Source organism: Papio anubis, chromosome 12, assembly GCF_008728515.1.
Source record: "Papio anubis isolate 15944 chromosome 12, Panubis1.0, whole genome shotgun sequence".
NCBI lineage: Eukaryota > Metazoa > Chordata > Mammalia > Primates > Cercopithecidae > Papio > Papio anubis.
The window spans coordinates 91,698,295-91,842,473 of record NC_044987.1 but is presented as its reverse complement, the minus strand read 5'-3'; the positions used below and the strand labels follow the sequence as shown (position 1 = coordinate 91,842,473).

General features: G+C 45.4%; 1 protein-coding gene and 1 long non-coding RNA gene across 8 annotated transcripts; one reads left to right on the top strand and one right to left on the bottom strand.

Annotated features, from left to right (window-relative positions):
• Positions 1–31,025: 31,025 nt before the first annotated feature.
• On the bottom strand, positions 31,026–53,713 carry LOC103877567. 4 transcript variants are annotated; one of them, XR_002517039.2, is made up of 5 exons: positions 53,545–53,713; positions 50,826–51,011; positions 37,317–37,393; positions 35,508–36,266; positions 31,026–31,252 (listed from the first exon to the last, which is right to left on the bottom strand). It is a non-coding gene; the product is annotated as an uncharacterized LOC103877567 (long non-coding RNA). The 4 variants fall into 4 exon arrangements; XR_637313.4 differs by lacking the exon at positions 53,545–53,713 and adding an exon at positions 52,196–53,538 and having other exon boundaries at positions 50,826–50,930; XR_002517037.2 differs by lacking the exon at positions 50,826–51,011 and having other exon boundaries at positions 53,545–53,711.
• Positions 53,714–53,752: 39 nt separating this feature from the next.
• Positions 53,753–102,360, top strand: WT1 (WT1 transcription factor). Of its 4 annotated transcripts, none has more exons than XM_021925935.2 (10): positions 53,753–54,687; positions 60,723–60,845; positions 61,282–61,384; positions 71,731–71,808; positions 72,848–72,898; positions 89,879–89,975; positions 93,187–93,337; positions 96,838–96,927; positions 97,526–97,609; positions 100,416–102,360. In XM_021925935.2, exons 1-10 carry the CDS (start codon positions 54,246–54,248, stop codon positions 100,535–100,537), a joined length of 1,341 nt encoding a protein of 446 aa, XP_021781627.2. In that variant the 5' UTR covers positions 53,753–54,245; the 3' UTR covers positions 100,538–102,360. The 4 variants fall into 4 exon arrangements, with proteins under 4 accessions (XP_021781627.2, XP_031509253.1, XP_031509252.1 ...); XM_031653391.1 differs by having other exon boundaries at positions 53,858–54,687; positions 97,526–97,618; XM_031653393.1 differs by lacking the exon at positions 72,848–72,898.
• The last annotated feature ends 41,819 nt before the right edge of the window (positions 102,361–144,179 follow it).

Here is a 144,179-nt window from a genome sequence, read left to right as displayed (position 1 = left end):
CCAGCCTGGACAACAAGAGCAAAACTCTGTCTCAAAAAAACAAAAAAAAAGAATTACTAGAATTTTAATAGATGTGCATTCCAAAAAGGAAGAAAAGTACCAGCAAAGATAGTGAGGTAGGAAAGAATGTTTGCAGAAAAGCAAGTCGTTCTGTTCTGCTCTGCAAATACAGTATTAATGGCAAAAAAAAGAACAGAAAGTTAAATGGCAACTGTACCATGGAGGGCTCTAAATGCCAGGGGCAACTTCATTCAATAGTGAATACAAGGTCATTGAACATTTTTCATTTTTCAGCTGGAAGGTAACATAAATTCAATTCAGCGTTTACTGAATATATACCATGTACCAGGTACTATGTTAGGCATTAGGGATACAAAAATGAGTAAAATGCAGTCCATGCCTTCAAGCAGCTTACAGTTTAGTAACACAATTACAAATATACCTACGAAGACTGATTTAGATTATAGTGGGAAGACCAGGCACCAATGTGAATAAACCAACTTGGAGGCTACTGTCCAGGCAGGAGCTCAGGAGGGCCAGAACCAGATGACTAATAGTAGAGATGAAAAGGAAGGAGTGGATTGAGAGGTCTTACGGAGGTCGAGCCTGTAGAATGTTCCAATTATCCGGATATGGGAAGCAAGGGAAAGGAAAGAACCAGGGATCTTATGAAGGTTGTAAACATGAAGGTGACGGAGAATGGTGCCATTAATAGAAATATCAGAAAGAGCACTTGGTGTGAGGGAAAAGATGATATCTTTGGTTGTATATACATTGAATTTGAGATTCCATGAGTACGGTTGTCCTTCGGTATCTACAGGGGATTGATTCCACAACCCACAGCAGATACCAAAATCCTTTATATGTCAAAGTCCCTTATATAAAATGGCATCTTATTTGCATATAACTTAGGCACATCCTCCCATATACCTTAAATCATCTCTAGATTACTTACAATACCTAATACAATGTAAATGCTATATAAATAATTGTTACATTGCATTTTAAAAAAATTGTATTATTTTAAATTGTCATAGTTTTTTATTTTTTATTTTTATTTTTTCCAAATATCTTTGATCCGCAGTTGGTTGAATCCACAAATGCAGATCCTAGGGATAGAGAGAGCTGACTGTATATCCAGTTGGAAGCATCCAGCAATGTTGAATATATGACAACAGAATTCATGGAAGAAGTCAGAAATCAGAGTCCTTGCACAGCAGTAATTGTTTACACCATTTACAGAAGATAAGATCACAGAGGGAGCTACAAAATCTTTTTTTTTTTAATTGCAGGATGAATCAACTGGGTGCGGTGGTTCAAGCCTGTAATCCTAGCACTTTGGGAGGCTGACGTCAGGAGTTCAAGACTAGCCTGGGCAAGAAAGCAAGACCCCTGTCTCAAAAAAAAAAAAAAAAAAGGAAAAGAAATTAGCTGGGTGTGATGGAATGTACTTGTAGTCCTAGCCACTAGGGAGGTTAAGGCTGAGGCAGCAGGATCACTTGACCCCAGGAGTTTCAGGCTGCACTGAGCCATGATCAGCCACTGCACTCTCACCGGGCGGCAGAGTGAGACCCTGTCTCAAAAAGCAAAAAAGGAAGGAAAATTTAAAAATGCAGGATGAACATATGAAAACCACAGGAGGCCGGGCATAGTGGCTCACACCTGTAATCCCAGCACTTTGGGAGGCTGAGGGGGGTGGATCACTTAAGGTCTGGTGTTTGAGACCAGCCTGAACAACATGGTGAAACCCATCTCTACTAAAAATACAAAAATTAGCTGGACATGGTGGTGCACGCCTGTAGTCCCAGCTACTTGGGAGGCTGAGGCAGGAGAATTGCTTGAACCCAGGAGGTGGAGGTTGCAGTGAGCCAAGATCATGTCACTGCACTCCAGCCTGGGTGACAAAGCAAGGTTCTCTCTCAAAAAAAAAAAAAAAAAAAGAAAGAAGATCACAGGATAAGACAGTGAAACACAAAACTACCCTTCTATCCAAAAGTCTTATCCTGTCACAATAAATGAAATGTCATCCATACAGATCCATTCCCCTATGTCTTGGAGGCTTTTAAGTCCCCAGTGTCTCCAGTTGCAGTATAGAAACTCCCAAATAATCCTTAGACCCTGATCGATGATGCCTTACCCAATATAGGCTTATCAGAGAGCATCCTCTTTAGCTGGCTGAGGTGGTACCCAGCATAGGCACCAGGTTTGGGTGTGTTGGAGCTTGAGGGCTATTCAGGAGATGAGGAAAAGGGAACTGGACTCTGAACAGAATGTGATGAGGGACCAGATCAACCACTGAAGCCTTCACGGGTCTCCTGAGGCCCAGCCATAGAATGTGCACACAATTATGTCTTTACCAAATGTGTGGAGTGGGAATTTGGAATAAACAGTTCTGCACTTTGGCTGGGCGCGGTGGCTCACATCTGTAATCTCAGCACTTTGGGAGGCCGAGGCAGGTGGAGCACGAGGTCAGGAGATCGAGACCATCCTGACTAACACGGTGACACCCTGTCTCTACTAAAAATACAAAATATTAGCTGGACGTGGTGGTGGGTGCCTGTAGTCCCAGCTACTGGGGAGGTTGAGGCAGGAGAATGGCGTGAACCTGGGAGGTGGAGTTTGCAGTGAGCCGAGATCGTGCTACTGCACTCCATCCTGGGCGACAGAGCGAGACTGCATCTCAAAAAAAAAAAAAAAAAAAAAATTTGTTCTGCACTTTTACTTGTTTGGACAGCTAGGATGTTCATGTGGAGGATGGTTGACCAAAATATTAAATTCTCTTTCTCTTCATTTCAGACAGACATCCAGGCTTTGTCATGTCTTCCTGGAAAACTTAGGCTGGGGCCAGGAAAGGTGGCTCATGCCTGTAATCACAACACTTTGGGAGGCAAAGGTGGGTGGATCGCTTGAGCCCAGGATTCAAGACCAGCCTGATCAAGATAGTGACAGCCTGTCTCTTTAAAAAAAAAAAAAAAAGAGAGAGAGAGAGAGAGAGTTGGGTGCGGTGGCTCACACCTGTAATCCCAGCTCTTTGGGAGGCTGAGGCGGGTGGATCATGCAGTCAGGAGATTGAGATCAGCCTGGTCAACATGATGAAACCCCATCTCTACTAAAAATACAAAAAAGTAGCTGGGCATTGTGGTGTGTACCTGTACTCCCAGCTACTCAGGAGGCTGAGGCAGGAGAATTGCTTGAACCTAGAAGGTGGAGGCTGCAGTGAGCCGAGATCCTGCCACTGCACTCCAGCTTGAGCGACAGAGTGAGACTCTGACTCAAAAAAAAAAAAAAAAAAAAAGAGAAGAAGAAGAAAAAGAAAAGAAAAATTTTGCCCTTGGTATTTAATGCCACTGAACACCCAACAGTGGTTCAGAGGGTACATTTTATGTTGTGTATATTTTACCACAATTTAAAATTTTGAATATAATACCAAACAATTTTGCTTGGAGTATTCTGATATATGTGTTATAACAAGAAATAGATATAGCATTTACTATCATAAAAAAAATAGTTTTCCATGTTGAGGCACCACAAAGGGTATTCTGGAAAGGGAGGGCCAAGGGAGGATGGTTTTGAGGAGATGAGTTTAGGAGAAGCGATGCCTGGTCAGGAAAGAGTGCAGATTCCTCTAGATGGGATCTGCCCCCCACTTCTAAGCAGTGGCTGGATGGACAGCACTTAGTGGGGAGAGGCTGCATGTGCTCCCACAGAGCCCTAAGGCTGCCTCCCCAGAGTCCTTCCCTGGCCCTAGGTGAGGTACAAAAGTGCCTGCTCAGCCTGGAGGAGAGGTACAGATTTTACTTCTTTTTGTACATCGCCACTAATCAGCTCCTAGAGCAGAGCCTGACATGTGGTAAGAGTTCAATACATACATGTTAGCTAAATGAATGACGATGGCAAAGCAGGGCTTTATGTTATATAAAACCTCTGGATTTCTGCACTAGCCTGTGGACTGGAGAGAAGGGAGGTAGACGGTTAACTTTCTCAAGAGCCTGGCAGGATGAGGGCTTGCAGTCAGACTTAGGTTGATTTGTGGAATATATAATAATGGCATTTCAGAGTTGGAGGCTGCAGTGAACTATGATTGTGCCACTGCACTCCAGCTTGTGTGACAGAATGAGACCCTGTCTCTAAAACTAAAAATTTTAAAATGGCTTTTCTTGCACACCTGAGAGCTTTTTTTTTTGAGATGGAGTTTCGCTCTGTTGCCCAGGGTTCAAGTGATTCTCCTGCGTCAGCCTCCTGAGTAGCTGGGATTACAGGTGCACGCCACCATACCAGGATAATTTTTTTGTAGTTTTAGTAGGGACGGGGTTTCACCGTGTTGGTGAGGCTGGTCTTGAACTCCTGACCTCGTGATCTGCCTACATCAGCCTCCCAAAGTGCTGGGGTTACAGGCATGAACCACCACGTCCTGCCTGAGTCTTTTGTTTTAAACTGACTATTCCCTTGCATCCTTCATAATATGTTCCATAAACCAGTCTTGCAGACAAATGGCAGACTTATTTACCACTTAAAAAGGATTTTACACACTAACTTATGAGCAGCAAAGAATCCAGAGACATATGAAGAGTAAGACACTGGCTAGGAGCACTGGTTCACACCTGTAACCCCAATACTTTGGGAAGCCAAGGAGGGAGGATCACTGGAAGCCAGTAGTTCGAGACCAGCCTGGGTAACATAGTGAGACCCTGTCTCTACAAAAAGAAAAAGAAAAAATTAGCTGAGAACCACAGCCCCCACCTGTAGACCCAGCTACTCAGGAGTCTGAGACAGGAGGCTTGCTTGAGCCCAAGAGTTCGAGGTTATAGTGAGCTATGATTGCACCACTGCACTACAGCCTGGGTGACAAAGTGAGACCTTGTCTCTAAAAGAATTTTTTAAATAAACAGTTAAAGAATAAGACATCCTCCCCAAGGGCAGCCTTGGATGTGAATCAAGTTTAGGGTAGACCTAATTGGGTCCTGCACTTGTCTTACATGGACTTTGAGGCTATGGGTTGCAGTGGAGAGGGCTAGATGGTGATCCCAGGAAACTTGAGATCTTTTGTGCAAAACAGAGGGTTGAATATGATATCAGGTCTCAGAGACAGGTTTGGGATTCAACCTGTCCACACTTGGGCTGGCTGTCCCCAGTGTCTCCAGACTGTGTGGTTTCTGAGTGGTCGGATATGTACAGCACAGTGGTTAAACATTTTGCATATCAGCCCTGCTCTCAGGTCTCTTCCATGTGAGGACAAATCTCTTGCAGATCTTCAGAAGACAGAGGTAATCTGGCTTTTCAGAAACAGAAGAATCACAGGAATTCATCCAAAGCGTTGATTTATCCTGATTATAAACACTCCTGTGATGACTCCAGGAGCAATCGCTATGTGCAACATAAAACTGACTTATCACTGGCTCTGTGCCCCCATTTTCCGTTTTCTAATGCTTCCAAACCTTTTCTCCCTTTACTGTAAAGTAATATTTTTTCTGGCTTCCAAACCCATGGACACCTTCCCCATCAATGTGGAAAAGAATAGGAGGCTTGAACCCGGAGTTTCTGGGGGTCTCTCTTGGTGCCTCACTGTTCCTCTTTGGGAGAAAGCCAGACACAAAGAGAAGATGCTGAGCTGAGACAAAGCCAGGCAGCCAAGGAACAGTGCTTTCTCACCTCTCCTTCTGTCAGCGTTTCCTCCACCTGCAAAGTCCTCTCTGCACTCTTTCCCCTGGTTAGCATCTAACAAACCCTCAACACCCCAACCTATGGTTATTCTGCTTTCATAATACTTTCACAAAATGAACTTACCATTTTCAAGTATAAATATTTATAGTCTGTTTCCTATCAGAACTCCTGAAGGGCAGAAACTGGGTTTGGTTCCCTGTGTGCCCCACTGCCCAGCACAACACCAGGCTCTCTAAGTCAGGTGTGCTAGAAATGAACATTTGCTCAGCCTCTCTGGTTGAGACCAACAATCCTATTAGAACACAGTTTAAGCCAGGTGCGGTGACTCATGTCTGTAATCCCAGCACTTTGGGAGGCCAAGGCGGGCAGATCTCTTGAGGTCAGGAGTTCGAGGCCACCCTGGCCAGCATGGTGAAATGCTGTCTTTACTAAAAATACAAAACTCTTTCAACTGTTAAACTGGCTACATTGTAAACCTAATCCCCCTACTAAAATGAAGACATTTGTTCTGGAGGGAAAGGCAACACAGAAAAGGGTTTTAAGTGGACACTCTTGGGGAGGAAGAAGGAATGCACAGGCCTCTTTGGGCAGAGGCTGCCTGAGGGTCAGCAGTCTGTGGGCTTCCCTGCGCTGTTGCTTTCTTCAGGAATTGGCAGAAAGAGACCTTGGGAGAAATTTTAAATTATTGGATTGTGAGATATAACCCTCATACACAACAATGGAGTTTAACAAGTTGTTACAAAGTTAACCCCCATGTCAAGAAGTATAATATGGCTAACCCTCCCTCAAAGCTTCTCCCATGCTCCTGGAGATAACCATTATCATGGCTTCTATGAGAATCACATCTCTGCTTTTGAAAACAATAATTTAGCACCAAAGTTTGCACCTAGATAGAATCTGGTTTTGAGCTTTATATAAATGGGAGGAATGCATTGTTCTTCTGCGTCTGGCTTCTTTTGCTCAACCTTGCGTTTGTGAGAACCATCCACCTTCCATGTAACTGCAACTTAGATTCATTGCAGACAGTATTTTTTTATTTGTCCATGTACAGTTGATGGATATTTAAATTATTTCTAGCTTGGGGATGTTACTAGTAAGCCTGCTGGGAACACTCTTGTGCATGTATGCTGATGCACATGAACATTTGCTCAGTCTCCGTGGTTGAGACCAAACAATCCTATTAGAACACAGCTTGGGCTGGGTTCAGTGGCTCATGCCTGTAATCCCAGCACTTTGGGAGGCCAAGATGGGCAGATCACTTGAGGTCAGGAGTTCGAGACCACCCTGGCCCACATGGTGAAACCCCATTTCTACTAAAAATACAAAAAAAAAAAAAAAAAAAAAAGCCGGGTATGGTGGTACGCACCTGTAATCCCAGCTACTCAGAAGGCTGAGGCTGCAGAATCTCTTGTACTCGGAAGGCAGAGGTTGCAGTGAGCTGAGATTGTGCCTCTGCAGTCCAGCCTGGGAGACAAAGCAAGACTCCATCTCAGAAAAAAAAAAAAGAAAAGAAAGAACACAGCTTGAATAAAGGGTAACCTAATGGCAAAACTGGCAAGATTTGCCACTTTTTCATTCATCCAATAAACACAAACCAAACTTCTATTACAAGAATAGCAAATATGTGGCACAGGTTGCTGCTCCTCGTTTTTGCGCTCAGAGCAGACATTACTAGTTTATAAGGGTGTTCTTTCCTGTTGAATCTGGATGTGGCTTCAGAATCCTTTGCAACATAGACCTCAAGGCAATCACTGCTAGGGATCAGAGATGGGTCGTGTGATGGTTAATTTTGGGGTCAATCAAAAGGTGTCGAATTGGCTAGGCCACAGTACCCAGATATGTGGTCAAACACTATTCTAGAAGTTTCTGTGAAGCCTTTTTTTTTTTTTTTAATGGAATCTTGCTCTGTCCCCCAGGCTGGAGTGCAGCGGCATGATCTCGGTTCACTGCAAGCTCCTCCTCCCGGGTTCCCGCCATTCTCCTGCCTCAGCCTCCCCAGTAGCTGGGACTACAGGCATGCGCTACCACGCCCGGCTAATTCTAATTTTTTGTATTTTTAGTAGAAACGGGGTTTCACTGTGTTAGCCAGGATGGTCGCAATCTCCTGACCTCCTGATCCGCCTGCCTTAGCCTCCCAAAGTGCTGAGATTACAGGCGTGAGCCACCGCGCCTGGCCGGATACTTTTATAATAAATGCATTTTTGTTTGTTTTGTTTTTTTTTTTAGACCAAGATCTCACACTGTGGCCGAGTCTGGAGTGCAGTGGCACAGTCATAGCCACTGCAGCCTCGAACTCCTGGCCTCAAGCAATTCTCCAACCCCAGCATCCCAAAGTGCTGGGATTATAGGCATGAGCCACCTTGCCTGGCAAGAAATACTTTTAGTATTCAATATTTACCTCAATCCCAATTCATTATAGCATTATTCGTATCTGAAATATTTTTCAAAATAAAAATCCTCTATGTATCCATACAGTTTCTCCCCAGTTTCTGAGTGTCATCATTTGTTCTCAGCCAGTGAGTTAGAGCAAAGGAATGATCCTGTTCTTAGCCAGTGAACATTAAGGCACAGGACTGCCACTGCCTCCAGCCAATGAGCTGGTACTACAGCATGGGAATTGAATGTGTCCCATGAGGTTTGTGTTTACTCTGCTCTGGCCTCCCCTTCTTTCCTGGTCTCCCTTTCTTCCCTGGCCTCCCTTTGTGCCATCACTTTGGTGTCCTGGCAAACAGTTTTGACCCAGACTAACTGACTAAGGGATATGGAGGATAATACTGGAACTATTGCAAAAAAGTAAAAGGGATAGCGTTATGCTGGATGTTATTAATAGCATGCAGTTTTTTTGAGAGGTTCTGGGTCCTCCAAGGCATTGGAGGAAGAAGCAGAGGATGTAACCCAGGAAGCAAATAGAGGTAGGTGGGAGTCCTTTGACATCCATAGCACTTCATACAGGTCAGTGCAGCTCAGAAAGACTGATCAACAATTGTATGAGCAGGAGCTGGAAATAATTATGGGAGGAAAACGGAACAGTCATTGCCGGAATACAAGTCCTGGGTCACATCTGGTGACTGCCAGGTGGGCTCCTGTGGGTGGCTGCTGAAGACAGTGGGTGTGACGGCCAGGCTCTGCTCTCTGTGACTGTGTTGTCTGTCTTGCTTCTCGTGCTTCTCTACCTCATTTTCCTCTTGGCAGGTCAGCCTTCTCTGCAGGGCTCTTGGTTCCTGCCACCCCATAACATGGGCTTTGCTTTGGCTCAGGGTTACCACAACAGGCATTATTGCTGTCCTGCCCAGATTCTCTGGTCCATCTTGGTGTTCAGCTGCAATAGTGGCAGACCATTTCCCACAGGCTGGAGAATCCCCACCCAAGCATCCACATAGCTCTGCTTCTCTGTGAGCTTTCTCCTTGGCTAGGGGAATGTGCTGGGCTGCAGCCACAACCAGTAGGGGATGGGGGTCATTGGATAAATGCCCCAGTCTTTCTGTTCGCTGGTGGGAAAATTCTGAGGTGTACCCCACATGCCTTCTCAGAGGGTCTCAAGAGGGATTAAGCCATCATTTCCCAAGGCCGTACCTGCTTGTTAATGCATCTTTTATTGGCTTTTGTCTTTTTCTCTTTCTACTTTCTGCTTCCTGGGACCACCTCTCAAACAGATTTCCTATAGCCACATCCTTGTCTCAAGGTTGGCCTTTTTTTTTTTTTTTTGAAATGGAGTCTTGCTCTTTTGCCCAGGCTGGAGTGCAGTGGCAGTCTCATGCGGCTCCTCCCAAGTTCAAACGACTTTACCACCTCAGCCTCCTGAGTAGCTGGGATTACAGGCATGCACCGTGCCTGGCTAATTTTGTATTTTAGGTAGAAATGGGGTTTCACCATGTTGGCCAGGGTGGTCTCAAACTCCTGACCTCAAGTGATCTGCCCATCTTGGCCTCCCAAAGTGCTGGGATTACAGGCGTGAGCCACTGCACCCAGCCCAAGCTGTGTTCTAATAGGATTGTTTGGTCTCAACCACAGAGACTGAGCAAATGTTCATGTGCATCAGCATACATGCACAAGAGTGTTCTCAGCAGGCTTACTAGTAACATCCCCAAGCTAGAAATAATTTAAATATCCATCAACTGTACATGGACAAATAAAAAAATACTGTCTGCAATGAATCTAAATTGCAATTACATGCAAAGTGGATGATTCTCACAAATGCAAGGTTGAGCAAAAGAAGCCAGACGCAGAAGAACAATGCATTCCTCCCACTTATATAAAGCTCAAAACCAGATTCTATCTAGGTGCAAACTTTGGTGCTAAATTATTGTTTTCAAAAGCAGAGATGTGATTCTCATAGAAGCCATGATAATGGTTATCTCCAGGAGCATGGGAGAAGCTTTGAGGGAGGGTTAGCCATATTATACTTCTTGACATGGGGGTTAACTTTATAACAACTTGTTAAACCGCATTTTTGTGTACGACAGTTATATCTCACAATCAAATAAGTTTAAACATTTCCCCCAAGATCTCCTGCCAATTCCTGAAGAAAGCAACAGCACAGGGAAGCCCACAGACTGCTGACCCTCAGGCAGCCTCTGCCCAAAGAGGCCTGTGCATTCCTTCTTCCTCCCCAAGAGTGTCCACTTAAAACCCTTTTCTGTGTTGCCTTTCCCTCTAGAACAAATGTCTTCATTTTAGTATGGTGATTAGATTTACAATATAACCAATTTAACAGTTGAAAGCCTAAAATTCATCCTCAGCAGAACTTGCAAGGCAGCTGCAAGAAAGATGAATGTCACTCATGGGATGAAAAGCCTAGAAAGTTTTCGGGGAAAGGTTCAGTAGTGTGTACATGCAAAGCCTATTCTTAGCCGAAGGCCCGGTTACGGGATAGAGTGTCCGTCTGTCTCATTATCAGCTGGAAGTGCCTGGGATAAGTGGACTTTGCAAGGCTCCCCATTGTTGTTCAACATTCCTGGTATAAAGAGCAGGCTCTCACTCTCATGATCTGCCTTCCAAAATCCTAGGCTTAGAATTCAGAATTCAGCTTCAAGGAAGTTAGAGAAAAGGCAGAGTGATTTTAAGGGCAGGTGCTGGAGGTTTACTTTTGCCTCTTTTCATAGCTTTTAGTACTAAGAAATATGTGCTTCAACATGTTTTCTTCCCTCTGGAAAACAAATTCTACTCCCCACCACCTCATCTCTGCCTGAAGAATAACAAATTTCATATGGAAACCTGAAAACCCGAGGAGAAACATGCAATGCTACAGACACCTCATGTTGGACTGGCTGTCACAGACCCTGGTTTGGGTCAGGCTGTTTAAACTTCTTTGGAACAAGCATTTATCTACAGCAGGGTCATTTTATAGATCCATTAAATCTACATTTTCTCTTGGGCTCCCTTCCCCAGCTCCCCTCAACCCTGCTCTAGTCACACACTCTAAAAACCCCCTTAAGCTCCCGAAATAAATCTCTATAAACTGCCAAGTATTCAATCAGACTTTTACTGTATCTCTTTGCAATTAGAATAAATTTACTGCTTGGAGAGATGGGGGGAAATATGCAAGGTACTCCTTGGATAAATATACTGCAGTGAGAAAAGTAGAGACTCTGTAAAAATTATCTCTGTGAATTCAACGAGAATCAAGGTCACGGGAACCGCTACATACCAGGGATCGTTAATTAATGGGCCTGCAGCTGGTGGTACCACTTGGATGCTCAGCTCCAGCTGCCTGCTCCATATTTCTCTTGTTTGCAGGACTATTCTTGGACCAGATCCCATCTCTTTTTTTCCTCCAAGTACAAAAAGTACATAAGTCTACTCTGGAAGAATGCCAACCTTTCAGAGAACTAAGGAAAGTGTTGTTTCTTCGCTATTTTTATCTCCGTTTTAAAGAAAGGACACTCTATCACCTCTGGAGCTGGATTACTTGTAATCAGCGTCCAAGCTGTGGTCTGAGGTCACTGTTCTGGCACTGTGTCTACAGGGAGATGTCTTGAATATGGAGAGCAGAGAGGGACACTTGCAACTTCTCCTCAAACTAAAAGAGAAAACAGCAGAAAAGATACACCTATTTTCATTGACAACACAGTTTGCATTTTAGGCCGGGTTGGAGGCAAGGTAAAATGGCAACCAGAATTCACCCAGTGTCTCCGAGCTGCAGGGGGAGAGGGAAGGAAATAGGAGAGAAAGGAGAAAAGAGTCTGACAGAGGAGGTAGAAAGTGTGTCCAGGGTCAGGGTGGTTTATGCCATTTAACCCTGCTGAAGACCATGCACGTAAACCACTCAGCACACTTAGCTGGGACACAGGTAGCTATTGTTAATTATAACAAAATTCCAGAGCGGAGGTACAAAGGAATTGTTCAACACGGGCCCAACCCTGCACTGCCACGAGACTGTATTTAGTATCACTCTGGTTAAGCACAGACTTCAGAGTCAGGAAGATCTGAGTTTGAGTCTCACGTAACCACTAAGTAGCGATGACACTGGCAGCTTAACGAGCCATCTACAAGTTCAACTTCCTCATCTGTAAAATAGGGCTAGGAAGTGTATCTGCTTCCAGGCTCTTGAGAGGATGTAAAGAGACCCTGCATGTAAGACCTTTGGCACAGTGCAGGCACATTGGTAGTCTCCATAAATATTCATTATTATGATGGGTCTGTTATAACTGCTGTGTGGATACGGCAGCAAGAGAAGAATCGGGGAAAGAGTTTGCCTCTCTGAGCAGATGAAGGTGGCTTCAGAAGAGCTGTTTTCTGAAGCTGTGATAATGGTCTCACTTGCCTCTATTGCACCCAGCCTTGTTTTTCTTCTCATTTGGAAACTTTCTTTCCATTGGTGTTACACAGTGGAGGGACTGGGCGTTCTTCCACACAATGACAGACATGCAGATCTCGCCCAGAAATCACAGGGAGAATGCCTGACTTTGCTTCTTTTTCCTTTCTTTCTTTCTTTCTTTCTTTCTTTTTTTTTTTTTTTTTTTTTTAGACAGAGTCTCACTCTGTTGCCCATGCTGGAGTGCAGTGGCACAATCTTAGCTCATTGCAACCTCCAAATCCCAGGTTCAAGAGATTCTCCTGCCTCAGCCTCCTGAGTAGCTGGAACTACAGGCATGTGCCACCATGCCCGGCTAATTTTTTGTATTTTTAGTAGAAACGGGGTTCCACTGTGTTAGCCAGGATGGTCTTGATCTCCTGACCTCATGATCTGCCCGTCTTGGCCTCCCAAAGTGCTGGGATTACAGGCTTGAGCCACCGTGCCTGGCCTGACTCTGCTTCTTTAAGGAATTCTCCATGTAGTCATTAGTCACGAGCTCCAGACCCAGGGCCCAAGGATGGCTGTCCCACTCTACTCCTAAAATAAGGGGTCATGGTCCTCTAGGGCAGGTTTCTTTATGAAGGAGACCCAGCTTCACTGAGCCCTTTTTTAAGGAAGGAAGAATGGTCTCAAAAATTGGAAATGTTCTCCATGACTGCTTCCAAACTGTAAACTGATATTTGGGCCTTTTAAAAGACTTGGGAAATTTTCTGAAATTAAGGAATATGGATTTAAAGGAAGCCTTGAGGGATTAGATTTGTCTTCCTCTTTGAAGCATTTGAAACAACTTCAATCTGCTTTGAGAGTGCTATCCAATTTGGCATGGCATTCTGGTAAAGTATTTTTGCCTTCTTCATGGAATTGATCCTTTCGTGCCCCCTTTTAAGCCCACTTGGAGAAATATTTACGGTACAGAGAAAAATTAAGCTTGAATTTTAAGCGCAAGACTATTCAGAGTGAAGAAATGCCTTCTAAAAGGCTTTAAAGACATTATTAAAGTTTTGTTTGACATATAAAAAATCAAACAAACAAACACAAATCTAGTTGTATATGCAGCTACAATGATATGACTGTTAAATCTTGGGTTTTGGGCCTTCTATCCTGTCATAAATCCACTATTATGATAAAAAGGTTATTCTCAAATAACAGCATTACTTTGGGAGACAGATGCTGCAATTATTATTTTACTGACAAAGGAATTGGGACTCACGGAGTTTGAGAAAAAAAAAATGCCTAAGGAAGATGTAATACAGCAAGAAAAACTTGGGACTCTGGGTTTTGATCCCAATACCTTTTCTATATTGAGGTAGGAGGTGGGACTCAACTCCAGAGGCAGGGCTTGGACACTGGATCCATTTGGGTACTAGCTAAAACAGGCACCAGGCAAAAGCAGCTTTCTTTTTCTTTTCTTTTTGAGATGGAATTTTGCTCTTGTTGCCCAGGCTGGAGTGCAATGGCGTGATCTCGGCTCACCGCAATCTCCGCCTCCTGGGTTCAAGCGATTCTCCTGCCTCAGCCTCCCGAGTAGCTGGGACTACAGGCACCTGCCACCACGCCCAGCTAATTTTTTGTGTTTTTAGTAGAAACGGGGTTTCACCGTGTTAGCCAGAGTGGTCTCGATCTCCTGACCTCGTGATCCACCCGCCTCAGCCTCCCAAAGTGCTGGGATTACAGGCATGAGCCACCGCGCCTGGTCTATTTTTATGATTTTTTAAAGAGAGTCTTTCTTTATCTCCCAGGCTGGAGTACAGTGTGCAATCATGGCTCACTATAGTCTCAACGTCTGAGGCTCAAGTGATCTTCCCACTTCAGTCTCCTGAGTAGCTGGAACTACAGGCACGGGTCACCACGCCTGGCTAATTTTTTCTATTTTTCCCAGAGACAAAGGTTTCACTATGTTGCCCAGACTGGTCTTGAACTCCTGGGCTCAAATGATCTACATGCTTCAGCTTCCCAAAGTGCTGGGATTATAGGTATGAGCCGCAGTGCCCATCTTGCTTTATGTTTTAACGTTCCATATATTCATTTATTCAACAAACATGGGCAGAAGCATTAGATAATTCAGAGAGCTCATTCCCTTGTCATTCTGAATCAGCAGGATTGTTTAATTGAGCTTTTCCCTCAGTTCAGTTCAGTACTGAAAACCAGAGCTGAATCCTCCCTCCTCATCCCGGCAGAAGCTCTAGCTCATGACGAAACATGCTTCAGGCTGTTCTGAATTAGCTTGTGGATAGAATGATCCTCAGTGAGGTGACCTGCTGGCCCTGTAAAAGAGAGGAGGAGTGATCTGTTTAGGAAGAACTTTAAAAACTTGTCTTTTGGCAGTGTGGCTCAGATGGTAGAGAAATAGACTGAAGTCAGGGGTCTAGGGTTCTAAGCCTTTATTACTACATTGCTGGATGACTCTGGGCTTCCGTTTCTTCACTGTAAAATGAAGAGTTCAACTAGGGGATTTAGTGGCATGGAGAGCAGTGCCCTCTACTAACTGGTGCATGGGATAAAGGATGCTAATAAAATCAAACTAAGGTAAGGCTCCATAGTCCTAAAGGCATATGATTCTTTATAGAGATTAAAAAAGAAATCCTAAGGATGCTAAGAGCTCTTCTCTTGGACACAAGTCCTAGCTGTGATTTTTTTTCCTCCACGTCAGACCTTCCTTGTACTCTGGGATTCTGGTAAAAGCCTCTCCCTCCTAAACTAGATCAGCTGTCAATCCTGTGCTTCCTGTAGGCAATGAGAACCTGGAGTTTTCATCAGGGACTCAGAGCTATAAATAGGCACAGTTGGTAACATTCTTTTTTGAAACCCTGTCTCTAGAAAAATTACAAAAATTAGCAGGGCATGGTGGTATGTGCTGTAGTCCTAGCTACTCAGGAGGCTGAGGTGGGAGGATCCCTTCAGCCAGGGAGGTCCAGGCTGCAGTTAGCTGTGATCACATCACTGCACTCAAGCCTGGGCGACAGAATGAGACCCTGTCTCAAAAATAATTAAACAAAAACCAATTACATGTAAATTAAGGGGCAGATCAATGCAAATTGAGGTGCAGGTTATTTAGAACTTTCTAGGAAAGGGGCGGAGGGGCAGTAACTTCCAGGTTGTTGCCATGGAAAGGGGTGGTAACTTCCAGGTCATTGCCATGGCATTTGTAAACTGTCATGGTGCTGGCTGGAGTGTCTTATGCCAATGAGCAAGCTGGAAGTCACTTTCGTTGCCATCTGCTGGTTCCTGCTGGTTTATTTATGTTATCCTGTCTGGACCAGGTACTGTTTTGGTCAGCAGGATTGTGACCAGAAAACAAGTCCTGCCAGTCTTTTGCCTCATTTCTCACTCACTGTCTTTGTCCCTTCATGGTCGCCAGATATTATAGGACAGGTGAGCCCCAAAATTGAGGCTTAGCCTGGGAGGGTTCTTGGCTTTACCCAAGAAAGAATTCAATGGTGAGTGGTGGTGTTGGACAACAATCTGTTATTGAATGGTACTGCTCCTTGCTAGGTGCCTAGAGTGGTTCTAAAGGAAAAGATTCTTTTTTTTTTTTTTTTTTTGAGACGGAGTCTCGCTCTGTTGCCCAGGCTGGAGTGCAGTGGTGCCATCTTGGCTCACTGCAAGCTCCACCCCAGGTTCGCACCATTCTCCTGCCTCAGCCTGCTGAGTAGCTGGGACTACAGGTGCCCGCCACCACACCCGGCTAATTTTTTGTATTTTTTAGTAGAGACGGGGTTTCACCGTGTTAGCCAGGCTCGATCTCCTGACCTCGTGATCCGCCCACCTCGGCTTCACCAAGTGCTAGGATAACAGGAGTGAGCCACTGTGCCTGGCTGGAACAGATTCTTAAGAATGAGATTTCTGAATTGGTTCTGGAGTTTCTGGAATTGGTTCTCTAATCTGAGTTGATTTAAAGGCACTAATGATTTATTTCCAGTAGTAAAGAGCACTGATAGTCCATGGTTTGTTGTAGCAATAGAGATCCACAAAATATCACCACTGGATACTCTTAATCAAATGCTTATCATGGGCAGGGTTCTGAGTGACCATGTAATGTCTCTTCAAAGGAAATTCATTGCTGGCTCTTATAAGAAAAGAACTGTCCTTCCCTGCTGTGCCCACCCCCACTTTCCTGTTAATTTAAAGACTTAATGCCAGCTTTAGAAATGGCTGGTTTCACTTTGCTTATTGCTGTAAGCCCTGGCTGGGGCTGGGAGCAGCAGCCTAGAGACAGCACTTTTTGTGTTACTTGGCCAGGAGAAATCCCTTTAGGCAAGGGAAATGGATCATTGCATTTTCCCTGCTTTTCTATCGCATTTTTAAGAGGCCGTATAGTAACAGCAACAACTACAGCAATAGTGAACACTTACATGGCCCTTATTACACACCAGGCATGTAGCTGTCAGTGCTGTAGACAGATTCATGTATTTTATCCTTACCACAATCTTAAGAGGCAAGTATTATTATTCACCCATTTTACAAATGGGGAAACAGAGGCAAAGTCAAATAACTAACAAGGAGCCTGGATTTGAGTCCAGGAAGTCTGGCTCCAGAGTATATACTCTTTTTTTGTTTGTTTGTTTGAGACAGAGTCTTGCTCTGTCACCCAGGCTGGAGTGCAGTAGTGTGATCTTGGCTTACTGCAACCTCCACCTCCTGGATTCAAGCAATTCTCCTGCCTCAGCCTCCTGAGTAGCTGGGATTACAGGTGCCTGCCACCATGCCCAGCTAATTTTTGTATTTTTCATGGAGACGGGGGTCTCACCATGTTGGTCAGGCTGGTCTGGAACTCCTGACCTCAGGTGATGCACCCGCCTCTGCCTCCGAAAGTGCTGGGATTGCAGGCGTGAGCCACTGGGGGCACCCCACTGAGACTATATACTCTTCATGTGCTTGGCTGTTTACATAGGCGTGTGGTGAATCCTGATCCTGCCATTCAGTGGTGATAAGATCTTGGACTGGACCCTAAAACCCTCTGAGTCTCCACCACCAAATCTGTTATCATTTATAGGAATGATAAAAGCATTCACCTGATAGGGTTTCTGGGAGATTTAAGTGGGATAACAAATGTTTAGGGCTCAGTATGGTGCCTGGTACATCATGAGGGCTCAGTGAATGGACTGTACATCCACTGAGATGCCAGTGGGTTGTAGGCACATTTTGGCCCAGCTCTGATGTCATGGACAGAAGGGAGAGATGGTTGGCAGTAGGCTCCTGGTGACTGCATCACTGTAGGCCAGCTCCAGACTTTGGAGGACAATGAGGAGAGAAGGGACACTAAGGGAAGGGGTTCAGTCTTCCATGAGGGGTTAAAAAAATGTTGCTTTGGGAAAGACTTTCCGTGCTTAGTCTTCCAGAGAGGGGGGGGGTCAAGGCTGTGAGTAGGAGGCCCCTGAAATTGTCGTGCTGCTTAGTAGGCATGCTGCCAGTCTCTCCTCCCTCCCACTCCCGCCGTCATTCGTTCTGCTGGCGTATCATCTCAGATGGGCCACATGGTGAGCCCCACCTGTACAGATCCTGTGGATCCCACGTAGTGATCCACCTGATAAGGCATATGTCAGCAGGTGATTCTGGACAGTGGGAAGATGGAAGCTAAGGGCCTTCATCTGCCCACATATGTTAGCCTCACTGTGAATGGTCGGAGGTCACAGGTCACTCATCCAGGCTGGAGAGATTTCACCAAAGTAACTACATGTAAAAGAGACTACAAGAGGGGAGTGAATCAGAATTTTATTTAAAATCAAAATTAGGCTGAATATTAGCCTCAGTGTGAATGGTCAGAGGTCACAGGTCACTCGTCCAGGCTAGAGAGAATTCACCAAAGTAACCAGATGTAAAAGAGACTACAAGAGGGGAGTGAAGGCTGGGCATGGTGGCTCATGCCTGTGATCCCAGAACTTTGAGGGGCTGAGGCAGGTGGATCATGAGGTCAGAAGTTCAAGACCAGCCTGGTCAAGATGGTGAAACCCCGTCTCTATTAAAAATACAAAAATTAGCTGGGCGTCATGGCAGCCGCCTGTAATCCCAGCTACTCGGGAGGCTGAGACAGGAGAATTGCTTGAACCCAGGCAGCAGAGGTTGCAGTGAGCCGAGATTGTACCACCGCACTACAGCCTGGACGATAGAGACGCCATCTCAAAAAAACAAAACGAAACAAAACAAAAAAAGAAAAAAAAAAAAAGAGGGGGGTGAAGAAGAATTTTATTTAAAACAAAAATTAGGCTGCGTGTAGTGGCTTATGCCTGTAATCCCAACACTTTGGGAATCAGAGGCAGGAGGATTGCTTGAAAAAAAAATTGTGTAATAAAATAAAGACAAAAATTAAGCATATTCACAGAATATTCTTCAACTGTAAAAAGAAATGATGTGCTGATACATGCTACATACACGGATGAACCCTGACCACAAGATGCTAAGTGAAAGAAGCAGAGGTAGATGGCTGTATACTGTGTGAGTCCATTTATATACAAAATGTCCAGAGTAGGCAGAAAGGCAGAAAGCATTTGCCATAGGCTTGCGGGAGGGCTGAAGGAGGAGTGACTGGTAATGGGTATGGGGTTTCTTTTGAGGGTGGTGAAAGGTTCTGGAAATACATAGTAGTGATGATTGCACAATATTGTGAATATAACAAAACTACCCTTTAATTGTACATTTTAAAATGCTTAAAGTGGGCCAGGTGAGGAGTCCTACGCCTGTAATTTCAGCACTTTGGGAGGCTGAAGCAAGAGAATAGTTTGAGGCCAGGAGTTCAAGACAAGCCTAGGCAACTGGTAGTGAGACACTTAACTCTTTAAAAAAAAAAAAATTGGCCGGGCGCGGTGGCTCAAGCCTGTAATCCCAGCACTTTGGGAGGCCGAGACGGGCGGATCACGAGGTCAGGAGATCGAGACTATCCTGGCTAACACGGTGAAACCCCATCTCTACTAAAAAATACAAAAAAACTAGCCGGGCGAAGTGGCGGGCGCCTGTGGTCCCAGCTACTGGGGAGGCTGAGGCAGGAGAATGGCGTAAACCCGGGAGGCGGAGCTTGCAGTGAGCTGAGATCCGGCCACTGCACTCCAGCCTGGCCGACAGAGCCAGACTCAGTCTCAAAAAAAAAAAAAAAAAATTAGCTGGGCATGCTGGGCATGGTGGTGCATGCCTGAAGTCCCATCTACTCCTTGGGAGGCTGATGTGGGAGGATCCCTTGAGTCTAGGAGTTTGGGGCTACAGTGAACTGTTTGTGCCACTGCACTCCAGCCTGAGCAACAGAGAGAGACCCTGCTTCTAAAGAAACAAAACAAAACAAAAAACGCATTAAATGTTGTTTTATGATATGGGAATTTTATCTCAGAAAAATAAAAAACAAAAATTAAGCAATACATTCCAGCATTATGAAATGAATATGAAAAAGCTTATGAATTGTAAAACTATCATTCTTTCTTTTTTTCTGCATATACCAAATTTTCTACACATGGATGAATTGCTTTTTAAAAACAGTCTTTAATTTTGAAACAATTATAAATTCACAGGAAGTTGCAAAGATAGTACAGAGAAGTCCTGTGTACCTTCAGTTTCACCCACGGTTACAATCTTGCATAACTATAGTAGAATGAAAACCAGGAAGTCAACATCGATACAATGTATATGTATCGTTCTACGCCACTCTCACAGGTGCCGATTGTGTAATCACTACTGCAGCAAAGACATAAAACTATTCCATCACCACAAAGAGCTCCCTCAGTCTATTCCATTAGAATGACCCATTGCTGGCTAGACACTGTGACTCATGCTTGTAATCCCAGCACTTTGGGAGGCTGAGGCGGGTGGATCACCTGAGGTCAGGAGTTCGAGACCAGCCTGATCAACATGGTGAAACCCGTCTCTACTTAAAATACAAAAATTAATGGGGTGTGGTGGTGGCCGCCTGTAATCCTAGCTACTTGGGAGGCTGAGGCAGGAGAATCGCTTGAGTCCAGGAAGCAGAGGTTGCAGTGAGCCAAGATCTGCCATTGCACTCCAGCCTGGGCAACAGAGTGAGTCTTAAAATAATAATGATAACCCATTGTCCTCCTCCCCACCAATCCTAGCCGGGTAGCTGCTCATCTGTTCTACATCTCTGTGATTTTGCCATTTCAAGATGGTTCTGCAAATGAAATCATATAGAACGTGACCTTTTAAGATGGGCTTTTTTCACTGGCATAATACCCCTGAGGTCCTGCAACTTGTTGTGTATGTCAATAGGGTTGCCTTTTTCTTATTGCTGAATAGTATTCTATGGTACGGATGTGCCGTGGTGTTGGTCTAATTATTTACCTCTTGAAGGATATTTCTTTTTTTATTTTTATTTTTATTTTTTTGAGACAGAGTCTCACTCTATCGCCGAGGCTGGAGTGCAGTGGTGCAAGCCCCGCCTCCCGGGTTCACGCCATTCTTCTGCCTCAGCCTCCCCAGCAGCTGGGACTACAGGTGCCTGCCACCACGCCTGGCTAATTTTTTTGTATTTTTAGTAGAGACGGGGTTTCACTATGTTAGCCAGGATGGTCTCAATCTCCTGACCTCATGATCCGCCCGCCTCGGCCTCCCAAAGTGCTGGGATTACAGGCGTGAGCCACCTCGCCTGGCCTTGAAGGATATTTCAGTTGTTGGTAGATTTGTGCTTTTACAAATAAAGCTGTTATGAACATTCATGTGCAGATTTTTTGGTAGATTTAAGTGTTCATTTTTCTGGGATAAATGCCTAAGAGTACAATTGCTGGGTCATGTGGTAAGCATATGTTTAATTTTTTAAGAAACTGCTAGGCCAGGCATAGTGGCTCACGCCTATGGTCCCAGCACTTTGGAAGGACAAGATGGCAAGCTAGCTTGAACCCAGAAGTTCGAGACCAGCCTGGGCAACACAGTGAGACCCTCTCTCTAAAAAAAAAAAAAATAAGATAAAATAAGCTGGGCTTGGTGGCAAGTGGCTGTGGTCCCAGCTATTCAGGAGGCTAAGATGGGAGGATCACTTGAGCTTGGGAGGTTGAGGCTGCAGTGAGCCGTGGTTGTGCCACTGCATTCCAGCCTGGGCAACAGACCAAGACCCCGTCTGAAAACATTTTAATTTAATTTAAAAACGGAAAGACCGCCAAATCAGTTTCCAGGGTGGCTGTGCCATGTTATACTCCATGAGCAATGTATGAATGATTCAGTTTCTCTGCATCCTTACCATTGCTACTTCTATTATTTTATGTTATTTTATGTTTATTTTTTCTAGGGATGGGGTCTCCCTATGTCACCAGGACTTGTCTTGAACTCCTGAGCTCAAGCAGTCCTCCCATGTCAGCTTCCCAAAGGCCATCATTATTTTTAAATTTAGCTGGTGTAAAGGGTGATAACTCCTCATGGTCTTAATTTGTATTTCCCTAACGACAGTGATGTTGGATGTTGAATAGCTTATCATGTGCTCTTCAGCGAATCCTTTTCATATCTTTCGTCTGTTTTCTAATTAGATTGTTTTCACTGCTGAATTTTCAGTTACTTATATATTGTAGATATGATATATATATATCTATCTACCGTAAAGTCCTTTGTCATAATGTGTAGTTTGCAAATATTTTCTATGAGCCTGTAGTTTGTCTCTTCATCCTCTTAACAAAGTCTTTCCCAGAGCAAACGGTTTTTATTTTTATTTGTTTATTTATTTTTTGAGACAGTCTCACTCTGTCCCCCAGCCTGGAGTGCAGTGATGCGAGCTTGGCTCACTGCAACCTATGCCTCCCAGGTTCAAGTGATTCTCCTGTCTCAGCCTCCTGAGTAGCTGGGATTACAGGCATGCACCACCATGCCTGGCTAATTTTTTGTATTTTTAGTAGAGACAGGGTTTCACTATTTTGGTCAGGCTGGTCTTGAACTCCAGATCTCAGGTGATCCATCTGCCTTGGCCTTCCAAAGTGCTAGGATTACAGGCGTGAGCCACCACCCCTGGCTGTTTTTTAATTTTTATAAAATTGAATCTACTGATTTTTTCTTTTATAGATTGTACTTCTTGGTGTTGTGTTTTTCTTCTTCAAGCGCTAAATCCTGCAGATTTTCTCCTAACATGTTATAGTTAGGAATTACTTTTTGAAAAGGCATTTAAAAAAATATGTGAAAGAAATACATGCTCATTGTAGACAATTTGGAATATTTAAAAAGCTCAAAGAGAAAATTTAAATCACTAATAATACAAACGTCCAGAAATATGTTTTGGTATTAGATGCTTGGACTTGCAACTTTAATAAAAATGTGACCTATTAGGTTGGCGCAAAAGTAATCGCGGTTTCTGCTATTACTTTAGCGCCAACCTAAATATTTTATAATGGGAAAACAGCAGCCTTCAACAGTAAACCGCACTAGTGAGTACCAACTGGGAGTGTCGAAGGAGAGGCCTCTCTCCTAATGCTGAGATCAGCTGGGGGAGTTGCCATTCAGAAAAGACCAACAACTACTGACCCAAACATTAAAACTCATGTTTATGAACCGCAGCTGTTAGTCACAGGCTGTAATTACCCCCACCAGATAAAGAAGCTATTTAAGAGAACAGGTTGCTACAGCTGAAGAGAAACAGAAAATAGAGTCTTTTTGGAAATCAGAGGATTGTAACTAAGGGAAATGTCAGGTTTGAGGGTGGAATGGATCTTTGTGTATTTGCTGGCTTGGAGACAGACAGGATGATCTAGCAAGAGGATGGCCAAGCCTTGGCTCCTGTACTGTTTCGTTGGAGAGTAATCTGTTGAGGTTCCCTTTTTCAAGCCCTGGTATGTAGGGGCTTCTGACAGTAAGCATCCTCCCAGCCTACCCACTTCTGATTCCTGGGTGTCTGAACTCTGGCTCTTGCCCCACCTCCCTTCACCTGCCTGACTTCTTGGTCACGTGGTAACAGCTGTGATCAGAGCGGTGGACCCTAGCAGCACCCCACCCCTATACCTCCCTACAACAAACTTGAGCTACTCTTAAAATGAAGCATTAGTTATTTCCAAGACATCTCTCCCTACCTCCTACCTCCAACCTTCCAGGAAGCTGATATTCCAGTGAAATTGCTATTCAAATTCTTTTATGAAGTTAAGAAACAATCCTGAATTTGATTTGGTCAGTCTAGATGTTCATATAACAGGATTGCACCTGTTCAATGGAACACTGCTTGAATTACGTGACCTAACTTGCAATGAAAATCTTATATTTTGATGACCAAGTAAGAATCACTGTTGTTTGTTGAATATTGAGGAATCAGGTGAAATCCCTGGATGGTAATGGACAAATAAAATTCATAAATATTTAGATTAAAAATTAATTTTGCTGGGTGTGGTGGCTCATGACTGTAATCCCAGCACTTTGGGAGGCTGAGGTGGGCAGATCACAAGGTCAAGAGATCAAGACCATCCTGGCCAAGATGGTGAAACTCTGTCTCAACTAAAAATACAAAAATTAGCTGGGCGTGGTAGCGCATGCCTGTAGTCTCAGCTGCTTGGGAGGCTGAGTCAGGAGAATTGCTTGAACCTGGGAGGCAGAGGTTGCAGTGAGTTGAGATCACACTACTGCACTCCAGCCTCGTGACAGAGTGAGACTCCATCTCACACACACACACACACACACACAAAGTTAATCATGTGGTGAAAAGTGCAACCTACATGTCCATCAAAAGGGAATTGGTCAACTTAAATTATGATACACCAATACAAAAGCTCAACATTATTGCCATGAAAAAGTACCTATATATATTGAATTAAAAAGCAGGTGATAAATTAACAGGTAAAATTTTATCCTGTTTTAAAAAATGCGTTGAGAAAGCAATATATCAAAATATCATCAGCGGTAATCACAGGTTGATTGAATTATGGCGAATTTTATTCTTTCCTCAGTTTTCCAAGTGTCATGGCATGGAATTTATACTGTATTGCATTAATAATAAAAAAAAGTTGATGAAGTGAGTTTGGTTAATGGGTACCACTATACATCTAAATAGAATAAATAAGTCTTAGTGTTCCAGAGATCTGTAGGGTGCCTATAGTGTATGATAATCTATTGTACATGTATAAATATCTAGAAAAGAATGATTTGCATGTTTCTAGCATAAAGAAAAGGTAATTTAAAATGATGAATATCCAAGTACATAGATCCAATCTTTACAAGTTATATGATTGTATTAAATTAGCAAACATGGTCTGAAAACATATTTTGCATCTATTGCATATAAATTTAAATAAATAAGTGATTTTAAAAATCAGAAAAAGTATCCTAATTTTGTGGCATGTCAAAGAGAATTGTATATGTAGTTTACCTTTTTATTTTATTTTTTATTATTATTATTATTTTGGAGACAGGGTCTCACTCTGCCACCCAGGCTGGAGTGCAGTGGCATGATTACTGCTCATTGCAGCCTCAATCTCTCATGCTTAAGTGATCCTCCCACCTCAGCCTCCCAAGTAGCTGGAACTGCAGATGTGCACCACCACACCAAGCTAGCTTTTTATACGTTTTGTAGAGGCCACTTTTACCATGTTGCTTAGGCTGGTCTCCAACTCCTCGGCTCAAGCGATCCCCCCGCCTCGGCCTGCCAGAGTGCTGGTGTTACAGGCATGAGCTATCAAGTTTACCATTTTTATTTACTAGTTGTATAATATAACTTATAAAAAGTTGATAGTTAAACGTAGCCAAAGGGGACAAAGAGTAGAAGGGGAAAAGTAAGAGTTCTCTTCCTTGTGAATCCTCAGTCTCCCTCCATATGTAACTACGGTCAATAAAAATGCTCATTGAAAGTAGAGATTGAGCAGTGAGAGCAGATGGGATATAGGGAAGCTTATGTGAAGACGCATGAGACAGTTCTGTAGACGGTGAATGAAACTCACCAGCCTATTGCTTGCCATCTCCTCATAATCACCCTGCCCTTCAAACATGGGAAGTCCTCTCCTTACACTCTGAACACATGGGTTCCAAGAGACAGTGACGCCCATCCAGGCAAGTTAGCATGAGCTCTAAAACCCAAGGGAACCAAGGCAAGTTCCAATTTCATACCACGCTGAAGCAGTGAGCCACAAAGCAATGGGCCTGAATTTACTTTTTTTATAGTTTCATAGCAGACTCCTCATCCTCCGTTCCTTAGCTTAAATATCACTTCCTTAGAGAAAAGATAAATTGGCTAAATTGGTGTAGCCCCTCCATCTTCTGTCACCGCTCTGTGGTAATAGCCTTGGGAGAACTTACTACGGTTTGTTATTTTTAATTTATTTATGGCTTACTTCTACCTTCCCTCTCTCCCCAGGTTGTAAACTTCACGAGGGCAGGAACCGTGTGTGTTTAAATTGGCCTTTGTTTAGTCAGTGTATAAACCCCCACAATAGGCATTTAATAAATATATGTTGAGGCCGGGTGCGGTGGCTCACGCCTGAAATCCCAGCACTTTGGGAGGCCAAGGTTGGCGGATCACGAGGTCAGGAGATTGAGACCATCCTGGCTAACATGCTGAAACTCTGTCTCTACTAAAAATACAAAAAAATAGCCGGGCGTGGTGGCGGGTGCCTGTAGTCCCAGCTACTCAGGAGGCTGAGGCAGGAGAATGGCGTGAACCCGGGAGGCGGAGCTTGCAGTGAGCCGAGATCGCGCCACTGCATTCCAGCCTGGGCAACAGAGTGAGACTCCGTCTCGAAAAAATAAAAATAAAAATAATATATGTTGAATGACTGACAGAAGAACAAGATGGAAAATTTTACAAGTCCACCTTTGAAGTGAATCTCTCTTTTTGTTAATGTTTTAGATAATGGCTGACCTTTGAATGGTAGGTCTGTTCATGCCTTCACTCATTCTTTCATAGAGTAATCAACAAACTTTTATGAAAAGCCTATTATTTGGCTGGGTGAGGTGGCTCACACCTGTAATCCTAGCACTTTGGGAGGCTGAGGCTGGCAGATCACTTGAGGTCAGGAGTTGGAGACCAGCCTGGCCAACACGGCAAAACCCTGTCTCTAATAAAAATACAAAAATTAGCGGGGCATGGTGGCGCATGCCTGTAATCCCAGCTACTCAGGAGGCTGAGGCAGGAGAATCGCTTGTGCCCAGGAGGCCAAGGTTACAGTGAGCTGAGAGAGCACCACTGCAGTCCAGCCTGGGTGACAGAGTGAGACCCTGTCTCAAAAAAAAAAAAAAAAAGAAAAAGAAAAAGAAAAAAGCCTATTATTTGCCAGACCCTGTGCTAGGTGATGTGGACAGAGGTGCCTCATGGAATGCTCAGTCTAGCAAAGAAGATAAAACAGGTGAGTATGATCTAGGGAGTTACAGGCTATGATCTGGGTAATACAGGGTTCAGGGGAGCACTGAGGCAGCTATTTCCTGAGCTTTACCTGCAACTGATTTTTTCTCTGCTAAGTCACCCTGAGACATCCATTCAAACCAAATCACTTCATACCCAAAATGTCAATTTGATATATCTGGAAGTTCCAATAGAAAGACAATCATGAACGTTTTAAGCAGAGGGTAATTGATATAAGAGACTGACACCATAAAGAACTTAATAAGCCAGAGGGATAATTTTCAAAGCAATTTCTGCAAAGTAGGGCTTTCTAAAGTGCACTCTCTCTCTTCCTCTTTCCCTCCATCCTTTTCTCCTTCCCTCCCTCCTTCCTTTTCTCTGTGTCTCTCACACAGAGCTCAGACACAAGACACAGAGAAGCAAATGTTTTTGGACTCGATGACTTCAGTGGATTAGCGCTCCTTTGAAAGTGATATTGTTACAGCCATAACGTGTTTATGTGTAACACAGACATCTTCATACAGAATACAGATGTGTCTGTGTGGGGAACGTTAACATCCTGGCCTTGTCATTTATTAAGGTAGGAAGTTCAACCTAGGACTACAGATCCCTAAAGTTTTGGGGAAGCTTGATATGGGGGAAAGAGGGGAACTGGAGAGAAGAGGGGAGATTTCTTTAAGAGTTATTTATCTTCCCCCCCGCCCCTTCTAACTCTCCTGGGCCTAACTCCTACACTCTGAGAAAGGATCCCTTTCCAACACAGCTGGGATGGCTGTCAGGCAGAGCGTTCCTTGTTGAGGATAGCAGTCATCAAAAAAAGGATCAGGCAATTAGAAGCTGTTGGTAAATCACAGAGACACCACAGTCACCGCAGTGAGAGTTCCATTTTCTTTTCTTTTCCTTTTCTCTTTTTTTTTTTTTTTTTTTGAGACAGAGTCTCGCTCTGACACCCAAGCTGGAGGGCAGTGGCACGATCTCGGCTCACTGCAACCTCCGCCTCCCGGGTTCAAGTGGTACTGGTGCCTCAGCCTCCCGGGTAGCTGGGACTGCAGGTGTGTGCCAGCATGGCTGGCTAATGTTTGTATTTTTTAGTAGAGACCTACACATTTTTAGAGGCCTATTTTTAGCCACCACGCCCAGCCAATTACTACATATTTAATTTAAGAACTGGTACTTGTGCTGGGCATGGAGGCTTACGCCTGTAATCCCAGCACTTTGGGAGCCTGAGGAGGGATCACCTGAGCCCAGGAGTTCAAGATCCACATTGGCAATGCGGTGAAACCCCGTCTCTATAAAAAGTACAAAAATTAGCTGGGTGTGGTGGTTCACGCCTGTAGTCCCAGCTCCTTGGGAGGCTGAGGTGGGAGGATCGCTTGAGCCTGAAAGGCAGAGGTTGTGGTGAGCCAAGGTGGTGCTACTGTACTCCAGCCTGGAGTGAGACACTGTCACAAAAATAAATAAATAAGCAAACAAAAAGTAATTAAAAATGGCCCAGCATGGTGGCTCACGCCTGCAATCCCAGAACTTTGGGAGGCTGAGGTGGGCAGATCACAGGGTCAGGAGTTTGAGACGCAGCCTGGCCAATATGGTGAAATCCCGTCTCTACTAAAAATACAAAAAAAATTAGCTGGGTGTGGTGGCACACACCTGTAATCCCAGCTACTCAGGAGGCTGAGGCAGGAGAATTGCCTGAACCCAGGAGGCAGAGGTTGTGGTGAGCCGAGATCATGCCACTGCACTCCAGCCTGGGTGACAGAGCGAGACTCCATCTCAAAAAAAAAAAAGTAATTTAAATTAAGTAAATTAAAAATTCAGCTCCTCATTCACACCAGTCACACATTTTGAGTACTCAGTAGCCACGTATGGCTAGTGACTGTCATATTACACAATGAGGCTTTAGAGGAAATAACTATTGTAAGTTTGATGCAGAATCTTCCTGCTTTTTCTTTATGTATCTACATATGAAAATGAAGATGTAATTAGACAAATATATATATTACACATATTTGGATTTTTGCTTCAGAAAATATGTGATCATATTATTTATTTTACTCAAAAGTCTTTTTTCACTTAGTTATATTTTGGATCTTTTTCCTTTTCAATATATATATATAGGGATCCGCATTCTTAGATTTACTTAACTACTTCCCTACTAATGGGCATATGAGTTGTTTTTGGTGTTTTGCAGTCATAAACATCCATGTCCGCATACTCGTGCTAGTATTTCCATAGTATTTCCCAAGAATGGACATTTCTGGGCCAAAGGGTATGCCCATTACAAAATTTGAAAGCTGGCTGGGCATGGTGGTTCATGCCTGTAATCCCAGCACTGTGGGAGGCTGAGGCAGGATGATTGCTTGGGGTCAGGAGTTTGAGACCAGCCTGGAAAACACGGCAAGATCTCTATCTGAACAAAACATTTAAAAAATAATTAGCCAGGCCTGGTGGCACATGCTCGTAGTGCCAGCTACTCAGGAGGCTGAGGTGGGAGGATCACTTGAGCCTCAGAGGTAGAAGCTGCAGTGAACCATGATCACGCCACTGTATACCAGCCTGAATGGCAGGGCAAGATGCTGTCCCCCCCAAAAAGTTAAACAAAATAATAAAATAATTGAAAGCTAATATCAAATTACCCTCCCAGTAGTTGTGCCAATTTTTCTCATACACTCTGCTGGCATTCCTCTCCGGCACCTGCAGATGCTGTAAATGCCAGAATCATAAAATATTGGAAAGAAAAAGCCTTGGAGATCATCTATTACAGTTCTTTCATTTTATGGGCCAGGAAAATCAAGCTTTAGCTGAGGGAAGGGGCTATATGCATAGCACGTTCATGGCACAGCTGGGACTGAAGCAGATCTCCAGGTTCTTGCCCTCTGTCCAGTGTGGGCAGGGGAGCCTGGCAATCTTTCCAAGACATCCTCTGGAAGGTCATTCCTCCTCCTGCTCAGCGGTCCGCCCCTCGCTCCCCCTTTATCATCATCAGCCCTGCACTGGCCAGATCAGCAGGTCTTTCAATGGAGCATCACACTGCGCCTCAGTGAGTAAGGAGCTCGGAGCCAAGGGAACCTTTCCTTGACATTTGTATCCAAAATTGAATTCAGTCTGCTCAAATGCTCGCTACACTTTCAAAGTGTGCCTTTCCTACCTTCCTTCTGCTGAGCACAATGAAGTTACAGACCCAGGCAGAAGGGAGGGGAAGAAAAAGGTATTCTGTTGCATGCAGAAATAGATTTTACTAGTCAGCCATTTAAGGTGGGCTGACTCGGAAACATTTTGCCTTTAATAGGAGTCACTTTGGGAGGACAGAGGCAGAAGGTCCTTCTGGGGCCACTCTCAAGCTGGTGGGGCTGGTGAGATCCTGGAGGATTCTCACGTGCCAGTAAGATAGGCTTCTCCTGAGGATTCCCTAGAGCTTCACAGAGTCCGTGAACACAGGTGCCTCTCATAGAATCCTTGCAGGGTAGGCTGAGTAGGGAGGTTATGGAGCTTTCCTCGTCAAATGCTCATTGGTGGTTACAAACCATCTCTCTTGACTCCATCTCCAGATGTTTTCCTTTTCCCCATGAGTCCCTGGACCCATGTTATTTCCTGCAGAGCCATAACGAGCCTGGGTCCTCTATTCTTGGTCTGCTTCCTGCACCCCAGTCCAATCTCATTACAGGCATTTAAAAAAAAATCAAAACAAGCCATCTGGTTATATTACACATTTATTTATTTTTTAAAAAATTGGCTGGGTGCGATGACTCACACCTGTAATCCCAGCATTTTGGGAGGCTGAGGTGGGTGGATCATGAGGTCAGGAGATCAAGACCGTCCTGGCTAACATGGTGAAACCCCGTCTCTACTAAAAATACAAAAACAAAAAAATTAGCTGGGCGTGGTGGTGGGCGCCTGTAGTCCCAGCTACTCGGGAGGCTGAAGCAGGAGAATGGCGTGAATCCGGGAGGCGGAGCTTGCAGTGAGCCTAGATCGCGCCACTGCACTCCAGCCTGGGCGACAGAGCAAGACTCCGTCTCAAAACAAAACAAAACAAAACAAAAAAACAATCAATTCAAACATTTTAGTTATATTTATATTTCTTCCTCTCTTGTCTTACTTCCTCTCATTCTGGCCAATTACAAGGCCTTTTTCTTTTTTCTTTTTTCAGACGGAGTCTTACCCTATCACCCAGGCTGGAGTGCAGTGGCACGATCTTGGCTCTCTGCAACCTCCACCTCCAGGGTTCAAGCAATTCTCCTGCCTCAGCCTCCCAAGTAGCTGGCATTACAGGCATGCGCCACCACTAACTTTTGTATTTTTAGTAGAGACGGGGTTTCACCATGTTGACTAGGCTGGTCTGGAACTCCTGACCTTATGATCTGCACGCCTCAGCCTCCCAAAGTGCTAGGATTATAGGCGTGAGCCACTGCGCCTGGCCTACAAGGCCTTTTTCACATACTGGCACCAAGAGGCCAAAATTCAGTTAGAAGAAAAAAGTCTCCTGTTTTTGCTACATGTTGCCAGATGTTTGATGCTCCTGTACCTGGGCCTCCTTTTGGTCCTGGTTTTTATATTTCTGATGTTTCTTTATTCTGGAAAGAAAGAAAAGAGATATCACAATAGGAAAAGATGGTAGGAGAGGGGAGGGAAGCTCAAACTAAGGGTTTATTTTACACTGTATTAACACATCATTATAAGGCTTCTGACTATGTCATCCTTCGTACATCCTCAAACCCTAGATGCAATTCATCAACAGGCCTTGTTGATTTTTACTTCTGCAGTATTTCTCAAGTCTATCCACCTCTTTCCATTTCAGCCATCATCACCCTAATTCAGTCTTCCCCCAGTTGGCTCCTGTCAACTTGCCCCTCTAGTGCATTTTCCACATTGTAGACTGAGCAATCAAAAAAAGACTTTTGGCCGGCTGCAGTGGCTCACGCCTGTAATCCCAGCACTTCGGGAGGCCGAGGCAGGCGATCACTTGAGGTCAGGAATTTGAGACCAGCCTGGCCAACATGATGAAACCCCATCTCTACTAAAAAAAATACAAAAATTAGCCGGGCTTGGGATGTGTGGCTGTCATCCCAGCTTCCAGGGAGGCTGAGGCAGGAGAATTGCTTGAACCGGGGAGGCAGAGGTTGCAATGAGCTGAGATCACGCCACTGCACTCCAGCCTGGGTGACAGAGCGAGACTCTGTCTCAAAAAAGAAAAGAAAAGAAAAAAAAAAGAAAGAAAAAAGGACTTTTAAGTCTCATGCCAAATGCTGTAGGAAATAATAATAACAATCATCATCACCATTGTTAAAATTTCTGAGTGCTTACTGTGTGCCAGGCGCCATTTTTAATGCTCTCATGTCTAATTGATTTAATCCTTACAATAATGCTAGATGATTAATATTATTCTGATTTTAGAGATGAACACGTGGAATCGCAGAGATGTATGTAATTTGCCCAAGGACACACAGCAGTGTAAGCAGCTGCTTTAGGAACTCAGATCTGTAAGAGTTATTTAAAAAAATGTTCCAGGCATTAATGTGTGTATATTTGACAATGCTGGAGGGGTCACAATCAAATATAAATTGTTGTACAGGTCCCGCAGGATAGCAGGTGAGTCACTTTCTCACCAATCGATTGGAAGTAGGTGTCTGGGCTATGAACAATTGCGAAGCTACATCCGGGCCCAGTGGGAAACTGTGAGGGATTAAGGGGGAGGTCTGTCTCGGGCCGGGTCCTGGCTCGAGTCGGGTGGATGCTTGTTTTCTATTGCTGGTGCAACCAATTACCATACATTTCATGGCTTAAAAGAACACAAATTCATTATTTTACAGTTATGGAGATCCAGAGACCCAAATGGGTCTCATTAGGCTAAAATCGAGGTGTTGGCAGCTCTGCATCTCCTTCTGAAGGCTTTCCAGGAGAATCCATTCCCTGCCCTTTCCAGCTCCCTGAGCCTGCACGTCTTGCCGAACTCCTGGCCCCTTCCAACAATGGCACCACTCTGTGTCTGTCCTCACACCTCTGACTCTGATCCTCCTGCCTCCCTCTCCCACTTTCATAAGAACTCTTGCAGTCAATTCGATGGCTAACACTTGTAATTTTAGCTCTTTGGGAGGCTGAGGCAGGTGGATGGCTTGAGCCCAGGAGCTCGAGACCAGGCTGGGCAACAGCAAAACCCCATCTCTACCAAAACATGAAAACTAGGCCCGGCACGGTGGTTCAAGCCTGTAATCCCAGCACTTTGGGTGGCCGAGGTAGGCGGATTACCTGAGGTCAGGAGTTTGAGACCAGCCTGGCCAACATGGTGAAACCCTATCTCTACTTAAACTACAAAAATTAGCCAAGAGTGGTCGCGCACACCTGTAATTCCAGCTACTTGGGAGGCTGAGGCATGAGAATCAGTTGAACCTGAGAGGCAAGATTGCACCACTGCACTCCAGCCTGGGTGACAGAGCGAGACTCCATCTCAAAAACAAAAACAAACAAAAAATACTAGCTGGGGGTGGTGGAGTGCACCTGTAGTTCCAGCTACTCAGGAGGCTGAGGTGCAAGGATCACCTGAGCCCAAGGAGGTCATGGCTACAGTGAACTGTGATCGCCGCCACTGCACTCCAGCCTGGGCGACAGAGTGAGACCCATCTCAAAAAACAAAAAATAAATAAAAGAACTCTTGCAATCGCATTGGGCTCACTCAGGTAATCCAGGATAATCTCCCCCTCTCAAAGTCCATGCCATATTCCTATCTGCAAAGTCCTTTCACCATGTAAGCTAATGTATTTGCGGGTTCCCGGGATTATGGCATGGATTTCTTGGCAGGGAGCATTATTCTGCCTACCCCAGGGGCTAATGGCATCGTGTGGTGCGAGTGCTCTCCTGGAACCGGGCTCTGTCTAGCCCTGAGAGCACAGGGACCCCAGTCATGTTTACTTTGGTATGGTTCATGTCTGCCATAGTAGATGTGCACATCTTTGATGAATGGATAAATGAAAGAACTGATAAAACAAATACACATGGTAATAGGTTATCTGTCTTGGAATGTAAGAAAAAACTGCCACTTTTAATATGGAAAGTTGGAGAGGATCTTTTTTTAAATTTTAATGGGGATTCCGTAGTTTGGGCCATGCCAAAATTAATGGTGGTAACTGAGATTAATATATGTAGTGTTTTTTGAGACACAGTCTCCCTTTGTCACCCAGGCTGCAGTACAGTGGCATGACTTCGGCTCACTGCAACCTCTGCCTCCCGAGTTCAAGCGATTCTCCTGCCTCAGCCTCCCAAGTAGCTGGGATTACAAGCACCCATCTGATTTTTATATTTTTAGTAGAGACGGGGTTTCACCATGTTAGCTAGGCTGGTCTCAAACTCCTGACCTCAGGTGATCCACCCGCCTCGGCCTCCCAAAGTGTTGGGATTACAGGTGTGAGCCACCACGCCCAGCCACTGAGATTATTATTAAGTAGATCTCAGTGCTGAATGAATTTCTGCATTTGCCAGTCTTTTCTTGACATCATTGTCTTTTAACTGGCCCAGGGGGCAGAAGTCTGTTACAGGAGAAGTATATAGAATCCACTCACTTCTATGGAAGATGCTGGGAAGGAGGGGTGAGAAGTGAGCCCAGGAACAGGCTAGTCTCCCATGGGGAGTCTCCTTTCCTGGCTGCAGCAATAGTTCTGCCTGGAGCCACACCACTCAGCCCCAGATAGTCAGGTCTTCCAGGAGCTCCCACTCTGGTCAGGATTTAGTTCAAGATATCTTAACATGATTTATAAGGCCCCACCTACTCGGACTCTTTTCTGCCTCTCCAGCCTTGCCCCACATACCATCCAATCCTGTCACACTGGCCTCCTCATGAACACCCACGGCCAACCACCTTCCTGCCTCAGGACCTTTGGACATGCAATTCCCTAATTCTGGAATACTTCTGCTACTTTCTTTTGCCCAGTTAATTCCTACTTATCCTTGAGGCGTGGCCTAAAATCTCATCCTGAAACATGTTTTCTTTAAGCTTCAAATCTAAATCAGCAACCACTTCCTCACCTAGGTTATTTAAAAAAAAAAAAAAAAAAGGCATGGTATCAGGAACTTGGGGTGGGGACTCAGACTGACTTTTATCCAACTCCACCACTCCAGAGCTGTGTGACCTTGGGAGATCCATGTAAACCTCCATGTCTCTATTCTTCACGTCTAAAATGGGGCTAATGGTAGTACCTACTGCAGAGAATTGTTACGAGGATTAACTAGGATCATGCATGTAGAAAGTTTGGCAGAGTGCTACTATCAGTAGAAGCTATTATTCTCCTTTACAGCATTGATCAAAATTGTAACTATAAAATTATTATCATTATTTTTTGGAAGATGGAGTTTAGTTCTTGTCGCCCAGGCTGGAGTGCAATGGCACAATCTTGGCTCACTGCAACCTCCGCCTCTCCTGCCTCAGCCTCCTGAGTAGCTGGGATTACAGGCGCCCGCCACCACGCCCACGCTAATTTTTGTATTTTTGGTAGAGACAGGGTTTCATCCTGTTGGCCAGGCTGGTCTCAAACTCTATTATTTGTTTCATATCTGTTTTCCTACATATAGTGAACCCTATAGGGGCAACACACCATCCCTTCTGTCCTCCACTGTATCTGCAGTGCCTAGCATGCCACCTGCAATATTGTAGGCTTTCAGTAGATATATCTGGAATGGATGGATGAATGGATGGATGGACGGATGGATTACCTGGGCTGAGTCCCATGAAAAAGTGCCCCTTTGTCAGGAAATAATATTATTAAAGAACATTGTGTGGGAAGTTTCGATTGTCAGAATCTGGACTTATTAAAATTAGACCTTGTCAAGCACAATACTCACTGTCTCTCCGTTTCTGGGGCCTGTTCTCATGCAGGCTATTGTGATGCTCATTGCCAGGCAGATTTATGAAACATCTCGACAGGGCTTACATTCCATATGTTACAATTTACACATTCCTGCTGAGGTCAAGGTGGGGAATGGCATGCGTGCTAATAGCTGTGTTTCTCCCATGAACTTTCACATAAACCCTCTTTCCAGCTCGTTTTACTGATATAATATACTTTTGTAAACGATTTTTTTCAAGGTCATAAATGAACGCTTCCCAATTTCCATTTTTCAGAGGATTACAAGTCTAGAAAGGGCAACTAGAGGTTTCTGAGCCTAGCTGCTTCCACTGGCAGCAACTTTATCTGAACCATCCTCAAAGATCTCCAAGGAGACAAAGGACCATATTTCTCAGTGGAGTCCCACAACTTCCCTCCAGTTCTCCCTTCCTCAGGTCTCAGGGATACTACTCCAGGGGATGATGGCAGTGTGTGGTGTTGATCCTGCATATAAGGATGTTTGAAGTCCGAGAAAAAGTGCTCTTTTGTAGAAAACATCCAACAAAATTGCTCAAACAAAATGGCCAGTGTTGAGCCAGTTCGCATGTGGCTGGATGCCTCCCCCTGAATTTCTGCTTCTTGGCAAGGAGGCCGACCAACATCAGTCTTCCTGTGCCTTAATTTTCCTTCTGACCTGAATTGTCAGTCACACTCCATCTTTGTTCCATTTGTCAAAACGCCATCGTTTTCTCTCTTCCCTGTGGTAGCTTCTTTTCTATTGTTAGAAAAGATAATAAAATAAAAAGTCAGAACTGCTGTGGGTTGATGGAAGCAGGTCTTACTGGCTGTGCAGTTTAGCCAGTCTCCCCCAAGCCAGTCTCATCTTCAGTGTTCACAAACCGTGGAAATCATCTCCTGCCAAATAACTCAGGCTCCATCAGGAGCCTACAACTCACAAAAGAATTTCCGTCACCAATTGTTCTGTGTTGGGGCCACGACATACTGAATGGTGGGTTCCCATAACAGGGCACATTCTCTTCCCAGCTAAAATATATTTACATAAAATAGTAAGCTCAGTACAAAAACAATACACTATTTTTCTAAGAGAAATGTCTGGTAGGTCTCCGTTTTGAAGGGTCTGTTGCTCTAGAGACACACGTTGTTTAGTACTGACCTGGGCCTGTGTTCAGGAACCCCAATAGCAATTTCATGTGAAGACAGGATAACTAAGACATTTTAGATGCTGAGGAGAAAATAATTCTGGATGCTCCCGCAATCATGAATTGTTTTCTCCCCATTGTTAACATTATTTGCCCAAATAATGCCTTTTACCACAGAATTTACAATTCAAGACCTACATTAGGTGGTGTTCTAAATGCTGCTTAAAGGGAAAAGTGATTTTTTCAAATATCAATAAGTAATACCTTTTTCTGTCCTTGTAAATTACCATTCTAAAATTTGTTGGGATCATTTACTAAATAGATTGATTCTTTTTTTTTTTAAACAAGGATTATTGGGAACTGAATTGGGCAGTTTAGTGAACTCATAAAGAGAATAGCCTATCAACTTCTAGAGAGAAAACGTTAGTTGCACATATTGGTTCAAGACTCATAATGGATTTGGATTTCTCAAAAGCAATGCTAGAAGTTAACAGCAAAGAGCAATGTCTGCAAAGTCTGAGAAAAAAAATATGTTCAATGTATAATCATATAAACAGCTAAATATCAGTCAAGAAAAGGTTAGAATAAAGTTATTTTCAGATACACAAAGCTCCCTCAAGTGCATCCCCGCCTTTTTTCATCCCACGCTGGGCCCCGGGACTGACCTGTATGGATTGCACCAGTGGACTTCTTAGCCTTCCACTTCCAGTAGGGTTTGGCCAATGGGAAATAGTGGCAGAGCCTGGAGGGAGAAAGAAGAATGAGGTCAGGCTCTGTGTTCCTTGGCTCCTTCCCTGCTAAGTCAGCTCAAGTTAACCATGTTCCTTTCAGAAGTTCGGCCTTTTTATACAGTAGGCTTCTTCACTCTCTCCAGCAACTTCAATTCCTCTGTCTGGGTTCCAGAACCACTCCCTCCTCTTCCCTCCTTTCTCAGCCACAGGGATGGTAACGTACTCCCTACAGTGTCTGGAGGCAGGGGACTTCACTGCCCCTCACTCGTTTCCCTTAACCCTGCCTACACCTTTTAAAACAGACCCTTCATTACAGCCTGGCCACCATGGCGAAACCTTCTCTCTACTGAAAATATAAAATTATAAAAATTAGCTGGGCATGGTGGTGTACACCTGTAGTCACAGCCGCTTGAGAGGCTGAGGCAGGAGAATCACTTGAATCTGGGAGGCGGAGTTTGCACCACTACACTCTAGCCTGGGCAACATAATGAGACTCTTTCTCAAAAAACTAACCAACCAACCAAACAAACAAAAAACCAGACCGTTCATTAAGTGTTCCTCGATTACCCCACGTGAATGTGTTTCCACAGAAGCTTGACTAACACTGGTACCTGGATGACAGGGAATGGTTTTACTCATTCCTCTAAGACGCTATAGCAATTAGCATCAAAGGCTTTAGAATCACTTCAATCTGAGCTCTGCCATTTTCTTTTCTTTTTTTTTTTTGAGACAATGTCCCTCTGTCGCCAGGCTGGAGTGCAGTGGCATGATCTTGGCTCATTGCAACCTCGGCCTCCTGGGTTCAAGCGATTCTCATGCCTCAGCCTCCCAAGTAGCTGGGACCACAGGCACGCACCACCCCACCCAGCTGGTTTTTGTATTTTTAGTAGAGACAGGGTTTTACCATGTTGGTGAGGATTGTTTCGATCTCGTGACCTTGTGATTCGCCCGCCTCGGCCTCCCAAAGTGCTGGACTTACAGGCGTGAGCCACCGCGGCCAGCCAGCTCTGCCATATTCTAGCTGTGGGACTTTGGACAAATGACTAGCTCTCCATGTCTCATTTATAAAATGAAAATTTTAAAATGACTTTTCACCCAGGATTTTTGTGAGGATCAAATGAGATAATCTAAGAAAACCTGTAACGTGGTGCCAGTCATTTAAGAAGCATCTATAAAAGGTAGTTACTCTTTATCATTAGTAACCTCCTGCCATTGCTAGCCTGCCAATGGCTGCCTGCAGCACAAACAGGCCAAATGGCCCGAAGGAAGCCCCAAAGTTTCATTTATGTATCCTGAAGGGGTGCAGAAGAAAGCTGGACCAAGTGGCAAGCTACCTGCCTCTAACCCTCGAAGGGTATCCTGGGTGAGGAACGCTGCTGTTGCTTTTTTGGGTTAAACCCTGACAGGCAGGGTGGGGCATCCTCTGGCCCTGGCTCCAAGTTCCACCCACAGTCCTTAGTTCATGACCCTGGTGCTCGTTGCCAAAGATAAAGGAGTAACTGGAACCAAGGCACATTTCTTAGAAGAGATGTGATCCCAAATACCTGACTGAGTATCTCTGGCTCTCTTCCTGATGTTCTCAAACAGCCAGAACTGTTTCAGTTTTGAGCATCTGAATCCCTGCCTGGGGTATCTAACTCCTCTATCTAACTACACGAGAAGCCCAGAAAATCAACCTTGATGGAGTTCTGTCTTTTAACAAATGTGGAAGGTGCCAGTTTGCCCCGTGAAGCCATTTTCCTTTTTTCTTTGCAATATTCCATTAGCTCAGTCCTTCAGGACTGCTTGTGTGATGGAAGGTGTGGAAGGGAGAGGTGAGAGTGAGAAGGCCCAGCTCAGTAAATGAAAGGTCACTGTGAAAGAGAAGAGCAGAGACAGGATTCATGTTAAGAGCACAGAGAGAAAGGATGAAGACTTCAGCAGCACACAGTCTGGCTCCCTTAACTCAGTGCTACTTATGAGCCTCTGGGTTCTAAAAATGCGGAAACCTCTGCATTTTCTTCTCCCTGTGACCATCAGAAATAGCCTAGCTCTGAGATCTTCTGAGAGCTACCATGTTAAAAATCCAAGTGGACGTTTCAGTAGAGCTGGCTCTTGCTTTATTGAGATACAATATTGGTGTGCTCATGCATTCCACCCCCGCTCTACTAAACCCTGGCAGATGAAAATTCAAGTTCGGAGAGAGGGAGAGAGAGGAATGATACTGAAGAAAAACAACATCACCTTGAGATTCCCGGAAATAGCAAATTCTTTTTGCAACTCCCCCACAGTGCACTGGCACTACTGTTCACTGTATTTAACAAAAAAATAATAATTTCAGGCACACAGCACAGCTACTGTACGAAGAAGGTATGCTAGAATTTGATACAAACAAGAAGCAGGTGGATCGGACTTTAGTTGACATTGTACGGTGAAAACAGATTCTGTGGCAATGCAATTTAATTGTACTTGGGGCTGTGGACATTGGCATAATTGGACCGCACAGTAGATTTGACTCTGAGCATAAGCTATCCCAAGCGCTGATGCCAAAGAGGTTTCCCGTTTCCTTATCTCCACCTCACTTCCTTCTGGAATTCTGATGCTGGGTCCTCGAAACTGAAGACTGCTTCTCTGGCTACCCCACATTCTACATGGCTAACTGTGGGAAACACAAACCTCCCAGCCTCCATTTCCTCATCTAGGAAACCGCAAACAACCTCTAATTGAAATGGTTGCTGTGAGAAGTGGAGGGAATGTACGAGAGAGCCTAGACACTCAATTAGTGATGGCTAATAATAATAACTACTATTATGGAACAAAAGGAGGAGGAGGAGGGAAGGAGGAGGGAAGGAGGAGGAAAAGAGGAGGACAGCGAACTTTAATTACATAAAGAAGTCACCCCCCAGAGCCATCTGGGCAGCATAAGAGTGATTTTATAGGATGCTTTAAAAAAAATCTTAACGTTCTCTTAAATGAGCTTGCTAATTTTCTCGATAGGATTATTTCTTTGTTTCTAAACTTCTGCATTTTATTCTGTTTTAATTATATAATATTTTAGAGTTGACATCAAAAAGTGCATCATCTGTTTTTATCTTTTTCAGCCTCATCCACATCCTTGGTTACTGTTGCTCAGTAATCCTGGGGTCACCCAAAGTACTTTTGTTCTAAAGACCTTTTAAAGGAAGCCAAGGCAGAGGTTTAGAAAATTTGTTTGTAGACAAAAATACATCAAAACAACCAAGGGAGTTATTCCTCTCTGGGTTAATTATTTTTAATGCCTTACTGGACACGTTTGAAATGCTTTTCAGGTCTTTTGGGAGTCAAATTAGGATTTTTTTTGTTTGTTTGTTAGGAGAAATTTCTGTTTGATTTTTACATCTTGGAACTTGATCTTTGGTAAATGTCTGCATGTTTGCACATTGCGTAATATTCACTCCCCCTCGCACTGCACCCCCCCCCCAATGCTGTCAGGATTTCATCAGCATCAAATAGGCAAATAATACAGGGTAAAGAAGATTAGCAATTTCCGTGTGGCCCTCTGGTTATCTTCCTTTGACTGTGCTACTAAATGCAGCTCTAAAACACATGTGCTTTGGGGTTTGATCAACCAGTCCCTTCAATACAGTTCCAAACCAGAAGAGCTCCCCCTTCGGGTATCCTTGTTGCTAACCTGTATGAGGCATCATTGACTTAATTCAGGCAAAAAGATGCTGTCAGTACTTGAAGTATCTTTATATGTCAGGTCTTCCTCCGTGACGTAGGAGGATGCTTTCCTAATTTTCACAATATAGTGATAAGCGAATTATTTACATACTCACCAGGGGCCTTCTCTGTGAAACTTAATGAAATGGACTTCAGTCTCCCTGAATAACACAGGGAGCAACTGGAGAGAATTCTTGGATCTGATAAAAGTGAGGGTTGTTACAAGGATACTTCTTTTTTTTTTTTTTTTTTTTTTTGAGACAGTTTCACTCTTGTTGCTCAGGCTGGAGTTGCTCTGGCCTGATCTCCGCTCACTGCAACCTCCGCCTTCTGGTTTCAAGCAATTCTCCTGACTCAGCCTCCCGAGTCGCTGGGATTACAGGTGCCTGCCGCCATGCCCAGCTAATGTCTGTATTTTTAGTAGAGACGAGTTTCACCATGTTGGCCAGGCTGGTCTTGAACTCCTGACCTCGTGATCTGCCCACCTTGGCCTCCCAAAGTGCTGGGATTACAGGTGTGAGCCACCACACCTGGCCATAAGGATACTTCTTACAAGAACTTGCACATCCTGCCTCAATGATGACCCAATCCTGAAGCACGGCCAGACTGTAAGCAAGTTGAGAGCCAGGTTTGTGCATCCTGGTTTAGTTACTGGGCCTGTAAAAGGTACTCGGTAAGTGGAAACCAATGAATGCTGTTCCAGAAGGATAGATTTTATTTCCTGGCCTTGGGCAAAGCTCTGCCACTAACTAAGTACATGATCTTGGGCAGATCGTATCAATAATATCTTATCTGAAAAATGAGAGGTAGGATTAGAAGCTTTGTAAAGTCCCTTGCAGTTGTAACCTGCTGCAACCTGCTGATTCAGCCTGGTGAGAAATCGTCCTATGCATCCTGTGCCCACTGAGTGACAGCTGGGAAGGTGCCAGGCTGAGTTAGGACAACAGAATGGTGACACTTAGATTCCTCTTGCCCCAAATAATTACTTAAAATATGTACAACATTGCTTTAAAAACGAACAAGGCTGGCTGATTCAAATATTCTCATCTTTTGACAAGAGCTCTGTTGATGGGATTCAGAAGGGAACTGCAGTCTCTATGGCCCTCTCTAGGCATGTTACCCACCTCAGATGAACAGGTGACTTTTTTTCTTTTTAAAATCTGGTTTCCAAACACAGAGATGGTCAAGGAGCTGCTTTGGCATCATACACCCATCTCAGATCCATTTGTGATAGACATATGAGAACTGTGTTCAGGGACTCCAGTTGCCTTTAAGGAAATAGGGCAAACTTGACCTAACAGATGTTCATGTTTATCCAATAATAATAATGACACACTGTGTTTATTTGGAACATGAGTAAATTGTTCATGCAACTTCAAGGTCCCAGTGCAAAATTCTGGATTCAGACACTGTGGATTTATCACACCCACTGGGGGTTATTGGCTTCACAAACCTCTGAATGGATTATCCTCTTCCATTAGAGTGGGCTCATCCTTTCCAAAAGATAACATCTTGTTTCTCTGGCCTGAATTTCCCTTGACTTCTTTCAAAACACAATTTGTGAAAACAATGTGTGAGAACACATGACAATGGGAAGTGCTCAGCGGGAATACTGCAATAAATATGTCAAGTATATAAACTAGCTGATGATATTTATTTGGTTCTTAAGAAATTTTCTTAAGAAAGTACTGGGATACAATAAATTACAATACTTTTTCAACATCTCAGATTTCTCCAGTAACGCATATATGCTGGCAGACCTTAGTGAATCAAGCTAATTTATTTGTAAATCATCAAAGGAAAGCATAAAATATATGTCTCCAGGCAAGTGAATGGACTGGGAAGCCAAATTGGGCAACAGCAGTATTTTCCTAGGCCAGAAGTAAACATGTCAACATGGTGACGAGGGTTTTGTCCCACTCCTGGCTGAACTTTGAAGGGTGAGATGGCTAATATCGAGGGACCCGGCTTTGTAGTTCTTTCTCACAAAGCATTCCATGAGTCAAGAGAAGGACAATCTGCAGCATAACACAGAGAACTAGGTCAGAATAATATTTCTTAATGGAGATTCCTATGATGTATTCATTACAGCAGTGGTTCAGAATTTTCTGTGCCTTGATAGGTTGTATTTTTAAGTAGGCACCCATTTTTAAATTTAATGTGATATAAAACTGAGTTCCAAGGAATCCCTATTATGTAAGTGGTAAAAAATGATGTGGAGGAGAGGAAGCAAAATACGTGCATATCCTCATATACACTATAAGCCAGTATTCCAAAGATGATCTCTGGGAACATAAAAGTTTATGCTGCCCTTGATTTGTGTGGTTTTAAAAAATACCGGCAATATTTAGGGATCTTGGAGCATAACATCAGAACAGAAACTCTTTGCCCTAAATTTGCCTGTGCTATCTGGCTTTCTTTCTTACTGCTCTACATAGATTCTTCCTCCTTTCTAGTTAAATAAGCTTGTCCACAATTCCCTTTGTGGACTGCATTTCCACATGACTTGCCTATTCTTGTATTTTTTTTTTTTTCCTGACATTTGTTGAGCTTGGGGAGGGACACCCTCCAGCTCCACTGGGTGGGATGGAGGAATCAAGCCCAACTCCCCTTCCCCATGAGGTTTTTTTCTTTTGACTCCAGCTAAAAACAATGTCTCCATCCCTTCTTCTATTTATTTATTTATTTAGAGATGGAGTCTCGCTCTGTCACCCAGGCTGGAGTGCAGTGGCGCGATCTCGGCTCACTGCAAGCTTCGCCTGCTGGGTTCATGCCATTCTCCTGCCTCAGCCTCCCGAGTAGCTGGGACTACAGGCGCCCACCACCACGCTCAGCTAATTTTTTATATTTTTTAGTAGAGATGGGGTTTCACTGTGTTAATCAGGATGGTCTCGATCTCCTGACCTTGTGATCCGCCCGCCTCGGCCTCCCAAAGTGCTGGGATTACAGGCGTGAGCCACCGCACCTGGCCTTCCATCTGTTCTTCTAACAGTACCCTAGGGCACAGTTTCTCAGTCTCAGCACTATTGACATTTTAGGCTGGATAATTCTTTGTTCTGGGGGGTCTGTCCTGTGCATTACGTAATGTTTAACAGCATCCCTGTCCTCTACTCACTAGATGCCAGGACTGTGCATCTAGTGATCCTATCTTACTGCAAGTTGTGACAAAAAATATCTCTGGACATTGCCAGATGTCTGCTGGGGAGCAAATCATCTCAGTTGAGAACAACCACTGCCCAAGAGCTCTCACCAAATCGTTCGCAGATTCTGGAGAACAATGGTCAGGTCCTTCACAGCGTTTGGATTCGGGTTCAAGTTAACTGATGATTAATGAATAAAAGATGCTTTTAAAAAATTACCGGATCGGGCGTGGTGGCTCACGGCTGTAATCCCAGCACTGTGGGAGGCCGAAGCAGGTGGATCACCTGAGGTCAGGAGTTCAAGACCAACCTGACCAACATGATGAAACTCCGTCTCTATTAAAAATACAAAAATTAGCCAGGTGGGGTGGTGGGTGCCTGTAATCCCAGCTACTTGGGAGGCTGAGGCAAGAGAATCTCTTGAACCGGGTGGCGGAGGTTGTAGTGAGCCCAGATCGGGCCACTGCACTTCAACCTGGGTGACAGAGCAAGATTCTGTCTCTCTCTCTCTCTCTCTCTCTATATATATATATATATACACACACACACACACACCCCAATAGGTACACTCTAAAAATTAACAAATCAGGTTAATTTGAATCAGGTCAGATCTCCCAGAAAACTACAAAAAGTGACTACATATTGCCTCTCTCCTCTTAAGAGTTTACAGGACCATAATTTTAATGCTGTGGACATTGGGTTGAAATAAACTACCAGAGAATGTCGCTGCATCTTTTGAAACATTATTGCTGAAGTCACTAACCATTGTCAGATAACTCTTATAAGAAAGGTTAGTATGGTAAGTTCCTCTTTGAGTTTAGTACTAGAAAAAGTTCATCTCTTCTCAAAAACTAGGTTACTTCCCTTTATTGCATCATGAAAGATACATAACCAGTGCTATTTTCCCCTTTCTTACTTGGCTGTCAGGAAGTTCAGAATTGTATTACGCTCAATTATAGTAACTATCTGCATCCTTTGATTCTAATATTAATTCAATCTTTTTTTCTTCTCATTAGCCCCACTTAGCCCATCTTTTACCCTTGTTCCAATGGCTTTCTTAAATCTGTCATTTTTTTAATAAAACAAAATTTTAAGCAAGTGAAGTCCTTATTTACCATCAAAAGTAGAATACTTTGAGAGTAAATGGAGAGAAATTATTAATTAAGCTGGGACAACAGCTTAAGCTGAGACTGTCCTGGGCAAAATCAAAATGTGGTGTCACTCTAGATACAAATAATAAATAAAAGAGATAACATTTGTGCCATTCCCAGGTTGGGGATAATTAAAGATAAACATGTGCCCTACATAGAGAATGAAAGCTAACTTATGTGCTTCTTATTTATCTTGTGTCACATCTGTTGATTAGAGTTTAATGTTTATCATTTCTTGGGAAATTTTGTAATTAACCTCTATTGGTAGAGAAAAAAATATTGGGCTTTCTAAAATGTTTTTAATTTTTCCGAGGTAAGGGTGGGGGGCACTTCTTTTAGATCTGGAACAGTGATCACAATAGAAGTTTCATTTGTTTGTGATTTATGGAGACTTGGAATAAATGTACTATTGACCAGTGTCAGATTTCTAATGACTAGATCTTGTTTTTCTTAAGCAACTTCTCATAAACTTTTGTCATATTTTGAACAGCAAGCTGATACTGTGTTCCAGACCGTTTACAGTGCTATTAATAAATGCTATGTGGTAACTCCAGGAAGAGGATCAAACTACTTTTTCTCCCCATTGGCTGAAACCAATTTCCTGCTTATTTTGAAAAACATGGGATTACCAATGTCCTTGACATACACTGGGTATTTTGTAAAGAAACCCATTAAAAATAAATGAGATTCAAAATTTTAACCTAAAGGCTCATAGTCAAAAAGGAAATCATTGTCAGTGCCTTGGTTGCAAAGTCTTTCATATGTGAAAGAGTGAGATTTCAGTGTGGTATAGGTGAGTTTAAAAGAAGATAGAAATTACTTTCTGTGCTTGTTCAGAATCATGCTGTAATTCAAGCTCTTGCAGGCTCACCTGTTTTAAGTCATAGCTAATATTTTCTGATTAGAAAAATTGGAGGTTTAATAACTACCAGTTATTGATTTCTTACTATATGCCAGGCACTATGAAAGCAATTTACATATTGTGTTTTAATTTGTTCTCAAAACAACCCTGTGCGGTGGTGGTATCATTAGCCCTGTTTTACAGTTTTGAAAATTAAAGCTCAGAGAAAATAAGGAAGTCACCCAAAGCCATACAGAAAATAAGTAGCAGAGGAGGCTTTAAATTCCAGTCATCTGATCCCAAAGCCCTGCTCTCTATACTATTGTAAACTTCTACAGTAAGAAGCTCTCTATGTGAAAATTATAAGGTTCAACCCTTGGCCCAACAAGATGGCCAGAGAACAGTAACAATAACCGTAGCAGTGACACTTAGATAGCACACATTCTATGCTATGTATTGTTTTGAAAGTTTATATATATGATCTCACTTACTTATCACAACAGCCGTGCATGAAAGATAGTATACTCACTTAAAAATGAGGAACCGTGAGAGCAAGCAATGTGCCCCAGTGTTCTGAATAGACATACTCCTTTCCACACGTTCACATGTAACAATGCTATGATGGTCTTCTGCACTGTCCGGCACTTCATAGTTTTCAAATCACCTATGGATGCTTTATTTCGTTTTATATCATCTCCGTTTTACAGATAAAGCTACTGAAAAATTGAGAGCTGAAGCTATTTCCCTAAGATCACCGTAACTGGCAAAGATAGGACTTGAGTTCAAGTGTTTTTATACCTACCCCAGAATTATTTATCCTGGACAAAGCTGCAAACCTGAAATGTGGCTCTAAGGAACAATGCAGTTCTAAGATTTTCAATGCAATTCTAAGATTTTCAGACTGTTAACCTATAGACTTCTGTACTAAAAGAAGAAACCTAAGCTTGATTTTCAGGCAAAAGCCACATATTTCCTGTTTTAGGGTCCTGATGTAGCGCAAAATGATTTAAATTTCCTTCTAGATGGCAACAACCTCGTTTAAGGTCAGATACAGAAAGGTTTCTCTTCCTGCCCTTCTCCCTGATCCAACAAGAACGAAGATTACTACCTTTTCTGAATTCACACCAATATCAATACTAAGCCTATAACTTACCAATTAATTAGAAGCATAGAATTTATGTCTATATAGATAATAGCCAACATGTATTGAGTGCTTCCTAAAGGCTAAGAAATTTACATGCCTTACCTTATCTAGTCCTCATAACTTGCCATTATTTTTTATCTTGAAGAGCAGAAAACGAAGTTTCTCACAGGTTAAATAGCTTTCAGAGTCACTCAACTAGTGGTGATTTTAAGCCAGCTATTTAAACAGCTGCCCTGCCGATTCCCTAAAGCCCAGTCTTGTAGGCAGAGATTTATCCAGACCAACCATTCCAAATCCTTCAAACCCTTCCTGCATCTGGACAGTAAGGTGGAATACTTCCTAAACACACTGAAATGTGAGTGTGGGCAGAAGGCAAAAGGAAGTGAGGGGTATCTGTTGCTCCTCATTCCCATCTCACCTTTAGTCATTCTCTAGTCTTACAGATCTCCTTGTTCTTTTATAGCAATTACTACAATATGAAAATATTTCATTTGTTTCCTTGTAATGTATCTGTCATACCTACTGGAAAAAAAACTGTGAGAACAGGGTGAACCTGTCATTACCTTGTGCTCCTACTTGCTGCTACAGTGCAAGACAATCTTTGTTGCATGGTGAGTGAGTGAATGAATGAATGGCACCGAAAGGATGCTTTATAAAAAGGATGGGAAAGGTGAGCTATTCCATTTTTCTGGTGGACAACTTGACTTTTTTTAAAAAAGGCTTGAAAACAATCATTTCCAAAAGGCAAAGAATGCCCCGATTTGCCAAGATTTACGGAGAGCCACGGTTAGGAACTTCACCAGCAATTGCTGCTTAAACATTGTGTCTGATTTTTGTCTTGGTAAGCCTCTGCCAGGAATTCTGTCCATTCCCCTTTCTCACTCCCGGGTGCTTTCCACTTCTTCCACCACTAATGAATACACATCCTTCTGCTGACCAGCGGCTGCATATCCCAGTTCCCAGACGAAGGCCCAGGTAGCTCTTCACTACTGGCGAATCCCTTATCTGAATGAAGAGTCAGTGCCTCCTCTGAGTGGATTTTTGTGAAGCTAAACTGACCTCTGGGGGAAATGCATTCTACAGAAAGCAATGCCTTTGTCCCTCTAGTCATCTTTTTTTTTGTTTCCTCTTATTCCTTTGCTCTCAAATATATCCTGCATACTTTTCTTTAAAAACATATTATCTAAGAAGACTCCAAATGCAAACGGTTGAGATTTTTCCTTTCCACCTTACTTTCTGAGCCACCACTATGTTAATAGACTGCTCTAAAGAATATCCCCTTCCTGTCCTGCTGCACCCTCCCCCCATATTCCTAACTCAACCTTGGATACTTTTACAACATATATTCAGTTTGAGAGATAATACTGATACCTTGTTTTACATGAACATTTATACACCAGGACCCTGGCAAGGGACTGACTTCATTGGGATACTTTATGGCTTAATACATCTGAATGATTTATATCTCGTTTTGTCTAAGCATTTATGCTAATAAATTTAACAGATTCTCCAGCACTGCCTGGTCCTTCGTTTTCTTCAGGGGGTCAAAGTGAGAGGAAAATAAAGCAGGGTGTTACTAAAGAAATAAGAAATTGGCCAAACTAATTTAGAACACAAATAAAATTACTGCACAAATAAAATCTCTGCTTACAGTTAAGCTGGAATGGCAGTCAAAAAAAAGGGTTAAAAAAAGTTCCTAGATGCAGGTAGATTTCTGTAATTAAGCCATTTCTCAAAGGGGAAGTAAATGTGACAGAATATTTAGCAAGCTAATTTACTGAGGAATATTTTGTTCCTATATAATTAAATTCAACACTGAGGTAAAACTGACAACTATTAAACTGAGGGCAGTTGGGAGAGGAAAAGGGGATGAGATAAAATCCAGTCTATAAAACATATCCCGTTATCTTTTATAGGTTAAAAAACACAAAAGAAATACTTGGAAAGAATTGTCTAACATGAAAAGATTTTAAGATTGTGTGATTTTTTTTTTTTTTTTTTTTACAGGTGCAGAATAATTTTTTTTCCCCTCTCTCATGGTTTTTCTTTTCCCCATTTTTTTTCCTGTTGTTTGCAAAGTTGAATCTGGGGTCAGGAGTTCTAATTGTAACCTCAGACTGGAATTCCAGATGGTGCGCTCAGGACTGGAAGCAACTCTCAGTTCATCAATTTCATGGGCCTACATATCTGCTCTGGCCACGGCCTGGCCTCCATCCCCACTGTGGCATTAATGCAGAACAAATTGAGACATATCCTCTATATAATTAGTTCCAGAATTTAAAAAGATTTACGGTATAATAATAGAGGCAGCGCCGCGGAATCCTTTCATTGAGGACTCTCGGGGAGCTCGGGGACCATCTCGCAGTGGCATCAGAACAGACGGGTAACCCCGTGGCTCCAGGCACTGCGAACTGGGGGAAAGGGGGAAATTTTGCACCGCACTCGGCAGTACCTAATGGTTCCTGGCCCCCAGACAGGGTCAGAGAGGAGAGTTAGAACCGTAAGTAGGGACTGGTTAAAAAAAAAATTGAGTTCATTTTGAAATGATCAGAAGAAGCTGGGAGTAGTTATCAGAAAAGCTCCTCCCTTGCCTTTTTTTTTTTTTTTTTTTTAATTAAAGAAATGACGTTGAAATTTTTACCGCCAGTGCGGGGCTGGGAACCATCCTAAACACTTGCCCCGCAGCCCCGAGTGGGCAGATTCCGAGGAGTTGGAGTCGGCGGGGAGGGGAGCAGCAGCTAGCTGTAGGGCTGTCTTGCGCGTGGGGCTCCGGGCGCGGGTCCCGGAGAGAGGTGCTAGTCGAACGCCTGTTCCTCTCCCGCGACAGGCGGCAGCGAGGTCGAGCCACTCTTTATTACAGCCGGCGGGGTGGCTGTCACTGCCCTTGACCGATCGCAGTGCTTTGGGGTGTTTATTCAGTTGTGCACGGCCGCAGGGTGTCTCCCGGAGGGCGGCCCGGGCGTACGCACTGGTCCCTGGGGTTGCGGCTGTATAGCAGCCCAGCTCCGCGCTCGGTCAGATGTAGTGAACAGCTCCGGGGTGAAAGTAGGGATTGAGAGATCCTCACTGCCCTGCTCCCATCCAGCCTCGATTTTTTCATATGGCAATAATTATGCACCTTCGAGGCGGAGATGCCTGCGCTTTGCCGGTGTATCAACGCCACATGGTTTTCCAGGGGCTCTCCTTGCCTCTGCATCCTACTAGCTCTAAAGAGGCAGAAGGGTGGTGGGTAAAACCTCCAACCGGATGTTGAGAGACCTGGGTTTCAGCTCGGGTTTGCCACTACTTGTTTCCTGTCCTTAAACAGTAGTAGTAACAAAAACTGTAAAGCTGATTGAGTCCAAGGTCAACACTATTCTCCTATCTAATCCTCAGAACAACTCTATGAGGTGGGCGCTAGTATCCCATTATCCCGTTTGACCAGTAAGGAAACTGAGGCTCAGAGAGACTGCGGAACTCGTCTAGGGTCACACAGCTGTTGGTTACCTGGCAGAGCTGAGGTTCCATTCTGGGGCCACCAATCCCTTGCTTTTTACCGCTGCGCTCCATAGCTTGCCTCTCTTTCGTCTGTCTGGGCCTCAGTTTCCTTCTCTGTAAAACGAGGAGTTTAATCTGCAGCTTTCTTTACCAATCGGTGGTTCAGACCAGGAACCTCTGCCACAGATCTCGGAGCTGACAGGGGTAAGAAGGTGGGTGAAATAAGGGAGCGCCCAGTTTTCCACAGCCTGCTTTTCCCTGGGACCTCGCGTAGGGCGGGCCTCGTGCGCTAAAGGAGGTGCAGGAGAGCACCTATCTTCCGCGGCGGGTGAAGGTGCTACCTGCCTTCGAGCTAGGCTGTGAGTCCTGGTGCTTATCTCAGGGCGCCAAGGCCAGTGTAGAGGGCGAGTTCTCCTTGGGTAACCTCAGGTCTCCCGCAGAGAACGTTATCCCCAAGAAAGAAGAGGAGAGAGAGTCATGGAGCGCCCTGCGACTGCAGGAGTACGTCAGTTCCCCAGCGCTGGCTTAGGGTCGCCTAGGTTTCCGGGCATGTGGATCCGTGGGGGTCGAACGGAGACTTCCTGTCGGGTCCCTAGGGTCCTCCGACTGCGGCTCCTGAGTTTAGCACTTACTTCTCGGCCCCGCAGGCTGCAGGGAACTCCTCCCACCTCTTAAGTCAAAGAAGTCGAAGTCGGGCGAGGGGGCACCCCGGGGTTCGCACCGGTGCTCTTCCCCTCCCCCCCCCCACAAGGATTCTGAGAAAATAAATGCCAGAGGAGAGAGGAGTCCTACATTTGCTTGGCTCCCCTTTCCTCCTACCCACCCCTACACCCCTTAATCCGGGGCAAAAACTTATTTTTAAAAAATGTTGGCAGAGATTTACGTGTCTTTGCCCTACCTGGGTTTCACAAAGACTCACATTCAAGCCTGCCTCCCTCCCTTCAGATAACCTCCTCTCCCCCCGCTAAAAGGGCCAAGGATGGTAAAAGAAGAAACAATCTCAATCTTTTCCTTTGGAAATGAAAGCCCCTGGCTTTTCATAAAGGGCTCCTCATCCCTCAGTGCTTGAGTCCTAGTTAAGAAAAACGACTTCCAAGTAGAAATAATAGGCGGAGAGAAGGAAGGGAGATACAGGGATCTGGGGGTCCTAAATTTTGTCTCGCGAGTCGTGTCTCCACTCAACAAACCAAACGCCTGAGCCCCGCGAAAGGTTTAGGGATAGAGCGTGTGGGAGAGGACTGGGCAGACAGCGTAAGGGGCAGTGTCTTGGAGAATCTTTCTTTTCTCAATAATGATTTTAAAAACTTCTGAGTGGAGACGAAGCAAAGTCAAGCAGCAAAGGTGGCCTGGGGGGCAAGCGGAGGGCTCAAGTTCCGTACCTTTACCCTCAGGGTCTCCTGCGCCTACGAGATGCGCATCCCCAAGAAGTGCGCCCTTCGACTAAGTCCTGGACCCGCACACACTTCGGGTCCGCAGCCAGAATTTAATAGCGAGAACGTTTACGCAATGCAAGCAAAAAACCAAAGCGTAAAAAATGACTACGTCATTTATTGAAACGCCACTCTGTCAAACTACAACTACTTTGCTTCACATGTTTGGCTGGAAAGCTTGGAGCCCCAGCCCGGGCCAGCCAGGTACAGGAGGCCGGACTGCAACCGGTTGCTTCCCTCCCGTCGCGCCTGGCTGTCCCACGCTGCGCCGTCGCTGCTGCCTCCTGGCGCCCCTGGGATTTTATACGCACCTCTGAAACACGCTTCGCTCCGGGCTCCCAGTTCTTCTCCTTGCCTAGGGGTTCCTTCCCAATAGATCCTGACTCCTTTAGAAGATCCAAAAACCAAACCAAAACAACCCCCCTTCCCGCCCCAAACACCTGCTCTGGGGCGCGGGGCTGCCAAACAGAGACTAGATGAAGGAAGTCAGATTTGGCGAAGCTCTTCGAGCTCCCAAAGATTCGAACACTACCTCGCATCCGTGGGCCGATGGAGGCTCTCCCTACTCCACTCCTTGGTCCCCCTAACTGGCTTCCGCCTCCTGGTCAATCACTGAACAACCAGAATGGTATCCTGAATCAGGGTCGCAGGCAGTGCTCGGCGGAGTGGCTCCAGGAGTTACCCTCTCCCTGCCGGGCCTCGTATCCAGATCTTCCCCTTCACCCCTCCTCCCCAAACTGGGGGCCAGGATGCTCCGGCCAGAATATACGCAGGCTTTGGGCGTTTGCCCAAGGGGTTTCTTCCCTCCCAAACTAGCCGCTGTTTTCCCGGCTTAACCGTAGAAGAATTGATATTCCTCACTGGAAAGGGAAAGTGCTGCTGACTCCGATTTTAGGTATACGGCAACCGCCCTCCGCCGGGCGCAAACCTCACCAAGTAAACAACTACCAGCGGATCGAAACACGCCCGGGTTATAACTGGTGCAACTCCCGGCCACCCAACTGAGGCACGTTCGCCTTCAGTACCGACCTCTGGAAGCCACAAAGGGCCACCTCTCTCCCCGGTGACCCCAAGATCATGGCCACCCCCTACCCGACGGCTCTAGAAGCAAGAGCCAGACTCAAGGGTGCAAAGTAAGAGTATACACTTCTCTGAAGCCTGAGAGAGTTCTCTCTGTGCTTTCCTGAAGTTCCCGCCCTCTTGGAACCTACCTGCTCCTCCCTCCGAACCACTCTCTTAGATTAATAACCCCATCTCTACTCCCACCGCATTCGACCCTGCCCGGACTCACTACTTACCTGAAGGGACTCTTCAGTGAGACGAGGCTCCCACACTGGCGAAGGCCAAGAAGGGGAGGTGGGGGTAGGGTTGTGTCACACCGGCCAGCTGAGAGCGGGTGTGGGGTTGAAGAGGAGGGTGTCTCCGAGAGGGACGCTCCCTCGGACCCGCCCCCACCCGCGCTGCGAGGGCACCCCCAAGGAGCAGCGCGCGCTGCCTTGCCGGACTTGGGCTGCTTAGTGAATGGAGCGGACGAGCCTCCTGGCTCCTCCTCCTCCCCGCGCCGCCGGCCCCTCTTATTTGAGCTTTGGGAAGCTGAGGGCAGCCAGGCAGCTGGGGTAAGGAGTTAAAGGCAGCGCCCACACCCAGGGGCTCTCCGCAACCCTACCGCCTGTCCGCTCCCCCCCTTCCCGCCCTCCCTCCCACCTACTCATTCACCCACCCACCCAGAGCCGGGACGGCAGCCCAGGCACCCGGGCCCCGCCGTCTCCTCGCCGCGATCCTGGACTTCCTCTTGCTGCAGGAGTCGGCTTCCACGTGTGCCCCGGAGCCGGCGTCTCAGCACACGCTCCGCTCCGGGCCTGGGTGCCTACCGCAGCCAGAGCAGCAGGGAGTCCGGGACCAGGGCGGCATCTGGGCCAAGTTAGGCGCGGCCGAGGCCAGCGGTGAACGTCTCCAGGGCCGGAGGAGCCGCCGGGCGTCCGGGTCTGAGCCGCACCAAATGGGCTCCGACGTGCGGGACCTGAACGCGCTGCTGCCGGCCGTCCCCTCGCTGGGTGGCGGTGGCGGCTGCGCCCTGCCTGTGAGCGGCGCCGCGCAGTGGGCGCCAGTGCTGGACTTTGCGCCCCCCGGCGCTTCGGCTTACGGGTCGTTGGGCGGCCCCGCGCCGCCGCCAGCTCCGCCGCCGCCGCCGCCGCCGCCGCCTCACTCCTTCATCAAACAGGAGCCGAGCTGGGGCGGCGCGGAGCCGCACGAGGAGCAGTGCCTGAGCGCCTTCACTGTCCACTTTTCCGGCCAGTTCACTGGCACAGCCGGAGCCTGTCGTTACGGGCCCTTCGGTCCTCCTCCGCCCAGCCAGGCGTCAACCGGCCAGGCCAGGATGTTTCCTAACGCGCCCTACCTGCCCAGTTGCCTGGAGAGCCAGCCCGCTATTCGCAATCAGGGTAAGTAGGCCGGGGAGCGCCCCCTACGCGCGGGACAGTGGCGCCAGGTGCTCGCCGCTCTAGGACATCCCCCTCCTCCTACCCCTTTTGACCGCAGCTCTTACCCAGCTGCTTCCCAAGGGCCGTGAGGGTAGCGGAAGCGGTGGCTGGGGAGGAGGCTGGGGAGTGGGAGTGAACGCAGGCACGGGCCCTCGACATCCTCCAAAGCCAGGCAGAGCTGGGAGCCTGACTGTTCGCATGAGCCGGGAGGTCGTCTGGGGCCCCTGAGAGTCCGAGAGATTCCGGGACTGGTAGTCCCCACGGGAGTGGGACCAGGAAACCAGCGCAGTGTCTGGCTCTGCTTCGGGAAGAGGTTTTGTTGATTAAGGCAACACCATATTGTCACCAAGCATTGGGCTTTTCAGACGTCCGGACTCTGGATTCGGAGTGGGACCAGGGCGGAGTGAGCGCCTGTGCTGTGCTGCCTCCGCCACGCTAAAATGTCCAGGAGCACCTCCAGTCCTTGCAATACGGTGTTGGCACACACTAGGTTCATATTAAGTATCGTGGAGAGCTAGAATGAGCAAATGCACTGCCAGTAACTAAATGGCTTTCTGGAACAGCGTCGTGTCCGCGGATAACTCCCGCGTGTGGTAATACAGAAGTGGATCTTTTCTGGGCTTTGCTTAGGCGGCGGCCACACAGGTTCTGGGGGTGAAAGAAACTTGACTTGTCCGATTCCAAGCTATGCAGGACCAGGTTCTACCACAGGCAGGAGAAGGAGACACGAGCTTTGGCCTTTCTTTCAGCCCATCTGGGGCGCCTCTTAATCTTGTAAACGCGAGGCTCAGCTGGGACATATTTCTTCAAGACCTGGGGTTAGAACAAAGACAGGATTATTCGCTGTGCTTAGTCAGGATACAAGGAGGGAACTTTGCACACGATAAGTATCAGGTTGGTTTCTCATCCTGTGCCGGCGCCCGCCCATCTCTCTTCAGCCTGGGCTACGCGGACCCGATCCTGCGGAGCCACTGTAGTTTGCCCTCTCTCTTATTTTCAGTGGATTTCCGCGCTATTGAGAACCTAAGCCAGTTCGGTTTGATTCGGTAATTTAGTAAACGCTTTACTAATACAGTGGCGGATGCTTTTCCTGGAGCAAAATTACTCGAGGGCCTCGGGACTGGGATGTTTTTGGAATGCGTGGGAAGCAGAGTGTATCTTTTGCAGGAGGTACCTTCGCCCAAGGCTCGGTTCAAGAAGAGCTCTGCCCTTGTTGCCCGCCTTCACCCGCGCCTTATAAACGCGCGTCTTCAGGCTGCTCCTACCTTAGCCTAACCAGGAGCACGGGCCCACCAGAAGCCTTGGAGAAATCGAAACCGGCCTTTTCTTCCGGAGAATCTGGGATCAGTGTCCTGCGAAGGAACCGCAAGCAGACCCAAGGGTTGCCTCCACTCTATGCCCTTAGTTGGTGAAATTAGTGTTTTGTACTCAAGGGGCGTTGGGGCAACTTACTGTCGCTGAGGCTTGTGTTCTTTGATCAGATCGCGCCACCTTTGTTTAGCAGGCTGGTGTTACTTTTGGGGAGTTTCTAGGTCTCAGTATCCCTGTCTATAAGACGACAGCTGAGATGGGCAACCTGGAGATTAGGTCCGGCTTGAAGTTATACTCCACAGATGCAGAAGCGCGACCCACCACCCTCTTGGGGCTTTAAATATGGAACTCGGCAACCCATCTAAACATCTGTGACTGAGAAGCCATGAATCTCTGTCTGCATGTGTGCTGTTTGGAGGTGGTTGAGAAACCATCGAATCCATGCCCCTGGGGTACAAAATACTACTATGCCATTATCTTTTTAGTGCTTCTAGGGGATTTTTGAAACCTGGGCTCTGTCGCTTCAGTTTGGGTCCCTTGTCCAGCTCTCTTCAGGGCAGGTCTGGTGCCTGGGATCTTATCACACATCGTAGGGGGCGGGACTGTGGGTTTTGCAGTTAGCAGGCATTATATTTCTGGAAAATATCTGGATTCCTCTGTAATACACAGGCGTGGCTGTCACAGAGAAAAAGTTAAAAGGGGACCAGGACTAGCAGGTGAATGTATCCTCCTTCTCCACCCTGGAGAAAAACCCCAATGGAGAGAGGGCCCCAGATTCAAGTCATACAGCCTGGAAGCACTATCTCCAGGTTTAAGTTTTGTCTTGCAATGAAAACAGATGGGTCGAGCTTACTCAGCCCTTGAGGCTCACTGGGCAGCTTGGATGTGAGGAGTGCTGCGGCTGCTATCCTGGAGTGGGCAACAATTATTTTGATTTCCAGGGTTCCTGCTGCTTCCCCAGGAGATGCAGGGCCTGGCCCAAGACTTGGACTGTGAGAGGCAAGGGCATCAACTCTCTCAAAAATGTGGAAATGGCCATCAGAGCGCCAAGGCCAAACCCCAGGGGAGAGGAATCAAGGCCGTCTCTGGATCCCGAGGGCAGCCTAGCCATGGCGCACAGGCAGGGGCAATTGCTGGTGCCCAGTCACAAGCGCCCAAAACTTCACAAGCATGTTCATATTTTAATTTCTTAAATATTATATCTGGCATCCTAATCTTGTAAACATTAATTTAGCAAATATCAATCGCCTACTGGCCAGGCACTGGGTACTGAATACAACGGCCTCAAGAACCTTTGCAAGAAACTCACCAGCTAATCCTGGAGAAGCCCCTTTTTTTGGATGAGGAAATACAGGTTCTATGAGATTAGGTGGCAGAGGTGGTAGTTGAACCCAGACCATTCTAGGGTGTTTCTACTCCTTTTCCAGGGATCTTGGCCCCACCGTTGAGATGGATTTCTTCTGGCCCGAGGGAGGGGCAGCAAACTCTTAGTCCTTGTGTGGGGGTTGACGGGTTTGTGAGGGCAGATGTGGGGCGAGGACTTGAGTAGCCCCAGACTAGATGCAAGGCTTAAGGAGGAGGGAAAAAAAACTTCCTTGGGCCGGACGCAGTAGCTGGAGGCGGTTGGATCACCTGAGGTCAGGAGTTTGAGACCAGCCTGGCCAACATGGCGAAACCCTGTCTCTACTAAAAATACAAAAAAATATTGGCCGGGCGTGGTAACGGGCGCCCATAATCCCAGCTACTCGGGAGCCTGAGGCACGAGAATCGCTTGAACCTGGGAGGCTGAGGTTGAAGTGAGCCGAGATCGCGCCACTGCACTGCAGCCCGGGCGACAGAGCGAAACTCCGTCTCAAAAAAAAAAAAAAAAAAGAGAGAGAGAGAGAGATTGCTTGCTAGTCTGCTGATCCCGCAGCCCCGCAAGCTCGCAGACGCCTAACGCATGATTAGGCCTGGGATCATCAGGCCACCGTAGGGTCAGGTGCGGAGGGCTGTGAAGCCGGAGGGCAAAGGCTCCCCCTTCCGGTCACATAGAAGAGGGTATTTTGTTGGGGGACAGGTTTTCCCCAATCACGGTGCAGCTGCAGTCATCGTTTTCAGCGGCTGAGCCTGCTGTCCATTTCACCCCTCAGCTCTCCCGGCCCGGCTGGGCCAGGCGGTTCCCGGCTTCTCTGCAGCCGCGGGCGGGAGTGGAGGGCGCAGAGCGCGTCTCACCTCTTCGCTCGCGGTCAAGGTTGCGCTCCCCTCCCGGGCTGGGACTAACCGTGGGAAAGGCGCTACCTTGGCCACTCGATTCTCTGCCCCCAAGGCCTGTACAAGGAGCCTTTGAACACGCTGCTCCTTCCAGCCAGCAGCTGTACCTCCCCCGGCCCCTGCCCCCGCACTCTCCGCGCCAGGCCCAGCGCTGGGCCCAGGGACAGCGCGCTCTAATCAAACCCGCGTCCGATAAGCTTCTAATTAAAAGAGACCTCCCTCCACTCCACAGGCGCTTTCACCACTGCCCCTCCCGGGGGAACCTGAAAGAGGGGGTTCGAGGCCGGTCTCTGCCTGCCGAGGTCTGCAGATCCCGTCTGGGAGGGGAGCCTAGGAGGCCTTGCGGGCCACGGGCATACTTGGGCCCGAGTTCTGGGGTGCGGACGGACGTCGCGAGAGTGGGTGCCGCAATTTGGGACCCACGGCCCTCGCCGGGCACGGACGGTTGCGGAGCAGGGCTCTGAGGATTGTGCAGTGCCCCGGGTCCCTGCCTACTCCTCGGCTCAGGAATGGAGAAGGGTTCGCCTAGAGAAAACTTCTTAGTTGCTTCTGTTTCTTCTCTCTCTCTTTTTAGTGTCCTTTCAGAAAATCGGCCTTCCCTCCGGGCAATAGTGGGTGCCCGGAGCCAAATTTCGTTTGTAAGCTGATCTGTAGTCCTCAAAGAGGGCCAGGCCTCAGGTTTCAAAAGGAAGTCTCTGGAAGCCCAAACGTGCTCACCAACGCCCGAGAGCTAACGGGGCGGGGGTTATCTTTGCCCACTTAGCAGGCGAGAAATGGAGGCCCTCGGGGTCATGCAGATGATAAAAGCCGGTGGCTTCTCAAATCCCCAACTTGTGGTGCTGAGCGGTGTGTGAGACTTAAGCCTGGACCTGTACTACCAGGGAGTTAGGATTTGTCCCCTCCTTCCCTCCCTTGCACTCTGCCACACCACCCTCCAGGCTTATGCCTCTGTTGCCCCGGAGAAGTTTTTTTTTTTTCTGGGCGGGGGATGGTGGTGTGTGTGCATGAGTGTGCGTGTGTGTTTCGAAAATGGAGGTAAGGATGCCCTGGGTCCTGCTCTTCGGCTGAGTCCTGCTTAAGTCTTTGGAGGCACTTTGATAAAATCGCGCAAGAGTGGGAGAATGGGTGCTGTCTGCCCCAACTTACTCCTGAGAATTTTGTGAAGTTTGGAGACCCAGGGCAGTCGCTGGGCCAGGAGGATCGGTGGGGTGGCCCTGCCAGGATCCCATAGGAGCAGCTCTCCTTTGCCAATTGTGCCTGGACCTCAGGCCACAGACTCCCGAACTTGTAGAGGAATGGGACCCCACCTTGGGGTCCAGGGCCAGTGAGGATCTTTAGCGGAAGGATCCTTTTCCCCAGAGGCAGCAACAGCTTTCCAGAAGCTTGTGGGGCATATGTTTAAAGCAATTTAATAACAAAACTTATAAAAGACTATGTTTTCCAACTGAGGCCCCACGCTCTTTTTCTCACTTTAGGAGAGATGGGGGAAAATGCCAGGATTGCCCTGGGGCGGAAACTGAGGCAAAGGACCCAAGCACTACCATGGAGGGAAAGGGAGATACAGTGTCAGGCACACTCTAAAGGAAACTGGTTGTCCAGCCTGGGGAGCAAGGAAGTTGGCTCCTACAGCAGTGGTCAGGGTCGGATCCCTGGGCGCAAGGTGGGTCCCATAGGGGGAGGGGAAGGAGAGCGCAGGGTCGCCATCTGAAGGCCCAACTGGAAGGGGCCCTTGTTTTCCCCCTCACCAGCTTTCCTTTGGGCCTCGGGTGTCGTGGTGTCAGGTTGGGTAGTCCCAGACAGATAACATTACTCGGTAATTAGTCTTCCCATTTTTAAGACCAGGCCATTTAACTGGCTCCGAGTAATTAATGAAAGTTGGTGCGCGGGCCCCTGATTTACAGCTCGGAGTGAGCGAGGGGTTAGCCCAGCAGATTCATTTCGCTTGCCCGCGCTGCTCCTGCGGAAGAGCTGAGGAGTTTGTTTTTTGGGCTTGACCAACTTTCTCTGTCGATCAGGCAACGAGTTTTATATTTAACTTGCCAGGGGTTCGCTGCAGAAGCGGCAGAGACTGAGGCTTAAATAAGCAGGGCCCAGAGCATCGTTACCTCCATTTTCGAAACACACGCACACTCATGCACACACACCACCATCCCCCGCCCAGAAAAAAAGACTGAGGCATAAATAAACTGGGAAAAAGCGAGGTCGGGGTTTTAGTCAGAAAAGGATGGAGAAGCCTGTCCTGAGGTCACATCCAGGGACTTGGGCCGTCTTCCCGCCGAAAGTCCTGGAGGCTGGTGGGGCTGGATTCTCCTCCGCTGGGGGTCCGAATGCGGGGTTCAGCACACATCCCCCGCCTGTGGCTGGTTCAGACCCACTGTCCCTGTCTTGCTAGAGCCCCGCTAACACTGTGCTTCTCTCCGCCGCTCCCGCAGGTTACAGCACGGTCACCTTCGACGGGACGCCCAGCTACGGTCACACGCCCTCACACCACGCGGCGCAGTTCCCCAACCACTCCTTCAAGCATGAGGATCCCATGGGCCAGCAGGGCTCGCTGGGTAAGCGAGCGGGAACCAAGTGGAGTCCTCCCCTTCTTCCATGCTATCCCCCTTTCCCCCCAGGAATTCCCAACCCACAGCAAATTAGGCAAAGGAAGACTTCTAAAAGGACCTTAGAAATCATTACCCCAATGGCACTGTATTTAAAGGACAAGACTGGGTATCCCTCCATCCTAAGTACCTTAGGGACATCGCCCTCCAACTAAGTCTATGAATGTCCGGAGGGCCTTTTGGGCGCACCGCGCAGCGACTGCTAGGGGAATGTAAAGTGAGAGGCTTAGCTTCTCGCATTCTGGACGCCTCGCTCTGCACGCCGCTCATCCAGGCCCCAGTGCCCCAGGCTCAGGATCTCGCGTCTCCCCCAACCCCTGCCCGCAGCCTCGCACCCCGAGCCCTTGGGGCGCACTCGCTCAGCTGTCTTCGGTTCTCTTTGCAGGTGAGCAGCAGTACTCGGTGCCGCCCCCGGTCTACGGCTGCCACACCCCCACCGACAGCTGCACCGGCAGCCAGGCTTTGCTGCTGAGGACGCCCTACAGCAGGTAGGAAGGCGCTGCGCTCTGCGTCTGGGTCCCTGGGACTCCGGAGGGGACGCACGAGCCGGCAGACTTTAGAATACCCCAGCTGGGCAGCCCTGACTGCGGCATGCAGGGTCTTGGAGGCACGGGACGCCTCGACTCCATTCTACTACTTAGAGGAAATTAAAGCTGATCTTCCTGGTCTCTGAGTTGTTCTTATTTTGTGCACAAATGAGGGCAATTACTGTTTCGAGCTGAAGAGGGAGCGGCGCTTGAAAAGTTATTATTATTTTTAGAAGGTCTTTACTGGGAGGAGTTTACCTTCATCGGGACTAAAGATTAAACAAGGAGTTCACTCCCACTCGGTTCTGAGACCTCAAACCCATCCAATGGCCAGACTACACCGGCCAGACTACCGCGAAGGCGCGTACCCTCGGCCACAGCCTTGGCCACAGTCTTCTCCCCACCTCAACCCTCCAGGGTTTCGGCCCGCGGCAGCGATTTGTGGGCGTGGTTCCCAGCACCCGCCTCCGGCCTGGGTGCTGGACGGAGGTCGGGTTGCAACAGGGCCCTGCGGGAAGGCTGCCCTGGCCTGCGTGGGACCTTCTTCCTGTGCGCGGGAGGCCCAAGGCCAGCTTCATTCCCTTCCAAGCTTTTTCCCGCTCCGTGCTTCCTCTTCTCGCCTCTTGCTCCACCTTCTCTCCCCCAAATTTCTTCTTCAACTTTGGGTGAACTTGGCCGGCCGCCCGCGTTTGCGATAGGGTTGCCTAGTAACTGCGGCGCACACCAGCCCGCACGGGGCTGGAAGGTGGGGCGGGGGCCGTGGAGCCGCGGCGCGCGGCCTGTGCGGCCCGGGATTGGGCGCGCATGACCTCATAGCCCCCTCCTCCCGGGTGTTCGGGGATCCTGACACCGGCTGCCCCCAAACCCATCCCCATCCTCCCGCCCCTCCGCGCGGGGACCCGGGGCTGACGTCAAGGGAAGGAGGTAGTGAGGTCATGAAGGAAGGAAAAGCGCCTGCCCTGGGAGATTGGGTGGGGGAGTGGCTGCGCCTGGGGGACTATCCAGTCCCGCAGGTGGAGGAGGGGCGGGAGTCCTGGATCCGGAGCGAGGCGCAGCCCCAGGCCCTTGCTGCCCTTAGGAGAGTGAGCCCGGGGCTGGCCTGGCTCTCGCATCTAGGGTTCTCCTTCCTGGGAGTTTCTAGAGAGAGCAGGGACGTGCCCCTTCTGTTTCTAACGCCTGAGGCGCGCGGACTGGGGAAACTTTTTTTTTCTTTTTCTCCCCAGAACATCCGGTTTATCTGTTCGAATCTTGGATTCCTCATCACACTTTTTTTTTTTTTTTGGGCGGGGGGAGGCAGGCGGTGGGCAAGGACACGAAATGGTCGCACCTTTCCATCCTTCTTTTTCTGCCTCCCTAGCTAGAAATCATTCCTGTTCTGCACCACAGGCGCGGCATGCTGCCCCAAGCCTGCCACCTCAGCGCCTCCCTTCGGTGGGTCAAGTCTCTGGAATGAGGCCAGGATTTGCACTTATTCTCTGAGGTGAATCTCCTTCCCTAGCAAAACTGGCAGCAGGGCCGTTGAGTTCTTCTTGAGTAGCTGTTCGCGCCCATTGCCAGGGTGTCATTGCTGTTATTCTGGTAGCCATCAGGCGGGCTGTTGGGATGGTTCCCACGTAATGACCTTGGTCCACGCCTTCCTCCTTAGCTCCCTGTGGACTCAGTTGATGTGTCACACTAGGCTGAGAGGAGACCTTGATGCGGGAGTGGGCACTGTCGAGATGGGAAGTGTTCTTGGGGGTTGGGGACTGGAAGACATTGCAGTCCGGTGCATCAGTGACTCCAGGCTACACACACATCGGTTACTCCCCTCTCCCAAGCCGAGACTCACCCTGTGGGACCCTAGGAAGGCGTCCATTAGAGGACCTGGCAGCCTAGAAAGAGGAGTCCAGGAAAAAGCGATCACTACTACTGGTTTAATAGCAATTCTCCAGGGTGCCTATGGTGGATTTTGACTTAGGTCTGATTTTGTGGTTGCTAGGGAAGTAGGAAACATCACATAAATTTTCACATTTTCTAATCCAGCTTCTGATTGGCCACTGTATTAAGCACTTTGTCAAATTCACCTTTCAGAAGTATTTGTTTATTTCTAGCTTCATTCTTTATAATTCAGGAACTTTCTTTGGTACTGTTATTTTTACACGAATCCAATAAAAATACTATTTTTCCCTCTCACAGAACATTTCCCAAGTAGTAACATCTCAAAGAAGAATTTGTGACCCCTGTAGGAAGAGTTTGTTCCCTTGGAATTTGTACTGTCTGGATCTTGAAAGCTCCATTCACTCTAAATTAACATTTCCAATCAGTTTTCAAAGATCATGTGCCTCCCTTGCAGTCTAAAGATGAATGGGCAGGTGTAGGGATGTTTTAAAACTGGATCTGTGCACCAACATTACTGCAGTTAATATGGTTTCCCTTTTTCCTACTCCTAAACAAGTTTGAAAGGGTATTTAAATGCTTTTGTGAATGCAGTGTTTGAAAAAGCATAAAAAATAGGACTAAATTTTAATTGCCTAACACCCTAACTTTTGGATTTTAGATACTCAGTGGTGCTTCTACTGGTCCCTGGTTTCATTCATTTTTCTGCCTAAAGTTTGGGACTTTCTGGGGAAAGCTTGCTTATATTTTGTTTGCCTTGCTGCATTTGACTCCCTGAGGCTGACTGCCCAGCTTTTTTCTCTCCCTCCCTCACCAAACTTTTTCCCTCCCCAGTCTTTGGTTTTTTTCTTTTTTTTTCTTTTTTTCGTTTTTTCTTTTGGAGACAGCGTCTCACTCTGTCGCCCAGGCTGGAGTGCGGTGGCACAATCTTGGCTCACTGCAACTCCATCTCCCGGGTTCAAGTGATTCTCATGCCTCAGCCTCCCAAGTAGCTGGGATTACAGGTGCCTGCCACCACGCCCAGCTAATTTTTGTATTTTTAGTAGAGATAGGATTTCACCATGTTGGCCAGGCTGGTCTCTAACTCCTGATCTCAGGTGATACGCCCACCTTTGCCTCGAAAAGTGCTGGGATTACAGGTGTGAGCCACTGTGCTGGGCTTCTCCCCAGTCTTTGGGTATACTTTCCCTTGCCAGCCTAAAAGAAAGGTGATGGTACAGATCTGACATTAAATAAGCAGAATACAGTGTGGAGTGTGCTTTGAGGACGTTCGCAAAATCCCAGTTCTTTCCTCGTGGCCTGCACAATTCCCTCCTTTCTCTTGGGTGACAGACCTGAGGAGTTGCAGCTGCATCTATATTTGTTATGGCTATGAACAACAGTGAATAGAAAATGTACCCAATCAACAACTTATGGGAAGTGGCAGGAGGTGGTTTTCTCCATCCTCCTTACCCTCTCCTCTCATACAGAAGGTGGGTGGACTTTTGTGTAAAGGTCACTAGGGTTTCTGAAACCAGGTGTTTGCCCTTATGGAACCCAGTGATCATTGTTGGATGAAAGCATGAGTCCTTGTAATGTAATAACTGGAATTTATTGCATGCTGACTATATGTTGCTGTGCATGATGTTAAATGGTTCACTTAGTTTACCCACTGAACCCTTTTGACTACTCTTTGAGGTAGGTACTATAATTTCTAGTTTACTGATGAGGAAATAAGTTTGGAGTCTCAAAGTAACTTGCTCAAGGTCACACGCCAAGTGAGAATCAGAATCAGGATTTGATCCTCAGTCTCTCTGACTTCACAGCCCAGCTGTGCTCTGAATCACTGAGTGACACTGGACCATGCAGGATTCCCCATCTGATTAGTCCCCTTGTATAGTCAATGTATCACTTTTTTTTTTTTTTTGGTTTGAGACGGCGTCTCACTCTGTTGCAAGGCTGGAGTGCAGTGGCGCAATCTTGGCTCACTGCAACCTCTTCTTCCAGGGTTCAAGGGATTCTCCTGCCTCAGCCTTCCAAGTAGCTGGGACTACAGGCATGTGCCACCACGCCTGGCTAATTTTTTGTATTTTTAGTAGAGGGGGGAGGTTTCACCGTGTTAACCCAGGATGGTCTCAAACTCCTGACCTTGTGATCCGCCTGCCTTGGCCTCCCAAAGTGCTGGAATTACAGGCGTAAAGAGCCACTGCACCTGGCCAATGTATGTGTTTTGCTCATAAATCGTAAGAGCACATGCTTATGTGGACTTACCATGTATCAGGTACCACTGTAAGCACTTTGCAAGTATTGACGTATTTAATCCACCTAGTGACTCTGAGGGACACAACAGGTTATCACTCCCATTTTACACAGGAAGAAACTCAGGCCCTGAGAAGTAAATTTCCCCAATGTGACACAGTTAAGGGATGGAAGTGGTGTTCAAATTCAGGCAATACAGCTCCAGAATCCATCCTCCTACCCTCTGCACTTGCTTTTTCTCTAGGTGGATAAGTGCCATTCTCTTTCTGAAGGTGGCATCTGTCCTCAGTCTCACTAGAGGATGGTCTTCTATTTCCCACAGTTGTGAAAGAAGTCCAGTTATCCATTAGGTTTACCTGTAGCTTTCAATAGAAAGTTCTTGGTTTGGGACAACGTTTTCCCTCAAGGCCATTATCAGAAGCAGACTTGAGCATTCTCCTGAAGTTCTAACTCACAGAGCAGCTGTCTTTCAAACTCCAGACTCCTCCAGTTTTGTCTTTACCACTGGATATGAGCTGTTGGGGTGAAGTTCAGCCTAGGCACCTAAACAATCACAGGGCAGAGACCTTTCTCCCTGTCCATCCAGACCCAGGAAGAATGACTGCTTCCAGGACCACCCTGGTTTGGGCTTGCCCAGAGGGAAGGTCCCAGGGAAAAGTTCTTCTGTCAGTGTAGGGAGTAGTGGGGTCCACCCCTACTAGGCACAATTTCCCCCCTAATTTCTACCTTAAAAGGCAGCTAACTGGGCCTTTTCTGCTCTCTTTCCTTCCCAAAGTCCCTTTGCCTCATCTGTTTGCTGACTTCCTTAGAGCCCCCAGTCCTTGACTATGCCGACTTCACATATGATCCTCATGGCTGCTTTGAAAAGTTCTGTGCACTGTGTTTGAAAAATATTCCCATGAACACTGATTGTTTCTTTTAGGCATTCTAGCCCTTTCCCTTTCCTTTTGCTCTTTTATTAGTTTTACATATTCTTCTTCAGCAACTGTGCTACAAATTTAAATGAGAATATTTCCTTTTGCTGTACTTTTGCTGTTAGCAGGTAAAACCACTCCGACTCTGGAAGCAATCATTGTTAGTCTGTTTTGAACTGAATGTTGATGATTCACAAATGGTGACATTGACAGTGGAGACTGTTACAAGTAGATTATTTTTCATGTGAGAGAAACTTCCTTAGCAGCCACAGAGTTTCTGGGAAATCTTGGGTTCCACAACTCAGTGGGAAGTGCCGATCCACCACTTGAGTTGGCCTTCAACATAGACATAAATCAGATGACAGCCCATGCCCAAGAAAATAAGATTGTAATTAATAATGCCTCTTTTCACTTGTGTACCTATGTACATTATACGCTGTCTTTTCATTTAGTACAAAGTCAATATTTGTTTCCTGCATAGATAGGCAGAAGGCGGAAGGTTTGAAATGGCTTCCAGGGTGATGGGCAATGTCATCAAAGCCACAGGCTTGAATTAAACTCGTCTCCAGGGAGGAGGAAAAATCTAGTTCCAAATATTCCTGTAACTTTTGTGCTGACCAAGTGTTTATTAATAGAAATGGAATCCCCAGTGGGTTTTTCTTTGGTTAGCTGGTGAGCTTGAGAGAAATTACAATACCAAGAGAGTGACTGTGAAATAATTATTCATCATGGCCTGCTGGGCAGAAATTTCTAGGCAGGCAGGCTGCAAGGCACCTCAAAGGGAGGAGCACAGGAAAAGGGTGTGTGGAAGTCTGGCTGCACCCTCCGTTAGGTAGAGGTGCACCCACAGAGGACTTTCTGTTGGTGTGGGGCACAGCTATTACCAAAAAAGCTGGAAACATGAATTCTAATGACAGATGCCAGTTATCTCCACTTTGAGCCTTTTTATTTTTTATCCAGTGGGGGCAGCTCTTTACTTCTTCCAAGATGTTACCTGGCCAGCCAGCAACTGCGTGGCAGAGGTGACCCTAATCTTAGCCAGGTTAGATGGTTCTATTCCCTTGATGACACGAATTATTCTGCTGAATATAATAAACAGACTTAAAGATGAAAATGTGCTTGAATCACACACGCATTTGAAGAGTGGAGGAGTTCTCGTCTAGATAATAGCTGAGGCTTTTTTTCTTCCTTTCTTTTTGTGCAGAGGTCGAGAACTTAGTAATACTGCAGTTCAGGCCAAAACAAACTCTATATGATCTACTACTGATTTCCTTTTAAGCTCCCCCTTTTTGCTAGGACTGACTTCCTTTTATTTTACTCCAACTTGCATTAATCCCAGTTATAGAAGTTTCTTTCCTCTTTCCCTTGCCTCCAACTTCAAACATTCTTATATAGGAAACAAGTGACTTTTTTTTTTTTTTTAAAGATCTACTTAAAAAATATAAAGGACACCATGACTTTTGGAATACATTTTAGCAGCCTGCAATTTGAAAGTTCACTTCCGAACAGGCAGAGTTAGACGGTTGGAGCTGAAATGCCTACGTGACCACAATGGTCGCTGTAAGCCAAACCACCTGCTTATCTGATCTCCTCTGGGAATGAGGTGGTCGGCACCTACAGTGGTTACTGAGTAATTAGATGCTTCATTTGCCAGAGGCTGTATATTCCTTGAATGAAGCTGCCTCTTTCTATGGGCTTCCATGATGAGAGCTGGGTGTTGAGCGATTGCCCAAAGAGATCAGAGCCTGAGCATGCTTGGGCCCGGTATTTTTAGCTCCAGTTCACATTTTTGTCCTCTCCTCAGCAGCCGTTATTGTCATTGCTGTCATTGACTTCCATTTGAAAGGCTGTGCCAGCCAGGCCCATTGACTGAGCAGCTGAGGAGCCCTAGCCAGCAAAAGGCAGGATGTGGTTAAAACTGTGCTCTGATCCTATCTCTGGCCTCAGGAAACCTATTAGTAGCTTGGGGATTTTCTGAAAGTCCTTCTCTCCCATACACCCTCCCCACCTTCTCTCCTCTTCTGAGAGTTTGCAGGCTAAGCTATCAGGACAGCTAGAATCGCAAAGGGGGCTTCTACTGGGATCTTGGCACACTGTCCTTAGTGAGCTGAAGAGGACGCATGGGGCATGTTGCAGTATCATCATTTTCTGGAGACTGAGTAGGTGACGATGTTCCCTTGAGCATATTCTCTTTCATCTCCAGACTCTTGTCTGTATTATTATTATTATATAAATGATAATGAGAGGATGAGGCTCAGCATGCCTTCATAGGGGCAGGGCAGAGTGAGGGTGGGGGCACCAGGCATGCCAGCACTGGGCATCTATCTGTGCCTCAATCCTCATCTAATAAATGGGGACTCATAATTACCTCTACCTCACAAAGTTGTGAGCAGTATTGAGAATGTGTGAAAGTGCTGTGCAAAATTTGGTAGGTTAGAACAAATTAAAGTAATTAAAGTATATTATCTGTGTCATCTTCAAAGGGCCATTGAGGGTATTACCTTCTATGGACTTCACAACATTCCTGTACAGTTAGACTGATGGAGATTAATATTCCCATTGGACAGATGAGAAAACTGAGGGTCAGGGAGCTGAACTGATTTGTTCAGTGTTCCAAAACTTATAGAACATCACTGTCCAGTAGAAACATAACATAAGCCATACATGTAATTTGAAATTTGCTAGTAACCACATTCAAAAAATAAGAAACTGTGAAATTAATTTTTCAAATAGCATATTTGACTCAATATAGCAAAAAATATTACCATTTTAATATGTGGAATGAGTCACATGTGGCCAGTGGCTACCATATTAGACAGTACCATACACAGTATTTGTTAAGCACACACTAGAAAAAGTCATATGTGTAAGACATAGACCCTGTATTTGAGAAGGTTTGCCTTCTGAGGGCCAAGAAAATGCCATTAAAAATATTGGCCAGGCGTGGTGGCTCACACCTGTAATCTTAGCACTTTGGGAGGCTGAGGCGGGTGGATCACCTGAGGTTAGGAGTTTGAGACCTAACCTGACCAACATGGTGAAACCCCGACTCTACTGAAAATACAAAATTAGCTGGGTGTGATGGCGCATGTCTGTAATCCCAGTTACTTGGGAGGCTGAGGCAGGAGAATTGCTTGCACATGGGAGACTGAGGTTGCAGTGAACTGAGATAGTGCCACTGCACTCTAGCCTGGGTGACAGAGTGAGACTCTGTCTAATGAAAAAGAAATGTTTATTTTCTCTTTGGGGTACTTTGTTATAGAGACCTTAGGAATCAACCAGACTATTCTTTAAGTCTGTGAGAAAATTTCCAACTCGTAAAGTTAGATATTTGGGATTCATTCACCCTTCTGCATCAATGTCTGTCACTCATCTTTCTTTCCCAGCTCTCTTAAAAATTATGATTTTCTGAGTCATATGAAAGAATGAAATTATTTCAGAAAGATCCCATATCCCCAAAGGGCCTAGGAAAATTGTCAACTGGGGCTGAGTGATTTTAGTTGGTGAACAATTTTTTAAAAATTAGTGACAAAAGTATAGAGCTGCCTGGGGAATACAATGCCTGTTGGCTGAGATTAATGGTAAGATTAATAAATGGATTGCTTGATGAAAAGGCGCAGGAGAACAAAAACCAGTAGAGAGATTGTGGAGGAGGTCGCTTATTAATGAACTGTCAGCCCAAAGAAAGTTCAAGAAACTCTCCTGTGGTAAATGCAGCAGGCTGGCACTTCTAATAAAAGTTGGGGTCCTTCAGGAATTAATTACTCCAGCCTTACAGCAAGAATTTGTGGAATTGCAAAACGTTGTGGCACAGACCAGCACGGGCTGCTGCTACAAACGGGGAAGCTGCAGGAGAAACTCATCATTTTTTTTCATTGATATGTAGGATATTGTAGTAGCATAATAGCCAGTCAGACACGGGGATGAGTGACGGCGTCCAGATATACACTGACTAATGAAACGGCACATACTTTGAGTTTGAAGTCACTTCACTTTTCATATGCAAAATGCGCTCCTGGAATCTGATTTCCTCCTTATCCTGTGTACCCACCACTAAGGAGTTCCAAATAATTTTCAGAGTTGTTATATGAAAGTCAGACGAACTCTGCCACGATTTATCAAGCTATGCGGAAAGAGAGCACAAAATTCATTTATTCTGAGTTACTGTAATTTCCCTCTCCCCTCCTCAAGTTCCCAGTTATGCTTGGCCTGAAAAAAGCCTTTCTGAATTAAAATTTGGTGTTGCCTCTGCCCGGTGAAGCAGCTTAAAAGAATGCCATGACCAGGCAGAGATGGTCTGAGATCTGCAATCTGATACCACACATCAGATATTAAATGCCTCTTACCTTTTTTCATTTCTGCCACGATGGTAGAGTGAAATTTTTCTTCTGTAAAGTGTTTAAACCAAGAGGTCCCAGACAAACTCTTGGTCTCTTGGGTCTCAAATTTCATAATTAACCATTTCAGTTCAGGCATAAATTTATTCCTGATGGAGCTTGGCAGTTTAGGAGATTTCTGGCCATTGATTCATGTGCTAATTTTCTAGGAATGAAATAAATACAGAGGGGACAGAACAGCTTTTGGTTGGTTTACATGGTGGTGTAAGACTTCTTTGGAGTCTTTATGTAAATGATCAGCCATTTCCCTCATAGAGTCTTACAGAACTGGGCTCTTTTTTTTTTTTTTAACATTTGACTTGTACCAGGATTATAAAACATATAGAAAATGATTCCTTCAGCTGTGCATAGAGTTTATCATCATCTTTCTTCTGCTTGTCACATCCTTACTTTTTAGACCATTTATCAGCCATCATTCTTTGACTTTTCAGACCCTCATAATCCACATGATACTTATCCTTTTGATTAAAACAACTTAATGGCCTTTTCACGAATAATTAATCTGCTGTCTTTACTTTCAGCTCCAGGCTTTTAACTTTAATGTTGAGTTATCCAGCCTGTGTTGCCTTTCAAAGTTTCACTCCCCTTAGCCTTTTCCCCTCAAAGGTTTAATACTTCTTTAGAAACTTCAATGGTTGCTATACAAAGGTTTTAAAAAATGCTTCCGAGTTACTCTCACATCCCTTCTGCTGTGTATGAAGTGTATGACTGTGCAGAGATCAGTGGGATGAAGTGAAAATAATTTCAGACTTGCATATTCTGTCATTCTGGAAAATGTGGAGGCTTGTACTTTCAAGAAAAGTTAAAACTCCATTGCTTTTGAAGAAACAATTGTGTATTATTTTGTGGTTATGTGTCCTAACTCTGGATGTTTTTCTAACAGTGACAATTTATACCAAATGACCTCCCAGCTTGAATGCATGACCTGGAATCAGATGAACTTAGGAGCCACCTTAAAGGGGTAAGGTTTTCTCTATTTCATTGCCTTTCCACAGTAACTTATACCTGTTTGAACCATTTTAAAGGTGCTTAGAACTTATGAAGACAGTACAGTTTTTGAAGAATGGGCAGAGCTCTCTGTGGCATTAGAATGCTTTCCTCCTTCCCCTAGTTGTTGAGTTGTGTTCAGTATTAAATTCTCAAAAATGTAAATAGGGAGCATTTCTATCTGGAACAAGGAATATTGAGGACACTTATTATGGTCTTGTTGAATGTTTTATAATTCTTCAAAGGCCGTTCAACCTTATTTAATAATTGTGTTTTACTGTAAGATCACAGTTGTTAACCATTCCACTATCTTATCAAGAAGTGCTTTGGGTATACAAACTCCAGGATCTAAATTCTATTTGTGTGGCGCTGATCTGGGCAATCCACAGTCACATATGCCCATACTTGATTGCACCAACAGGGTGTTTCTTTCCATACTTGATAATGCAACCTGAATAGGGAGAATACAGCCAGGAAACATCGGAAGGGGCTACTCTTTGCACCTAAAAATGAGAAAAAAAAAAAAAAAAAAAAGGCAGGTAGGACTTGCTTTCACCATTGAAAGAACTCACTTTTCATTTTCTAACAAGTGTGAAGAGATGGGCAGTAGCATAGAGCACTCGTGAAGTGCCTGCAGCGTGTCAGGTGCCCTTCCAGGTTACCTCATCTTATCTTCCCAACACTCTGATGAGGGCTAAGTACTGCTTGGTTTACAGATGAGTAAACCAAGCTCAGAGGGTTAAGTTACTTCCCAAGTTCACATCCTAGTAAGTGTTGGAGCTGGGATTCCAAGTCCAGATCTGATTCCAAAGCCCAAGCTCTTTGCAGCCTCCGGTGGTGCCTTCGATCCCACCATTGGCCCCAGTGGGACTGGGGACTTAGTTCAGCACTCTTGAAAGCTAGCTTGATGTCTCTGTGTATTGAGGGGCTTTTCACTGGATTCTGGGATCTGGGGGGCTTGCCAGATCCATGCATGCTCCATTCCCCACTCCCCACCTCTTCTTCTCTTCTAGAGTTGCTGCTGGGAGCTCCAGCTCAGTGAAATGGACAGAAGGGCAGAGCAAGTGAGTGGACAATGCGGAGATGGCAAAGCAAATGGCGTAGGCCTTGTTGACTGGCACCTGGGGCAATGCAGGAGTTAGGACTGATGTGGTAATCAGGGTAGCATTTAGTGGATGGGAAGAGTCTCTCTCCCCCGCCCCCACCTCTTCTTGTTCATCATACACATGCTGGGGACGAAATGGAGGGAGTGGCATTTCTCATCAATGTGCCCCTGGAAAACAATTTAAAAAATTATGCAATAGGAATCCTGTTCATTTCTTTTTGAGTATTTCACAAAATACGAAATACTAAATACTAAATTTGTGGCATTACAACCATAATGCCACATGTTCTTGTTAGATCAGTCAAGCCTTTCAGTCTCAACTTACTTGCTTGTTCTTTATTTACCTTTCAATTTCTCAGGGAGAACTTACCCTAAGTCTGAGGCCAGGTTTGAAAAGACTTGTTTTTTGTTGTTTTTCAAAGTTTGTTTTTATTCCCAAACATTCGCACCTTCCCCAGCCCTATACTCTGCACCCTGGGGCATTTCTGTAGCGGTTTCTTTTTCTTTTCTCTGCTTAAATTCCATAACCAGCCGCCCTCTTTTCTTCTTCAGTGTGTTGGCTCAGTCCTGTTATTTGGTTCATCCTTCAGTAATCGACGGAGTTGTATTTCATCTTCCAAGACTTACTGTTGAATTCTTCACCTCACCGCCACCCCCACCCCCAAATTTTTCAGCAATTTTATCCAGATCTCCTCTTCCTCTCTCTGGACCTCAAAGAAAAGGCTTTCTGTCTTCCATCTGAGGGGCTGCTGACAGTTTTAGCATTCTGTCTTTCTACCTGTTGTCCTTTCTTTTTGAGATGGAGTTTTCATTTTTGTGGCCCAGGCTGGAGTGCAATGGCGCCATCTCGGCTCACTGCAACCTCTGCCTCCCGGGTTCAAGCGATTCTCCTGCCTCAGCCTCCCGAGTAGCTGGGATTACAGGCATGCGCCACCACGCCCAGCTAATTTTGTATTTTTAGTAGAGACAGAGTTTCTCCATGTTGGTCAGGCTGGTCTCAAACTCCTGACCTCAGGTGATCCACCCGCCTCGGCCTCCCAAAGTGCTGGGATTACAGGCATGAGCCACCACGCCTGGCCTTTCTACCTGTTCTTAACTCGTCTTAAGTTCCTTAGCTTCTTGGTCCCACCCTTTCTTTCTGGCTCCCTTCCTTTTCTCCTTTCTCCTCTCCTCAGAACTTGATAACGTTCCCCAAGCTAAATAGCAAGGATAGACAGAACATGATTGTGAAGTGAGCAGTATGTTTCAGTTTCAAAAACTTCTTCATGCTCTAAGGGGTTTGTTTGTTCAGTTACAAAAATTACAGATAAGGAATTTTGGCATGTATTTGCAGCTGGATCTTTCCATAGTTGAGATAATTTTGATACTTTTTAAGGTCTTTAGACACATACTGTTAGTCACTTGCTGAGGAGGCAGAAGCTGTATTTTAAGGATGAAGCACAAAGTGTGAACAATTTGTTCTGTTCAATACTGCATAAGAAAAAAAATCAAGAGTTTTCATTGGTCTGTTACTTACATTTTGGAAAGGATTTCTGAAATAAAAATGTATTTCTTTCTTTTTTTTTCTTTTTTTGTTTTTTTTTGAGATGGAGTCCCACTCCGTCACCCAGGCTGGAGTGCAGTAGCACGATCTCAGCTCACTGGAACCTCCGCCTCCTGGGTTCAAGTGATTCTCCTGCCTCAGCCTCCTGAGTAGCTGGGATTACAGGCATCTGCCACCATACTCGGCTAATTTTTGTATTTTTGGTAGAGACAGGTTTTTGCCATGCTGGCCAGGCTGGTCTCGAACACCTGACCTCAGGCGATCCGCCCTGCTTGGCCTCCCAAAGTTCTGGGATTACAGGTGTGAGCTGCTGCGTCCTGCCTAAAAATGTATTTCTTGACCTGGCATGGTGGCTCACGCCTATAATCTCAGCAGTTTGGGAGACTTAGGTGGGAGGATCACTTGAGCTCAGGAGTTTGAGACCAGCCTGGGCAATGTGGTGAAACCCCTTCTCTACAAAAAATACAAAAAAAATTAGCCAGACATGGTAGCACATGCCTGTAACCCCAGCTACTTGGAATGCTGAGGTGGGCGGATTGCTTGAGCTTGGGAGGCAGAGGTTGCAGTAAGCCAAGATCAGGCCACTGCATTCCAGCCTGGGCGATAGAGTGAGACCCTTCCACAAAACAAAACAAAACAAAACAAAACAAAACAAACAAACAAAATATATATGTATATTTCTCGAATATTAACTTTATTCAGGGAGCTGTTATAAAAAAGGCTAGATGGCCCAACAGATAGTTCCACAAAAGAACAACTCTTTTGCAGACCTAAAAATTACAATTAGCTAATTGCCTACCATCTTCTCTCACACTGTGAATTTATCCCTGTAGAACATACTGTAAATCCACGAATTTCCGCTTCCATTTTGTGAATTGGACATTCATCTAAGGATGTATATTAACATTATTGGGTGCTGTGTGAGGGGCTCTACACGTTTCCTCTTCTGATCTGATCTTACAACACTCCAGGACACTTCGGCCACATCCATCTTTCAGCTGAGGAGGGTGGAGAGATTAAGCTAACTAACCAAGGTCACATAGTGAGTGAGTGGCAGAGCCATGCTGGAATCAGTTCTGTCTGACTCCAGGACCTGGGCCCTAGATTACAGCTTCTTAAATGAGTGGAAACCTTTTAGACTGTGACTACAGTTAGAAATACCCTTTACAGTGACAGCCCATATACCCACGTGCACACACACACACCACAGATTTTCACTGAGCAATACTCTTATGACATTCTCTGCATGCTGATACTTTCCCTCCCATTTCATTTTTCAAAATGCTGATTGTGTTGTACTAGATTGATTTTACAACCCACAGTTTGCTTCACTTTTAGCATTCAAACATGGTGACATCTTGGCTGTCTCCTCCAAACTTATGAACAGCCCAGAACTGGATTTAGTTGAATCTGTAATTCCAGTAGAAAGTTTGGCCTTTCCCCAGGGGAGACAAATCTGGGTTGGGGTCATTGTTCTTTGTGATACTGGATTTACTTTCTTTTGCCATGGTATGAAAACTATTAATATGGAGAATACATTTGAGAAAAGATATACCATGAAGACAAATTCAGACACATAACTTTTTGCGTTCATTCATAACTAGTGTCTTGCCACTGTTTGAAATCAATGGTTAGAAAAATCATGTGACAAGGTAGATCTATTACAGGAAAACTGGCGATCTGACTTATGTTTTAGAGAAGAAAGATGTAATTTCCGTATCACTCATAAAAAAGAGGCGTTATCAATTTTTTATTAAAAGATCATGTACCTCAGACTAAACCCCACTGAATGCTGGTTCAGGTCTTCTTTCCTTGAAAATGTTTCTTTTTTAAAAAGTGGCTTCACAAAGAATAGATTTGTTTCCTTGTATCCCAAGCAAGTCCGTGGAGACATCTTTCATTAGATGTCAGGGATCAGTGTTACAATGGGTGGGGATAGGATTTTATAAAGAAGGTGGGCAGATGAAATGAAAACTTGCTGTGTTAGAGGTGGGATATACTTGTGTGGCTGAACCACTCCTTTCTCCTCCTTCTCCCTTTACTCATTTTCTAATTTCTGCATACCCACTGGGATCACAGCTACTTTTATGACCTCCAATGGGAGAAGGTATTTCAATTTAAGTCAATGAGAAGGTACTTTATAGAAAGAACCACCTTCTTCTCCCTCAGCCCCAAACAAATGAAATTAGATTTTTAAAGTGGGTCCCTGGGAGAAAACGTTGCTAGGGAATCTTTCTGAGTATGACTCCACCATTTTGAAGCCTTCTATTGATGGTGCCTTGTGTTATCTGCTTTCTATTTCTTTGAAAACATTTTCTGTGTGTTCTCAATGGCTGCTGATTTCCGAACAAGCCTCTCCTACCCTGTTGGCCTCTGTTTTGTCTCTTCTGAAGAAAATATCCTGCAAAATGGAGAAACACATCAACCTTGACTCTGATCCAAGTTATTAAAACAAGGAAGAAGTTATTCTCTGGGGACTCGGGTAGGGGGAGTGGGAAATCGAACACAATAGAAATGTGAAAGGAGTGCTCAGCAAAATGAATGTCCCTTTGCTGGTCCAAGAAGTTCACAGGCTGTTGGGAACATGCAGTATTCAACCTGTGGATGCTTGAGAGGAAAAACAAAAAAGACTCAACAATGAGTGATGTATAGTGAAAACAAAGCTGTGCGTTTTGGTAGGGCCAAGGCTGTCGAATCTGGAGAAAATCCCCGCTAGACATGGTCTCATCCCTGAGAACCTGTGCCAAAAGAGATAGCTGTCTTCTCTGGCTGGGAGCTCCAATACACAGCCCAGCACCTTCCCTCGCAGGCTCATGAACATAAGGTACCCGTCCAAGAGATTTACTTCTTGGAAATAGATAGCTTGCTTTTAAGTGGCTCCTGGAGCCTGAGATGCAAAGTGAAGGTGGGGAGCCTCAGTTCTGTGAATATCAGCATTTCCGAGCCTACTCCTTCATCTCCACCCCCAGCAACAAGTTATTAATTTTCCCCCGTTTAAACAGTTTCATTTAATACTGTTTAAAGAGGTTTTTTTTTTTTTCTTTATTATTGCCTTGCATTGCACTTGGCCTGGGGTCTGTTTACCCTGCCAACCAGAACAAAGACTGGGACTCCTGGGTTTGATAAAGATGGAGACTCGTGACTTAGCTCTGTGTCCCTCTCACTTAGTGTGGACTGATTCGGAAGCTTCTTTCCTTTGCTTTTCACTTTTCTGCTTCTTCTTTCCCCTCCCTGGCTGCTGGCCTTTTCTATCCTTTTATTTTTGGACATGCATTTGATGAATGTATTGAATTTTTTCATTATGTAAGTAATGTGTACAAATTATAGAATAGTTAGAAAATACAACTACACAGGGAAGGAAATTAAAACTCCCTCCAAAAGCCCAGATGAAACTGCGGTGATAAAGATGTTGCACACAATTTTAGACCCTTTCCTGTTCATGCATGTACATTTGTGTCATCTTCTTTCTTATAAAAATGATTGGCTTCAGGTGAGATTGAATTCAGCAAATGCATATTTATAGGCCGTCGCGAAGTTGTCACGATAGCTTTGACTTCTTGAAAATATTCTCAGCCTCTTAAAACATAGTCAAAAAAAATTTTTGGGCTCTGCAGACTTATCTCCATACCATGATTCTAACTATTTTATTTTAAAGCAAGGAATTATTTTCATCTGGTGGAGGTGAGGAAAAATGCTATGTTTGTTTAGATCTGGAGAAGAAAGGAGCTGAATGGGAAAGACAGGAAAGAAAGGTTGGGATGGAGAAGGGGGCCAAGTTGGAAATGAGGAACACAGTGATCGTAGCACAGGGAGGTGAAGTGAGGTTAATGAGAATTGAAAAAAGTGTGTGTGTGTGTGTGTGTGTGTGTGTGTGTGTGTGTGTGTGTGTATTGGAAAGGGAGAGGTTACATCAGATAAGTTGAAGATACCTTAATGATCCAAAGCAGTATTTGGACTTCTCCTATCTCTGACCTCTTTGAGACCCTGTACTCACCATTTATCCTTCTGCCTGTCATCTGCCCAAGAAAAGATCATAACCTCTAGGTAGAAGAACATTGATCTAGAAGCTACACTAATAAAAAGTTATCCAGATAAGTGTTTCTCCGAAACGAGGAGCTACTGCATATTTTAGTAGGAGTTTTTCTATTAAAAGTGAACAAGTTTATTTATTCTAGCTTTATTTCTAACTCTTCATTTTTAAAACAACAGATGTAGTTCTGTATGCCTAGATGGCGACTTTATCTAAAATGAAAACAGCTATTTTCTCCTGATTATAAAAGTCACACAGGCTTATCATTTTTAAAAAAATTCAGACTGGACCAAAACATTATAAAGAGGAAAAGAAAATTCATCTGTCATCTCACCACCCAGAGATAACTGTTTAAAAAAACATTTTCATTTTGAGGTGTATTTATATCTTCAGAGAAAAAATTCTGGAAACATTTATCAGACTATTAATTGCAGTTACCTCTAAATAGATTAGAGGGAAGAGACAAAAGCATGAAACAGATGGGTTTAAGAGATAAGGAGAGAAGGTACAGACCATGCTTTCATGGAGTTCTGCTGCAAAGGGAGCAAAAAAAATGGGTTCTAGCTCGCTAGGGAAAGAAGGTCGGGAGAATGAGTGGTTTTGTTTTAAATTGTTCTGTTTTTATTTAGTTATTTATCTTTAGATAGAAGTGTCTTACATTTGTTTGCTGATGAGAATGATCAAGAGGAGGAAAAAATGGGGCAGGCATGGTGGCTCACACCTGTAATCCCAGCACCTTGGGAGGCTGAGGTGGGTGGATCACTTGAGGTCAGGAGTTTGAGACCAGCCTGGCCAACATGGCGAAACCATGTCTCTACAGAAATACAAAAAATTAGCTGAGCATGGTTGCACACACCGGTAATCTAGCTGCTTGGGAGGCTAAGGTAAGAGAATTGCTTGAACCCAGGAGGCAGAGGTTGCAGTGAGCCAAGATCGCACCGCTGCACTCCAGTGTGGGCAACAGAGCAAGACTCTGTCTCAAAAAAACAAAAAGAAAAAAACAAAAGGAAAAAAATGGTCATTGGGAGGGGATGGAATCACTGGAACAGTGTCCTTGAAGGAGGTGGGAGAGAAGGGGCTCCATGGATAAGTTGGTGGGGCTGGCTTTAGCTGGAAGCTGGGATAGTTCATCTAGTAACAATATTAATTTACAAGAGTTCTTTCTGCCAGGCTCGGTGGCTCATGCTTGTAATCCCAGCACTTTGGAAAGCTGAGGCAGGAATTCAAGACCAGCCTGGTCAATATAGCAAGATCTCATCTCTACAGAAAACAAAACAATTAAAAAATTAGCTGGGCATGGTGGCATGCCTGTAGTCCCAGCTGCTTGGGAGGCTGAGGTGGGAGGATTGGTTGGGCCTGGGAGTTTGAGGCTGCAATGAGCTATGATGATGCCACTGCACTCCAGCCTGGGCGACAGACACCATCTCTCTAAAAATAATAATAATAAAGAAAAAGAGTTCTTTTTTTATAAGAATTATTTTGCTTGTCATATGTAATGAAAATATTTTCTCTGGTTTGTATTTTAATTCTGTTAATGGGTTTTTTTCTGTCAGATATTTTTATTTTATGGTAAAAATAGTAAGTTTTTGTCTTACAGTTTCAAGTTTTTGACTTTTGGATCATGCTTAGATTTTTTCCATCCCAAGTGTTTTAAAATATTTAATTATTTCTGGTATTTTTAAAATTTTATTCTTTAAAATAAAGAGATAGAACATGTCACACTCAAGCAAATAATAAAATAATATTTATGTTGATCTAGTGGCATCTGTGCAAGGTTGCCACTAGCTCTGAATGTGAATAATCCATATTTATTCATTGCCCAAATAAGATCTGATAAGTGCATATGAAAGTGACTTTTGAAATTACTGAGACTACAGGGAAATTGGATATTCATTGAGTAAAGTGTTAAACCTAAGCATTGTGGCATAACCACTGAGAATTCCTAGGGAACGCTCCTGGATCTTTTGGCCCTAACTCCCTTAGGGCTGATTAATTCAAGTCCAGCAGTCTATGGTTCATACAACTACACGGTGAGTACAGTATTTATGCAGAGGTTTATTGTTTTGTTGTGTTTTGTTTTATTTGGTAGTAGTCCTCTCCTAAGTCTAGCTTATATTATAACAGCCCCCTCCTCCCTTTTCTTCTCAGGCTATTGATTTATTGGAAATAGCAGGTCAGTTGTCTGGTAGAATATCCCACAATCTGGATTTGGCAGATTGCTTTATCTTACAGTCTTTTAAACTTGGGCCTCTCTCCCCTGTATTTCTTTTTTTTTTTTCTGTTCTTTCTCTTTCTTCCTCTCTCTCTCTTTCATTTTTTCCCTCCCTCCCTGCCTTCCTTTTCTTTTTTCTTTCTTTCTTTTTTTTTTTTTGAGACATAGTCTCCTTCTGTTGCCCAGGCTGGAGTGAAATGGTGCCATCTTGGCTCGCTGCAACCTCCACTTCCTGGGTTCAAGCGATTGTCCTGCCTCAGCCCACCAAGTAGCTGGAACTACAGGCACGTGCCACCATACCTGGCTAATTTTTTGTATTTTTTAGTAGAGATGGGGTTTTGCCGTGTTAGCCAGGATGGTCTTGATCTGTTGACCTCAAGTGATCTGCCTACCTCGGCCTCCCAAAGTGCTGGTATTACAGGCGTGAGCCACCACGCCCAGGCTTTTTTTCTGAGATGGAGTCTCACTCTTTCTCGCTAGGCTGGCGTGATCTTGGCTCACTGCAACCTCCGACTCCCTGGTTCAAGCGATTCTCCTGCCTCAGCCTCCCGCATAGCTGGGATTACAGGCACATGCCACCATGCCCAGCTAATTTTTGTATTTTTAATAGAGATTGGTTTTCACCATGTTAGCCAGGCTGGTCTCAAGCTCCTGACCTCAAGTGATCCACCCGCCTCTGCCTCCCAAAGTGCTGGGATTACAGGCATGAGCCACCACGCCTGGCCTCCCCTGTATTTGCTAGAGGCTTGATTCAATTTGGGTTCTTTTTTTCTTTTCTTTTTTCCTTTTTCTTTCTTTCTTTTTTAGGTAAATGTAATTGATGAGTGGCACTGTGTTCAGCCTCATCTTTTGTGTTTAAACTTTAAGGAAGCATAGTTTCTTAGCACAAATCCTTAAACAAGGGAGTGATGGCTCTCAAGGCTTGCAGTGGGGTTTACTGTCAACATCGAAAAGTTTCAGGCATTTCAGCATCTCATGTATGAGCCCTGAGTATCAAGGGTGGGGAGAGAAGAGGGGTTGATGGGTAAATTCCATGTTTTAGAGACACAAGAGTTTGAATGTCCCCAGGTGCTTCCCTTCAATCTGATTAACTCTGCAGAGGGGAGAAGACAGAGGTGAAGATGGGGGGATGCCTGCCTGGCCAATAACTAGAGGTGGGAGAGAGAAATGACAGGCCAAAGTTCCCCCTTTTTGAATATTCATGTGAATGCTAATTGCCTTCCAAAGGCTCTTTGTCTTTTCTCTCTTTTACCTCTTCTGTTGATAAGGGATTTCGGGCGGCTCTGGTTTTCCTCATCTGTAAAACTTCAATTCCTTTTTATTAATTTTCACGTGCCTGTGGAATATCAAAGTTAATCATTTCTAGAGAAGCCACTCTTGCAATGTTAAGTGTTTGTTTTTTGTTTTTTGTTTTTTCCTGGGCCAAATCTCAATGTACGTGTTTTTAGTGTAAAAAGGTTCATAATTTGTATTATATGAGGGACATTTTTCTCTTTTTGCAGACTTCCTAAGGAAAGTGTTTATGCGTTTTTTGTTTGCTTGCTTGTTTGTTTTTGTTTTTGAGACGGAGTCTCGCTCTGTCACTCAGGCTGGAGTGCAGTGGTGCGATCTTAGCTCACTGCAAACTCTGCCTCCCAGATTGAAGTGATTCTCTCGACTCAGCCTCCCTAGTAGCTAAGATTGCAGGCGCCCACCACCCCACCCAGCTAATTTTTGTATTTTTAGTAGACATGGGGTTTCACCATGTTGGCCAGGCTGGTCTCGAACTCCTGACCTCAGGTGATCCGTCCGCCTTGGCCTCCCAAAGTGCTGGGATTACAGGCATGAGCCACCACACTGGCCGTATTTATGCATTTTAAAGCTGTCTAGGAAAAGCAAACTTTCTCAGCATACATTTTATGCATCTTAAAACTGTTTAGGAAAATGTACAGTCCAGGCCACTGCCAGAAGTGAAGCGACAAAGTGCATGTTCTGCTGATACCTGCTTCTGCTTATTTTCCCAGTTCAATAGAAATAATTTTTTTTTTTTTTTTTTTGTGGGGGATAAAGATCGTGCTGTATTGCACATAAGCAGCTATTTCCATCAGTTAGCCTTGTGCTTTCTTTATACCAGAGGTCCCCAACCCCGGGGTCACAGACCGGTAGTGGTCTGTGGCCTGTTAGGAATTGGGCTGCGCAGCAGGAGGTGAGCAGCAGACGAGGTAGCAAAGTGTCATCTGTATTTATAGCCACACCATCCCTCTAATTACTGCCTGAGCTCCACCTTCTGTCAGATCAGTGGTGACATTAGGCTCTCATGGCAGTGTGAACCCTATTGTGAACTGCGCGTGTGAGGGATCTAGGTTGCCCGCTCCTTATAAGAATCTAACTAATGCCTGATGATCTGAGGTGGAACAGTTTCATCCCAAAACCACCCCTCCCCACCCCGGGTCTGTGGAAAAATGGTCTTCCAGAAAACTGATCCCTGGTGCCAAAAACATTGGGGACCACTGATTTATACAAAACGACATGTTGTGCCTCCAAATAGAAGCTGAAGAAGGCTAAAGAGGGAATGTTTCAAACCCGTCCCTCCCCACTCCCCCACCTCTCCTCTACCCCAGTCCTTTCCCTCTACCCGAGTTCACCTTTAAAAGCTTCAGCATGTCTAATTTCATTCGTTCCCCTGGAGAAAAGAGCTAGGAGTCATTCAAGTGTCCTGATAATAAAAGTGAACCTGTAGGGTGGGGTTAATACCACCAGGATTGTCCAGCTCATTCGAAAGGAAGAAAAGCACTGACCTGGACTCAAACTCTAGGTCTGCCACTTGCCATCTGTCTGACTGTGGGCAAATAATGCAATGTCTCCTTAAACCTCAGTATTTTTTGCTATAAAATGGGGATAATACTATATAAGCAATAGTTTAACACTTATTGAGTGCATACCAGGTACTGTGATTTACTTACCTGACCTATTACATCAGTCTGATGGGAGGAAGTGCTGTTATTTTCATTTACATGAAGCTGAGGACGGAGGAAGTTATGTCATTTGTGTAAGGTGATACAACTTAATGAATGACTCCTAGGGTTCTGCTAAGGATTGAAAAATATATATATTTATGTATGAGTATATATTCTCTATATTTATATATTCAATATATATTTTATACATTTATAAATATATATAACATGTATATTAAATATATATATATATATATTTTTTTTTTTTTTTGAGACGAAGTCTCGCTCTGTCGCCCAGGCTGGAGTGCAGTGGCCGGATCTCAGCTCACTGCAAGCTCCGCCTCCTGGGTTTTACACCATTCTCCTGCCTCAGCCTCCGGAGTAGCTGGGACTACAGGCGCCCACCACCTCGCCCGGCTAGTTTTTTGTATTTTTTTAGTAGAGACGGAGTTTCACCATGTTAGCCAGGATGGTCTCAATCTCCTGACCTCATGATCCGCCCGTCTCGGCCTCCCAAAGTGCTGGGATTACAGAGGTGAGCCACCGCGCCCGGCCATATAATTTTTTTGTAGAGACAGGGTCTTACCATGATGTTGCCCAGGCTGGTCTGAACTCCTGGGCACTGCAGCCTTGAACTCGTGGGCACAAGTGATCTTCCCACTTCAGCCTCCCAGCTAGCTGGGACTATAGGTGCACACCAACACACTCAGCATTTTTTAATTTTAATTTTAATTTTAATTTTTTTGTAGAGACAGGGTCTTACCATGATGTTGCCCAGGCTGGTCTGAACTCCTGGGGCTCAAGTGATCCTCCTGCCTCGGCCTCCCAAAAGTGATGGGATTATAGGCGTGAGCCACCCACATGCCCTAAAAACTTAAATGTTATTGATCTCAATCACCAGGCTCATGAGATACATGCAATAAGTTGCAGATTGGTGGCCCTTAGGCCAGATGTGTGTTTTATTTGACCTGACAGTGATTCTTTAAAACTTCAATTATTTACAAGAATTTATAACTCAGGTGCTCTCAAAACAGTCCAGATTTCCTGCTTTTCTTTGATAATGGAAAGCTATAGCAATGCTGGGTTCACATTGTTTACCGTTATTGGCTGGGAGAGCTGAGTCGTGGCCGCCTCTGTTGGTCAGAGGGTGGTGTGGCCAGGGTGGCCGTCCCTGTGAGTTCAATGTCATCTCATTCTTTAGGGCTGCCTTCATTTTACTTGTCTTACTTGGCCCCTGTAGGAATATTTGAGTTCGTGGCTCTGTTTTAAATTAAAAAGAGTCAAATCTATATTCTGACCAATTTAGCAAACACATAAAATAACTGCCTCCTCATCCAATAACCTGGAAATTCATGGAGAATAAGAGAGGTGACCGAAGAGTTGAGACAGATAAATGTCTTAGTTTTCAAGTAGGAAAAAAACCCAGTGGATTCTGGAAACCACAGAGTTAGCATGAATTCTTGGATAAGTTACTAAGCCAGATCTTTGAGAACAAGCTGGGGAGAAAACAGGGATCATTACCAACATTGGTTAGTGGTATGCAAGACACGTGCCCAAGTCCGTTTCTTTTTGGGTAGAATTACCAGTCCAATAGTGGAAGTTTACTAATATAGTGGCTCTTCATTGCAAAAAATATTTGATATTTTTGGTGTCCTTGTGGACAAGAAAGGGGATGATGGGCTAAATACTTAAATGGATGATTTGTGCTTGGTTGAACAATAAAACCAAAGGAACAGTTGTCTGAAGTATCTTTGTTAAGTTGGAGAGTGGCTTCTAGCAGAGTGGCCTCTGTGGCAGGACAGGAGAAGTAGTCATATTACCCTGAACCTCCTCTCGCATGTCTTTACCTGCCTGCCTCAGACTCACGGTTCTTTTCCCCACTTGGAACCATAGCCTCATGACACCTTGCTTTAAATTCCTGTGATCTTCCTGAATATCTTGGCCAAGGACTCATCAAATCCCTTCTCCCTGTCATTCAGCAGGGTCAGTTATCTTATGTCTCAAAGGGAAGTCTACTAGGAAACAAAACAGAAAAATATGAAAACTGTTTGAAATCTTTTTTTTTTTTTGAAATAGAGTCTTGCTCTGTTGCCCAGGCTGGAGTGCAATGGCATGATCTTGGCTCACTGTAACTCCGCCTCCCGGGTTCAAGCGATTCTCCTGCCTCAGCCTCCCAAGTAGATGGGATTACAGGCACGTGCCACCGTGCCCAACTAATTTTTATATTTTTGTAGAGATGGGTTTCACCATGGTGGCCAGCCTGGTGTTGATTTCCTGACCTCGTGATCCGCCTGCCTTGGCCTCCCAAAGTGCTGGGATTACAGGCGTGAGCCACCGCGCCCGGCCTCAGTCACTGAGTTTAGAGGATGCAGAGAGGAGCAGGGAGTCTTTGTATTCAAGGCCAACTTTACAGTGGGGCAGAGGAGATACACACAGATGGCTGTAAAATAGTAATATTTGCGGCTGTGCGGGGTGGCTCACACCTGTAATCCCAGCACTTTGGGAGGCCGAGGCGGGCGGATCTTGAGGTCAGGATATTGAGACCATCCTGGCTAAAATGATGAAACCCCATGTCTACTAAAAATACAAAAAAAATTAACCGATTGTGGTGGCGGGCACCTGCAGTCCCAGCTACTCAGGAGACTGAGGCAGGAGAATGGCGTGAACCCAGGAGGCGGAGGTTGCAGTGAGCTGACATCGCGCCACTGCACTCCAGCCTGGGTGACAGAGTGAGACTCTGTCTCAAAAAATAAAATAAAATAATTTTAAAAAGTAATATTCTTTCAGTGGTTCTCCAGGAGTCAGAGACGAGAAGGCAGATTTCAGCTTGTTTTTAAAGCTCTCCTAAAATGGAATGGGCTCTCTTGAAAACTAGTCACCAGTCATGTTGATCAACTGTTGGGCATGAGCTAGAAGAGATTGCTACTTTGAAGGGGGGTTGGCGTAGATGGTCTTTCTAGGTCCTTTCTATCTCTATTAGTCTGTGGTTCCCAGACCACCGAGGTGCTTTTTATAAACTTATTTAGAGAGAATTGTTACCACGTCAAATGCCAGTACATTATACTTGGTGCTCTGGGCACACCACATTGGGAAGTGTTGAATTGCAGGTTTCCACAGTGTGGAATTGCATTGGTGTGTTTGTCTTTTGGAGACCCAAGTCCCCATAAGCAGGGGCCTGGCTGTTTTTTTTTTTTTCTTCCTGGACCTGGTAGGAGAATCTACTGGCATATTTGGCAGGCACAGTCTTGTTGCATGTTGCTTCTTTTGTTTGTGGTTTGCGTCTGGCTCTGCGGATTGCTGTTCCCTTTGAGTGTCACAGCGCTTCATTTCATGAGACAGTTGTCTTCAGGAAAGTCTGTTCCCGTGTCCCCACCCTCCAGGAATCCAGCTAACATCCAGAGCTTAGCTGTCAAGACAGATTTCTAATTTTTACCGTTCAATGGCAGAACTTCAATGTTGTGTCCCTAGAACTCCTTTAGCCCTAGAAAATGTGGAAAGTAGGCCAGGTGCAGTGGCTCACTCCTGTGATCCCAGCATCTTGGGAGGCCAAGGTGGGAGAATCACTTGAGCCCAGGAGTTTGAGACCATCCTATGGAGGACATAACAAGACCCTGTTTCTACAAAGATAAAAATAAAAATCAGCTGGGCATGGTGTGGGACACCTATAGTCCCAGCTCTTTGGGAGACAGAAGCAGGAGGAACACTTGAGCCTAGAAATTCAAGGCTGCAGTAAGCTATGATCACACCACTGCATTCCAGCCTGGGCAATAGAGCAAGCTCTAAAAAAGAAAAAGAAAGAAAATGTGTAAGTCACATTGTGGCTCCATGCAGATGACTGAAGCAAGCAAAGGCAGCTTCTCTTCACAACCTTTGAGGCAAAATGTTCTGGCAGTACCATGGCACCATTCTGGTCCTGCCCTCTTTCTGCTGCCACATGGCCATTGTCATCACCTCTCACTTTCCCACTGTCTATACCAAGTGATTGTAAGGAAGGCAGACACAGCCTTTTTCTCCTGGTAAACACATTCTAAGGGTCAGAAGGACATATGTTCTTTCGGTTTGGCATTTTTGCCCAATTTTTGCATGTTTGACCCTGGGGTTACTTCTTTGAGACATTCCCCCTGTCCCAGATAAGTCAAAAATTATTTGAAGGATGTGGAGACAAGGTATGGTAGTTTAGAGCGGCAGGCAGTTCTTTCTAAAATGCTTAGAGCCAGAAGTAAATGTGAAACCCCACAGCTTCTGTGGCCCTAGGGGGTGTGGACTTTTCAGTTGTCCTGGCAGACATTCTTCCTGTCCAGGCACTCTCTCTGCTGGGTGAGTGAGTATTGGGTCAGCTCCAGGCTTCCCCACACTACAGCAGATGGAGTGGGCTGATCCGCCCGCCAGCTTACCTGCCTCCCTGCCCAGCACCCCTGGAACCAACTGTTAAGAGTAATGGAGGCAGAGAATGGAATTCTTAGTGCTGGCAGCCAGTTTAATCCCACCTGAAGGCTTTTAAAAATGCTGATGTGGCTGGGCCTGGTGGCTCACACCTGTAATCCCCGCACTTTGGGAGGCCGAAATGGCTGGATCCCTTAAGGCCAGGAGTTTGAGACCCGTCTGGGCAACATGGTGAAACCCCATCTCTACTAAAAATACAAAAATGAGCCGGGCGTGGTGACGTGCGCCTGTAATCCCAGCTACTCCAGAGGCTGAGGCACCAGAATCATTCGAACCTGGGAGGCGGAGGTTGCAGTGAGCCAAGATCGCACCACTGCACTCCAGTCTGGGTGATAGAGTGAGACTCCATCTCAAGTAAATAAATAAATATACTGATGCATCCCTCTTGGACTACCCCCCCCACCAATAATTTTTTAAAAGCAGATTTATGGATTTCACAGACCGTGTGATTCGCCCATTTAGAGTGTACAATGCAGTGGTTTTTAGTATATTCACAGCTGTATGACCATTACCACAATTTTAGGACATTTTCAGCAGTCATTTTCTATGTCTTCCCAACTCCCCCAGTTCAAGGCACCCAACCACTAATCTAGTTTCTGTCCCTATAGATTTGCTTATTCTGGACATTTTATAGAAATGCAGTCATACTACATGTGGTCTTTTGTGAGTGGCTTCTTTTTACTTAGCATGATGTTTTAAAGGTTCATCCATATTGTAGCATGTATTGGTACTTTGTTCTTTTTCACTGCTGAATAATACTCCATCATATGCAAGTTTTTGTGTGGACATCTGTTTTCATTTCTCTTGGGAATATCCCTAAGAGTGGGATTTCTGGGTCATACGTTAACTTTATGTCTAACCTTTTGAGGAACTGCCAGATATTTTGCAAAGCAGCTGCATCATTTCACAGAACTATTTCATAAGAGCTCTGCTCGGTGCTTCTAGATGTAATTCTAATGTGCTGCTGGTGTGGGTGAAAAATCAGTCCGCCTCATCTCATCTGGAAGTAAAGTAAGTGTAGAGCAGATAGCGGCATTGTATCTGAAGGAGAGAATAATTTTAGAGCAGAACATCCATCCCTTCCAAGTTGTCCTTTTCAGCATTGCACATTTTTCAGCTCTTCCTATGTAGTCGAAGGTGACCTGAGCACCAGTTAGGGGACTAGTCAGTCGAATGCTGGAGGAAGATTCTCTAGTGCCCACCTACAGCACAGGCAGGCTACCAAGAGTTAAGTTGATCTGGAAAACTGACCTGTCGTTTAAGCAGAATGGGTCCACAGATGTGTAATCCCCACTTCTGAGGACACGACATTTCTTCTTGCGTCATCACTTTTTTGGTGTTATCTGGTAAAAACTGAGTCATGAGGTGCCGACAAAAATTCAGTGCACTTAACGTGAAGCTTGAGGCATTCTGCTCATTCCTGAGATACTTGCAGCTGTCAGCCCTGCCATCTAGATGGTAAACAACTTGCCGAGGATGAAACCCTGCCACTGCGGCTTTCCTCGGCTTGTCTGAGCGAGACCTAGACCGGAACGGTGCACGCCTGCGAGAATCGGAGGATGAGGGAGGGGCTGCGAGGTGGCGGCCCCAGGATCCAGCGGCCTCGCCATCCACAGAACCCTGCATCTAAAGTGGCCCCGTGGAGGGAGGCAAAAACCAACTATTTTTGTTCTGTGAACTGTAAAAACAATCATTCCCTCCTGACTGCAGATAAGCATTTCCAAATGGCGACTGTGAGCCACCCTGAGCCTTTTTTCCCTTCTTTGTGTTTGCAGCCACGGCACAGGGTACGAGAGCGATAACCACACCACGCCCATCCTCTGCGGCGCCCAGTACAGAATACACACGCATGGTGTCTTCAGAGGCATTCAGGTGAGCACGCAGAGGCCCTAGCGGGAAGGGGGCTGCACTGCCTCTTCCTGCTTACCGGCCCTTTAGTTCCTTACTGATGGACTCTTTGGCCCTGGCAAGCCTCTTCTTCATTGCAAGCTCCTTTAACATCAGGGACCCCTGCTCGTCCCCTGGGTCTGATAACGCAGCTGTGTCCTCTCCCAGAGAGGCTGCCCCGCTGCCTGACACAGCCCAAGATGCCTCCTACAGAATCCTCTCCTTTCTGCCTTTACTGCTCCATTTGACTTCTCCAGGGCAGGCTGTGTGGCTTTTGCTTTTGAACTAATTGGGTTTGAATTAACTGCCTGGACCTTTGACTTCTAAGATTTGGTTTACATCGTAAAGTGCCCACAGGTAGACACATCGTGGCAAGTGTTGATGATAATCATACTAACTGTACCGCCTATGGCTGGACATTTTCTATATACTAGGCGTTGTGCTAAGTTTTATACGTAGACTTGAAAAAAATGGACTTTACCCTATTAGTACCATTTTGTACTGATGTGGTACATTTGTTGTAATTGATGAGCCAATACTGATAAGTTATTGTCAGCTCATAGTTTACCTTAGGGTTCACTTTTTGTATTGTACAGTTCTATGGGTTTTGAAAAATGCATAATGCCATGTACCTATTATTCTAGTATCCTACAGAATAGTTTCACTACCCTTAAAGTTCCCTACACTCCACCTATTCTTCCCTCCCTCTTCTTCTCCCAACAATCACTGCTGTTTCTTGAGAATGTCATATATTTGGAATCATACTAGATGTAGCCTTTTCAGGCTGACTTCTTTCTCTTAGCAATATGCATGTAACGTTTCTCCGTGTCTATATGTGGCCTTTCCCCCTTCATTTCATCTGCAGTACACCCTGATGAGGTAGGTACTGTTATTCTCTCTATTCTATGGGTGGGGAAACTGAAGCCCAGAGGTGATGAATAACTTGACCAGAATCACCTAGCTAGTAAATGGTGAAGCCGAGACTAATAACACAGGTCTTGCCTGACTTCAGATCCCCTGTTTATACCTACCTCCTGATACTGCTTCTTAGGGAGGCAGAGGATGGTGAACAGTTTTGTAGGAGGGAGAGGTCTCCAACGAGCATGAGGAAAGTAAAGTATAAAGGTAAAAGTTTCAGAGAATTCAATAGACATTTTGGTCTGCCACCTCCATAGACCTTCAGCCTACCTTCCCTGCGGAGTCTCTATTTTGGGTGGTCAGAAGCACACGCAGTTACTAAGGGGTTCATTTATGGCTTATAAACATCAATCCATGGCTGCAACATGAGTAACAGCAGTGATAGTTTCACCAGAATGGTCAGTACTCTAGAAGTAAGTTGTATCCGGGCCAGACCCCACAGGATATGTGGGGCAAGTAGCTCTGAGATGTTCTGATTAATGTTTCCAGAAGTGTCACAAAGAGAGAACAGTGTGCTCCCTACTCCCAAGCCTTTCAATGGAGAGGAATAAAGGCAAGAGTTACAGAAATATGGAAATCTGACGACGGTTTGGGGAGACATCAAGCCTGTCCCCTGACGAATACCATCAGAATCCTTCACCAGGGCCCTTACTGAGATTAACAACTGTTCCCATGTGCACTGCTTCTAGGATGAATTAAGGGAAATGGAAAATGCTTCCTTTGCTTTCTTTCCCATCAAGCCCAGTTTGTCAAGCTGCCTTGTCATGGCCTCTAAAAAACTCCAGACTGGACAGGTGTTGAGTATTCCCACCCAACAACTGGCTCACCATTTAATTTTATGCCACCATTATCCCTGAGATACTTCGGCCTATTAACATCAGTGTTGTGTTGTATGTCACTATAGCATTTTTCTTCCAAAAAAAGAAAGTGACCTTTCAGTGCAGGGCAATGTGAAATAGGGACTAGAACACAAGCATGGGGTAGAGTGGAAAATGCACGGGGCAAGAAGTTGGTTATACTCAGAAGTGGTTCCAGGTCTTAGCACAAAACATGAATGCGCTTTAGGCCAGGCATGGTAGCTCATGCCTGTAATCCCAGCACTCTAGGAGGCCAAAGTGGAAGGATCCCTTGAGCTCGAGAGTTCGAGACCAGCCTGAGTAACATAGGGACATCCTATCTCTACCAAAAAAAAATTAGCTGGGCATGATGACTCTCACCTGTTGTCCTAGCTGTTTGGGTGGCTCAAGTGGGAGGATTACTTGAGCTGGTGAGGTCGAGGCTGCAGTGAGCCCCGATCGTGCCTGGGCAACTCCTGCACTCCAGCCTGGGCAACAGAATAAGATCCTGTCTTAAGAACAAACAAAACCAAAACATGGATGCACTCTAGTGTCAGCATCTCACCCTCTATGGGGTTGATTTGCACATCTGTAAAGGAATGAGGAGAATTTAGTGCCCACTCAGGCACTTGCTGAGCTCCCATTTATGACTCCCTGACCCTAAGAAGAGGAAGGGGAGCTTGCCTCTCTGTTTTCCTCCAGTTCTTATTCTTGGAAGACTGACAACACACACACTGCACTTCCACAAGATAAAGAGGAGCAACAGATGCCCTGCAAAGGATGTGTGCAGTGCACAGAAGGCAGACGGATTCCAGTGCTTTCTGGTGTCACTATTAAAGGTTGTGCTGGCTTCACCATGGCCTTCTGGTGGGTTTTGCTTCCTTTCACAGATGGGACCACCACATCCAGGGGCTCCTTCTTCCTTGTTATTTATCTATACTTGGACGATCTGGTCAGTTTGGGGCTCATTCATTATCCCACTTTTTTCAAATAAGGATGCCCCAACCCATTGCAGATTGGCTCTAGGTCATGTGGTCATGTCTCCAAGCCGGAGGGAGTAGTTAGGTGTTGGGACTTTGGACTTGGAAACATCACTATCTCAAGAGGAGAAACTGAGAGATAGAATGGATTGGGAGCTCTTCGAGGCACCAGCATTTCTTTTGCAGAGGCTCTGGGACAGCCATTTCATGTAGGTTTCATCTCAAGAGCCACTTCTGGTTGCTCAGTAGTGATGACCTTAGAGCACTGCATTGTAGAATGTCCTGATCTAGCATCCATTAGTGATGTCTGCCATGGCGATCTGGAGTGTGCATGGGAGTGGTTTTAGGTCTGCACCTGCCACCCCTTCTTTGAATATATTCCAGTGCTCACTCTCCCTCAAGACCTACCTGAATGTTCACATATGGCTTAAAGCCTCCTTGCCTCTTACTGTCTGCCTACAGGATGTGCGGCGTGTGCCTGGAGTAGCCCCGACTCTTGTGCGGTCGGCATCTGAGACCAGTGAGAAACGCCCCTTCATGTGTGCTTACCCAGGCTGCAATAAGAGATATTTTAAGCTGTCTCACTTACAGATGCACAGCAGGAAGCACACTGGTAAGTGTGCCCACTGTCCAGCCTTGGACAAACATGGTTCAAGAGCTCCTTTTCCAGGCTGTCACGCTGCTAAGGACCCAGGTCATTTCCAGGATGGAAAGTAAGCACTGCTTTGAAAGGTCTGATCCAGGTGATGTAAAGAGGCTGTGAGGCCATTTTGCATTCTGATTATCCATCCTTTATTACAGAAGTCAGTAAACTGTCTTCCAGAAGGGCAGAGCAGAGTGGTAGAGAGAAAGTGCCACAGAATTAAAGAGACCTGCGTGGGAATCGTGTTGGTGTTAGAATACTATTAGCATTTCTAAAGAGAGAGGAGCTAGCCTGGGAATATAGTCATCAGGTGGTTTTAGAAGGTCGATGGGCAAGATCGTTGTGAAATTTTGGAAGAGATGGTCCAAAGAAAACTTACCTGCTTAGGTCAGTAATAATCAACCAGACAGGAAGGGGAAAATTGATTGTTTTTTTTGTGATCACTTTAAAAAAAAAAAAAAGGTCAGGTGCGGGGGTTCACACCTGTAATCCCAGCACTTTGGGAGGCTGAGGTGGGTGGATTACCCAAGGTCAGGAGTTGGAGACCAGCCTGGCCAACAAAGTGAAACCCTGTCTTTACTAAAAATGCAAAAACGAGCTGGGTGTGGTGGCACGCACCTGTGATCCCAGCTACTCGGGAGGCTGAGGCAGGAGAATGGCTTGAACCTAGGAGGCAGAGGTTGCAGTGAGCCAAGATCTCATCACTGTACTCCAGCCTAGGCAACAGAGTAAGAATCTGCCAAAAAAAACAAAAAAAAGAAAGAAAAGAGAGAGAGAGAGATATGATGATTTTTGAAGATACTCCAATGAAACTGGATTTTCCCCCAGGTCAAGGAGGCTGCTTGTGGGAAACAGAGAACTGGCATTGTCTGGTGTTGGCCACCTTGAATGTGGACAGCCATGTCACAGAATGTTTGCTCTGGGCCTTGTGGGCACTAGGTGGGAGTGTGGGAGTGTGGTGAAACCCAGGTTTTCTTACAGAGGAGCTACTGCTACCTTTTCCACAATCAAAGAACAGCATAATTATAAGATGACTGTTACAACTGTAATATTACTGCTGATTTTGCTCTTGGGAAGCTGGAGAAAAAAGTGAGCTGCATTCAGATTTCCTTAGACCACTGGATTTTGCTAATTCACTGTATCCAGAGGATACAATTCTGGTATCAACCCGAGTTTGCACTTAGTGGGCCACAGACTTTGAGGCTAAAGAGGAGGGGACCAGTGGCATGTTATATTTTTATACATTTCCCCAAATGGGATCATTTGAAAAGTGACTGTCAAGGTTATAAGGAAAACGAAAAAGTAAAATCCTGCCTGAAAAATGCAAGGGAATAAATGAAGGCAATATGGTTGTAGAAACTTTTAATGGGAGAGAAGCACTTAGAATGCAGTGAGGATTAGACAACTGTGTGAAGGGAAGGCAGTGAACAGGAGAGCCAGAACCCCAGACCCACTGGAGCCTTTAAGAAACTCTTCCTTGCAGAAGACGAGGGCAGGTTGGTATTTAACAATCCTACAGCCCCCCTTGAAAGAGAGCAATATCTTCTTATTTATTTATAACAACAGTATGGACTATTATATTAAGTACTTTTTGGGTGTCAGGCTCTCTACATGTATATTTCATTTAATCCTCACTCGCAAAACATTTATTAAGAGGGTAGGATATAACAGAAAGAGGACTCAGGCTCCTGCTTTTTAACTGCAGGTTATAATCCCCCTTCTCAAAGAGTTGGTGGTTTGTTTGAGAGCGAGGATATAAACAAATGAAAAGTGACTAAGAGAGTACATGATCATGTACTAAATCAGAGACAGGAGGCACCGAGGAGTTTGGAGGGTATCAGATGACTAGGGTCATCTGAGAAAGTTTCTTGGAGGAAGAAGGGCTTGGGTTAACCAGTGAAGGCTGGTAGGTTGGGCAGAGAAAGTGATAGGTGAGCAGAAGCTCAAAGGCAGGGGAAGGAAATCAGACTCAATAGGGGTATTGTGTTCTCCAGCGTGCAGAGGTGAAGCATAAGGCACCAAGCTGGATACAAATACAAAGAAAGGGGCCAGGCGCAGTGGCTCACACCTGTAATCCCAGTATGTTGGGAGGCATAGGCGGGAAGATTGCTTAAGGGGATCAAGACTAGCCTGGTCAATATAGTGAGACCCCGTCTCTACAAAAAATATTTTTAAAAATTTAGCCAAGTGTGCTGGTGTATGCCTGTAGTCCCAGCTACTCAGGAGGCTGAGGTGGGAGGATGGCTTGTGCCCAGGATTTCGAGGCTGCAGTGAGCTAGGCTCACACCATTGCACTTCAGTCTTGGCAACAGGGAGAGACTCTGTCTCTGAGAAAAGAAATAAAAAGGCTCCAGTCCTCAGGATTTTCCAGCCCATGGAAGAATTGTAGAATTGTAGACCCAGACATAGCTCACCACATTAGACACCCTGGAATAAATGTTGTAATGAGGGAAGGAAGGGAAATTGACCCATGCAGTTTCCAAGTAGGCATTGCAGAAGAAGGAGACATACAGGAGACTTTTCGATGTGGAGATAGGGAACATTTAGTGTGAGCAGAGTGCAAGGAGGACTTCAGGATGTGAGCTCTGGCATAGTGGGGAATAGAGATTCGTGAGGGAAATAGCAGAGGCTTTGAGGCTGGAAAGGTAACAGGACCTGACTGATTCCAGAATGGCTTGTTTCCATCCCAGATGCCTGTGACTCAGGATTCTCCTAGGAAGGTGGGAAGGCTTGGGGTTGCTCACTTCTCTTGGGGCTCAGGTCCCAGTATCTGGCTGAACTTTCTCTAGTGAGGGCAGGGGTGAGGCTTCTCCATTCTGAGTCAGGAGGTTGGGTAATCCCACTACTGGCTTCTCTTGGATAAAGCACACCAAAAACTTTCTCAATGCTTTTGGTGTATCTCGAGGATCTCACAACCATGGAGGCATATTTGCTTGACTCAAGAACAAGGAGTCGTAGCACAGAACACCAGATCTTCGGGCCGTAAAACATAAAACTCTTATTTCATGAGGTTGACCTCAAGGCACATGCATCCCAGAATTCTGCCTCAGATTCTGCCTGGGAGTTAAATATTTTGTTTTTTATTTGCTAATATTTTTTGAGCACTCCTTCTGTGCTAGGCCCTAGGCTGAGTCCTTTATGCAAAGGTCATAAATCCTTTGAAGTTGCTATATTATTGGACCCATTTTGCAATAAAGAAACCACACCTCACCCAGGGTTTTTTTTTTTTGTTTTTTTTGTTTTTTTTTTTTTAAATGGCAGAGCTAGATGTGAGCTTCGGGGTGGAATCCTCTGGCCCCTGAGCTCCCATTCATTTCTAACTTGCAGGTTGGGGATCATCCTACCCTAAAAAGCTCCAACAAAGTGCTTTAGGCATTTTGGGATCTGTTCAGTCCTAGTAGGAGAGGTTGCCTTGAATGAGATCCCCTTTTCCAGTGTCATTTTCAAATAGAATATGTGTCTTCCCCAAGGTGAGAAACCATACCAGTGTGACTTCAAGGACTGTGAGCGAAGGTTTTCTCGTTCAGACCAGCTCAAAAGACACCAAAGGAGACATACAGGTTTGTAGGTTCACTTCTCATTGTTGCCAGCCATGTTCCCTTGGGCTAGGATTGATTTCATGATTCTCTTTGTTGTTGAATATGAATGAGAGAGTCAGCCATGTGTTTAGTTTTTCCAGTATTTTTCCCCCATAATCTCTGGAGATGTTCCTCCTCTTAAAGAAAAAGAAAGAAAAGGAAACACCCCACATTTCCCCTGCAAACCACAGAACAGTGAGATCCCACTAGCATTGGGCTGATGATACACTGAGCATCGGCAAAGAATGAGGGTGACGGAGAGTGGAATCCGATTTGTAGCGTGTGATTCACTTTTCCTGTCTCTGACACAGCTGAGATCTTCCAGCTGGTGAGAAGCTGGACCTTTGTGGTTAAGGAATGATTGTTCCCAAGCTAGAAGCAGGTCCTTGAAGATTACTGTGCAGAATCAGGGATTCTTGTTGGGCCTGGGGGACTGGGGAAATCTGAGGGTGAGGCAGATGCAGACATTGCAGGCGTGGCTGGAAATGCTGGGCTCCTCCAGCTGTCAGGAGTCAGCCTTGTGGGCCTCACTGTGCCCCACATTGTTAGGGCCGAGGCTAGACCTTCTCTGTCCATTTAGGTGTGAAACCATTCCAGTGTAAAACTTGTCAGCGAAAGTTCTCCCGGTCCGACCACCTGAAGACTCACACCAGGACTCATACAGGTAAAACAAGTGCGTAAACTTTTCTTCACATTTATTTTTCATTATTTTTTTAAACTATTGTGGAATGAAATTGTGATGAGAGGGATTGGAAAAGACTAGTGTAAAAGTTCTAAGGTTTAGCGTCAGCTGAGAGAAGGAATAGTGCATGGCTATCTTTAAATAATAAATAATAACATTTTTTAAAGAAGGGGAGGGTGGAAATACAGAGAAGGAGAAAGATGGGAAAAAAATGGCTGGAGTGTGCAGAATGAAAATGAAGAGATAAGCCAGGTCCCTACTGTTTCCAGTTTGTCATGTCACACATTTTGTCACTCTGTTTGATATGATAATCAACTTTACAGAAAAGCAGCAGAAATTGTAGCAAGCCAAACATTTATTCTTCTGAGAGCACATGTTTCATGGCACTGTTTTCAGAGAACTGAGTCCTTGCTTTGCTGAAAGTTAATGCCCCCAGAGCGGTCTTGGTTTCTGTGGGACCAGTATCAGTGTGTGGATATTATTTCTTTTGTACTAGTACAGAGAGGAGAATAGGGCATTTATTTACTGGCTGCTGAAGGTTTTTGCTTTCTGCAAGGCTGGTGTGATTCATAATAAAAATAGCACCACCTTTGTTGCATATTTTCTACCTTTGGAAAGAGGGTTAATGCTTAGCTTATCTAAGTCTATCTTCACAACATGCTTGTAAGTAGAGTAAGATAGGACCGGGTGTGGTGGCTCATGCCTGTAATCCCAGCTCTTTGGGAGGTTGAGGTGGGTGGATCACTTGAGCCCAGGAGTTCAGGACCAGCCTGGGCAACATGGCAAAACCCTGTCTCTACAAAAAATACAAAAACTAGCTGGGCATGGTGGTGTGCACCTGTAGTCCCAGCTATTTGGGGGAGGCTGAGGTAGGAGGATCACTAGAGCTTGCTTGGGAGGCTGAGGCTGCAGTGAGCGGTGATCCCACCACTGTACTTCATCCCAAGTGACAGAATAAGACCCTGTCTCAAAACAAAACAAAATAAGTAAGGTCGGCATGTTTTATTCCCATCTTACAGATGAGGGGACTGAGGCAATAGTAATTCAATGGCTTATCTAAAGTCACAAAGTTAGTAAGTAGCAAATCCAGTTCTGTCTGCTTCCAGCCCACCTTGTCCCACTTGCTTCTTTATTGGAGAAGGAACAGGCATTTACGCTGCAGTCCAGGGAGCACGGAGAGTCAAGCAGAGAGTCAAAGTCAGCAAAGCTGAACACCACTGAGAGACTGAGAGGAATGAAGATGATGAGAGAGAGGGTTGGGATTTGTCCATTAGGAGCCAGCCCTTGACGGCACTGCTGGAGGTGGGGTTGGAGAGTGGGAGCCAGGCCAGGAAGAGCAGAGGAACAGCGTGTGAAGGAAAACATGACATCATAAACCCCTGGGCAGCCCCAGATTCTCTGCCCAAACTGGCTGCATTTAAAAACAGAGCCAAGGTACCTGTGGTCCATGGTTGGTGGGATGGGATCTTGCTTCCCTTCCTCAGGTGCCTTCGATGCTTCTTTGACTTAGTCCTGAGCTCATAATTTGGTGGCAAAGTGTTATAGTCCCTTGTACACTGCTGTCACACTCCCCAAGTAAGTGTGACATGACCTGTTTCACCAGCAGACTGTTTAATACCACATTTGATTGGCCTCCAGTCTGACCCTGGGACACCAGCCCTCCTGGGACATTTCTCAGTGCTTGTCCAAATCAGTACTCAGAGAAGGCCAAGTGGGACCAGCAGTATCTGAGAAGATCCGTCAAGTGGTACAGGGTTTGGCTTCTGCACATTCTTCCTTAGGATGGAGCCGCAGCTGCTTTTCCATCATGGCTAGGCCTGGGAGGTGTGATACAGGAAAGAGCATGGGCTCTGGAATTCAACAGACCTGGAGATTTGAGTTCTGCCTGCATCTGCCTTCAATAGATGTCCTACCTCATCTGTAGAGTGGGGATAATAACGCTTCCCCTACGGGCTGTTGTAAGGAATACATGAGGGTGTGTGTGTGTGTGTGTGTGTGTGTGTGTGTGTGTGTGTGCAGCCCAGCACAAGGCTTGGCATATGTTAAGCATCAAATAAATGATAGTTATTCTCCCTAATGAGAATGAGGCTTGGAAAGAATGTCTGAGGGCTCTTTGGGTGGAGAAGCCTCAATCTTCTGGCAAGCTTATTAAAAATCTAAGAACCACGCCCCAACTAGAATCTTCCATATAACAAGATTATGCTCTCAGTAACACTTTAAGAGAAAAACAAAAACAACACATAACATGCAAACTGGTATCAGTGATTTATTTTTAAAGTATCCAGCCCATCCAGGGTATCTACACAGATAGAAGTGTTAAAAGCTTCAGACACAGCTCAGATCCCTGGACAGTGATCACTCAGTAATACCCAGGATGATGACCTGGAGGCTTCTGCAGCCCAGTTCTGCTCAGTTCCCAACTTACTCAGCAAGGGGGAGAAATTTACACAGTCCGCAAAACATTCTGTCAGCAGAGACTGAAACAAACGTTCTTCCCCTTAATTATGAATTGCTCAGACATTTCCCCCAACTTGACTCATTCTTTATCTCCCACTTTCCAAGTTTTCTGGCCTAAGAATATAACTTTACAATATTTCGATCCTTAAAGCCCCCAGAGGTGCTGCTGTTTCAAGGCTGCCTGGGAAATGAGCTCAGTTGGTTAGCTCAGGGATGGAACGATGGGGAATTCAGAGTGGGTGCCTTGTAATGACTTGACTCAGGCCTTGATAGTTGAACTTGCGCCTGTCTCTTCATTGCAAGTGTCTCTGACTGGCAATTGTGTCAACAGGTGAAAAGCCCTTCAGCTGTCGGTGGCCAAGTTGTCAGAAAAAGTTTGCCCGGTCAGATGAATTAGTCCGCCATCACAACATGCATCAGAGAAACATGACCAAACTCCAGCTGGCACTTTGAGGGGGTCTCCCTCGGGGACCCTTCAGTGTCCCAGGCAGCACGGTGTGTGAACTGCTTTCAAGTCTGACTCTCCACTCCTCCTCACTCACTTCCCTAAGAAGGAAACTTCAGTTGATCTTCTTCATCCAACTTCCAAGACAAGATATCGGTGCCTCTGGAAACCACCAGGTGTGCCTGGAAGAGTTGGTCTCTGCTCTGCCTACTTTTAGTTGACTCACAGGCCCTGGAGAAGCGGCTAACAGTGTCCGGTTAGTTAAAAGCCCATTGCCATTTGGTCTGGATTTTCTACTGTAAGAAGAGTCATGGCTGATCATGTCCCCCTGACCCTTCCCTTCTTTTTTTATGCTCGTTTTCGCTGGGGATGGAATTATTGTACCATTTTCCATCATGGAATATTTATAGGCCAGGGCATGTGTATGTGTCTGCTAATGTAAACTTTGTCATGGTTTCCATTTACTAACAGCATCAGCAAGAAATAAATCAGAGAGCAAGGCATCGGGGGTGAGTCTTGTCTAACATTCCCGAGGTCAGCCAGGCCGCTAACCTGGAAAGCAAGATGTAGTTCTGCCAGGCAACTTGTAAAGCTCATGCATTTCAAGCAGCTGAAGAAAGAATCAGAACTAACCAGTACCTCTGTATAGAAATCTAAAAGAATTTTACCATTCAGTTATTTCAATGTGAACATTGGCACACTGCTCTTAAGAAACTATGAAGATCTGAGATTTTTTTGTGTATGTTTTTGACTCTTTTGAGTAGTAATCATATGTGTCTTCATAGATGTACATATCTCCTCGCACAAATGAAGGGGAATTCATTTTCATCATTGGGGGTGTCCTTGGTGTAAACAAACCATGCTGGTTATGTGGCTTCAAGTTGTAAAAATGAAAGTGACTTTAAAAGAAAATAGGGGCTGGTCCAGAATCTCCACTGATCAGACTGTTTTTAAGTAACTTAAGTAACTTTGGGTCTACAAGTATATGTGAAAAAAATGAGACTTCCTGGGTGAGGAAATGCATTGTTTAAAAGTGCTTGTGTGTGCGTGTGCGTGCGTGTGTGTGTTGTGTTGTGTTTTGTTTTTTAAGGGAGGGAATTTATTATTTACTGTTGCTTGAAATTACTGTGTAAATATATGTCTGATAATGATTTGCTCTTTGACAACTAAAATTAGGACTGTATAAGTACTAGATGCATCACTGGGTGTTGATCTTACAAGATATTGATGATAACACTTAAAATTGTAACCTGCATTTTTCACTTCGCTCTCAATTAAAGTCTATTCAAAAGGAAAGTGGCAAGATTCCATCAGCTGTATTGTGTTCAAATCTCAAGGCCACTGAGCCTCTGAGCCTCTTTTAAACAGGTAAGAGAAGACGCCACCGACGTTGAATGCTACTAGTGAGCCTATCCAGGTCGTGACCACAATTTATTTATCTCTGTCAAACTTCAGGAGGGACTTACATGTCCTAGAAGCAGCAGAGAATGCCTTCACCTTGCGTTACAGAGTGATCGTGCTCGTGCTGTGGTTGAATGGGGTCTGTGGATGATGTGGGGATTATGTTTTAAGGTTTATTTTAGGCAGATTATCATTGTATCACTTCTTACTCCAGATCAGCAAAAGAAAATAGAGAGATGTTCATGATAACTTGTCCTTTTGAAAGTTCACAGATACATCACTGGGAGGGCATAGGCTGAACACCTAGTACAATTGAATTTACAACTGTACTTGCTATAAATCAGCTCAGCAGATTGAAAACTGCTCAGCCTTTCCAGGGCAACTGAGTGTGAAAGCAAAGATCTATATTATCTATAAACTATAAACTCTGTGTTCTGGTGTGTGGTTTTTGAATTGTAAATAAGGAGATTAATTTGGTGCAGCTCCTCTCAGCTCCCTTGTCTTGGGGCTTGCATGCATTCCGGGTTTTATTTCTTCATTTAAAATACGTCTCAAACAGATGGAAGCCCAGCCATGGAGACTGTTCTGCGTTGAAGTGCAGCTCAAAGTTTGGGCAGCCTAAAAGTCAGGTCCGGAGGCCTCTCTTATTTTGCATCTGGCTCTTGCATCACTGTTAATTATAGCGAGTGTGGTGACTCATTTATATCAGCCGTTTTTATCTTTTCCTGCCAGAGGACAGCGTTTCTCTGGAGAAGCTCAGGACAAGCATGGCAAACGTCAGCGAGTCGGGAAGAGCCAGGTCTTACAACAAAAGTACAGCCACATTGATTGTTTCAACTGCACAGGGAAGAACAGAGCTTCTCAGACGACCCTGCAAGTTTAGCTTGCAGTTAAGCTCATGGGCTTTGGAAAGCAGACCAACCTGGCTTCAAATTCTAAATCTCCAGTTTCCTTATCTGTGAAGTGGGGACAAAAGTCCCTGCCTGATAGGATCATAGTGAGGAGGAATTTTTTGTAAGTATGAAAACATCAAGTACATAGCAAAGGCTCATAAACGTTATCTAGGAAAACTATTACCCAAGAACTCACTGGCTCATTTTTTTTTACCTCCCCCTCCTCCAGGCATCCTCTTGCAGTGTCTAACCATCCCCACAGGTCAGCTCTGAAAAATGGAAACAAGTCCATTGCCCTCTGCCCCAACCCAGAGTTAATAACTTTTGCAGCAATTGAGCTGCTTGCCAGCCTTGCCACAGAGACCATCTGTGCTTGCTGTGTCTTCTGTAAAGCACTCGTGAACACTGTACGTGTTTCTGAGACCCACGGTGTTGCTCTTCCATAGACTGTGAGGAATTAGTGGGTGAAAGTAAGTCAGTGGGAGCTCCCTGTGGCCCGGGCTTGAGGCGGTGTTGGGTGCAGTCGTCAGCATGTGCACTTTTCCATCTTGCTTTATTTGCTGCAGCACCTCGTTTAGCATATGACTCAGTACTCCCAGTTCCCCAACTCCCTCTGCTGGATCTTCCCAGACTCTTCCAGTCACCCGGAGCCGTCTCCTCTCTGAACCTCTGTAACATTTAGAGTACATTTAACATTAAATAGTACTTTAGGTCAGAATAGTGCTTTCCCCTCCTTTTTGATCTTTAGGACACTCCTGTAAGGTAGACAGGGCAAGTGTTATCCCCACTTTACAGATGAGGACATTGAGGCTCAGTAGAAGTAAGTGGCTAAGGCAGCACTTAGTCTTGGTCTTCAGCATCCAGGTGTCCTCCCAAAACATGCTTGGGGGTGTAGACTTGCACTCTGCTCCCTTGCCTCATTTTTTATATATCCTTTTTTTTTTTGGCTGGAGTGCAGTGGTGCAACCTTGGCTTACTGCAACCTCTGCCTGCTGGGTTCAAGCGATTCTCCTGCCTCAGCCTCCTGAGTAGCTGGGATTACAGGCTCATGGCATCATGCCCAGCTAATTTGTGTGTGTGTGTGTGTGTGTGTGTGTATACATTTTTTTTTTTTTTATATGGAGTCTTGCTCTGTTGCCCAGGTTGGAGTGCAGTGCTGCAATCTTGGATCACTGCAACCTCCAACTCCTGGGTTCAAGCAGTTTTCCTGCATCAGTCTCCTAAGTAGCTGAGATTACCGGCATGCACCACCACGCCCGGCTAATTTTTGTATTTTTAGTAGAGATGGGGGTTTCATCATGTTGGCCAGGCTGGTCTCGAACTCCTGACCTCGTGATCCGTCCGCCTTGGCCTCCCAAAGTGCTGGGATTACGGGAGTGAGCCACCGCGCTGACCTTCATTTTTATGTATCCTATTTTCTCTGCCAGAATGTGAGCTTCCTGAGGGAAGGAGATCTTCTCCCTTTCCTGCATTACTTCCATTAGGAATTCTCAGCGTTCACATCCATGCACAGCAGCTGGGAAATTTGCTAAAGCTCAGACTCAGATTCCGAAGTTCTGGGGCGGGGCCTTGAGAGTCTTCTTTTCTAACAAGTTCCCAGGGGATTCCCACTGTACCGGCCTGTGGATGACACTGTGTCTAGCAAGGATCTACAGGGTGGGCTTGTTAAGTACTTGAAGGGTGACTGATGAGATTAGCACTTGACTATCCTGGGATGGTGCTGGGCCCTTCTAGTCCTTGAGAGGAGTCAGTGAAGACGGCCCAGGGCCCTACTGTGAAGGTCCACTGTGGGTCCAGACACGCATGCTGAATGCAGTCAGAGGAACTGTGCACCAGCCCAGGGAAATCCATCCATGAGGGGGTTGTTTTCAAACACAGTTGGTGGATCCTGTGTTGGTGACTTCCACAAGTTGGGGAGACTTCCACAGGTAAGATCAAGTGTGGTGAGGGGCCACACCTGCCTCTCCAGTCCTTGCACCTCACTCAGTCACACATCTCAGCAGTGGACCCCTGCCTCCCTGATGCCCTGTTTTCCAGCATCCACAAATTGAAGTCTTATGGCCTTGGTGAGCATGTATTCCCTGTGAGCCCCAAGCCTCACTGGCAGGCAGGGTTTTCCCATGTCTTGCTGCTACTAGGAACTACTTTCTTGGCTCTCTTGACAAAGAGCAAAGAGCAAAGGTGATGGTCCCTGGAGCCCTGTCCTCCCTGAAGGGTGTTTGCAACACTCATCTTGGACTAATGGATGTGCCAGGAAGAAGTTTGTGTGTGTGGCGGGGGGGTGGCGGGGTGGGGGGTTGATTTTGCTCGCCCAGGGGATATTTGGCAATTCTGGAGACATTTTGGATCATCATGACCAGGGCAGGGGTGGGGTGCTCCTGGTATCTGGAGGATACAGGCCAGAGATGCTGCTAAACAACCTACAGTGCACAGGACAGCCCTTTCCTCCCCCTTCCCAAAGAATGATCTGGCCCAAAATGTCAATAGTCTCCTGGTTGAGAGACCCTGACGTAGAAGAGGGAAGTGACTTGCTGTAGATGGACTGTTACCAGATGAGAGGGGTGATGCTAAGAATTGCTGTCTGGGCTGTCTTTAATCCACCATTCTGAATTAACTGACTCGCAGGAGGCATTTTTCTTCAAAGTCTTGAATCAGGCAGAGTGGCTTGTAGGAATTTCTCATAAGTAAATGCATGAGAACCACAAAAAGGAAAACAAATCTCTATCAAAATATAAAGGTCTGGGCTCTTCATTCAGGTCTTTGCTTCTACTGACTATTTTAATTATCAAGTGGTTGAAATATGTGCAATTATTTATTTGATAGGATCTTGCAAAATTGATAAATAAATATAAATATTCATGATGATGATCACACCTGGTCTGATTTCTACTGTCAGTTGATGTTATGCTGAGAAAGTAGCTGATTCCATGGAGGGCTCTGGGCTTTCCTCCGTTTTTCAAGCAAAATCCTGATTCTGTTAGCTCTCAGGCTGGCCTTGAGAAGGAGAGAGAGAGCCAGACAGCATAGGAAGGGTAGTATCTCAGAGATCTGGAAACCCACCGGCCAGCCCTGCACAGTTAGGACGATCAAGACCAGACCCCTGAATAAGGTGGTGCTTCAGAGACTGGTGAGAGGATGAGGACAAATTCCTGAAGTCCAGGGATCTGGAAGGTCAGTGCCTTTAAGTACAGACAAAATCATCCCAATTCGAGTAGAGGCCTCAGACAGGGAGACCGCAACGGTAAGCAAGTCAAGCAGACCAAATGAGCAAATGTGAACTGCGGAGTTGGTGCGATATTTTTATGGAGCAGGGGAGAATTGAAGGATGGTCCGGGGGATGGGCTGAGATAAATGCAGAGGGGAGAGGTTGGTTGAGACCAGTGGCTTTCCCCCCTCCTGTCATCCCAGGAGCATTGGTGATGCTGACACTTGGCCATGAAGGATTGCCTGATGCAGTGGGGATTCGGAGGGCCATGGAGGAGGCAGTTGGGCTCCAGCAGAAAGAAGGAGGAGGGGTGGAGTGAGGAAGACCAGTCTGGGAAGAAAGATGAGACAGATGAGGAATGGAGTGCGGATGTCAGGGAGGTCTGCAGGAAGAGGGGGCTTCTGTCTCACAGGGCCTGCCCCCAGCATGAACCTGCACTGGCCTGTGAATGCACACTCCAGGACTTTCACAATTAGGAGATGCTCAAGTGATGAACGGCGAATCGGATCAATGCACACCATGTATTGATCCTTTGTGTGCAGCTCAGTGCCATCTTACATGCATTCTCCATTTACATGCACTCTCTCCACTCACCTCCTTTTGACAGTGATTCCCATTTTACAGATGAAGAAACTGAGACTCCAGAAGTACCTCCCACAGGATCATGCAGTTCGTGCATAGGGCAGAGTTGAGATTTTAATCTGACTGAGTCAGAGCCCATATTCTTCACTCCTACACTGTACCACATTTGTCCCCCGTCCCAGGGCACGTTGGCCTCATGCACCAGAGGAGCAGGAATGTTGAGAGAATGCAAGAGCGATGTCTTGCCCACTTGCTGGGATACCAGGGATGTTTGTCAAGTGCCCAGAGAAAGGACGGGCAGGATTGACACAGCGTTCCCTTCCCCCATACCCAGTTGTAGAGCCTGTTTACAAAATATGTTTTCATTCAACATTTTGTATTAAATACCGGAACTCAAGAAATGACATGGCATAATGTTAGCCGGATAGTGATAAAAGGGGAAAATTGAGAAACACATCTTAAGAGTTCAAGGTCAACGATTACTCTTTAAAAGCAGTATCCTGCTTTCCCAAGGGGTTCTACGTCAGAGAGAGCGGGCTGAGGAGGAAGCCGTTGGTTTCCAGGGATGGAGGGGTGTGGGGGCTTTTGTGGATGTGACCCCATGGATGGGATTGTCTCACTTCTCAGCAGGCAGCCTCCACTTTTAAAAGATGAGTCCTTACCATCCAAATGACAAAAGCCAGGGAGCCTGTCCTAGAGACACCGCCTGTCCCAATTTTTCTGACTTCTAAAAGTGTAACGATCCCTGTCGGTGGCCTCTATCTTTGCCCACCTTTCAGCCCTGCCTCAGCAAACCTCTCCCCTAGCAGCGTCCTGGGAAGGAGTGCTCCCTGCTCCGGCTCATGGAGAGCTTGTTGTAGGGGGAAGAAAGTGAGAGGAGCTGGGTGGGACAGCTTCTGCCTTCACCCTATAACCAGGCTGGGGGAGATGGCGTTTACCTCTCCCTCCTGAGAGAGCTGACTTTGAATTCACAACAAAAGTGCCCACCCAGTGAATGTTCCCGATGCTGCCTCCTGGAGACAAACCACCACCGTTTCTAGGCAGGGGTTCCCAGGCCCCAGGGAACGCCACTGAGGAGAACCTTGAAGGACACCCCTCCAGTGTTAGTAGCATTCAACCGCTAGTGGCTAATGGCAAGATGCCACAACACTTCTGCCTATCGATCCAGCCCCTGGCCAATCTCTCTGCTCGCCTCTGCTCACAAAGGGCAGCCTAGAAAGAGACCAGAGCAAAGGGTGAGGATCTTGGGAAGAGGCAGTGGGGTGGCATGGCCCCCACCCCCAAAGAGACAGGAATATCCCAGCGCTGAGGTGCAGCGGCTACTAGCACACCCTCTGCCACTCAGCCCCGTGAGCCTGGCAACGCCTTCTGCGCCTTGGAGATTCAACTCAGACAGCACCACTCTTCATCTCCCAGGTTGTCCTGAAGATGAAAGGAGAGGCCACAGGTGCTTAGCCTGCCTACCCTCCGTCTTGCTGGCAGGCACTGCTCAGGGCAGCCAGGCCTCTGGCTGTGCGTGGAACAGGTTCAGCCATTCAGAAAGGACTGAGGCAGAGCTTGATGCGGGGCCCTGGCCTGCACTGGCCCTGCGCCACTCCTGCCAGGGAGCCTTGGCCCTGCCTCACTGCAGAGAGGAGAGCTGGGCACCGCTGGGTGGAGCAGGCAGGAGCTGGGGTCAGTCACTGCCAAACTCCCCTGTCACACAGTTGTCTCTGTTCTCCTCCTTTGACCTGCTCAAGTCAGAAAGTGGAAGGGACACATGCCCATCTGTCTCACCCCAGAGAGGAAGGTGCTGTTAGGGGACTGGCTGGGACACACCTTCATCGGAGGCTAGGCTCATGCCTCAATTGTCCTGTGCATCGTTTGTATAAAGGTCTTCTCTGAACCCATCAGAATGCCTCCAGCCAGTTTCAACTTCCCAGGTAAGAGGAGAGGAAGAAAGCATGGAAAGCACTTGGCACAATCACACCTTTCTCACCTGAGTGTGTTGGCAGGAGGGACAGTATCAAGAATTGGGCTCAGTTCACGAGGCGATCTGGGGCCTTGGAGGCACCTTGCCTCCTAAGTTCCGGTTTCAAAGGAGCAGAACAGTGACGCAAATAACCGCAAGCAGCGCTAATTCAACCCTTCGGTTGCTGTGTTCCAAAATGAATTTGTAGTGTTTAAAAAACATCCACATGGTAGATTGATCTGTCAGACTGTGGCCTTCTCAACGATGCAACTGCATCGTGAGTGAAACCGAAGCATCTGCTCATTTATCTGACTGTATGGTGCCAAATCTCCAGATAGTCTTATTTTGCCCATTTTCATTCTTATTTGTCCTTTGAAGGTTATAGCCTCTGTGGATATGTGAAGCTCTGTTTTATTCCCTGGATCTGCCACTTCCCAGCCTCCTGACTCTGGACAGGTCCATGTGGCCCTCAGTTTGCCCATCTATGAGGCGAGGCTATAGCAGTAACCTCATGGGACAGACATGTGTGTTACATGAGGCACAGTGCCTGGCATGGGGGTCAGCACATAAGAGAAAGCTAATTAACAGTGGTGCTTGTTATTACTGTCTTCCACACTGTAGACACCAATGGTTGTCTGGCTTGACATGTCCTGGGGAGCCTCTTGGTTTTTCCTGGGCACCCCTCACCTGGAAGTCAATGAGGGTGGCCCAGGATACTGGCAAGATGGCCCCGTTGAGGCAGGGCATTTAGCCCTGGTAAGGCTGGCGCTCCCTTTCTGCCGCAAGCATTCCTTGACGACTCCATGAGGTGGAATGCAAACACCAGGCGAGTTCCGTACCATGCTCCAGACGCCAGGATGCACTCCTAGAAGCAGATATGTGAAGGCTCCAACCTCGCAGAAGAATTCATTAGGACAGCCTGTGATATGGTGCTGAAACCAGAGGCTCGTCCAGGCGGGCCAGGGATGGGGAAGTCTCGTCCCTGCTGAACTTCTACAGCTGATAAAGGCAGTGTCTGCTGGCAGATTTCATTTTTCACCGGGCCATCTGCATCCAGTCAAGGATAACTTGTCTTTCCGAAAAAGCTACTCGTCAGTGTCAACCCTGCACAACCTCCCCACAGTGAGTCAGGCCCCACTCCTGGTGCCTGGGGTCATGGGGGTGGTGTGGTATCAACAAACCAGTGTCATCATAATATACACGGAAGCATTGAAGTGACGAGCTGTTTACATGGCTGATGCCCCGTTGCCTTTTATCAGTCCAAGTTATTGACGATTTAGCTCTGTATTAGCTAGTCTATAAATCTTCATGGCAGTGTTTTTATTTTCTTAATTTTGTCATTGCTATTATCACCTGTTTACATAAAGAACATTACTACCGTCTCTAGTCATTCTTGTTCTCCATCCTTTCTCTCACTTTTCATCCCTTCCCTCCACTTCTCTCTCACAGGTTGGAAATTCTCAGTGTGAGGCAGTCGGTCTGGCCCTTTTGCTTGGATTCTCATGGCAGGTCCCGAGGGGACATCTAGGGTGTGCCCTCCTGGCTGCAGTGCATCCCTTTGGAGGGCTTATAGGTTTGGGGGGAACTTAGAACAGCCAAGTTTTGGCCTTAAACTCTCCCATTCCTTATTTTGATTGCCAGAAAGGTTAACGCCAGCTGTAGTGGTCTGAGTCTTCCTAGGACATCCCTTCAGAGCTGAGATAGGCCAGGAGAAGCCCTGTCCACTGCTGCAGTCAGTGCTTGCCCATAGTTGGAGAAGAGATGTATCCTATTAGCTGCTGTTGCCCAACTACCACCATTGGAATTGCTTCTGTAGACTTTCTGGAGACATGGACATTTAAACTAGGTGAAGGAATGATGTCATTCATTTCTTAAAATCATAGATAAGTTTATAACTTCATTCATTTAGCAGACATTGATTGTGAGCCTCCTGTGTGTCTGGTCCCTCATTCAGAGATAAATCAGGCACCGCCTTCTCCCGAAGTGTATTAGTCCCTTCTTGCACTCGTATAAAGAAATACCTGAGACTGGGTAATTTAAAAGAAAGAGGTTTAATTGGTTCATGGTTCCACAGGCTGCACAGGAAGCAGAGTGGCTTCTGCTTCTGGGGAGGCTTCAGGGAGGTTTTACTCATGGCTGAAGGGAAAGCAGGAGCAAGTGTGTCTCACATGTGGGGAGCAGCAGAAGTGGTGGGGCAATGTCATACACTTTTAAACATCCAGACCTCACAAGAACTCACTATTGGGACAAGAGAACCAAGAGGGGATGGTGTTAATCCATGAGAATCTGCCTCTATGATCCAGTCACCTCCCACCAGACCACCTCCAGCATTGGGGGTTACATTTCAACATGAGATTTGGGTAGGGACACAGATCCAAACCATATGACCAAGGGTCTCACAGTCTAGTAGAAGAATCAGACACTTAAACAGGTAATACAGGCATGTGCAAAGGATCAAGAATGAGCTTTTAACAGAGGGAAGATTTAACAGAGTTATTTTCAGCCTGGTTCTTGAAGGATGTGTAGGAGTTTTTCAGAAGGAAGAGAAAGGGAAGAAGCTTCCAAGTAAAAGGAAATGCAGGAATTAAAAGGACAGGGATTATCTTGGCATACCTGGAGTCACAGTGGGGAAGCAGAACACTGGGCCATTGTCCACAAAAGACTCTTGCTTGCTCTGAGTGGTGTACCCTCAGAGCTGGCTACCCAGGGTACATGGAACTGGCTTCCACTGATTTGCTAATAGTAGCTAAGCTGCTCACTCTTTAGCAACTGGCTCCCATCCACCTCGGCCTCCCAAAGTGCTGGGATTACAGGCATGAGCCACCGTGCCTGGCCTGTAAGACATGTTTTCTTTTTTTTTTTTTTTCTTTTTCTTTTTCTTGAGACAGAGTCTCGCTCAGTCGCCCAGGCTGGAGTGCAGTGGCGCAATCTCAGCTCACTGCAAGCTCCACCTCCCGGGTTCATGCCATTCTGCCTCAGCCTCCCAAGTAGCTGGGACTACAGGCGCCCGCCGCCATGCCTGGCTAATTTTTTGCATTTTTAGTAGAGACGGGGTTTCACCGTGTTAGCCAGGATGGTCTCAATCTCCTGACCTCGTGATCCGCCCACCTTGGCCTCCCAAAGTGCTGGGATTACAGGCGTGAGCCACCGCACCCGGTGTAAGACATGTTTTCTAACCAAGATGTCACTTCTTGTTTAGCTGAAGGCAGCTGTTAAATATTTAGGTATTTTGCAAGCCAAATGTTAAAGTGTTAGTAGCTTGAACTGGAAGCGTTTACACCATGGGAACTGGCAAGTGCTACAAAGCAGGACTGCCTTTGTTGCTTTGTTTTCCAGAGAACCAGTTTACCTGTATACCATGGTAGGCTACTCTGCGTGGTGGCTGAGAAGTTATATCCCAAGAGCATCTGAGCAACGTGTCTTTGTACTCAATTATTCCTCGTGTCTGGAAGGTCCAGCGGAGTGGCTCTTCTTACGCATGTAGTCTTCAAAGATAGGGTCAAAAGAGAAATAGAAAAAAAAGTAACTTTTTTTGGTCTTTGAGGATGGCTAGGTTTGTGTCTTGTTCCTGCCTCATAGCCTGTTCCTGTGCTTCCTCCAATGGGCCTATTCTGAAGCCTCTTTGGGGTCCAACACCTGAGTCAATTCCCATGAAGATCATTAGCAGGTACTTGGTTTCTTCTCTCAGAGGTGGGACAGCACTTGTCCTGGAGGGGCTCCTCTGGGGCAGAGGCTGGGCCTAGACCCAGGAAATCTCAGCTCAGCCAATATCAAAGAAAAGGACTAACTTTTTAAAGACCTTTCCCTCCCCTTCCCTTTGTCTGAATTGAACAGTTATTTCACTGCCAGTTGACACGGTCTTGGCCTCAGTAAATGTATGTATGGTTGCCCAGGCCCTGAAATCCCTGGCCACAAAATGGATTCTCCCTATGCAGTGTGATGGAAGAGGTCAAACAAAATACACTGAAATCTCAGGTTGGCTGCTGACTGGTGGTGGGAAGTGTAAGTGGACAAGTCACTTATCCTCTCTGAACCTCATTTTCTTTATATCTGTATAATGGGAAGAATCCCAATGCATAGCATTGCTCTAAGGATTAAATGAGACCACCTGCATAAAGTGCCTGGCTTTGCTGATTAATGTTCTTTTCCCTCCTGCCTTCCGCTCCAAGCACCCGCCTGACTACTCATTACTGCTTTTCCTCATTTACCGCTAATGAGGGTGATGCTGACTTGAACAATGTCAATCAGGGATCTACCTGCATTTCTCCTACTGGATCCCATTTGGAGCATATTTCTGAGGTCAGTAACCCATCTGGGGAGAGGACACATGGTGTGGCTTTCTTATCATCATGCTCTAATCTCTCTGAACCTGTAAATTGGGGCTAATAATAGGCTGGGCGTGGTGGCTCACGCCTGTAATCCCAGTACTTGGGAGGCCAAGGTGGGCGGATCATGGGGTCAAGAGATCGAGACCACCCTGGCCAACATGGTCAAACCCTATCTCTACTAAAAATACAAAAATTAGCTGGATATGGTGGAGTACGCCTGTGGTCCCAGCTACTTGGGAGGCTGAGGCAGAAGAATCACTTGAACCTGGGAGGCAGAGGTTGCAGTGAGCCGAGATGGCGCCACTGCACTCCAACCTGGTGACAGAGCATGACTCCGTCTCAAAAAATAAAATAAAATAAAATAAAAATAATAGTGCTCGCCTCATAGGTTTGCAGTGAGACTTAAATGAGATAATGCATTTGAGGTGTTTAGCAATTTGCCTGGTACATTGTGAGCACTCAGTGAAGGTGCTGTTATTTAACTTGGCATGGCTAAATAGAGTTGAAAGGATTCTGAGGCCGAAGGACCATAGAACTAGAAAGGAGCTTAGATGCCAATCTTTTTTGTTTACAGAGAGACACAGGACCGTGTAATTAGTGGCAAAGCCAGGACTCAAATCCAGGTATCCTAACTCTTAGTCCAGAGCTCACCAGCTCTAATCAGCAGGAAATAGTGAATCCTCCTATTGGACTCTTTGTTTTTTCCCTCCCGACCGAAGCTGAAGGACCAGAGCAACCCCTAAGGAAGATCATTAATTACTGGGGTTTGTTATTTTGAGGCTAATTAGGATTCACATTGCTGATTTCCCTAAAGGATAAACTACAAGCAAGTTGGGGCTTCATTTCCAGGAATATGGAAGCTGTGACATGCTGCCTCTGAGCACACCCCCAGTGAGGACCAGAGCTCCTTAGAGCTGGGACATACATCATCCAGAAATCTGGCTGCTTTGAGCCGGATGCAAATACAGGCAAGACCCAAAGCTGGGATTTCACCTCTCTCCATAGCAAGATGAGGCATTTTAGCAGATAAGACAAAGCTGGGGAAATTGGCAAAAATTGAATAGCCTCAAAACAAATGTTATTTGGAGCAGAGTATTGACCATATGTAAAGTGTATAAAAGTGATTTTTTAAATATATGGGGCATTTTTTTCTCCCCTTCTTTTCTGTGTTTATTTTGGCAATTATCTTGAGATGAGTATTGACATTCTTGATCGCTGAAAATCTTCCTCTAGGAGCTGGCCTACTTTTTGCATTTTTTTCTGTCGCCCAGACTGGAGTGCAGTGGTGTGATCTCAGCTCACTGAAACCTTTGCCTCCCGGGTTCAAGTGATTCTCCTGCCTCAGCCTCCTGAGTAGCTGGGATTACTAGCACCCGCTACCACGCCCAGCTAATTTTTGTATTTTTTAGTAGAGATGGGGTTTCGCCATGTTGGCCAGGCTGGTCTTGAACTCCTGACCTCAAGTGATCCACCTACCTTGGCCTCCCAAAGTGTTGGGATTACAGGCATGAGCCTCTGCACCGGCCCATTTTTGCATTTTTTGCCCTTATTTTCATCTGAAACACCCAGGACACATAGGCATAGGAAAAGAGGGGAGGGAGAAGGCTGAGTCACCCCTCTTTCTTAAGTGGTATCTTTCCACTAACTCCTGGTTTATGTACAGAGAGGTGCAAATCAAAGACTTTAGAGCCAGACCATCCTGGGGTTTCTGTCCAGCTCTGCCACACTTCGCATCTGATTCTCACTAAGCCATTTGGCCTCTTTAAATCTCATTCCCTCATCTTTAAAATGGAAATAATAGTACCTACTTGTATCTGTCAGCATCCAGTCAGGAGACAGAAACCACACAGCACGGCCGGGCGCGGTGGCTCAAGCCTATAATCCCAGCACTTTGGGAGGCCCGGAGGCAGGCGGATCCGCGAGTCAGGAGTCCAGAACAAAATACAGCTAATGCGGTGGAAATCCGTCTCTACTAAAAAAATACAAAAAAACTAGCCAGGCGGGGTGGCGGCGCCTGTAGTCCCAACTTCTCGGGAGGCTGAGGCAGGAGAATGGCGTGAGAAAGCCAGGCCGGAGCTTGCAGTGAGCTGAGATCCGGCCACTGCACTCTAGCCTGGGGCGACAAGCGAAGACTCGGTCTCAAAAAAAAAAAAAAAAAAACCACACAGCAATTTGAACAGGGGTTGTTTTAATCTGAAGAAGTATTAGACGAGGATAGGTGAGTATCCATGAAGATATGAAGGGAACTCTAAGGGTTCTCCAGGGCAGAGGGAAAGTGCCCAAGAAAGGACAAACTTGGAACGGGGAGGCCTTCCCCGAGGCTGGGGTTTGGACTAGGTTGGGCATGGTGCCGTCCACTAGATGGTGAAGTCTGTGGGCTTCCTGGTAGCAGGAAACAGCCCTCCCAGGTCCAGGTGAGCCAAGGTGAATGGGCAGATGGAGTGAGGATGCTGAGAATCTGCTTCCTGGCAGGGCGACACTTGACCTAGGATTCGTGGTGTTGATGCTAGTAGGGCAGTGGAAAACAGCCCTCCCCGGGGGGCAGGCAAACCGAGGCTGGAGGGTAGGCCAGGGAGCGTGTTGGGGAGCCCTGGAGCGCACTGGCGTTTGCATCAGGAAGGCCACACAGCAAGGTGGTCACTGGGCCCCCGGCAGGGCTGCAAAGTGGCTGAGGGACTGGGCACTCTGGGAGCCTGGGTGGAGCAGAATGCCACTGGATGTCCTCACATATGCACAGGAGGAGGCTTTACAAAGCAGATGGAGCAAACCAAGCAAAACAGCAGGCCAGAACCAGGAAGAGAAACCGCATCCCCCCGTGATGTCTCGCCAGCGCCCTCTACTGACAAAGCTTATCATGGCGCTCAAGGTAAAGGAGAAATGCTTTACATGTCAGTATGGCAGAGCAGGTACTGAAGGGTGAATTTGGACCTGAGAAGGATACATTGATTACCTGGCACATGACTTCATAGAGTTGTTTGGGGGATTAAATGGAAGAAGCCATGTAGAGCTCTTAGCACAATGCCTGGTAACCTTTCAGTAAATGAAATCTGTTCTCTTGATTCCTGCTAGGGGATATCAATCTATGTTTACCAAAATGTGTACTAAGGTCTTTAACTTTTGTGGTAATAAACCCCATTTTTGATTAGAAACTGGCTCTGAAGAATAGCTGGATGGTCCCATAAAAGTCACAGATGAAAGCAATCCCCCCGCCCTTCATATGGTGATGATTAGCAAGTAGAACCTTTAGAGATACTGCCTGGGGAGCTGTAGCCTGGGCTGTCCTGGAATCGAATTGTAATAAATTACTCATCCCCCAATTATGTCAATGTATCCAGGCTCTCCAGCCTCTGGCATCGTTTCATGATGGCTCATTCCTACATTTCCCCTGAAAAAAAAAAAAAAAAAAAAAAGGTTTAATTGGGTCCTGAAAGGTTGTGAATAGTTAAATTCCAAGGATTCCTAGAGACCACCTCTCCCAACTTCATTATTTGGATAAGGCCTAGAAAGATGAATTAGATTGGCCAGGGTCATCCAGCACAATGCAGGACAATGACTGGGACCCAGGTCACAATGTGTGACACTTTGCATCACCCTGTCTGCAAAGGGCAAGGAACAAGTAAGGCATGTGTTTCATAACCCGAAATGGAGTTTCCAAATATGAACGAGTATAGGTGTGTGGTTTGGATGGTGTCATTCCAAAATTCATGTCCTTCACGGAACCCCCGAATGTGACTTTATTTGGGAATAAAGTCATTGCAGATGCAATTAATTGTGATGCAGTCATACTGAAGTATGCTTGTCCCATTTCAATTTTATTTCCAATCATCAGTCTTATCATCGGGATTCACCAGGTGTCTTTCCTCTCTCCATCCACTTGCTCAGTGCTGTGGAAGATACTGAAAGAGAGATGAAATAATTTGCTAGGTCATAAGGCTGGTGAGTAGCCAACTCACATCAAGAGCAGTTCTGTTTTCCTCCCAAGTCAATGCTCTTTCCATGGCACTATAAATAATCCCTTTATTACATGAATTATCTCAAAATATTGGGGAAAGGAATGACCTGTTAACTGAGATGATTGTATAAATTGAATTTGTTTTTGATCCTTAAATCTGATAAGGATACAGTACTACCTCTACCCTGCCCTCCCCACCACCAAATAATTTAAACTAAGCATACATGGGAAAAGATTAAAAAATGGTATATCAAATTGTATGACTTAGAATAACATAGACAACACATATTAAAAAGAATTGGCCGGGCATAGTGGCTTATACCTGTAATCCCAGCACTTTGAGAGGCTGAGGCAGGCGGATCATCTGAGGTCAGGAGTTCGAGACCACCCTGGCCAATGTGATGAAACCCCTGGCTCTACCAAAAAATACAAAAATTAGCTGGGTGTGGTGGCATGCACCTGCAGTCCCAGCTACTGGGGAGGTTGAGGTGGGAGAATAGCTTGAACCTGGGAGGTGGAGGTTGCAGTGAGCTGGGATTGTGCCTGGGCACAATCTCACTCTGCACTGCAGCCTGGGCAACAGAGTGAGACCCTGTCTCAGAAAAAATATTGTCCACTATGAGTACATAAGGTTTATTTTGGGTGTGCACCTATAATCCCAGCTACTCAGGAGGCCAAGGGGGGAGGATTGCTTGAGCCCAGGAGTTCAAGACCAGCCTAGGCAACAGAGCGAGACTCCGTCTCAAAAAATTCACACACACACACACACACACACTCACACACACACTGGACTTAGTAGGATTTTTGCTAAATCTTGGCTCCGCAAACCTGAGCTTAGTTGAGAAAAGGGCTTAGAGGACACTGATTAAAGTTTGGCCAAGCAGAGAGTCATTGTTACTTCCACTTAGCATGTTTCACATTTCATCTGTGGTGCCGCACACAGCACCACTTCATTCCTTTCAAAAAAGGTTTACTTTGGGAATGGAAGGTATCATTCATATAAATTATTAATGGTTTACTACTTAGAAAGAAAAATGATTATCTTAATAAATATAGAACACCACATCTTCAACAGAAACCTTATCACTTTTCTTTCTTTTTCTTTTTTTTTTTTTTTTGGTTTTTTTTTGTTTGTTTGTTTTTTTGAGACGGAGTCTCACTCTGTCACCCAGGCTGGAGTGCAGTGGCACAATCTCTGCTCACTGCAAGCTCTGCCTCCCGGGTTCACGCCATTCTCCTGCCTCAGCCTCCTGAGTAGCTGGGACTACAGGCACCCACCACCACGCCCGGCTAATTTTTTCTACTTTTTAGTAGAGACGGGGTTTCACTGTGTTAGCCAGGATGGTCTTGATCTCCTGACCTCGTGATCCACCCGCCTCGGCCTCCCAAAGTGCTGGGATTACAGGCGTGAGCCACTGCGCACGGCCTAGGAAGAATTTCTGTACACACACACATTTACACTTGCTATAGCAAGATAACATAACTAGATGGTTTATAAACATCAGAAATTTATTCGTCACAGTTCACGAGGCTGGAAAGTCCAACATCAAGGTGCAGGCAGGCCTGGTGTCTGGTGAGGGTTGCTCTCTGGCTCATAGATGGCCCCTTGCTGCATCCTTACACAGTGAAGGGAGAGAATTCACTCTTTGGGACTTCTTCTCTAAGGGCACTAATCCCATTCACAAGGGCTCTGTCCTCATGGCCTAATCACCTCCCAATGGCCCCACCCTCCTAGTACCATCACCTTGGGAGTTAGGATTTCAATATATGAAATTTGAGGGGACACATTCAGACCATAGCAACGTGCACATTGAAACAACAATGAGATGCCATTTCATATTTGCTGAAACTGCTACAACGGAAAAGACTGACAACACCAAATACCGCCAAGGATGTGCAACAACGAAACTTCTCATACACTGCTGAGGAGAGTGTGAAATAGCGAAGCCATTTTGGAAAAACTGTTTGTCAGTTCCGTATAAAGCTAAGTATACATCTACCCCATGACTCCCAATTCTATACTCTTTGTCATCTACTCTTCCAAAAATGAAGACAAATATCTACAATAAGAATTGTACAAGAACGAGTAAAAAGAACTGTACAAGAATGTTTGTATTACTTGTATTCAGAATAGCTAAAAATTGGAAACAACCCAAATGTCTATCAACAGGAGAAGGTATAAGTGAATAAAGTGTGGCACATTCATACACTGCAATACTATCCAGCAATTTGAAAAATGAACAACTGATATATGCAACAACATGGATGAATCCCAAAAAAGCTTGAATGAAAGAAGTCAGACCAAGGGGAAGATACTGCATGATTCCTAATATATGAAGCTCAAGAAAAGACACCGTTTCTATGATGATATAAATCAGAAGAGTGGTTGTCTGTGGAGGGTGATGTTTGCCTGGAAGAGGGCACAGGGAAATTTTCTAGGGTGATGAAATGTTCTTTATCTCGATTGGATTGTTGAGTACTTGGACGTATACATTTAATGAAAGTCATCAAATTGTACACTTAAAGTCTATACAATCATTGATTTTTACCTCAGTTAAAAAAAAAGAAAGAAAAAAACCAATCTTCCAGTCTGCCTCATGACCACCACCTCAAAGCAAAAAAAGGAGAAGGAAGAGGAGAAAAGAATGTTTGGAGTGGGGTTATAAAACAAGATTGAATAAAACAAGAATGGAGAAAACAAGAATGGAGAAATGTTTAAAAAAATTTGTGAAGGCTGGGTGGTGGCTACATGAGGGTTTAATAGTGTACTTTTCTATCTTTGCGCATGTTAAAAATTTCCATAATAAACAGTTTTATAAATTAGGCCAAGCAAGGTGGCTCATGCTTGTAATTCCAGCACTTTGGGAGGCCAAGGCAGGAGGATGGCTTGAGGCCAGAAGTTGGAGATCAACCTAGGAAACATAGTGAGACCCTGTCTCTACAAAAATTTAAAAGTTAGTTGGCCATGATGGTACATACCTGTAGTCCCTGCTGCTGGGAGGCTGAGGTGGGAGGATCCCTTGAGCCCAGGAGTTTGAGCCTGCAGTGAGCTATGATTGCACCACTGCACTCCAGCCTGGGCAGCAGAGTGAGATCCGATCCTGTCTCCAAAAAAAAAAAAAAAAAAAAAACGCAAAAGGCAATATTAGAAGAACCAAAGCAATTCTCCTTCAAAACAGAAGCAGACAAGGATGTCTCTTGTCCTCACTTTTCCTTCCTTCCTTCCTTCCTTCTTTCCTTCCTTCTTTCCTTCCTTCCTTCCTTCCTTCCTTCTTTCCTTCCTTCTTTCCTTCCTTCCTTCCTTTCTCTCTCTCTCTCTCTCTTTCTCTTTCTCTCTCTCTTTCTCTCTCTCTCTCTTTCTCTCTCTCTCTCTTTCTCTCTTTCTCTCTTTCTTTCTAGATGGAGTCTCGTTCTGTCACCCAGGCTGGAGTGCAGTAGCGTGGTTTCAGCTCACTGCAACCTCTGCCTCCCAGGTTCAAGCGATTCTCCTGACTCAGCCTCCAGAGTAGCTGGGACTACAGGCGCCAGCCACCATGCCTGGCCAATGTTTTGTGTTTTTAGTACAGATGGGGTTTCATTATGTTAGCCAGGATGGTCTTGATCTCCTGACCTCGTGATCCGTCCACCTCAGCCTCCCAAAATGCTGGGATTACAGGTGTGAGCCACCACTGCTTACCACTGCTATTTTACAGAGATTAGAAATGCTGGCAATAACTACTCTAGGAGATACACAAAGGAAATAATGGCATAATAAAAAATTGCAAAAGTTTGCATAATACAAAATCCATAATGCAAAGTAGAAAATTGCAAAAGTTTTGAACAGACATTTCATCAAAGAAGGCATATGGGAAAATATATTGAAAATATCATTTATATACAATTATTACATGATTGTACCTAATTACATCATCGTATATCTAGGTGACCTAATGAAAATGCCCAAGAATGACCAGGAGAGAAAATGAGTCTGGCAGCACAAAATATAAGAAAATTTATTAGAGCCTATTTTGTTTGTGCATTGTATCTGAAATACCACACACACACACGTATTTCATGTGCTGATGAACTTTATAATTTCTTTTTTTTTTTTTTTGAGACAGTCTCGCTCTGTTGCCCATTCTGGAGTGCAGTGGCGCAATCTCGGCTCACTGCAAGCTCCGCCTCCTGGATTCGCGCCATTCTCCTGCCTCAGCCTCCTGAGTAGCTGGGACCACAGGTGCCCGCCACCACGCCTGACTAATTTTTTTGTATTTTTAGTAGAGACAGGGTTTCACTGTGTTACCTGGGATGGTCTTGATCTCCTGACCTCGTGATCCGCCCACCTCGGCCTCCCAAAGTGCTGGGATTACAGGTGTGAGCCACTGCGCCGGGCCTGAACTTTATAATTTCTATTTTAACAAACATGCATATACATACATGCACAATGCACATACATACAAATATATAAAATAATATCAAATGGGGAAAAAAGCTAACACTGCTTATAGCAATGGAGAAATATGTTCATTCACATTCATAAGTGTCAATTGGTTATTATTTCTTTTATATCCTCTAAGGCATACTTTGGTACAAAAAATATTTTCCCAAGATTTACTTTGGTTTTGATTTTTATTTATTTACGTTTTTAGACAGGATCTCACTCTGTCACCCAGGCTGGAGTGCAGTGGCACAATCTCAGCTCACTGCAGTGGTTCTCCTGCTTCAGCATTGCAAGTAGCTTTTTAGTAGATACAGGGTTTTACCATGTTGGTCAGCCTGGTCTTGAACTCCTGACCTCAAGTGATCCACCTGCCTTGGCCTCCCAAAGTGCTGGGATTATAGGTGTAAGCCACCACAACTGGCCTTACTTTGGTTTTTAAAAATTAATATTCAGGGCCGGGCATGGTGGCTCACGCCTGTAATCCCAGCACTTTGGGAGCTGAGGCAGGCAGATCACGAGGTCAGGAGATCAAGACCATCCTGGCTAACACAGTGAAACTCCATCTCTACTAAAAATATAAAAATTAGCCAGGCATGGTGGCGGGTGCCTGTAGTCCCAGCTACGAGGGAGGCTGAGGCAGGAGAATGAACCTGGGAAGCAGAGCTTGCAGTGAGCGGAGATTGCACGACTGCCCTCCAGCCTGAGTGAGAGAGTGAGACTCTGTCTCAAAAAAAAAAAAAAAATTAATATTCAACTTAATAAAGTTACAAAATCAGCGCCTTAGTTCTTCCATGAACTTCTAAGTTCTGTTTACAACTCTTACTATTTTATTTTCAAAACTAGCATGGGCCAGGTGCAGTGGCTCACACTTGTAATTCCAGTACTTTGGGAGGCCAAGGCAGGTGGATTACTTGAGCTCAGGAATTTGAGTCCAGCCTGGGAACATAGTGAGACCCTGTCTCTACAGAAAATTAAAAACTTAGCCAGGTGTGGTGGCATGCACCTGTAGTCGCAGTTACTCAGGAGGCTAAGGCAGGAGGATTGCTCGAGCCCAGGATGTTGAGGCTGTAGTGAGCTGTGATTGTGCCGCTGCACTCCAGCCTGGGTGACAGAGAAACACTTTGTCTCAGAAAAGTAAAAAATAAAATTAAAAAACCCTGGCATGATGTATAACTCCTTGATTAATGTTTGATCCCATTTAAAAACTTAATTTAACTCTTTTTAACATTTTAAAGTGCATTTATACATTTAACATATTTGATTTTTCTTTTAATACTATACCAGTCTGAGTCAACAAACAAAACTTTCCTGGGAACCTAAATAACACTTTAAATTCTAATAAAGTAAACTCATAAATATGGTGGTTGATATGGTTTGGCTGTGTCCCCATCCAAATCTCATCTTGAATTGTAGCTCCCACAATTCCCATGTGTCATGGGAGGGACCCAGTGGGAGGTAATTGAATCATGGAGACAGGTGTTTCCTATGCTGTTCTCATGATAGTGAAAAAGTCTCATGAGATCTGATAGTTTTATAAAGGGGAGTTTCCCTGCACAAGTTCTATTATTCTCTCTTGTCTGCTGCTGTGTAGGATGTGCCTTTTGCCTTCTACCATGATTGTGAGGCCTCCCCAGCCACATGGAACTGTGAGTCCATTAAACCTCTTTTTCTTTTTAAATTACACAGTCTTGGGTATGTCTTTATCAGCAGCATGAAAACTGACTAATATGGTAAATTGGTACCAGTAGAATGGGGCACTGCCGAAAAGATACCTGAAAATGTGGAAGCGACTTTGGAATTGAGTAACAGGCAGAGGTTGGAACAGTTTGGAGGGCTCAGAAAAAGATAGGAAAATGTGGAAAAGTCTGGAACTCCCTGGAGACTTGCTGAATGGCTTTGACCAAAATGCTGATAATGCCATGGACAGTGTAATCCAGGCTGAAGTAGTCTCAGATGGAAATGAGGAACTTGTTGGGAACTGGAGAAAAGGTGACTCTTGTTATGTTTTAGCAAAGAGACTGGTGGCATTTTGCCCCTGCCCTAGCAATTTGTGGAACTTTGAACTTGAGAGAGATGATTTAGGGTATCTGGCAGAAGAAATTTCTAAGCAGCAAAGCATTCAAGAGGTGTTAAAAACATTCAGTTTTAAAAAGGAAACACCATAAAAGTTTAGAAAATTTGCAGCCTGATAGAAAAGACAGAAAAGAAAATCCTATTTTCTGAGGAGAAATTTAAGCTGGCTGCAGAAATCTGCATAAGTGAGGAGCTGAATGTTAATCACCAAGACAATGGGGAAAATGTCTCCAGGGCATGTCAGAGAACTTTGTGGCAGCCCCTCTTATCACAGGCCTGGAGGCCTAGGAGGGAATAATGGTTCTGTGGGCTGGGCCCAGGATCCCTCTGCTGTGTGCAGTCTGGGGACTTGGTGCCCTGTGTCCCAGCTGCTCCAGCCGTTACTGAAAGGGGCCAAGGTACAGCTCAGACTGTGGCTTCAGAGGGTGCAAGCCCCAAGCCTTGGCAGCTTCCATGTGGTGTTGAGCCTGGAGGTGCACAGAAGCCAAGAGGTGAGGTTTGGGAACCTCTGCCTAGATTTCAGAGGATGTAGGGAAAGGCCCGGATATCCAGGCACAAGTTTGCTACAGGGGTGGGGCTTTCATGGAGAACCTCTGCTAGGGCAGTGTAGAAGGGAAATGTGGGATGGGCAACCTCACACAGAGTCCCCACTGGGGTGCTGCCTAGTGGAGCTGTGAGAGGAGGTTCACTGTTCTCCAGACCCGAGAATGGTAGATTCACCAAGAGCTTGCATCATGCACCTAGAAAAGTCATAGATACTCAATGCCAGCCTGTGAAAACAGCCAGGAGGGAGGCTGTACCTTGCAAAGCCACAGGGGCAGAGCTGCCCAAGACCATAGGAACTCACCTCTTGCATCAACGTGACCTGGATATGAGACACGGAGTCAAAGGAGATCATTTTTTTTTTTTGGAGCTTTAAGATTTGACCTCCCCACTGGATTTCAGACTTGCCTGGGGCCTTTAGCCCCTTCAGTTTTTCCATTTGGAATGCATATATTTATCTAATGCCTGTACTCCCATTGTATCTAGGAAGTAACTAACTTACTTTTGATTTTTCAGGCTCGTAGGCAGAAGGGATTTGCCTTGTCTCAGTTGAGACTTTGGATTGTAGACTTTTGAGTTAATGCTGAAATGAGTTAAGACTTTGGGGTACCATTGGGAAGGCAAGATTGGTTTTGAAATGTGAGGATGTGAGATTTGGGAGGGGCCTTGGGCAGAATGATATGGTTTGGCTGTGTCCCCACCCAAATCCCATCTTGAATCATAGGTTCCACAATTCCCATGTGTCATGGGAGGGACTAAGTGGGAGATAATTGAATCATGAGGGCGGGTCTTTCCTGTACTGTACTCATGATAGTGAATACGTCTCACAAGATCTGATAGTTTTATAAAAGAGAATTTCCCTGCACAAGTTCTAGTATTCTCTTTTGTCTGCCACCGTGTGCCTTTCAACTTCCACCATGATTGTGAGGCCTCCCCAGCCACATGAACCATGAGTCCATTAAACCTCTTTTTCTTTTTAAATTACACAGTCTCGTAATTTTAGGGTTTAAGGATAATAGAAGGATAGGTGCAACATGTATGAATATTAATATATTTCCTCTTTTCCTTTTTAAATTACACATGTCTTTATCAGCAGTGTGAAAACAGACTAATATAGTGATTCTCAAGCCCTCTTCAACCTGGTATGTAAATTTAATCAGAATTTACTTTAAATATTACACATACACATTAATTACTCATTACATTTTAAAATAGAATTTCAAGACTGACTTATCAACTCTAATAGACCCAACTTTCTTTCCTTTCTTTTAATTTTTTTGAGACGAAGTCTCACTCTGTTGCCCAGGCTGGAGTGTAGCAGCGTGATCTTGGCTCACTGTAACCTCCGCCTCCTGGGTTCAAGCAATTCTCCTGCCTCAGCCTCCTGAGCAGCTGGGACTACAGGCATGCACCACAAAGCCCAGCTAATTTTTGTGCTTTTTAGTAGAGATGGGGTTTCATCATGTTGGTCAGGATGGTCTTGATTTCTTGACCTCGTGATCTGCCCACCTCGGCCTCCCAAAGTGCTGGGATTACAGGCATGAGCCACCACGTCCAGCCAACGCAACTTTCTTAAACTTTACACTCAAAATATCAAATATGCACAGATGTCTTAACATAAAAATGCTAATATTTTTGTTTTATTCTCTTGCCATTTTATTCTTATGTATAAAAAATACCCCAGGTTTCAGAATTAAGGAAATTTTTACTTTCTGAAGAAAAAATTTCCTTATCCTGAACACTTTTGGGGCTACTTTTGTCACAGTTGAATCTGAGTGCTGACTGCAATGCTGTCCACAAGACTGAAAGACCCACTGAGCTTTATTTATGGTTCTATGTCTTATGGTTTCCAAATGGGGGTGGTCTTATAGCCAAGTCCCCACCCTTCTCTCTACTCAGAGAAGCCTGAACACTTCCCAATCTGTGAATTCACTTGACTGATTGTGTATTTCTTTGACTCAAGATATTTACATGTTTCTGGACTAGTTCTAAAGACTTCTGTACTTGCTGGAATCCTGCATTCTTTTCATATTTTTCCAGTCTTGGAGCCCCACGACAACCACAAAAGGATATGAACACAACACTCAGCTGGATTCTGGCTATTTCTCATTGCATTGTCTATGTGCTCACAACTTCCCAAAGTTATCCTAATGACAATGAAGACTGGACAGGGATTTGAAATGCTGTAAATATTTAAAGGTTAATGTTCCTTGAATTCCATTTTTCTCTTTTGAAGGTGCTGTGACCGTAATGATAATATTTAAGGGAAATATATGGTCTCTGGTGCATCATAAATCATAAAACTTTTACTTCTACAAAATGTTACTTTTGCCCAGGAATATCAATTCTTCTCTCTGAGGGGCAAGTACTAACATGAAACCACTTGGAGAAATTGCTCCAGTCTTCTTCTAAGGCCCATATTTGCAGTTGTGCAGACAGAGGATTCTCTTTGATGGCAATACTAGGGTTGCAATCAGAGTGAAGAGAAAAGTCAATTCATTGCTGATGTTGCTGATATTGTTGATATTGTTGAGAAAGGACGTCCCCCTCCCTAACACCCACCCAGCCCCTCATTAAAAACAAACCAGCCTGGAGTTCATCCCAGCAATCAGCCCAGATTTCCCTCCTGACTCCTCACCGGGATATCTGGGTGATACAGGAGTTAAGAAGAAATTATTTAGACAAATAGTGAGGATAAGGAAGTCCTTGGTAAGGTTTCCCTTTTAATAAAGAGCAGTCCCCAAATCATTTTTTTTGAGACCAAGTTTCACTCTTGTTGCCCAGACTGGAGTGCAGTGGCGCCATCTTGGCTCACTGCAACCTCCGCCTCCCTGGTTCAAGCAATTCTCCTGCCTTAGCCTCCCGAGTAGCTGGGATTACAGGTGCCGGCCCCCACGCCCGGCCAATTTTTGTATTTTTAGTGGAGACAGGGTTTCACCACCTTGGCCAGGCTGGTCTTGAACTCCCAACCTCAGGTCATCTGCCTGCCTCGGCCTCCCAAAGTGCTGGGATTACAGGCGTGAGCCACTGTGCCCGGCCAAATCATTTCTTTTCCGACAAAAAGCAGCCTGTAAAATTGAGCTGCAAACATAGATAAGCAGTCGGAAGCTTGCAGGGGTGAATGCCTGCAGCTGTGACGATAGGAAAAGGCTACCTGGGGTCTAGACATGTCTAACATGGAGGCTCCATCTTCCCGTTCCTTTATCAACCATATGTACAGTAAGGAGCCTACCATGTGGTACTGGCCAGGTAAAAAAACCCATTTGCATAACAAAAGATTAGGGTAGGGTGGCCAACTTCTTCACCAGCTATATAAATGTCATGCCTGGTCCAACCAATCTTTGGGCCCTATGTAAGTCAGACACTGCCTCTGCAAGCCAGACCATAAGACCCTGTGCATTTCACCATGAAACCAGAAGATCCCCTTGGGATCTCCTCTCTCTCTGCAGGAAGGAGAGCTATTTCTCTTTTCTCTTAATTTTGCCTATTAACCCTCCACTGTTGATCTTCACTCCACGTGTGTCCGTGTCCTTGATTTCCTTGGCATGAGGCAATGAGCCTCGGGTATTACCCCGGACAAACGATGCCGCTTCATGGAGACTCCTCATCTGAGATGGTTGATCCTAGAATTGCAGGAGTGAGCGGACTCAGGGTAGTTATTTTCCCCATCTGTATTTGGTTCATGCTAACTGATGCTGCCACTTTAGCAGGCAGGCTCTGCCCCATCCTTTCCCTGTTAGCCTGCGGGACTCGCGTGAGAACACAAATACGTGTGCAGCTACAGAACCACCCTTTTCCTTGCTCTCCTGTCATTTACTTGCCTTCTTTTTATTTTGCTCCAAATGGCTCTCAGGGCATAATTTGATAAGGCACAGCACAGACCTGAATATAAAACTAATACATAATAATAATATCTCATATTTATTAAGTACTGACTATGTGACAGCCACTGGGCTAAGTGCTTTCCATGCTTCATTTGTTCAATCCTCACCAGACCCCAAGACTGAGCTGCAGCCAGCTGTTTCCCAGGCAGTCCACTCGGATCTCTCCTAGGCACCAAGTCAACATGTTCAAAACAGGAACCTTGGCCTTCTTCCCCAAGCTTCCTCTTCCTCTGCAGGTCAAGCCAGAAACCTGGGAGTCATTGGACTTCTCCTTTTTCCGTAATCCTCACCCAACATCCAGCCAACTGCCGACCCCTGACAGTCCTAAATCTAAATCTCTATCTCAGCTGGGCACGGTGGTTCATACCTGTAATCCTAGCACTTTGGGAGGCCAAGGTGGATGGATCAGTTGAGCCCAGGAGTTCGAGACCAGCCTGGGCAACATGGTGAAATCCCATCTCTATTAAAAATACAAAAAAAATTAGCCGGGCATGGTGACGCATGCCTGTAGTCCCAGCTACTCAGGAGGCTGAGGCACAAGAATTGCTCCAACCAGGGAGACGGAGGTTGCAGTGAGCTGAAATAGTGCCACTGCACTCCAGCCTGGGTGACAGAGGGTGACTGTGTCTCAAAAAATAATAATAATAAAATAAATAAATAAATAAATAAATAAATCTCAATCTCTCCTCATGCCTCCACCTGTCCCCAGCCCTCCTTGTCCCAGCATCTGTCTCTGGATTACTGTCATACCTCCTGGCTATTCTCTCCATCACCAGCCCTTCAATCTGGACTGGCACAGGAGCCAAGTGACTTTTCCATCTCATCTTGCCACCCTTTGCCCTTAGGATAAAACCTAAACTTCCCTGGGCTTCCCAGGCCTTTCACGCCTGGTCCTTACCTTGCAGCCTTGCAACAACTTGCTCAATGACTTCCAGCTCCAAAGATCTACTTCATTCTCTGTGACTTTTAAGCCTTTGTTCTAAACTATGAATTCTTTAAGTATAGCTTCCTCTTCCTCAGGTCTCTCAAATCCTTCTTTTTCTTATGAGGTGGAGTCTGGCACTGTCGCCCAGGCTGGATTGCAGTGGTGCGATCTCAGCTCACTGCAACCTCACCTCTTGGGTTCAAGTGATTCTCCTGCCTCAGCCTCCTAAGTAGCTGGGATTACAGACATGAGCCGCCACGCCCAGCCTCCCAAATCCTTCTTATTCATCCTCCAGGTCTCAGGCTATCCAGAGGAACTTTTCCTGATTCCCAAATCTGGCATTCCTACAAACTCTCATACACCCCACATTTCTCCTGTGGTAGCACTTACCATAGCACCTCTGGACTAATCTCCTGTAGTTGGCAGATTAATGGCCTCCCACAGATGCCTATGTCCTAATCCCTAGAACCCAGGATACAAGGCAAAAGGGGCTTTGCTGATGTGATTAAGCTAAGGATTTTAAGACTGGGAGATTTTCCTGGATTCTAGAGGTGGACTCTAAATGTAGTAAGGATCCTTATAAAGCAGAGAGTAGGGAGCAGGAGCATGAGGATCAGAGAAGGAGATGTGATGAAGGAAGCAAAGCTCGGAGTGATACAGGCCATGAACCAAGAAATGTGGGCAGCTGGAGAAGGCATGAAAATGCATCATCCTCTAGAGCTTCCAGAAGAAATGTGGCCCTGTTGATACCTTGATTTTAGCCCAGTGAGAACCATTTTGGATTGCTGATCTCCAAAAATATAAGAAATTTGTGTTGTTTTAAGCCACAAGGTAATTTTTTATAGCAACAATGGGAAACAAATTCATCCCCTTTGTAGATTGCATCCATCTCTACATCCTTAGCACCCAGAACCGTAACTGCTCCATAGCATGCACTCAATAATATGTGGTAGGGTACCATCTTTGAAATATTAACCTCTCTTTTTCTCCTAGCATTTTGATCCCCACCTCCCGACTCTAGCAGTGAGTCCTGGGGTTCCCTTCCTCAGGGGAGTGGTGTGATTACAAGAAATCGCCAGTTGGTCTCTCTTTGAAGTTTTGTTGCTGTTGTTGTTGTTTTGATGGAGTCTCGCTCTGTCGCCAGGCTGGAGTGCAGTGGCGCAATCTCGGCTCACTACAACCTCCACCTCGCAGGTTCAAGCGATTCTCCTGCAGCCTCCCGAGTAGCTGGGATAACAGGTGCACGCCACCACACCTGGCTAATTTTTGTATTTTTAGTAGAGACGAGGTTTAACCATGTTGGCCAGGATGGTATTGATCTCTTGATCTCGTGATCCACCCGCCTCGGCCTCTCAAAGTGCTGGGATTACAGGCGTGAGCCACCACGCCCGGCCCTCTCTTTGAGTTATTATGTATATTTATGGTTGTATTTGCCACTGGCTGATGGAAGGTAATAGAGAGGAAATGGCCCTGAGAAGAAATCCCCAAGATTTAAAAGAAGCAGGAATTTCTCTTGAAGATGAGGAAAAGATTCCTTTAAGCAGGAGGAGGTGGGAAAAGAAAATATGGCTTGAGAAGGAAGATGGCAACACCCCCAGGGAGGGGTTGGGGGTGGCTGAGTGATATGTTTTAGGTGGACAGCGTCATAGAGCGCCACAGACAGCCCAGCTGAGTGTCAGGTGCCCTCCAGGCCTGAAGGGGCCAGTCAGACATCTCAGGAATACCTGTGTGCACAGATCACTGGAACTTTCGGAATACCACCTTCCAGGGCTTGGCAGTACATGAGTCTTCTGAAACTTACACTAGAACCTTTAACCTCGACTGAGACAAGATCTCAGTGACATGGGAGTTTAACACAGAAATTCAGTTTCATTTTAGGAAAATAAAGTGGTATTTCTTGTGCTCTTGAAATTCAGACCCATCGCATGTATCACTTGAATGAATCAGGGATCCCATGGCTTGCCCTCTGTACTTGTTACTTTCACTTTCCTGCAAGAGTCAACTCTGTTACAACTATGGCCACTGTCCTGCTGCAACTGAAAACTCTTTCTTAGCTGTGGAGGTTAGGAAAATATATTTTGGCCAGCCAGGGTGGTTCATGCCTGTAATCTCAGCACTTTGGGAGGCCGAGGTAGACAGATCACTTGAGGTCAGGAGTTTGAGACCAGCGTGGTCAGTATGGTGAAACCCTGTCTCTACTAAAAATACAAAAACTAGCCAGGCATGGTGGTGCACACCTGTAATCCCAGCTACTTGAGAGGCTGAGGCAGGAGAATCACTTGAACCTGGGAGGCAGTGGTTGCAGTGAGCTGAGATTGTGCCAATGCACTATAGCCTGGGTAACAGAGCAAGGCTCTGTCTCAAAAAAAAAAAGTATATGTATATATAATCTTTTATATATATACTCTTATATATATTATATAATCTATATATAATCTTTTAATTATATATAATCATATATAATCATATACATATATAATCTTTTTTTTTTTTTTTTTTAGACGTAGTCTCTGCTCTGTCACCCAGGCTGGAGTGCAGTGGCATGATCTCGGCTCACTACAAGCTCCACCTCCCGGATTCACACCATTCTCCTGCCTCAGCCTCCCAAGTAGCTGGGACTACAGGTGCCCACCACCACGCCTGGCTAATTTTTTGTATTTTTAGTAGAGACGTAGTTTCGCCGTGTTAGCCAGGATGGTCTCAATCTGCTGACCTTGTGATCCGCCCTCCTTGGCCTCCCAATGTGCTGGGATTACAGGCTTGAGCCACCGCACCTGGCCCTGTAATCTTTTAATTACCCATACCACAGCAAGTGTTTTAAATCTAACATCTTGATGGATACCCCAAATACCCTGACTTGATCATTACACATTCTATGCATGTAACAAAATATCACATGTATCCCATAAATGTGTAAAATATTACATATCAATAAAAAATTACAAGGATAGGGACCTAGCAATTCCACTCTTAGTTATACACCCAAAAGAACTGAAAACAGGTATTGATTAAAAAAACTGTACAAGAATGTTCACAGCAGCACTGTTCACAGTCGTCAAAATATGGAAACAATAAATGTCCATCAACCAATGAATGGATAAGCAAAATGTGGCCTATCCACACAACAGAATATTATTCTGCCAAAAAGGAATTATATACTGATACTATACTGATATGTGCTGTAACATGGGTGAAACTCAAAAACAGGCTAAGTGAAAGAAGTTAGACACAAAGGTCACATATGGTATGATTCCATTTAAATGAAATATCCTGAATAAGCAAATCCATAGAGACAGAAAGAAGATTAATGGTTGCCAGGGGCTGGGGGAAGGGCAGAGTGGAGACTGGCTGCTTACTGGTGTGGGTTTCCTTTTAGAATCATGAAAATGTTTTGGAATTAGATAGAGGTGATGGTTGCACAAATTAAGAATGCATTAAAAGTCACTGCATTGTACACTTAAACATTTTAATTTTATGGTATGTGAATTTTACCTCAATAAAAAATATTTAAAGGATCCTTTGGGCTGCTGTGTGGAGAATAGACTGAATTGAGGCCAAGGCAAAAACAGGAGAGCAGTGAGGATTCCTGCAATAGTGCAGGTGAAAGATGATGGTAACTTGAACAGGCGGATAGTGGTGGAGGTGATGGGATGCAGGAGGATTCTGGATATACAATTTTTGTTTTTGTTTTTTTTTTTGAGATGAAGTCTCGCTGTATTGTAGTGCAGTGGCATGATCTTGGTTCACTGCAACCTCCACCTCCTGGGTTCAAGCAATTGTCCTGCCTCAGCCTCCTGACTATTGGGACTACAGGTGTGTGCCACCACAACTGGCTATTTTTTGTACTTTTTTTTAGTAGAGATGAGGTTTTGCCATGTTGGCCAGGCTGGTCTCAGACTCCTGACCTCAGGTGATCCACCCTCCTCAACCTCCCAAAGTTCTGGGATTACAGGCATGAGCCACTGCACCTGGCCTGGATATATAATTTAAAAGAGAAGTTCCTCAATATCCTCTCTGAGGGACCCTGTGGGCTGTAGACCCTCTGAAGCCCTGGTAGTTCTGGCTTCTTTCACTTAACATGTGTTTGAGTTTCACCCATGTTACAGCATGCATGAGGATATAATTGCTTTTTAAGGCTGCATAATATGCTATGGTGTGGATGTACCACATTTTGTTTATCCATTTGTTGATTAATGGACATTTGATTGTTTCCACCTTTTGACTTTCAGCTCTGAGTGAGACTAGATTTAGGAAACTTAGGTGTTCCCCACCTAAAGGCAACCACTGAGCTCAAGGATGGGCACAATGAATAAAGTGCTATGTGCCATAGAGACATTTTGTCAGACACAGCGTGTTGGTAGTCACATTCTCCTCAATGAAGGATTACACTCCACTTAAGAGCGGATAGAGTGTTAAATCTCTGTATAAACTGTTTTCTTCCCCTCCAACAATAAACATTGCTTTGAGAGACAGCCAAATACACTTATAGGTCTTAATTGTTCAGAACAGTGACTAAGCCCCACTTGGTCAAGCTTTTCTTGACTTAGCAGCTGTCTGGAAAGTGACAAATTTATGATTTGAGAGCAATTTCATTTTTCTGCCTGAACCACACAATAATTTGTGGGAATTAGCTACCTGATAAGATAAGGGCTGGGGGTGGGGAGATGTGGAGGGGAGGGGAAGGGGCATTCAATGCCCCTCAGTGTTCCAGGGAGGGCGTTGGAATTTTTGGAGCAGCCCTGGACACACTGCAGGGACCATTAAAGGATTAGCCAGGCCTGACGGAGCGGCTGCACAGCGGTGAGGTTAGTAAATCATGGGCGGCCGGGTCATTATCCTGGGAATTAGCTCAAGTTGTATCCGCAGAGACACCAGCTATCAATAGGCGTCTCCAAGGAGAACGCCAAAACCCGACGCTGAACTCCAGCACTTGAAGGGCTGAGACTTCCAGGTCACAGGCTGCAGGCTTGTTCTCCATTTTTGGCACAGACCTTCTCCAAAATCTCAAATCCTGCCTTCATTATCAGCACATTTTTGTGGGGGCAATCCACTGCAAGTTTATTTCTCTCCCCCAAATTGTATTAACTGTGGCGTTAGTTCCTTTAGGGAAACAAATGTGCCAGAACGCAATTACAAGCACTTACTGGAAAAAAATAAAGCTTTTTCCATGGCATTTGTCAACACAGAGATTTAGGTTTTTGCCTTTTCTTTTTCTTTTTATGTGGTTTTTCTTATTACTTGGTGGAGATGAGAAGGGAGAGTGTTATTTCATTGAAACATAGAACTACTAAAAAAAAACTCTGACTAATCCATCTGGCCTATGGAATATGAAGGTACTTGACAAAGGCAATAAGTGGAAATAAAAAATGTATATGAATTGCTTGTGTTTCGCTCCCCAGATGCCCAGCAAAACGGCAGCAAATCTTTTCCCCTGACCCTCTTCAAGACATTTATTAATTACGCTGCCGAGTGAGGCTCTGTTTGAGGAATCTGTCTCTGTGTCCTCATGGAGTCTGACCGCCATCTGAAAGAGCAATTTTGCAGAAATAGGGGATTTTGTGTTGCTGGTTTAAGGGATCTTAGGCCCCTAATGTGCCATGGCTGAAGGGGTGTTAACAGATGAGGTGGAACTATTCAGCCTGATTCAGTCAAGTAACCTGCTACCAAGCGAAGGTCTTGAGGGCGTCAGGATCAGTGGTGGGTTGCTTGATAAATAAATGGTGAACAGGCCCACTGGGAGAAGGGGACACGTGGTGGTTAGCAGTCCAGACCTCCGCAGTCCCAGGGCCTGGATGTAATCCCAGCACTGTCACTTTTTTTCTGTGATTGTGGACAAGTTACTTGATATCTCTGAGTCTCAGTTTCCTCATTTATAACGTGAAGAAAATAATGGTAACTTCTACTTGGTAGTTGTAAGGATCAGGAGGGGACATAGTTGTGAAGTGTTTAGAGCAGTACCTGGCAGAGCGTAAGAACTAAGAACATGCTAACTGACTATGGTTATCTTTGCTTTGGGGGGTAAAGGAGTCCTTTTTTTTTTTTTTTTTGCTATGCCCAGGACAAACACAGCTCATGCTCAGGGATAGTTTCTGGTTCAATGCTGGACTGTGCTTTGTTTGTGGCCACTTTTCTGATCTCAGCCAGGGGAAAGAGGGGAAAGAGCATTGGACTCGGGGTCAGAAAACCTGGTTCCAAGTATCTTCTCCTCCACCAATGAGGTGAGCAGACTTGGGAGAAATTTCTTACCTGCTCCAAGCCTCAGTTTCCTAATTTGTCAAGTGGGGACACTCATCTGGACCTCATTGATGTATTGTGAGGGTCACATTAGGTAAGTAATTCACGACACATGTGGCTGTGCTGTGTAGGCTGGAAAGTACTGTATGAATAGAAGGTGGTAGCAGTCATAGCTGGTAATAATGACATCATGGACTATCAACATCATGGACTGTCCCTCTGACAGCCTTGGTCCCAAGGAGAGACTGGGAATGGAAGATAGGAAAGATCAGAATGATTTTAACCCCATAAATGCCTTTACTCCCTGGCAGTGAGACAAAAGCATCACCCTTGCCCATAGAAGTCAGTTAGATCTTTGCAGAGATAATCTCCCTCTTGCAGCAGCTCTATCTGCAACGCTGAAATCACACCAATAATAGTGAACCTGATCGCTTCATTCTCCTGCCTCCTCTGGAATAGCCGTTTTGAAGTGCGTTGAATAAACCCCTGTCCGGCTCCAGTTTCAAAGGATGGGCCACGTGCACAGCAGGTGGAGTGATGCCAGTAAATGTCACTGGCCTCCGTCCCCCAGGTCCAGGCAGAAATGGAGCAGAAGCTGGCCCAGGCCTGCTCTCCACAGCTCATGGTTTCATGGTGGGAGGAAAGCAACAAAGACAGGCCGGACTTAGTTCAGAGGAATGCCCAGTCTCTTTTTTCCTTGCATGGCTGAACCCCCTTTAATACACTGTGTGATGTGTTAGGCTGTATGGTTTTGTAAAAACCCACCCCTAAAGCAGTGTATGATTTCTGAATGCAAAGTGCCCTATTTAGAACTTTCACAAGGTCTACTGCCTCCTTAGCAGGAACTAGCTCTGGGTCAGATGGGAAGAGAGTCATGATTTGGAACATGATATATCTGATTTCTATACCTTCCTACTAAGAATCATGCATGTGGGATCAAATACCTGCAAACCTAAGACTTCCTGGAACTATACCTAGCCATGGAAGTTGGAAGATGGTTTATTGCTACCCTTTCCTGTTTCAGCTCTATTCCTCTCTTATGAGGACCCACCCACTATGGGCTATGATCTCTAAAAAAAGAGATCTTGGATAAAAATGCCTTATGTTATAACACAGGTTCCAAGTTAACCTCAAGTGATCTAAGGAGGCCATTCTACATGGCCAATTTGGTCTTTCTTTATTTTAGACATATTTTGTCAGAAATATGTTTCCAAATTATTCCACTGCCACCTACTTGAACTCTTCTAAATCCAGCAACCCTGTATCTGAAACATCCTGAGCTAGACCTCCCAGATGACCTCATATTCTGCCCCTTACATTCTAACCCACACAGGCTCTCAATCCAGTACTGGTTCTCAAACCAGATCAATTGCCCAGGTATGGCAACCACATCGTCTGATTCAGACATGGCTGTGATTTTAACTTCATTTTTTAAAAAACTACTATAAAAATAATGTGATTGGGCCGGGTGCGGTGACTCACGCCTGTAATTCCAGCACTTTGGGAGGCCGAGGCGGGCGGATCACCTGAGGTCGGGAGTTTGAGACCAGCCTGACCAACATGGAGAAACCCCGTCTCTACTAAAATATAAAATTAGCTGGGCATAGTGGCGCATGCCTGTAATCCTAGCTACTTGGGAAGCTGAGGCAGGAGAATCGCTTGAACCCAGAAGGCGGAGGTTTCAGTGAGCCAAGATTGCACCATTACACTCCAGCCTGGGCAACAAGAGTGAAACTCCGTCTCAAAAAAAAAAAAAAAAAAAAAAGAAAAGAAAACAAAAAAAGAAAAAAAAAAGTGTTTGCTAGATAAAATAATCCTAAATGAAGTCTATAGAATACAAGGTAAAAGTAATCCTTTCAGTTGATCCTCTACCCTCAGACACTGAATGCTCGTATATATAAGATTTAAAAGAAAAATGGAATCTTGTTGTATGTACTGTCTGTAATTAATTTTCTTCACTTAAAATATCTTGGGTATCTTTTCACAAATATAAATTTTAGAGCAGGAAACTGGGGTACATGAATCCCCAGGGGAACCCATGGATGGACTTCAGGAGTTCATGGACCCTGAAATTTTATGTGAATGCACATGTGTGCATTTTCCAGGGTTCACGGCATTCCACAGGTCTCAGAGGACTCACCCCCAAAATGTATAAGCAAAAACACCCCAACCATGTGCACAAGGCTTTTTTATACTGGCTGCTCTAAAATTACAGCTAATACTTTTAGACATCATTGTTGAATTGCTATTGTGATATATTAGTCTAATGATGACTTTTATGAAATTGCCTTTAAATGCTAAGTAAGTTCAAGCACAGGAACTCATGTTAACTCAGTAACTTGCTCAGTAGACCACACTGTACCTCTCTTTGCTCTGTAAATTTTGTAGCAGCTTTGGGCCAAAAGCAATAAAATCTGACCTGGACAAATCTCTGTAGTAACAACTGTGCTATTATTGGGATCACTGTGCTGTAAGTCTGCATGATGTTCCATCCAAACAAAATGGAGCAAAAATAGAGCGAAAAATAATCCTTAGTTAGGATGATTTTAGAAGAGGAAGGACAAGAAGAACTTAAAATCTGTATTGCAGATCAGTTTCTAATTCCTTTCTTCCTCCAACCATAGTAAAGGCCAATGAGTTTAAAACACTCCTAACAAGTACCTCCAGCCCTGCTTTATCACAACTGGAAATTATCGTGTTAATTTGTATGTTTCCTTGTTTGTTACTTGTAATCACAGGCATCCCTCAGAATGTAAGCTCTATCATTGGTCCTGGTTGTTGCTATATCTTCTGTTGCCTAACAGGTGTGTGGCAAATAGTACTTAATCAAATTCAGTTAAATGAATGAATGAATGGAAAGAATGTTGCCCCGAACACCAAACTCAGATGAGAGTTTGCCCATGCTTTCTGATCTCCAAAAGCTGTATCTTACCATGAGCCACAGTCCCAAGTTTATAAAGAAGGACAAACATAGAAAGATGCCAAATTGGAAGTTGCAACTCAGGACTGCAGCATCTCAGCCCTAAGCGAGCCATTAAGTCCACTTGTTAAGGGGATAACAATGACAAACATCTTTTCCATTCCCTAATTGTGGAATGGGAGAATGCTGCTTTTTTATTTTTAACCTCATCCTGGGTTTTAGGATGACAAAATGCACCAGGGTGTACCATGCAGTGATTTCACCATGTGACACAGTGGGAAAGGTTGCGTGGAGACATGAAGCAGCTGCTATGCTGTTCACTGGTACCCTGACCCTGTTCTTACCCAAAGCAGTCAGCAGCCTGTCCTCTTGGCCTGACCTGCAGCCTGAAGCTAGGTAAGGCAGCCAAGGCTCCGGAGGGAGAAGTGCTGCCCCACCCCCAGCTCCTACCCCGCCCCCTCTCTAGCACAGCCATGTCATTACTTGGACTCATAAATTCTGAACCAGTATTTGATCCCACAAAGCAAGATTGTGGTTATCTGGGTGGATAGGCCTGTCACGGGGCCTGTAGACAAACCACAGCCAGGCTGGGCCGGACTGGATCATTAGTCACCAGGACAGAAGTTCTGCACCGGGTCAACCCTAGGGCCAGTCCAGCTCTGGCCTCAGACAGGGCCTCAGGAGGACAGCTCATTATTGTTCTCAAAGTCAAGCCTTCCATTCTTTTCGGAGGTGAGGGGGGAGGTAGGTGAATAAATACATCTCTTGCGTCTGTCTGCAGTGCTTTTCAAACTCTGGTGTGCCTGAGAATGATCCGGAGAGCAAGTTACAAATGCAGATAATCAGACTCCATCGGCAGAGATTCTGATTCATGGCTCTTGTTCCAAGATGACGCTTCAAACACCTGCAGGCTGTCTGTGCCACATCTCAAAGACTGGTTTCATGCTATCTAGCCATTGGTACCCTCACCTCCACCCATCTACCCAGCCCCTGTGTAGGAGAATGGAGAATGGTGAGAATTTAGGGTGTCTCTGGAATTCTGGCACAACTGAGTACACAACTTTCCACTTTAGGGGACGGATGACAAGTGCATGAGCAGGACTGGGACCTAAGAGCCAAGAGGGCAGAGCCTGGAACTCCTGGGGCTGCCGCTGAAAAATGGGTTGGCTTCTCTGATAATAATAATAGTGACGATTCATTGACTACTTCTGCCTGCCAGATACTGTGCTGAGTGGTTTCTGTGTATTATTTCCTAAGGAAACAACCCTGCTTGATAGGATCATTGTTATTCTCGTTTTTCAGATGAGGTACCGAGAGGCTAAATGACTTTCTTTCTTTCTTTCTCTTTCTTCCTTCTTTCTTTCCTTCTTTCTTTCTTTCTTTCTCTTTCTTTCTTTCTTTCTTTCTTTCTTTCTTTCTTTCTTTCTTTCTTTCTTTCTTTCTTTCTTTCTTTCTTTCTTTCTTTCTCTTTCTCTCTCTCTCTCTCTCTTTCTTTTTCTTTCTTTCTTCCTTTCTCTCTCTCTCTCTGTCTCTCTTTTCTTTTTTTTTTTTTCCAGTCTTGCTCTGTCGCCCAGGCTGGAGTGCAGTGGTGAGATCTCAGCTCACTGCAACCTCTGCCTCCCGGGTTCAAGCAATTTTCCTGCCTCAGCCTCCTGAGTATCTGGGATTACAGGCATACACCACCATGCCCGGCTAATTTTTGCATTTTGGTAGAGACAGAGTTTCACCATGTGGCTGGTCTCGAATTCCTGACCTCAGGTGATCTGCCCACCTTGGTCGGCCTCCCACAGTGCTGGGATTATAGGCATGAGCCACTGCCCCCAGCCTGGCTAAATGACGTTCTAGCAAGTGTCAGTGCCTTTACTCCAACCTCAACAGGATTATTTTGGACACTGTATTCTAAACCGTTGTCTCTCCAGACAGCCCAGATGTGGGCTAAGGACTAGCAGCAATGGTATCTGTGATGATTTTAAACATATGTCCATACATTTGTTGATTTTCTTCCTTTCAAGGGATGGGGCTTAGTTTCTCTCCCCTTCAGTGTGGGCTGGAGTTCATGACTCCCTTCTGATGAATAGAATGTAGTGGAAGTGGTAATCGTCGCTTCAGGGATTACGTGTAAAAAGGCTACAGCTTCCATCTTAGCAAGAGCCATGATATGGGCAGCCCTTTGGAGAGGCCCACACAGCGAGGAGCTCCAGCCTACTGCCAACAGCAGTGGAGAGAGACTGGAGAGTGCAGCCCCTTCAGAGCCCACGGCCTGGCTGACAGTTTGCCTGTCATGTCCCAAGAAAGGCCGAGCCAGAATCATCCAGACAAACTGCTTCCAGATTCCCGACCCTCAGAAACTGTGTGATAGAATAAATGTTTGTTGTTTATGCTGCTAAACTTTGGGGGTAATTTGTTATGCAGCAGTAGACAATGAACACGGCATAATTTTGGGGGCTTTTTAGAAATGCAGACCTCAAGCCTCAACCCAGATGTACTGGGTGGGAGGGAGCATTGGAGCCAGCCGCCTGCCCCACCGGTGACTCACGTGCATGTTAAGTTTGAGAAGCACGGCTCTAGGCCACTCCAACCTCAGTCAAGCACAGAGATAGAAACTCATATGTACCTCCCAGGGTAAGTCTTGAAGCCAGCTCATCTGTCTTTCCTCTTTCCCTGTCTTTGCTCTCACTCTGTAAGGGAAGCCAGCAGCCTCTGTCCAGTAGCCCCTTCCTGGCTGCTCCTTTTTGCTTGGCTTACTAAGCATCCTACTCCTCCACCCCCGGACCCAGCAAGTGACAAATGCCTCCTTGTACGAAAATCTCAGTAATGATTTGCTGGAAACAACTCAAGGGAGTGCTTTAGATGAGAACCTGGGAGTGGGTATTCATGGATGCCAGATGACACACACCCGGGAATCACCCGAAGGATATGATGCCATGATATAAATGTGCATTTGATTCTTTTCCTTGATTTGAGGCAAGACCACTTCTAGGGGTCTCCCACTCGTGGGGATTTCTGATTTCGAAGACCAAGTCAACATGTTGGAGAGGGGAGTAGGGAGAGAGGGGAGTAGGGAGAGAGCGGAAGGGAGTGTTTTGGTTTTAAGTTATGAACCAATTGGGATGATTGTTTCTTTTTTATGTTGCTGTTTACAATGTATGCCTCCTCTAGGTTTTTGGGCACAGATACTTTCTGGAGGACTGAAACTAGTTAAATCGGCCTTCAGACTGGTGAAGCAGCCTTGTCCACAGTAGGAATTTGGGAGGAAGCTCTGCTGTTTCTCAGCTCCAAGGTGTGGAACACATGGCATGGTGCTGTTACCATGTCAAACAATTCTTCCTTTGCCATTTTTCTTGAGCCACTAGCCAGTATCCTTGGGAGTGTTTTGGGAATACTGCAGAATGGTTGAGCAGGTAGGTGATACATGGCTCCAGCCAACTTTTTTAGCTGTGTTTCTGGCCAGTCCCCACTGTCCACTGTGTACTTTTTTATGATAGCCAAATGGAGCTTTTTTTTTTTTTTTTTCGAGATAGAGTCTTGCTCTGTCACCCAGGCTGGAGTGCTGTGCTATGATCTTGGCTCACTGCAACCTTCACCTCTTGAGTTGCAGTGATTCTCCTGCCTCAGCTTCCCGAGTAGCTGGGATTATAGGCATCCACCACCACACCTGGCTAAGTTTCGTATTTTCGGTAGAGATGGGGTTTCACCATATTAGTCAGGCTGGTCTCAAATTCCTGACCTCGGGTGATCTGCCTGCCTCAGCCTCCCAAAATGCTGGGATTATAGGCATGAGCTACCATGCCAGGCCAAATGGAGCTACATTTTATTTTGCAAAAATATCGTGGGTTTCATACCTAGACCTCTGGGCATACTACTCCCTCTGCTTGTGGTCTCCTCCTCCCTTTGCATATAGCTGACGAATCACCTTAATTTTCGGCTTAAGAATCACTTCCTCTGGGAAGTCACCCTAGATTGGGTCTCGTGTCCCTCCTCTGTGCTTTGATGGCACCTTGTGACTCTTCCCTTATTCTTTTCATCACTCTGTAAGTGCTGATTTATTTTTCTCCCCTACTTGACTAGCAACGTCATTGAAGGGCTGTGGTTCGCTCATTGTTTCATTTATCAGAGGGTCTGGCACAAAGTAAGTGCTCAAAATTTATTTTTTGAACAGATTCATGAGTGATCATTCCCTGTGACTGGAATAGTGCTTGGCCCTGGTCTATGTTCAATAAAGGTTTATGGAACAAATTGTTGTCTGCCACTCATTTCTCTGGAGAGGTTAGAAAATGATGAAGCTCTTGAAGAACGGGGGAGACCTGGGGAAGGAAGGCCTTGAACATCTCTGGAAGCCCCTGGAAACCTGGAGACAGTCTGCCTCGGTCCCTCCCTCTTAACACTGGAGCTGACTGGAGACTCTGCGAGTGCCCTGCTTTCATCATGCATGTTGCTTCTCTCACTTCTCTTGACTTGATAAATAGAACTGAACTTTCCGATCTGAAAGGTGCTGCCTTATTGATTCAAAGGCTGGCAACAGTGACCCCAGCCTAGAAACATTTCCTGGGGATCAAATAACCAGCTCCTCTCAGCACTCATCAATCTGCAGCCTGGCTAAATGTCCACTTACTCTAGGACTTACTACCTGAACCCTAACCCTAAGTGCCCTAGGCCAGGGGATGGCCTGCATAATTTATTGTCATCTTTATTTCCCAGGGTTGTAATTTAGAAGGGCTTGCTGTTTGAGGCAAAACAAAGTAATACTTTGGTTCACCGAAGGTTCTGAGTGGTGCCACTTTCATGGAATAAAAATAATAAGCCCCTATCAAAAATGCTTTTACATACATTTTCTTATGTAGCTTACATAAAAATCTGGAGATAACCATTAACATTGCCAAGTTGTTCATAAGGAAATAAGCTCCAAAAAGCTGGACAACATCCTGCAGATTGTTCTCTACTCAGGGATGCAATGCTCCACTAGATGCTAATAATAAATATAATAGGAATACTTGTTATTACTAATTGTTGACATTGGTTCTTAGTTATTATTTATAATTCTAATTGTTATATTAATAATATAAATCATTGTATTATTAATTGTTCATATTGTTAAATGAGTTGTTTCTTTAGTGTTTATCATATATCAGGAACTGTAGTGTTTTACATAGATAATCTGATGACATTGTCACATCAACTTTGTAGGTCATACTAGTATGAGGATAATGGGAGCACATAACTGCAACCATACTTGCAGATATTGAATCTTACAGAAGTTAAGTAACTTGCCCAGGATTACGAAGGAAGTCAGTGGTCGTGCCCATAGTCTAATCCTGGTCAACTCGACTCCTGAGTTGGCATCCCTATTTGCTAATCTGTGAACTCCACTAGGGTTAGGACCAGAGCCATGGAACCCACCACTCTTTCCTCATGGCCTGGCACAGACCTAGCATATGATAGGAACTCAGTGAATTGTTGTAAGATGAAAGTGTGGTCCTATTTCCAAACTTGGTATTCTTTCTAATTTTCCATTCTGCCTCCAACATGAAGAAAGTAGCTCTGAGCTACAGGTCTGGAGGCCAATTGGACCCATTTCCTACTCATCACTGAAGCTTTTCCTTCCCCACTGAACCTCTCAGTCAGCTCATGGTCAAAATGGTCACAAAGGTTTATGCCTGTGATCCCAGCACTTTGGGAGGCTGAGATGGGAGGATTGCTTGAGGCCAGGAGTTCGAGAGCAGCCTGGGTAACATAACAAGACCCTGTCTCTTTTAAAAAAGAGAGGGAGAGAGAGAATGGTCATAAGCCAGGCTGCCATTTAACAGGTACTAACACATGTGCAGCACCATTCCAGGCACTGTGGGCATGAGTCGGATCTTCCACATGACCCTGCAAGGGAGGCCGTATTATCTCTGGTTTTCAAAGAAGGCAGCTGCAATTCACAATGTTTAAGTAACTTGGCTAAGCTCATATAGCAAGTAAGTGGCAGAATTCAAATGGGAACCCACATCTAATGCGGAAGTTAGGCTCTAGATAGTCTCTCTCTCTCAACAGCTTTAATGAGCCATAAGAAACCACACAATTCATCCATTTAATGTTTCCAAGTCAGTGGTTTTTAGTATATTCACAGAATTGTACAGCCATCACCGCAATCAACTTTAGAACATTTTTTTATTACCGAAAAAAGAAACCCCTTCCACCTTGGCTATCTGCAACCACACTCCCTCAGCCCTAGAAGACCACCAATCTAATTTCCATCTTTTTTTTTTTTTTTTTTTTGAGGCAGAGTTTCATTCTTGTTGCCCAGGCTGGAGTGCAATGGTGAGATCTCCACTCACCGCAACCTCCACCTCCAGGGTT

What these genes read in the sequence shown, in the direction of transcription:
- WT1 (XM_031653391.1), top strand. Translation starts at nt 54,246, where the DNA reads ATGGGCTCCGACGTGCGGGACCTGAACGCGCTGCTGCCGGCCGTCCCC. An exon ending in GCACAGCAGGAAGCACACTG is followed by an intron (nt 93,338 to 96,837) that starts GTAAGTGTGCCC and finishes GTCTTCCCCAAG; the next exon opens with GTGAGAAACCATACCAGTGT. An exon ending in ACACCAAAGGAGACATACAG is followed by an intron (nt 96,928 to 97,525) that starts GTTTGTAGGTTC and finishes CTGTCCATTTAG; the next exon opens with GTGTGAAACCATTCCAGTGT.